This window comes from Euprymna scolopes, chromosome 6 (genome assembly GCF_053919585.1).
Source record: "Euprymna scolopes isolate OS-2025 chromosome 6, ASM5391958v1, whole genome shotgun sequence".
Taxonomy (NCBI): Eukaryota; Metazoa; Mollusca; class Cephalopoda; order Sepiida; family Sepiolidae; genus Euprymna; species Euprymna scolopes.
Window position 1 is genome coordinate 376,250 of NC_136487.1, and position 144,179 is coordinate 520,428.

The 144,179-nt window shown below is 36.1% G+C and overlaps 1 long non-coding RNA gene across 3 annotated transcripts; it reads right to left on the reverse strand.

Moving 5' to 3' along the window:
* Positions 1–2,432: 2,432 nt before the first annotated feature.
* Positions 2,433–117,181, reverse strand: LOC145277464 (uncharacterized). Of its 3 annotated transcripts, none has more exons than XR_013868140.1 (3): positions 117,082–117,181; positions 76,188–76,348; positions 2,433–7,573 (listed from the first exon to the last, which is right to left on the reverse strand). It is a non-coding gene; the product is annotated as an uncharacterized LOC145277464 (long non-coding RNA). The 3 variants fall into 3 exon arrangements; XR_013868139.1 differs by lacking the exon at positions 117,082–117,181 and adding an exon at positions 79,099–79,254; XR_013868141.1 differs by lacking the exons at positions 76,188–76,348; positions 117,082–117,181 and adding an exon at positions 34,872–35,034.
* Between the last annotated feature and the right edge of the window lie 26,998 nt (positions 117,182–144,179).

Consider the following 144,179-nt stretch of genomic DNA (forward strand, 5'->3'; position numbering starts at 1 on the left):
AATTATCACGAATATGATTTTGATTCTGGGGCCAAATGAGTGGTCAAAGGATTGACTGCCTGTCCGTGGGAACTGAAACCTACGAACATTCATAGATTTACTAGCACGTACGCATTAGATTGAGAGTTCCCCAGAATGATGGGCTGATTGGTGATTGGTCTGGTAAGCAACCCTACCTAACCTGTCACCTTCCAATATAAGCAAGTGCTTACACCATAAAATCAGAGTTGGAGCCAAGTTTGGGTGAGTCAAAACCAGACTGAGGGGTCGTCGCCATATCCCCATCTCTCTGCTGTTCGTCACTACCAAAAGACTAAATCTCATTGGGTCTTAAGTGTTTTGTATGAAATCGAACTGAACAATTGTATATATGTGAACACATGTTGAAAATTTCGTTGGAATTAATTGAGTAGAATAGAGATATCTGAGTTTGTCTTCTTTTGCCTGCATGAGAAGCTAATTATTTTCAGTGGAAATTGGCATATCAACATGATAAACGACGCCTACAGCACAGAAGAATCCTGTAGAGAGCTCTCGGAGGAAGACGATTACACATATATGTGACTTGGACAGGGTTAGAGGTCACATAGGGTGCGATTATGAATATATCAATATCAGATAATGCTTATATGCTGTGAAATTTACTTTATGTATGAAAGCAAAATTGAATATTGAAATGCTCATATCTTTGGTTCTATGGGACGAAACTACATGAAAATTTGCTGGTTTTTTTGAAGATTACAATACTACTATATTGTTAAAATTTTATGAAAATTAATAAAAAAAAACGCTATATTTTCAAACAAATAAAATTTGCCCACATTTGTATATATAATGTCCTGCAGGTCAGCTTCAGTTTTGCTGTTTCAGTCGTCTCCCCTATGGCCTTGCCAGGCTACTAATATATATATATATATATATATATATATATATATATATATTTGGTACCTTGGGATATGCACAGCATGAAGATAATCACCCCGTATGAAAAAAAGTAATCACAGTGACTGCAATAACTACCTGGGCACTTCTTGCTGAGCATTCTCAGAGCGGTTCTTGCCGGACTTCAGATCCTAGCAAAGCACATCTACTCAGTCTCAGTAACGAGAAATCCACTGTGGCTATGATTTTCTTCATTAGTCATCCCCAGGACAAAAGCCAAGAATAGCAGGTGCCACTCTACATTGGCTTTATTGACTTTACTAAGTTTGAGAGCTTTCATTGCCGCTGCCTGCATTGTATCTTGGGCATTATATGGCAGGACAGGGCCACCAACACCAATGTGCTGAGGCATACACCTCATTCTCTGTTAGCACATGCTCTGCTGGCTGGGCCATGTCCATTAGGAGGATAACAGCCATATCCCCAAGCACATCTTTTATTGTGAGCAGACAAGACAGCATCCCAGAGGTTGCCTGGCTCTCTGCTACAAGGATGTATTCAAACATGACTGATGGACATCGATTCCCTTTTCTCATGATGTACTCTTTATAGTATATAGATCTGATGGAAGTTGATAAATTTAAGATTAAATTCTGTCTAATATAAAAGATAAAAATCTTTCAACATTGGTGCCATATTTCTTTTAGTTTTATCTAATTTTATGCTGTTCAAATAAATAAACATTGTAGTGACTGAATGAAAATGCACATTGTATGAACAATAAAAACAAATAGTCTGAATAGGTTGATACTTTTTGCTTAATTGAGATTAGCTGTTCTTGTCACTTAATGAAAGTTAACGTTCTAAAGAGTATATTATGTGCTACTGTTTGTCGAGGAAGATGTCTTGGTATGTCTGTGTTGTGGGAACATTTCTTGAACAGTTGTTATGTTCTGGGCATGGCAACCAGCAGTTGTGAACCAGGATAATACGATAGGCATATCCCTTATAAATTAAGAGGTTGATATGTCGTCAGCTACATCTGTTTGACGGGTCTTGTTGAGTTATCTCTTGATGTTGTTACTGGCAGGACTACTGTGCTGAAATTGAATGTTGTATACAATAGACAACAAGACATTTATTTAAACATTAAAAAGCGTTTTTATTTTTAAAACCCGTTCTTGATAAAGTCAAGAGTCTAAACTTTTAGGACCAACTGTTACGATCTACAAGTTCTAACTAGAAATTGAGGCATGTGACCCCTTGTGTTCTGTTGATGATTACAACTGTTTTTCTCTTTTTTTATGATAAAAATTATGAGAGAAACAGATGGAGACAGAAAAGAGTGAAAGAGATGAATTAAAAGCAAAAACGCTAAAAATGTATCGTTGTTAAACAAATCCTGGTGTCACCATAGTAAATCTGACCTTTTCGCCTGTGTGCTCTTATTACTTTCACTCGATTGAATTTTGTAAACATCTGTCAGTCGGTGCCAAGCTGATTTGGCATTGAAATTTCAAAGTAAAACAGCAACAATTGCATTTGTGGGTCTCCATTTTCCCACTCTTGAGAACGAGAAAATATTGGTAAGAAGCTTTCTAATCATAGGGAGCTCTTGAGTTCGCCAGAAAGAGGGTTTATATCATTGTGCCACAATTAACTCAAGATATTTACAACCTAAGAACATTGGGGTTTGTATTACAATAGACAGTGGTACGAAAAGTTGGTTAATTAACAAATATATAAAAAATAAATATTATAACAGGCAGGATGTTACTCTTCTACCTAGCTGGATGAGTTTTTAATGTTTTTACTTTAATATGTTAATGTTAAAAAAATCAGTAGTGTCTAGTTTTATGTTAGAACAAGAATAATAGCACCGATGTATCGATTACAATTTTGAAGTCCCAATAGTGACTTAAAAATAAACAATGAAACCAATTACTGTTAGAAGACTTATAAATGTTACCGTGACATTTATTTGATAGTCTTCTAACAGTAATTGGTTTTATTGTAACAGGAATTTGTTTCATTGTTTATTTTTAAGTCACTATTGAGACAGCAAATATGTAAGCATCATATCACAGCCATTTTTTCTTGTTCTCATGTAACATTAAACAACTTTTTTGAACTGAATACGCATGTTAAATTATGTAAAAAAAACTTATCCAGTTCGGTAGAAGAATAACTTATTTTGCCTTTGATAACATTTACTATATATTTGCTATTTGACGACTTTTTCATAATTCTGTTTATTGTAAGAAACAAAACAAAAAATCGTTTTAAACCAAACTGACTGAAAATAACTGTTGTATTCTCATAAAATTGTAGATATATAAATACTTGTTATAAAATTTCGTTTTCCTTAATTTTTCATTTACAAAACTCTATTCATGTTTTAGTAAGCATATGCTACCTGATGGCTATCATATTCCACAATATTTTATTTATTTCTATTTTAATATGTATGGATACAACAGCATTCTTACTCATCTCATCTAGTATAGGTTATTGAAAAGCAAAAAATATAATTTTTAATGTTAAAGTTACATGTGTATATGTAAAAATAGAATAGAAAGCTGTAGAATAAAAGCATTTAATCAAAAGTTAAATTAATGAAAACGTCTATTCTAACATTTTGTCAACTTTATTTCATGTTTTTGCTCAATAAACACAAGAAAGACGTTAAGAAATAATTCAACATCAAATGTTATGAAGTGTTCCAAGTCGTTGATAAGTTTTTTGTTGATGTTCTCAAGCCAACTAGTTTAGAAATGAGAGAATTGTGTAAGTAGCATAGTAGAAGTATACTTCACACAAAGTATTTTCATTTAATAATAAATCAATTATTCCATGTAGAAAGATTAGTTCACATAAATAAAAAACAGTCTGTCAAAATATAACCACTATGCAGTATACCATTTACATCAAGGCAGAATATTGTGAATCACTTCACAATTGTTCATATTTATCTCAATATCCTGATGCTGCATCAGTAATCACGAAAAAACTGTTCAACTCTTGCTTAATTGTATGATTTTGAATGAGAAACTTCCCCTCCAAAATGTTTGCTAAAAAATAGAAAACTGGTGTTTAGGGGTATTCAATATATAATTCTGCTGATGAACTCCTTATGACAGTAGAGCAACGAAACTTAGCACAATTATTAGTCTTTTTCTACATAAGAACATCCCAAAATGATGCATTCCTTCCACCCTTTAATGCATCGATGACAACAATTTGGCAGAGTCTCTGAGAATCGGAAAATCAAGCAGCAGCATCTAGGAAACACTTTCCTTTCCAAACTAATTTCATGGTTCAAAACGTGAAAGTCATGGGTGCAAGATCAGGAAAATAAGAAGACGCCCATGTTTCTGATTTAATGATATACATGTTGTAGATTGGAGTTTTATTTTGCAAGTGGAGGATACTTTTGTTGATCTTGCCCTGCCTCTTGATTTTGATAGTTCACTTTATTTCCTCAAATGAGTAGCATAAAAGCTCCTGTAGTAGTGGTAAACTTCGCCAGGAAATTTGTCATCACTATTCAGTCCTTGTCCAATAAGACTATGAGCATGGTATCCTTACTTTATTCGAAGGTAGTGGTTCAAAGTGCTTCCAATGCATTGACTGCTTTGGTGTCTGGATTGTAGTGATGTGACCCAGATTTCATCCCATGTAATGTCTTTTGAAAACCTTTAACTCATCTTCTTGGCAGATCTCTAAATTTATCCTTGAGTACTCAACGTATTCTTGCTTCTGGAAAAATGTAAGTAACCTGGGAATCCATCTGGTAAACACCTTATGCATATGCAAATTATAATAATAGTTCCTACAGACGTTTTACTCATCATGACTTCTTGGGCTATTTGCAGAAGAGAAATATGTGGACCTTTCAAAATGGCAGCCTCACTTTTATTGACATTTACTTCATCAATAAAAAAGAGAATGCAACCAGATCTGGGAGCTGTTTCCACAAATTTTAGGACATGTTTAAATTCACAATGCCAGCATTTAACAAGATCTAATGATGTGCATCATAACCATATTTCATTTCATCAAGTTTCCTATTGTGTGTGTGATCTAAAATAATGAATCATTGTGTAACACTGAACAGGCTGACTCAATTTAAACATTTGTAAATCAGAAACCACATTAGTTCAGAGCTGTAATTTGTGACATAACCCATACAGATATAAATAAATGCACATGAAAACTTCCTACTAGATAAGACAACCAGATGTGGGTCTGGGCATTGCTTATTGAATGTTCTTCATATTTCAAACTTTACACTAATAACATTTTATTTGAAAACGATACTAAAAGTTTAAAAAGTCCAGTAGAGATTTAGAATATGATTAGATATAATATAGGCATTTTATTCAGTTGTATTACATTTGGAAATTAAAGTAAAAACCATTAAGACATGACCTCGGCATAAAGCTGCATTGTTTTTCAGGGGGATTTAAAGATTCATATCAGATTAAAAACTTTGTTATCAAAAGAAAATTATTAATGTAACCAAAAGATCATATTGTATGTGTTTGCATATGGGAGACTAATACAAATTTCTAACACAAGAATAATCATACACATTATGGGATAGTTTTTAACTTTTAAAAAAGGTTCTTGCATTTTTGCTAGCTAGGGATTTATCAGATGCCAGACATTCACAATATCTTACTCATTACAACGATGTGTGTTTGCATAAAGATGATTTATTAGATATAGAGGAGTCACATAAATAATAAAAAAATATGGCTTTTCACTTTTTTAATTTACTTATATCTATTCAGGCTAAGTGTTATAGCTTGTCTGCCTGTTATTGATACTTCAAAAGAGTTGGATCTTTTAGAGGTTGTTCCTAAATATTTCTACAGATATTTTTATTAGAGCAGATAGTATACATCATATATTTTCGTCTTCTGTATGTGTTTGCATAAGCACAACAAATTGTATTTCTGTGCAAAAGAAGAACCACAGACTTCACAAAAATGTTGTTTGACTTGCACATGTATTAGAATATAAAGCAACAAACTTCACAATGTGGTTTGTCTAGCATATTTATTACCATATTATGCAACAAAGGTGACTTCTGTGTAAAAGAACCGCACACTTCAGAGAATATGGTTTGTTTTTTCCCTTTTTTGTCATTTTTCTTAAACTTTTTCTTCTAGGGGATGGGACATCCAACCAGATGTCTGACATTTACCCCTATTTTTGTGAGTCCAACCAAGAGACCTTTTCAGGATTCTAGCCGTCCCTTTCAGTGCAATCGTTTGTATTTCACTTGCACTTGGTTCACCGGGTATGTTTGCTATGTACTTTTTAAAGTTCTTTTTCATAAGCCCAGTTGCTCCTATGATGACTGGTATGATTGAAACGTCTTTTAATTTCCAATTTCGTTTCATATCATACATAAGTCCTTGATACTTTGTTATCTTTTCCCTCTCAACTCTGTTAAGCCCTGTATCATTGGGTAAACTGACCTCTATTATTGTTTTCTGTATGTGTTAATATATGATTTATTAAATTTAACTTAATTGAAAAAGAAGACCCACATATTCACAAGATTACGGTTTTTCTCTTGTATGTTTTTGCACATGAACCAACAAATTTGACTTCCGTGCAAAAGAAGAACCACATATTTTACAAAAATGTGGTTTTTCTCCCGTATGTGTTCGTATATGATTCATCAAAGATGACTTTTCTGAAAAAGAAGACCCACATATTTCACAAGAATATGGTTTTTCTCCTGTATGAGTCCGCATATGTCGAACCAAAGATGACTTTAGCGTAAAGGGATAACCACATACTTCACAAGAATATGGTTTGTCTCCTGTATGTGTTCGTATATGACCCAACAAATGAGCCTTCTGCGTAAAAGAGGAACCACATATTTCACAAAAATGTGGTTTTTCTCCTGTATGTCTTCGCATATGCTTTAACATATTAGACTTCAGTGTAAAAGAAGAATTACATATTTTACAAACATGTGTTTTTTCTCCTGTATGTGTTAGCATATGTCGCAACATATCTGACTTTCTTGTAAAAGAAGAACCACATACTTCACAGGAATGTGGTCTGTCTCTCTTGTTTTCAATATGTGTTAGCATATGATGCAACAAATTTGAATTACATGTAAAAGTAGAACCACATACTTCACAGGAATATAGCTTGTCTTCCATATTTGTTTGCATACGCTGTAAAAATTTTTTAGCTAATATCTAAAAAGAACCCATAAACCTCGTAAGAATGGTATCTGTATCCCATATCTTTGCATATGATTTAGCAAACTTGGCTTTTGTGTAAGATAAGAACATACTTCACAAGAAAAAACAAAAATTATTTAACTGTCGAATTTTTTATAAAATATATTTCTATTTTATCAGTGCTGCTTTGACGGATTTCAGTTTTGCCAGTAATAGTTGTATTATAGTTTTAATTAATTTTTACATGATAGGTAATACTATTCTAAAAGATAACTAGGGAAAACATACCCAGGATACCATTTTTGATATAGTTTTACCAAATTTTATTTGATAAAAAAATAATAACACTCTTTAAGATGATCATTTCTCAGCTTCCAGAAATTTTTGATTCAGCAAATTTATATGAAGAAGTTTCCAAGCATTTTAAAATGAAGATCCATTCAAATCAAACAGTAGATTCCTCTTCATTACTGTAAATTCTGCAAACATAAAATAAGTAAATAAATATCTTGTTGTATAATTGAATTTATTATGTTGGTTATTATTTAAAAAGTTTACAAATTCATTGTTGATGAAATTGAAAATATAGTCATTATATTTTTATGCAATACTAGTCTTAATGAAATGAATGGATTTTCTCTTTTCAGATATTTAACTAACACATCCTTAATGACATAAAAGTCTGGAATTATTTATTCTTATGGAATATAAAAGAAAGATTTTTTAGAGATACCTTTTTAAAAATACACATTTTATTATCTTAGAAAACAATTATAATTCCCAAATTTCGTTTGACAGCTTGACATGTTTCCCAAACTATATAATAAGCTAGGTAAACATTTTCCATTGCTCTCTTACAATAATTTAACTCATTGGCTAGACAGAATTGTTCAGTTGGCAGAATTCAGGCAAAGGTAACCGATTAGGTAGATTAAGACCATAGACAAGACAAACGTATCTGACTTACTTGATTTAGTTTAAAAAGTTAATGTATGAATATTTTTATTTTTTTAAGAAAAATTTGGTTGTTGTATGAGTCTTTTCACAATTTACCCTACTGTCTTTTCCACCATATTTTCTGCCATAATTACTCATTCAGAATTGATTTGTAAATAAATCACCTTTTAATCTTCTTTGCTTAAATAGGTCATCCTAATTCTTTTCAAATTTTCATCGTTTCTAATAGGTTTTACTTTCACATTATTTTATATTTGAAGAATTGCATTGTATTCCAGGATCAGTCCCATTTTCCTACCATGATTTTAGTAAAATAATTTCTTATTTAAGAATAAGCCTCTCTACCTAAATCCCAGGCAGGATAATTACGAGTTAGTCTATTTTAATATTCTGTTAGTGCAACCTTTATTTTTCTATGGTCAAATCTGCAGGTCTTTTGTTTGTATATTACACTGATATGCTATAATATAGAATAAAAGCAAGGAAATTATGTTTTTTTAGGTATGTTTGTCGGAATATAACACCACTTTCTGCGATCAAGTAATCAGTAATTAGTTTTGGAGGAAGTGAATGAAACGTAAATCAAGGCGTTCAGAAAACTAGGCCAAGTACTGGGGGTCTCAGCTGAATCTCTGTGATCGCACCTTTTTACCTGAATAATATACAAATAAGCAGCATAAAAACCATGCGATAGTCAGAGCCTACTTTAACAAGTTAGGTTTGCAAATCGATAAGTTGTTTGAGTCACCAGCTCTTGGAAAGTTGTCAACCAGAACATAATGATTTCCTCCCCTATTTGTTTGGTGCAATGACATACAATGTCAGTAGTACAGATTTAACATCAGATTTCTTTCTGCTATCTGCTTCTGACAATATCTTTATGTCCATCAGCATTTAGAGCAGTAACCTCATACCTGTTTTCTAAAGCAGGTATTTCTGCATCCCTGCTTGGATAGTTATGAGTAATTGAGTTAGCATTTAAAACAATATGTATCTAGTTAAAGTCCACTGAAAAGTAAAATTAATTGGTAAATAAGTTACGCTCTCAGTATAAGTGGAAAAGAGAGATTGAAGTACACAGCATGGTGTGTAAAAATTTAATTATTATTTATAATTCATAATTAAAGGAAAAATAAAATATAGTTAAAATATTAAATACATTAGTAAAATGAGAAGAATAAGAGGATAAAGAATTGAAATAAGATTTAAAATGATATTAGAATTTAACATTTTAGTTTTCATGGAAACAAACAATACTACTTAATGTAAAGTCTCCAGGATTGATAACAGCATTCCCTTGTGGAAAGACCAGCTATGCTTTAGAGTAAATTCTGGGAGGTACTAGAGTTTCCATCTATTTAAAGACTCGCATACAGGTGAAGAGTACTTTTGAAATAGTGATCAAAATTTTATTTCTAATTTCTAACATTACTTCATACCATTTTTAAGCATATCTTATTTGTTTTAAAGACGAACCTTAGGGGATGTACGCTCAGATATTCTAATCTTTTGAGGATATAAAAAACACTAATGACGATTCTCAGGTCAATAAAGTGTAAAAAGAAAATAAAACAAGGAAAGACATAGAAATATTAGACACTTAAGAAAAAAGTTCACTAGTAGAATATACAAAATAGATTTAAATAAGATTTAAAATGACATTCAAATTTTAAAATTTAATTTTCATGTAAACAAATAGACAATACTACTTAGTCTTAAGTCTCCAGGACTGGACTGTGTGACAAATGCCGATAAAAAACTCTGGAATGAGGATCACATTGTTATATTGGTAAACATCACCCTAAACTAATAACCCCAAATTGAAGATCCATTGCTCGAAATGACATGGTACTTCAAAAAGACTGAGAGGGGTCAGATTAGAGATGCTCCATGGAGTAGTATCTTTTTCCTTTTTACAGAACAGTGTGCAAATATAGCTAGTGAATGGTTTAAAGCAGCAATTAAAGTAATGCTCTCACATGGAAGTTTGAAAGCAAACCCCACTCTATCCAGTGGTTCTCTCCTACTTGTACAGCTACCATTGCTCAAACGCGGCATGTATTCCTCAGATTTATCTGATATTATTCTAATACAAATACACAAAAGTTTACAAAAACTAGAAATAATTCTAAAAGTGAAATAGCCGCAGCCAAGAGAAGGCATACTAAAATGAACAAAAAATGCATTGAGGAACAAAAATTAGGAACTCAGAGTTTTTTGGAAATTTATAATAGTGCAGTAAATAATGGACAATCAACAATTCTCCCACTATCCAACAACCATGAGATTGTTTGCACAGCAACCAAGACTGTTTGCTTAAGGATTAGTCTGTAATTCCATTTTAGACCCAACAAACCACACTCGTCCAAATTTCCCATTTGTGGAGAAAAACCACAATCAAATCGTCTAACAATCACTTTCTTTCATGTTCATGATATATAAGACCCTAAACACCTCGAAGACGTGTAGGCCTGACCCCATTCCTGCTATACTCTAAAAATAATATTCTGCTGAGATTGCCCTCGTTCTCTCTAAACTCTAAAACAAATGCCTTACTGAATCTTGCTTTCCGGACAACTGGACAATTGCTTATGTGGTATCAGTTTTCAAGAATTCTGGTAAAAGAACTGATCTAATCAATTATTGCTTTATAAGGCTTCATCCTTGTTTTGCCAAAATATTTGAGTCCTTAATCAATAAAGCTCACCACCTAATAGATCCTAAATTTCTTTCCAACCAATAGTTTGGATTTCAGCAAGCCTGATCTACTGCACTTATCCTAACTATAATTTCTGAATGTATATACCATGTACTGGATAAGGCAAGAGCAATAGCCCTAGATATATCTAAGGCCTTTGTCAAGGTCTGGCATGAAGGTTTTCTCCTGAAATTAAATAGTATGGTATTAACAGACGAATACTTTATATACCAAATCCTTCTTAGACGAGAGGAAAGTCCAGGTTATCTGTGATGGTAATATGTCAAAACAACATGATATAAATGTGGGCGTGCAACGGGCATTGATACTTGAACCTTTATTATTCTTAATATTCATAAACGACTTCCCTGATATTGTCTCCGTGATAGAAAATTACTCACATCTGAGAGTATCCTCTATCTCTATAAAGCAACCATTCGCCCATACATTGAATATTGCTGCCACATCTGGGCTGGTGCATTTACCACTAGTCTTTCACTCTTAGACAGTTTCAAAAAAGAGTTTCCATCCTAATATGTTCCACACTATCAACCAACAACCAATCCCTGACTCACCATCAGAACGTTGAATCCTTATCTGTTTTACAAGTATCTTAATGAAATGTGCTCTGATGAACTCGTAGCACTTGTGCCCCCTTTAACATAAATACCCAGACTAAGCTGACAAGCAGCAAAATCCAACCCTTAAACTATACAGATTTCTAGATGTCTGAAAATATTCTAATAGTTTCTTCCCACAAATTGCAGGACTTTGGAATTCCCTCGATTCCCTACTTTTGACTGTAGTAATATGCAGAAGTTCAATAGACATCCTGCTTCTAAACTTCCTACATGGTCTCTTTAGATTGGATCCCAAATAGTAGCCCCTTACCTCCAAGTGGTACAGTTCCTTGTTTAGGATGAATAAGAGTAAAAATAAAAGTAGTATTAGTTTAGACAGATATAATGTAAATAAGTTTATTTTGCTCCAAACGTGTGAAATCGTTAAACATCCAAGCTTCCTTTTCCCTCAAAGAAACAATTAACTAAATCTAACAGAATATAACATTTGTTATTTACTTTTTAAACATTAGGTTGTTTGTATTACTCAGTATGATATAAGGAAGATGTGGGCAGATTGATACAACTTCAATATCACAATTTTGCTGAATCTTGTTTCTTTTCTGATCCATGTCTTGTTAAGGTCCGACCTTCACTCTCAACCAAGATTGCATAAGAAACAATTTACGTGTGTACTGACATTACTCAGTATGAGCTGATTCAACAAAGTGAGTAAAATTTTAAATACATCTCTTAATCTTTATAGTGGTGCGAATTTCTTGCAGGCAAAGTTGGCAAGCTCAGAATCTATGAAAGCTAATCGCACAGCAAAAAATAGCTGTCTTTGATTGTGGAGTGTCTATTAGCTATGTTTTGCAGTAATCTCCTTTGGAGAAGATTGATTCGGGGCAAGTTGCTACATGTATCATCCTGCCCCTGCCTGTATTGATCTGTCCTTGGTTTGTACTAACATACTCCAGTCCTTATTTTTCATGTGGGTACTTAATGATTGTACTTTTTATTAACAATTTTTTAAAAAAAGGTAGTGGATAGTGGACAGACATTTTGCCAAGATGATAAATGCTAGAATCAACAAAGCCACTTTGTACAGAGCTTTCAAGAAAACTGATAACCTTTCCAGAAAGCTGTCGATCACAACAGGTCTTTAGCCAATTTAAAGAAGAGCTTCTGGAATACATCATCAAAGCATCTAGAATTGGTTTTGATTGACAGTAAAACTCTTAGAAGGCTAGCTTATCTACTCACTGAAAGAAACAAAAAGCACTTTTCTGACAATTGGAAGACAGAGTAAACAGGGAGGATTGATTGTGCAGCTTTCAGAAGTTGTACCAAAACAAAATAAGTTCCTGGACTCCAGAGGTACAAGGGCAACTGTGTTCAACAAAACGAATGCGACAACATTCTTTGATAACAATAATTTTCCCTACTCTTTATCTGTGCCTAAATCAAAACGTAGATTCCATGAACAAAGCTTCTTTCTTAGAAGTGCACACCTATGAAACTCTCTTCTGTTTACCTGTTTCGCACCTGACTACAACTTGGATGCCTTAAAGTCCAACATAAACAGATTCCTGATGAACTGCCCCCTTAAGTAAGACACTTTATCAAATCTCCATTACTAATGATTACTACGATACTATCCCATTAATTACTGTACATGCAATAACCCTTATCCCCGAGTGGCTTCCAGGCCTTGATGAGTGGTGACCTCCATGTAAGAAAAAAAAGGGGGCCTGGACAAACGTTATAGATTTGATCCAGGGGACATCTACAATCAAGATTAAACGGGTTTTCAAATATTGCAGAAGACTTAGAAAGTACTGGTAGAGGAAGGGGTCAAGCGAGTTGCACAGATGTTCTCTCACAAAGAGGGTGAAACTGTGACGATGCTAGTGCCTCCCTGCTTGATTTTCCCAAGAGTAAACTTCAGAGACATGACGAACAGTGCACCTCCTGGTGTACATCGCTTTGCCATTCACTCTGAATGGATGACAAAGGCACTCTTCAATGCCTACACCATTTTGCTTCTTTTTCAAACTGTAGCCTAGACCAGAACGTGTTGCTCCTATTAGACAACTACGAATCCCACATGTCCTGGGATATGATTGATTTTGTCAGGAAAAGAACACTGTCCTGCTCAGCTTCCCCGCTTCCTCACACAAACCATTGTCTCCAACATTTGGACAAAAATTTTTGGACCATTCAAGCATGCATTTCATGTTGCCAGCTGCAACTAGATGTAAAGCCATCCAGAATATGTGGTGAAAGTCTTGTCTTTGTCTTAAGTATAAATGAAATTATCAATAGTGTTCCATACTGTATTTTGAGAGAATGTTTTTTTACATTCTAAAATTTCCTCTTTTATTTATTACAGTTTGCAGTAAGATGACGGGAGTCGAGCTTGGAAAACCGAACTGAACAGATTGGAATTTAGAACACTGCAACGATTTTAAACTTGCAAAAGAAAGTACTAACGATTTCAAATGCTTGGTATATGTAGAAGGGTTGGTATTTGCAAAAGACTGGTATTCCAGGCAGAGTGTGAATTAAACTATAAAAGAAAGCCGAACCTAACACTGCAAAAGTTGTTGAAGACTGCCAATCGGTGATTATCATGAAAAAAGTATTCAAACAACATTAAAAAATTTGGCATCGCATACATAAGAAAAATACATAAAAAGTCTAAACCCTATTTTCCAGAAAAAAAACCCAAACATTATTCCTCATATAGATAGAAAATAGAATTCACTGAAAATCCAAATAAGTCATCACAAAGTCATTGTTATCTATGCCTGACTTGTAACAAAATTGATGATGTTCTCAACATATGACCAAATAATGTAGTCTAGCGAGTTCAGATTGGGGGAGAAGGGGGGCAGTGAGAGAAGGGTACAAAATCGTAGCACTCCTTCTGAAGCCAAGCCTGGGTCTCTTTGGACTTGTTGACCAGCGCTGAGTCCTGCTGCCACACCCATGATCTTCCAGCAGCCACCTGATTGAACCAGGTCCTGTTTTCATAACTTGGATTGGTAGAGAGCATGAGTTTTACAGTAGCACATCTACAATTTTGTTTGTTGAACAGTGTATCACTTTCAGACATGATAGAAGGCTCCTATTGGTCTTCGGATTTGTACTAAACTGGTCAACTAGCAGATGGTCTGCAACAAAAATAAAAAAAACTGGTTTTCATCAAATGGAAAGGGAATTATGTCGTCTTTTCTGGGGTGACAATTTTATCATTCCATCCTGTACATGGTACAAAGGTTGTGCTTTAACAGCAAAGGCACCCCAAAACTAAGGCCAAAAACAAATTACCCCCATTCATAACACCCTTCCCTGACTAGAGAAACAAAACTAGAATCAGACGGCCAGGCCTTTATGTGCTTCAGGCTAAACATGCAATATAATATTAGCTACTTGTATTTCTCTATCACTCTCCCTCAATCTAGGATTGTACCCGAATAAACAAAGTCTCTGACAGCATAGATATAGCATTCACCCTCAATACTAGCAAACAAGTACATCTATTTGGTGACTTCAATGTCCACCACAGAAACTCGCTTGGATTCTCTACTTACACAGACATAGCTAGTAGCACAACACATATCTTATCTATATTTCATTCCCTATCACATTTCCGACACATTTCCCAGACCAGCAAGATCAATATGCCTCACTTCTAGATCTATTTCTGATCACAGTTCTCTATAATTGTACAAATGCTCACAGCCCACTCGGGAATGCTGATCATGCTGTGAAAATGTGCGCCCTAGAACTGAAGACCGACTGCTCAAAACATTGAGGTATTACAAAAAGGCTGACTGGGAAGCCATCAGGGAACTCATCAGAGATGTCCCATGGTGAAATATCTTTTCTCTTCCAGTGGAATAGTACACAAATGAGACCACTGAATGGTTCAAAACTGCAATTGAAGAACATGTTCCCACACGGAAATTCTATAGCAAGCCCTACTCTCCCCAATGATTTACTTCTACTTATGCAGCTGCTATTGCTCAAAAGCAGCATGTGTACCACAGATTCAACCGACATAAGTCCAGTTCAAACAGACAGAAGTATATAGAAGTTAGAAGTAATTGTAAGAAAGATAGCGACAGCTCAGACAGAATACACTGAAACCACCAGAAAACACATCGAAGCACAGAAATTAGGAACTCGTGATTTTTGGAAAATCTACAACAGAGTAGTAAATAATGGGCAGTCAACGATTCCCCCACTATCAAACAATCATGAGGTTGATTGCATGGCAACCAACATGGCTAACCTACTTGTCAGTCAGTTGGCCTCAAATTCCACATTGGACCCCCCCCCCGACTTTCCTTTGTGGACAGACGCCACACTAGATGATTTGAAAATCACCCCTTCTCACGTACATGGTATCACATATAGACACCTCAAAAGCAAGTGGACCCAATCTCATCCCGGCTGTGCTGCCGAAGAGAATATAATTACTGTAACTAATATTGTTTCCTTGACTGGTGATATGCCATTAGATCTCCCGAATGACTCATGATTAGTGAGAATAAGGCAGACTCCTGGAAAATATTTCATAAATGAGTGTCGAACTACTCATTATTGACAGGTCTGGACCATAAAGCATGAGAAATTCAGGTTGCTATACTTGAGAACTGCCTGGGAAAAGATGTCATGAAAACATACAAGGGCATGCAGTTTGACACCCCGGAGACTGAGAGCACTGTGGAGGACATACTACAAGCACTGGAGGAGTATTCCATCAAAATTCTCAATGAAATTTAGGAGAGATTTGCATTCTGTCAGAGAAAAAAGGGTGAGAGAGAGGCCTTTGACAATTTCTACAATGACCTAAGAGTACTGTCAAAGACATGCAATTTCTGCACTCGATACAGTGACTCATTTTTGCGAGACCAGATAGTAGAAGGTGCCTGTGACCAGTTAACCAAGCAGGATCTGCTAAAAATACAAAACCTCACTCTACAAAAGAATATAGACATATACAGAGTGTCTGAAATGGCCTCAACTCACAGTCAAGGTATGGGACTAGATACAGCCCAGGTGATGAGTGTACGTAAAACCAGTTGAGTGAAGGACCCAGTCTCCAAAAGAGAATTTTGTGGCTACACACACATGCCAATATGCATCAGATGCCTAATCCATGGCAAACTGTGCCATGCATGCAACAAGAAGGGACACTTTGAGCCCAAGTTTCCCAACAAAGATAGAATGGCATGATAACAGAGACAGCACACAAATGAATGAAAGTAACATGCGTTTTGTAAATCCACCATGAGTACATCAACTAGACACATAATCAGGAGGAGGACAAAGAATACACCAACTGGGTGAATGGGATGAAACCTCAAAGACAAAACAGGCAAAAGAGGCCAAATGCCTTATGCATCTGAATAAAGTTGTTTTCTAAATTGACACAGTCGCATCTATTAATATTCTCCCTGAAAAGTTTGCCAAGAGGATGAAATCCTATAAAGGGGTCTTATCAATGTGGAAAAATCTTTGCTGAAACCACTTGGTGTATGCCGCAGAAAAATAAAATAACCCAAAACACATGAAAGGCTGTAAATGACCAAGTTCTCTCTGATTCTCTCTTCTCTGATCTTGAGCATATGGTACAATGGAGAAAGAGGTAGCTGGTTACTTTTACTGCATCTAAAACCAAGCCTCTATCTTTACATCATCAACCCTCTGATCCCCCATCTGGCATCAACTGAAATAGATGGCTCTCGTCTTGAAGAGGCTCCATGTTTTTACAAGCTTCTGGGCTTAACTTTTACTCCTGATATGAAATGGAACAAATACATCTAATCTGTTATCAAGGCCACTAGGAAAATGGTGGGATCCTTCTACCACTCCATTAGATATTTCACTGCTGATGCAATTCTCTATCTATATAAAAGCCAGGTACATCCAAGGATGGAGTACTGTTACCAGATCTGAGCAGGTAGAAAGACCTTACCCTGCCTTGACAGAGTTCAAAATAGACTTTGCAGTCTAATGGGGTTGCACTTTTCTCTTCCCTGCAATCTCTTTCCCACAGAAGAAACGTTGTGAGCCTGTCTCTATTTTATTGTTATTTTCATGGCAAGTGCTCATACTAGGGGAGAGCAAAAATGATGCATTCCCACAGTGTAAAGATGCAGATGGAACCGCCTGTGGGCTTTTGGCTGATTGAAAAATGCGCAATCTTGGAGGATAAAGAATATTCTTCCAACATAGAGTAATTGTGTTGGGAATCACTTGAGGGAGAAAAGAAAAATTGGAAATAAACTAAAAAAGCCGTCTAGATGTAACAAGTAAAATGTGAAATAGGGACCCAAGTCAAAATATACTGAGAACAAAGTACCATATAAAATCATAGACAAAAGGTGGTATCTTTTGAGCTGACCAGTAGAAATATTGTCGGTAGGGGCTTTCTATTTTGATCCCCAAATGTTGTCTTTATATATGGATGGAAATAATTGATGAAATAGCTGGGTAGAAGTCAAGGAGTCTAGTTGTTAGCAACGCTCCTAGGAAAGAGAGGATAAAAAACAACAGATGAGAGAGTTGAGTACTGATGAGAAGCAAAAGAGGAGTCTCTCTTTGACTATGGACAAAGGGTGGCTGGAAATAAACAGCTAAGATCGATTATAGGTAGAGTAATCTACACCCAAATGGAAATGCCATAAGACTTTAAAGAGATTCAGTCTAAGTGAAAATGAGAGTGGTCAATGGGAAAAGACTGGCCAAAGATAAAAAATAATAGAGGAGTCTGACATTTTTCTTAGTTGTGGAGTGTGGAAAATCTAAGGATCGATATATAGAAAAATGTATAGAAAAATGTATGCCATACATTTTTTATAAAATAGGAGGTGTGACAGTAGGAACTCTTCAATTGTAAGAGTTCTCTCCCCTTCTACACATTCTCTATGCTAGAGAGTTCATAGATGGCTGATGAATAAAGACATGTAAAAATACACCTCGTGTCTAGTTCTCATTTACTACTAACAACCAAGTTCGTATTACATAGTGGCAGTGAGAGGAGAACGAAACCAGACAGACGATAAGTCACAGACAGAAACAACGGTAACCTGATAACCTCACAGAGTGAGTACTTAACGAAAAATAAACTTTTTCCTTATTTTGAAAAAAAAATATATTGGAAGTGAAAAAAAAAAAAGATGGCGTCTTCCAATATCGCGTTATCAACACTGGACTGGTCTAATGAGAATAAGCACAAGGCATATAGCGAATGGGTTGATTTTATGTCTTCTTATTTCATTATCAACAAAGTTGAAGAAAATGTGAAATACAATTATATTTTGGTAATTGTCTGTATTTTTGAGATGAGCTGTTTTCATTGATTGAGATTGTCGGACTGACTTCCTCATCTTGGTTGTTATTGTCACAACGTCTAGGACCACTCAGCCATATGTCACTAGGACAATTCTTAGTTGGTTTTTGTTAATGTTAAACCTATGTTGTTATTCAAGGTTTTCTCTCTCTATCAGAGGTGTCCAAATTGCATTCAGCTCTATGCTTGGTTTGCTCAGTAGGTTGTTATGTCCGAGCATGTGAGCTGTTTCTTTAAGTTTTCTCACTTTCCAGTGGGTCTCTCTGTTTATTATTTTTACTTCATCCCATAGGGGGCGATGATCCCCCCTCTCCATCCAGACATGGTTGGCTATACCCGATTTTTCCGTCTCCCCTTTAGTTACCGCTTTTCGGTGTTCTTCCACCCTTACTTTAAAATCGGGTATAGCCAACCATGTCTGGATGGAGAGGGGGGATCATCGCCCCCTATGGGATGAAGTAAAAATAATAAACAGAGAGACCCACTGGAAAGTGAGAAAACTTAAAGAAACAGCTCACATGCTCGGACATAACAACCTACTGAGCAAACCAAGCATAGAGCTGAATGCAATTTGGACACCTCTGATAGAGAGAGAAAACCTTGAATAACAACATAGGTTTAACATTAACAAAAACCAACTAAGAATTGTCCTAGTGACATATGGCTGAGTGGTCCTAGACGTTGTGACAATAACAACCAAGATGAGGAAGTCAGTCCGACAATCTCAATCAACAATTATATTTTGCTCAGTACCGGGCCAAAAGGCTGCGAGCTTTTAAAAAACCATCAACTTTCGAATTAACAAAAGGAGAATTCTGACAACATATTTTAAATATTCGAGACCCACATGATACAAAAACCAAATAAATTGGTCGAGAGGTTAGAATTTTCTTCAATGGGGCAAAACGAAGACAACATAGACGACTACCTAGTCAAACTTAAAACAAAAGTGGACAGATGCGATTTCGGGAACAACAAAGACGAACGCATTTTGGAACAAATTATAAAAGGGCTTAGGAGCGCTGATGAAAGGCGTAACTTAATAGCCAAAACTGAATTAACCCTCAAATCAGCCATAGACAGTATTAGGGAGTATGAGATAACCACAAAAGATAATTCTCGATACAAAGTCACCAACGAGGGGAAAAATGAGATATACCACGCGGTATCTACAAAAATTAAACCATGCACAAGATACGGCAGACATCACACAAATAGAAAAGAAAACTGCTATGCCTTCAACAAAACGTGTAGAAGATGCAATGGCTTACACCATTCGAACAATACTGCCTAACGAACCTACAAGGTCGAAAAAACCCAAAAGAGGCACAGAACTGCAGCGGAACGAGACAGGGTAGCGAACCAAACAGATACAAAAAACACTTTTACCAAAAAAAAAGAAATAAACTCAACATCGAAAGAAGACAAAGATGATGAATCGTCCAAAAATACCGAATTATTCTTATATACTATTTGTGCAGAAAATGATAACCGAGATGAGATATTCGCGAATATCGACTGCGAGGACGCAGGAAATAAAAAACACAAATTAAGGATGAAAGTTGACACAGGCGCAAACGGAAACATCCTACCCATCCGGATATTTAAAAGAATGTACGAAAATAAATATGGCAGCCGAACATTAAATAAACTAAAAAATGGTCCAAGGGAGATAACTCCTGGATATCGAAAACAAGAGTTAACTACATTGTGGGCTGTGAACAAAGGAGTTTTATGTTGTAATTTACTAGAAAACATCAAAGTATTATAATGGCCGACTATTATGATTGGTAAAAGTAGAATGCAACAAGGAGTGTTATCAATGTGAACAGTTATGTTAAGTTGAAATATTTACATTTAATAGTTCTTAGGAATGTTAACTTCATGTTAACTTTATAGATGGGATTTAAGTTAATGATAATATACACAAAGATATGTGACAAACTCCCAGCAAGGATCTTAAGGCTACATAACATAATGGAAAAGATAGATGTTGAGACAGAGTTTTGTTATAAGTTATAAGGAAGATCAGTTCAATATGTAATGTGTTAGCAGACAGACAGGTGTTACATGATAAGGGCTGTCCCCTTTTCATATAAGTATAAAAATAGGGAATCAGTTAAATGTAAATATGAAATAGGATAGTCAATGATTCGAACTTGCGAAGCTATACTTGGAATTGAGAATTCCAATCATAAGTTAAAATAAACACAGAATGTTATAAATGGAATGTCCAGTTAAATTGTTGATTCTGTTAAAATATTTAATAATACAATTTGGATGGAAACTATTTACATTCTTACAAAGAAAACATAATAGAAATTTGGGTTACAGAATTAACAAATAGGTTAAATTCCTTTATGAAACAAAGAGAATCGAAAATGTTATTGTAAAGTGAGTTACGTAAAATTAAGTTAGAGAAGGATTCATGCCATGGGTCTCATATACACATGCTCAGCCGTGCAATGACGTCATGAGTTATGAATTTAGTTAGATAAGTGAGAATTGGAATCAGTCAGTGGAGAGAAGCAAAGAGGTTCAGATCGATTCTCCATTAGAGTCAAGGCACCCTCTAGAAGTGAGAGGCTTTTAGAAATAACCATGTAACAACTTTGAATCCCTGAAATAAAATCATGTTCGATCGGTCGAAGAAGAAATAAATGTATCATCATGTGGTGTGTATCTGCGTCGTCGTGTTGTTATTCAACAGAAAGGGTATTGTCCATTTATGTTATAAGAACCTTGATAAAATCATCATCTAAAATATGTGTTAGAAAGTATATGTGTCAGAGTATAAATGTTATAGAGACATTCCCGTTCACAGAACTGTCAAAAGTATAAATGTCAAACTATCGGTCTATCTATCTTAATATCAAAGCTTCTCCAAAATTTATTTATATTTCCCTCTCTTTATATATACTTGTTAATGTCCATATCTCTTCTCTAACAATGTTAATATCTCTCATCTCTTCTTACAACATGAACATCTCTTACTCAACACTAATCTCTCGTAAGACTCTCACAAAGAACAATACAAATACATACGTCATCTTTTAATAATAACACTATATAACAAATTCAAATTTGGTGAACATGACTAGTCCACTCAAGCAAGAGTGGGTTTGAAAAAAAAAAAAAGAAACTTGGCGTTACCACGGGTATACACCGTAAGGGTCCATTCCATAGACGATCACAGAATGTGAAAAAGAAAAAAAAAACAAAGGAAAAAAAATGAAAAATGAAAAACGAAATAAAACAATAATTAAGAAGGAAAAAAGAGAAGCACTCACACATATGCAGTATCAAAGAAAAAAATGAACACACATACATACAATAGAACAAAAGTATACAAGAAAATTAGAAAAAAGGCTGATATGCCGCAAATAGAAAACATACATAATGAAAAAAAACAAAACAACTTTTTTACACCATGCATTTCATTCATTTAAAGATGGTTTAAATATACACACACAGGCAGAAAGTTAAAAAAAAATAAATAAATAAAATAAAAAAATAAAGAGATTGTAATGTTCAGATATATTACACGAGACAAAAAAATGTTGTTTTCGATAATTGTGTAATTCGGTTAATAAATTGTTTTGAAAATATGAACTCACACGAACACAGAACAATACAAATACATACATCATCTTTTAATAATAACACTATATAACACAGGGTTTTTGGACAGGATGCCTGTAGAAGTCAGAAAGGGGCAATTTAGCAAAATGTAACTTTTTACAAAGTGGGGCAACTATGAAAAAGAACCCAAAAAGAAATAAATTATTACATCAGAATATAATTCACGCATGAACATTTTCACTTTCAGAGAAAAGCACCCTTGATTTTAGGACGCATGTAAGGAAGATTGGAGGTATGTGTTTTTGCTAGTGTTCCAACTGATAATATTGTCCGTCTTTTGTTTATACCCTGTCAATAAACTGTTAATATATGCATACACACAACAACCCACAATAGAGAATAGTAAAATAATCAGAAATCACAACTCAGCTAAGATGATCATAAATGTTATATATACTGTCATAAATATACACTAGACGAATCACATATCAGAACGTTTAACACTCATAAGTTAATAGAGACTTGTTAAATATGAACTAACAATATTGTTATACACACCCACCGGCTACATCACACTATGTATCCCATGGATGGTACAAACAAATCTCTGCTTTGTGAAAATCACTAGAAGTTTGCCATCTTTAATCTCAGAACAATGTATATAGTAAGGTTGGTGAATGTTTTTTGCTTAAAATATCTGAAATTTGCATTCTTGAAGATAGATACAAGGCTCCTTTTTTTTTTACCTTGCTCTTCATTCCAAATATGCAATCATTTCTTATTATCATTGTCCTAGAAAACACTGTGTTTAATGACAGTTGACTTTGGGGATCTAATAAATATTGTTATTCTACAAACCTCATCAAAGTTTATTTTTGTGATGGTAACTGCTTTCATTTGCTGAGTTCAAAGTGTCTACTGATTACAGAGATGATTTAGAAAAGCTATAAAGTACAGGACTGGGATCTGGATTATATGCTTCTTCATAATTTGAATGCAAGGAAAACCACCTGTTTAAAAGATGGAGTATGCTAACAGTGAGGGTGCAGTTGGAAGTAAACATACACGTCGTTTCTTTTAGAAAATTGAAATTACAGCAAAAACATGCATGTTTCACTTAGCACTAAAGTTGACTAAAAAAAGATAGGCGTAAGATGGTGACTATTTTTAGAACCGTAACTCTCTTACTGCATAAAGACGCTACTTTTTGGCATGTGTACAAATTATGGATACATGAAATTTAATGGTGAATATAGTTTTACATGAGAAAAAACATAAGGAAAAATGTTTTCATGGCAGCTCTGAAAACTCTAAAACTCGACCACATTTCAAAGTTACACAAGTTTTCTGGAACTATTTCAAAAACAATTAGTAATGTTTTAAGATATTGAATTAAAAAGAAAGCACTCTATCTTTACTACAAAAATTGCTTAATTATCCCTCCAAACGAGAATTCAGTAACAGAAACCGGTCTTTGGACAATAAAAAAAATGACAAAGCAGTAAACGAAATTTCTATGGAAGCCCAAAAATTATACCTTAATTTTTCTTAGTGACTTGTGGTACAATTTAAAAAATTTTTTTTTTTTTAAATTTTCAAATTTATAAAAACAAATTCTTGCACTGGTGTTTACATGTTCATGCGTACTAAGAAATATTATAATATTACATTTGAAATTTTCATGAGAATTATTATTAAAATCAAATGAAATATTTTTGCAATTATATTATTTTTTGGTGGAAATATTTAATAAAGATACTTAATTCAATTAAAATATCGTTAGTTTGAAAATTTAATTTTTCTTCAAGTTATATTAATTTCATTAGCATGGACATTATTTTTGTAATATTCTTGAGATACTAAAAATAAGTACCATATTTCATCTAAAAAATTGTTTAAGTGGCAGATTCCCAAAATGTATAAAATATTTTGACCACTTTCTTCACATAAAATTTCACCAAAAATTCAGAAAATCAATCAATCTTAAAGAAATTCTCGGTATTTAGTAATTGTGTAAAAAAGAAAACTTTAAAAAACGCATGAATTTAATTTTGCTTTTTTATGAAAATAAAGCATCGTAAATGTTAACAAGTAAAACTATTTAAAGTTAAATTTAAGTTTTACAAAAATATGTTTTGAAAAAGTGGTAAAAAATCAAATATACAACAAATAAATTAATAATTTTAAGTGGCAAGCCTATCCAATAAAATGATGTCATTCTTTTCCTTAATCAAATTATATACACTGGCTCAATATTTTTCTTGGCTGAGACAGTGAGCATGTAAAACAGAATAATTTTTTTATCAGCTGATTTGTAATGGCATTAATTAATTTTTTTGTGCAATTAGCCCATTATGCCATATTGGAGAGGGCACTTTTTCTTTCCAAGTGCAGTTTATATTTTTAAAAAATGTTATAATTATTTTTTTTCATGCATATAGCCAAGTTTCACATAAGTGTAATATCTATATGTGCAGGTTAGTTTTTCACTTGACACTGGAATCGCTCAAAAAAAAAAATTAAATAAAATACACAACAAAATAAAAAACTGATAAAACAACAAATATATAACAAATAAATGTTATCAAAGGAAAGATCCGTTACTCCTCTACCTAGCTGGATAAGTCTGTTTTTTTTTTCATATGTGTGTTTTAACTTATTTTAAAAAGAGTTTATTCAATTATAGGGCATAAAAACGTCGACATACCAGTTCTCGCTTGATCACCGGAGTTAAGTCATGTTGAACCTGGTCAGTACTAAATGGATGACCATTTGAAATTTCCAGGTGCTGTATGTGCTCTCCGCTTATTTTGACATTGTTGCCCTGTTGTTGATTGATTGATTCAATTAAAAAAAATGACATGGTAGGGGTCACATCTTGGAAGAATAGATAGTCACTTAAAAAGTGAAAACTAGATAATCGTTCAAAAATAGAAAATTAAATAAAATACTGGTTCTCTTAAGTTTCTTTTGCAAGAGGTAGTGGTTGGTCACTATTAGTCACTATATTTTTGTAGGGATAGACATGCCAGAAAAAAAAAAACAACTTAGCAAAAATCTGTGTGACACATATTTTTATTCAAATTGGTAAATGATAGTTGCTTCCAAAAATTACATAACTTATCGTCCATGTCTTAAAAATTTTGTGCCCACATGAATTCCACTAAAATCCATAAATAATGCATGTCACATGTTGTGCCATGCATTGATTTTTAATTTGTACAAGTACCAGTCTGCGAATCAACAAAAAGTTCTCACTGATTGACCTGGATATGCTTATATTCGATTTTATCCAGGCCCATATTGCCACGTCAACTATCACTATATCTAATGCTTTCTGGCCTTATCTATTCTTTAATAAATCCAAAAAGCGTGGTTGCCGACGAGTCTTTGACCAACACCAAAAATCCTAATTTTAAGATTTTGTCAATCTCCAAAAATCCACTCTTGTTTAATTACTCGCCCTCTGTTGTATTTCCACTAAGTAAAAATGGACTCATCCACTTCTACAATATGGCCAAGATTTCCAATTTTACAGGAATGTGTTTTCAAATAGCTGACACACACATTCCTGCAAAATTGGAACCAGTCCACCAGTCTGTGTTGAGACTTGCAGTTCACGTTTAATATGCCGGACAGTGAAGCCTTTGTGTGTCCCATCAGAAAAAAAAATGCTTAGAAAAAACAACTTTTCATTATTCTTTTCATAGCAATACACATAGATGGTAAAATGCGTTGGATAATCAGATTTCCAGAGGGTTTTGCTAAAATCGTCATATTTTAAAAACCAAAGCAGTTTAAGTCCTCAAATACCACTGTTTTGTTCGGAAATGAATATACTTTCAAATGGATTAATAAATAATAACGTACATTATATATTTTAAGAGTTTGAAGCAAATAAAGTGATAAAAATGTTAACATCATAAAACAACATTTTTTCTAAGATTTTGTAATGACCCCCCTGATTTGTAAATGCCAATACCATGCTTGTATTAAGAATTTTGTCATGAAATTTGGAAATACCTAGAAGAAATGGCACTTGTAATAGTTTGGGGTGTCAGAAATTCTTATGACCACTCATTTTTTGTTGTGCTAAAAAACAGATTTCAAGGTGACAAGTATTTAAAATTTTGAAAAGCTTTCTTCGGAAACTCACTGTTTAATAAATCGATCTTTTTAATGTTGTTATTCATTAAAAGTGCAGTTGTAACTTACTTCCTCTTGCAGTACTGAGCAATCAAAAATCATGATACATGGAAAAAATCGTTCTATTTAAAAAAAAGTATCTAAAAACTATCTGTAGCAGCAGATCAGCAATAGCATTGCTGTAAACAAACGTTTTTTTAAACTTTTTATTCCAGAACGAATTAAAAAGTGAAAAAATGAAAATATGAAGATAAAAAAATGTTCTTATATATTTAGTTGGAGCTATTTTGTTATCAGAACATAATTAGCTTAATTAGAGCTATTCCATTATCAGAATATATAATTAAAGCAATCTCAACCAGTCCGTCATTATTTCTGGTTAAATTTAAAAATATTTAAATGGTTGAAAAGACAAGAAAATAAACTTTGTAAATATGTAACTTGCATGCACTTTTATCCATTGAATTAGTTTTTTAACAGTGAATTAAACAGTGTTTTGAACAACCGAAAATGTGAAATTTTTTTTGCTTCACATGTGTGAGCAGTACCTCCCCTTACAATATTTCTTTTTAGTTTTTTTTACAAATTTTTTTCAGTGAATTATAATTGAATGGATACTAAACTACCCAATTATATAAAAAGAAAATGCAAAATCAATATTTAAATATTTGTATGCGGTGCTCAGTCTTAATAAAGTTCTTACATGCCTCACCACGAGGGCAGAGTTAGACACAAGGTCGGTTTTTAATGTGAGGAAAATCCAGCTTCTCAAAAAGGGACAATCTGGGTAGGAACAAAAATAATTGTCTCAGTCATTAAGGATTTCTCCTTCACTGACAGGACAGAAAAGGCGACGTGTAGCATTAGAATAATACACTGTGATCTTTCAAAAGCCAATAATTATGAACTACTAACCATAAATACAGGTGTCAAATGCCCTCTTAATAAAAAACTCCCTTAATCCGACCTCTAACCCGAGGTACAAGTGGCAAGTCTCCTCCTAAAACCTTTAGCTTTAACAATAACGCTGTTTGAGTGGCAAGCTCCCCACCAAACAAAATTCATCAGTAAACTATGTATAAGCATCTAAAAAACAAAACTAAACAGATCCTTCCTTAAAGAAAAGTGCACGATTTATCCCCTATAAAAATAAATTGCTCAACTGTCCTAAAACGCTAGAATGGTCTTGAAATGGTGAATTATTTTACATTAAATTTATGTGAAACAAACTCCCACTCTAAAATCTAAAATTGTTTTTGTTTTGTTTCTATCACGTCTTCAGGATGTTCATACATAATTTCCCTTAGTTCTATTATTAACCCAAAGTCAGAGTGGCAACCTAGCCACCCTCTCATAATTGCACAAAAACCCTCTTAAAACCACACATAATCCTCTCTAGAAAAAAAAGCACACAGGATTTATCTCCTATAGAAAATAAATGATCAACTGCCCTAAAACGCTGGAATGGCTCAAAATCACTTTACATTAAATTCTAAAATAATATCTGTTTACTTTTCATTAAAGTTTTTTCAAGGTGTTCACACATAATTGCCTACAAAGGTAAAATCACATTTTGGAGAGGTGGTCAGATGAAGGGGAAGTTAACGGAAGGTATTAATCTACAATAATACTAAAGAAATATCGCTATATTCATTTTTAAGCAATCTTAGATTTCGATTTCAGTTTCTTGTACATAAAATGCATTACAATTCAACTTTGAGTTCTCTAACTTCTTTTCTTTTCATGGATACATGGCATTTTTAAGGAATTGCAGCATATTTATGTGCCTTTACTGCAGATTATGTAGAAACCATTAATTTCTGGAGATTTTCAGTAGCATATTTTAATTCCTAGCACAAAAATACACTTATATGGTAAATTTCATTGCTTAATCTTGTGTTTTAACAAAGATATAACATTTTTACTGAAAAATTAGAGTAAAAAATGTGACAAAATGCATATGGTCTTAAGGAGGGGAAAATATCCAAACATGTGAGACACAAAAATAGTCATAACTTTAATTTTAATTGGATTTAAAAATTTTTTAAAAGATTCTTTCTTAGGTCATCACACTCTTTCTATATATACCTATATTGAAATTTTAAACACCATTTAGATTTTTTCATGTGTATTGCTACTTTTCATTCAAACAAGGAGGAATTTTGTTAACTATTCTGTACTTTCATCTAAAAATTTAATGAACCAAAGACACTGCATAAATTGCATTTAACTTGAAAACCACAGATAAATTTAACATACAATAATTGTGCCTTTTGGACCAGACAACATTTTAATCACATGCAACCAATTTTGTTTGTTTTAAATCTTGGCCATGTTAATGTTCACAATCAAACAAAAGACATGCACATCCTTCTGAAGAGAAAAAACATGTCTGCCCTGATCGAGAATAATTTACCCATCCCTCCTTCTTTTCGTCCCAGGCTATGAAATTACATCCTTCTAAAACCGACAAACACGAAGCAGCACACAAGTGAGTGTACCTCACACTTCGTCACAGTTTAAGGAGTTCCACATCACGTTATTCTCCCATTTAAACTGGGACCGCAGACATCCATCTACACCACCTCCTGTCCTACGCAAAGAACACAGACCGGCAATTTAAAGGCTTCCAAATCATTTTCGGGATTAAATCAAGCAAAACAAGAGCATGGATTCGTCACTTTCAGAAATATCTCCAGCCAGCCTATCATTAAACATCCCGGTATTTAACCCAGCCAACATTAAATACTGGTTCATCTAAATCCAAGCTTATTCGATGCGAAGCAGATAACATGGCAAAGGACACAATGCACTTACCTGGTTGAGAAATTACCTACCGACATCATGGAGGAGGTACTAGATTTACTCAAGACTATACCAGAAGAAAACCCTTAAGACCGGCTGAAGGAAGCAATCCTAAAACTGGCTTATACAACGAGTCGATTCTATGCAACTTCTTTATGCAGGTCGAACTTGGAGACCACACTCTTTCGCAGTTGTTACGTTACATGCACACTCTTTTGGTTGATAACAAGATGTCAGAGAACATAATGAGGAGTTTGTGGCAGAATAAACTTACAGCATCAACAGTGCAAATCTTCGCACCAATGGCAGAAGGAACAGAGCCTGACAAATTAGCGGAAATAACACACCTGATTCATGAGAACCTCCGAGCATGCTGAGCAAACTTGCTACAACAACAGCCTACACAAAAAGAGACGAGGAGCTAGCTGAGCTAAAATCAACGGTCAAGAAGCTCTCCAAACAAATACAGGATTTACTGAAGGCAGATTGCCAGCACTCACATCACAACAGGTCGCCCTATAGATGAAGGAGTACCAGCAGAAGTAGAAATGTGGACATTGTTTCTACCATAGTAAATTCAGCAGTAATACGTGATGCTGTACCCACCCTTGTTCCTTCAGTAACAAAATGAAACAGGGAAATGAGGATACTAGCCAGTAAAGATGACGACTGTCGCTGGATCCTCTGTAAAATGTTGTCTATTCTATATCCGTGACAGCACTCATGGATATAATTTTCTTTCTGGTGCCGAAGTAAGTGTAATACCACCGCTGACCAGTCTGAAGATTACGCCCCAATTGTATCACTTGCAAGCAGCTAACAGTACAAAGATTCGAGGATAAATCACTGACTATCAACATCGGCTTGAGGCAAACTTTCACATGGATTTTTACCATAGACAACGTAACAATGCCCATAATAGGAGCAGATTTCCTGGCAAAATTCAACTTGTCTATGGACATGACCAACCACACATTAACAGACAATCAAACAAAGTTGGTGGTCAGAGGAGTCACCACTCGATATCAGTCAACAGGTATCAGTTCAGCCCTACCAGAGAACCCATATAGCAATCGATTACTCCAAAAATATCCGCAGCTGTCTCAGCCATTCAGAGACATGGACATGGTCAAGCATAGTGCTAAACACTATATTAAAACGACCAGACAATCAGTCCACGCCACCTTCAGACGTTTAAAACCAGATAAATACCAAATAGCGAAGGAAGAATTTCAACACATGTTACAACAGGGAATTATCCGACCCTCAAAAAGCGCATGGTCTTCTCCCTTACACATGGTGCAAAAATAGCAGCTTTTACTCAAGTGAAGAAAGCCCTAGTAAACTTCACAAAGCAGACTTACATAAATGACAAGGAAGATACCAGACTCACACTTACAACAGACGCGTCAGACATAGCCATAGAGGCAAGCCATACACCAGCTGACCGATGATGGGATGACCCCCATATCAATTTTCAACTAAGCTAAACAAAATGCAAAGAAAATACAACACATTTTCGAGGGAATTCTTGGCAATTTACCTGGCGATTAAACATCTTAAACACATTGGAAGGCAGAAATTTCACGGTCTACACAGATCACAAACCGTTAACTTATGCGCTACACATATATGTAAACAAATATGGTCCAAATCTCGATTACATTGCACTGTACTCCACAGATATAAGATACATGAAGGGCCAGGAGAAGATTGTAGCAGATGCCTTATCCAGAGCCATGATCACTTCTCTGAATTCCAGCTTGCTAAGCATGGAATTGATAGCATGAGAACAGGAATCAGACACAACGCTTAAAGATGTCCAGAAAACACATCCTTAAATCTAAAAAAAATGTCCATACCCTTCAGTACAGCGACTGTTTATTGTGACACAGCAACGAAACAACCACGACCGTACATACCACCTAGCCTCAGATGACAAGTTTTCCAACATCTTCACAATTTATCTTCCCCAGGAAAATAAGTGCAAAATAGTTACGTCATTATAAATCACCCCCCCCCCAAAATATATTGTTTTACATACTTACTCCCTCGATCAAGAAAAATATTGAGGCAGCATACGTTTGATTAGGGAAGAGGATGACATCGCCATATAGGATAATATGCTTGCCATGTAAAACGATAAATTTTTTAGATGAAATAAAACTCATTTTAAAGTAATTAAAAACACCGAAAAGCAATGCAGACAGGTTGCAAAGTAATTTTTATTGTCTAATTAATTTAATTGTTATATATTTGATTTTTTTACCATTTTTTCGAAGGACTGTGGACAGTAAAAAATACCTAAGAAAGATATTGTAAACTTTAATTAAACTTGAAAATATTATTGAAAGATAGTGCAGTTCGATAAGTGTACATGCACTAAAATAGCTTTACTTGTTAACATCTACAATAGGTGTGTCAGAAATTTTGTGAAAAATATTGAATAATTCCACCCCGTCTTTCCAAGCTTATAACTCCTCGAAAAATGTAATTCAACACAAATATTTTTTTTCAATTAAAGGAGCAAGGACCAAGGTTTCATTAAAAACAAAAAACAACAACGTGTTTTTTTTAAACAAAGGTTTTAAACGTCGAACTTTACAGGTAAATTTCTAAAAAATACTACTTTTTTTTTGTTTTAAATTTGAATATATTATTTATTGATCTTTTATCTTCAATTTGTGATATATAACACTTTGGTGAGTAAATTAATTATTTACTTTTTAATAGACATTTCAAAATGGGAGGCGTGAATTAATTCGACCCCCTGTCTTTCCAAGCTTATAACTGTGGGAACATGATGAGAATTAGCAGCGAACCGGATGTTAACACATCCACCATGAGAGACAAAATGAAAAATCGTCTTTTGCACATGGCTCCATGCATCGCTTCCGCTTGGGAAGAATAAAATAAGATAACCACAAAATAATTATCGACCAATGGCAGAGCTCCGTACCTAAAATAAACACCTCAAATATCACAGTTGCTGGGAGCTGGTTTGCCACTAAAAACGAGGGGACCAAAAAGAGGGAAGAGGAGATTCGCCCTGCTGCGTCAGTGAACGCACGGACGGATTCTCCCACCCGACCTAAAGAGATGAAGAAGGAAAAGAAATAAGGCACCAGTGAACTGAAGCCGACTACGCTCTCATGTTATGGGCCAAACGCCTTCAATTCTAAACAATGCCTAATTCACACAAACCAAAGAAGAGAGGAGAAAAAAGAAGACGAAGACGCCGGGCTGCTAGCTGCTGATGAAAGGAGTCACTCGCTTTCCAGTATCAAGCCAGGACACACATCACTGACAGCAGGATGACCGGCCTACTCTAACCATCTCCATCGTCCAAAAGATGTTACATTTTATGAACATTCATTCCTCGTCAATTCATACATACCTACAAACATTTTACGAACATTCATTCCTTGTCAATTCATACATACCTACAAACAGTTTACGAACATTCATTCCTTGTCAATTAATAACATACCTACAAACATTTAACGAACATTCATCCCCTTTGTTAAATCCCTTTTTTATAAAACAATGAGGCCATATAACTACTCAAAAAATGTAATTCAAGCCCTAATTTTTTTTCAGTTAAAGGAGCAAGGACCAAGGTTTCATTTTAAAAAAACAAAAGAAAAAACAAACAACATAGAAAAGGTTTTAAACTTCGGACTTTACAGGTAAATGTCTAAAAAACACTACTTTTTTTGTTTTAAATTTGAATATATTACTTATTGATCTTTTATCTTCAATTTATGATATATAAAACTTTGGTGAGTAAATTAATTATTTACTTTTGAATAGACACTTGAAAATGGAGGGGGAGGCGTGAATTTAAAAAGAAACGTTTGTCTAAAATATTATATTTGGTTTATCGAAAGAGCATAAAATTTCACATCGACCCTGAAAATATCGTAAAAATTGAATCAATAGAAAAATTTTGATAGATTTTTAAAGTTTAAAAATTGGAAAAATACTGAGCTCGTAAAATTCAATTAATTTCATTACTGTTTTTTAAAAAATAAAACAAAATATTTCTATTACTTTTAAAACAACTTTAATAGTTTATTTTGGAATTATAATCCATAAAGAAAATAAACAACCCACTTTTAAAAGAGTTTTTATATTTTATTCGCAGTTTCGTGTTAGGGGTGTCAAAAATTCCTACAAAAATTCTGATACACCTACATCTACAATGCCTTATTTTCATAAAAAAATCAAAATTAAATTTATGCGTTTTTTAGTACTTTAGTAAAGTTTTTTTTTTTTCACAAAATAATGCATTTTCACTAAATTAACAAAAAAAAAGACGGTGCTTATGCACTTTTGTTACCGTGTTATTTTTAAATAGTTTTTCAGGTTAAATTCTAGTTTATTAAATTGTGTTTAATTATCCCGCTTTTGAATTTTGAGATGTGAAATTCGGTGAATATGTTAAGTAAAATAATTAATTTAAGTTAAGCAAAAGAAAAAAACTTTTTTTTAAAATATTTATACGAAAAAAGCCATTTTAAAATTTTTGATAAATAAATTAACAATTTTTTTTTAGCGAGCCGAATAATGCATGACCATTATTAAACAGGGCATGCTTTGAATAATCGATACAAAAAAAAAAATTCGATAAATTTTGTGCCCTTTGTGTTAAAAATAGCATCATCTTTTTCGATCCCGTTTGAAAACGTTTGAAATTTTTTTTTGTTTTGCTTAACTTAAATTAATTATTTTACTCAACATATTCACCGAATTTCACACTTCAAAACTCAAAAGCGGGATAATTAAACGCAATCAAAGTTGCGATATTCAGACGTCAAAATAAGGTATGCAAACAATTTTTTTTTTTTAAAATCTATAATTCTGTCCCTTACAACAACACAATATGTTTTGTTCAGTTTCAGATGATTATTTTAAGCATATTTGTTCAAAACAAGGGGGGGTTTGTAAGCAAAAAAATGTATATATAAATATCGTTTATGAAAAATAAGTACACTGTTATAAAGTTCATTCTTCTCCTAATAATCGCTGAAAATTTCGTATTGATCGGATAATTACCTGATTTTTGGTAGATTTTTAAAAAGACGGTCCGTCAAAAAGTACTGACCTGCCCCCCCCCCCCCCCCCCAGTTTTGGCGGTGCCTAAGTTCATGTATATACTTATTTACATAAACGATAAAAAAAATTCTCTTTCCTTAATTTTGGGTTCGTATTAAAAACAATCAAAGCGCAAATCGACAGGTAAAATATTTTCAAGAAAAATCAGCATTTTCGTTGTTATTATTATTATTACATTTTCACCCCAAACAAGGCACATTGCCACTTTGTTGTAGGGGGGGGCTACTATCAGGTACATAGGCATCAGGGGTACTGTGTAGGGAGTTGGTCAGCAAGATGTCGATTCACGTTACACTTGAACTTCTGTATGTCAGTACAGTTGGGGAAGCAGGGACCCGGAAGGGAATTTCAAAGTCTAGCTGTCCTGTGGAAGAAACTACTGGAGTAGAAGGCTCTCTTACATCTAGGGGTGGGATTTAGCTGTTTGTCGGAGGTATTTACGAGGGGGCATTTGCTCAGTAAATGTATTTATCTTTCTTACATTTTTAACGTATTCTGCAAATACGCTAAATAAGATACCAAATTCATGAAGTAATACTTACTTTTTGTTTTACAGTCTGATTTCGACGAACTTTATCTATTTTCATAAAGGAAACAATTTTTCCTAATCTGACTCTGCAAGCTGAACTTAAAATTCAAAATGGCGAAAGAACGGAAGAGAAGGTTCGCAGAAAATAAATTTAAAGAAAGAAATTAAAAAGGAAATCATTATGAAATAGGCCAATATCTTTAAATATAGTTTCAGGTTTAAATGCCTTCCAATCTTTACAATAACTCTCCGAAGACAAATCTGGTGGATGTGATGGAATTAAATGAAAACCTTTTTTTTTTTTTTTTTTGAACACATATGTAATGTACCTATTTACAATGCCTCCCCACGGGACAGAGTTAGACACCAGGGTCGTTTTTTAATGTGGAGAAAAGGTACAAAAATAAAAATTGTTTCAGTCGTGAAGGATTTCTCCTCCACCGAAAGAGAACAAGAAATGGAAGGGCAGCATCTGAAGAACAGATACATTACTACACTTTGATCTTTATATTTAATTTATTTCGTTTAAAGAAAAAATTACAATTAAAAAAATTCCAATATACGATTAAAACATTTAAAAAAGTAAAATCTCCAAAAGACAAAACAAATTTAGGCACAAGGCCCTATAAGATCTGGGGAGGGGTGTGTTGCAGTTGCACTGTTGCAGGGTCTTTGTAACTAAAGTAAAAATTGGAGCCTTTGGCGACTTTACTCTTGACTGGCAACATTTACCACAATACCTCATTCACTTTGTGGACTCTAAACTAACTAAGGAAAACCCACGTGTTTTTGCAAAAAAGATATACATACAATTTCTCTAAGTGTGTGTGTGTGTGTGTGTGTGTGTGCATTTTTTGTTTGTTTTTTTTTAAATAAAATGGGTGTGTGTGTGTGTGTGTGTGTGTGTGTGTGTGTGTGTGAAAAAAGTTCAATTCATTGGAAAATAAAAAGTTCTTGAATTTGGAAGAAAAACAGTTCGTGCTGGGGAGTGGGAAATCTAGAAGAAATTTACTAAAATAATAAAAAATTCCTAGTGCATTGTTAGTAATCTAATCTAGCTAATCTAGAAAGTTAGATAACCTACTGTTTTCCGGGGCACCGAAAACAAGCGGGGAGATCCCTAATGGGGATTGGAAAGAATTCATATCGGGTGTAGGGAGTAAAATAAATAGATTGTTAAAAACAAAAAAGAGGGGGAGGATATATTAGGTGGCGACCTTCGAGTAGGGGTTGATCAGAGGATGATAAAACAAAAAGATAGGGGGTGGGGTAGTGATAGGGTAGCCTCGGAAGGTTCTCTAGTGCCAAAAAACACACAATCGGGGTACAGGATCTCATTTGTACCACCAGTCAAGAGTCTCTTTACTTTTTATTTGTCTAACCTAGCGGGATGGGCTCCGTAGGACCCAGTATTGCATGTGCCATGCCTATGGTGGTAACACAAATTCAAACTTAGCGCCTCGTCAGATGCACAAGCTAGCGTCATGCACCCACCTCTTGTCAAAGGCCACTCGAGGCAACCTCTTCCAATCGCATCTGATCTTTACTTGAAGCAGATGTTTAAAATAGACAATCAGATCCTGATCCAGAACAGATATCCCTTCGCGGACTCGCTTGAGGCGTGTGATCCATATGACCATCCTCACTACTGCTAGTATCGCTAGAAAACCATTCTTTTCTCCCTAGGCAGCGACGGATCAATGTTCACCACAAAATATGATTCGTCGAGTTCAAGCCAGCCCTTGGCATCGATGCGAGCTGTTACCTCGTTGATGTACCCTAAGAGGGTCTTGAGCCTGCTACATCGGAAAAAGGCATGACCGGCTGTTTCTCTCATGTCTTCGTTGCAGCACAGACAGTAGACCCGGGTTTCTTCATTGTAAAGGTTGAGTTCCACAAGGAGGGGAAGTGCGTTCCGGACAAGTCGCCAGGTAAGGGAAAATTCCGAATTTGTAAGAAAGTCCCGTCCCGGTGCCCAACTCCACTGGGAGCAGACCTCCTCCAATGACATCCCCGTTTGTTTCACTAGTGATTCCTTTTTGCTACGCCCCACTTGCTCCCAATAAAGCCTGTTCCTAGACTGTTCGAAGACACTGGTCCCCGGCAACGCTCTAAGTGCGGACCGGCATTCGGCGTAGAATGTTTGTTCCCCCCTCGGTTGAAGCATGGCGGAGACCGAGGGGTCAGGTGTGAGATTGGAAAACGAGCTTTCAACCGCAGTGACCCATGGAACGTCTACGTACAACGAACGGCTCAGGAAGACCAACCTCTCTGCGTGCTTGTGACACAGGAGATCGAGCAGTCCCAAGCCTCCCTCGCTCGGATTTCGAACACAGACCTCTCTGCAAACATAATGCTTACCCTAGTTCCACAAGAGTGTGTCGAGGTGCTCCTGTAAGCTGATTCGTCGTTTTTCAGGGTGGGGAAGTACAGACAGATTGTAAAGGATGAGCAGAAAGACGTATGTGGCTCACGCCTCCGCCCAACCCTTCAAGGACAAATTCCTTCGAACACAAGTCTTAACAGAGGATTCGACCTTGGCCTCTACCTCCAACCAGTTTTTCTTCAGCTGGAGACCCGGTCCAAACCACACACCAAGGATCTGGACCGGGCCGTCAGTCCAACTGTAGATGCCTGGAATCGAATTTACTCCGGTCCAGGCACCCAACCGCAGACCCACCGACTTAGTGCGATTGAAGACGGCCCCCGTAACTTCTTCGTATCGAGCGAGCGCCTCGGTGACCACTTGAATGTCCGTGGGGCAAGACATGAACACGGTGACGTCATCGGCGAACGCGGAAACCCTGGCTCGTGTGCCTCCAGGGAGAGCTATCCCGCGCAGGACTGGTGTAGTCGCCTCGTCCCTTAACTTGCGAAGGAGGGGTTCCAACGCCAGGACGTACAAGAGAGGCGACAGCGGAAACCCTGTCGCACCGATCGGGAGACGGCAAAAGATTCCGACAGCTTACCGTTGATCTGCACCGCTACCGTCGGTCTGTCATACAGTACAGAGATCCACTTGCGGAAGTCCGGATTAAATCCGGCGGCCTCCAGCACAGATCCCAGGAACCTAGCGCAGCCTCGGCGTCGTCTTCTGTCTCTTCTATGATCGTGCGTATCAGATGAAGATTGTCCTGAATCGATCTTTCCTTCACAGCATAGCTCTGGTCTGGTTCAATCAAGTCAGTGATGACAACCTGCAACCGATTTGCAAGAACCTTGGCCAAAATCTTTAACTCTGTGTTTAGCAGAGTCAAGGGCCTGAAATCGTCTAAATCTTCCTCCCCACCATGCCGTTGACCTTTTCTCAGCAATGTGATCACTCCCTTGGTCACCTGCCCAGGGATGGAGTCCTGAACAAACCAATGGTTGAACATATCCTTCAGAATAAGGACTAACATGGGCGACAGCCTCAAGTAGAATTCGTAGGGTAGACTATCAAGCCCTGGGGACTTGTTGCAGCCGACCTGCTTCAACGCAGTAATGATCTCATGTTCCGCGACAAGACCATCACAGCTAGCCACTCGAGCCGCCATGAGGCGGGGCGAGTCGGCCAAATAGCTGCCAAACTCTTCGACCCTGAGTCTGGGTAGTTGGGTGAAGCGCTCTGATAGATGCTTTCGAAACCCCTCGCAAATCTCCCACGTCGACACGAGGGCGTGTCCTTTAAGGTCGTTTACTTTTTGAATGTATCCATCCGAGCCGCGCCTTAGAGCAGCCTTATGCTCAACAGCGTCTACATTAACAGCCTCGTTCGAGACTTTCATTAGCCTAGCCCTAACTATCTGGTCCTTGTACCGCTCGCTAGCCAAATGGTTGAGGTCTTGTTTAGCTAGTGCTATCTCTAGGGCGTCCCCACCCTCCAATGCCTGGGTCAGTCTATTCTCTAAACGCTTCTTGGCCTTAGCCTTATCTAGTGCAAGGCGTTGGCTGTACTTGACCGAGAAATGTCTAATCTTAGCCTTGAGACTAACCCACCACTTACTCCCGGTAACCACCCCCACTAATGCCCGTTGGATTATCACTAGTTTATATTCCGAGTGTCCTAAAAAGTGGAACGTGGGGCAAGATAGGAAATCTACATCGCCTCTTCTAACTAACATCCGATCCAAGTAAGTACTTGGATAGGAAGACGTATTAGGATGCTACGTCCACATCTCCCGCCCCGGGTGATCCAGGCGAAATCTGTCGACCAGGTCGCATGAAGCCATCAGGTCAGACAGACTAATGTCACACCACACCAACCCGCTAGTCCCCCCGACCTTATCTATCCTGGGATCAAGGATGGCATTCCAATCACCCATTAAGACTACCCTCTCCGGATCATCTATAAAGCCCGCCACCCGTCGAAGGAAGGAAGCCCTCTCCACAGCGGAATTAGGTGCATAAACTGCGACTATCCGGAACACACTGCTATTAACGGCAACATCGACGACAATCGCCCGCCCGTCCTCGTCCGCGTGAACAACATTCATCGACGCTGATAGGGTGCGATTTACTAGCAAGAAAATTCCACAACTATAGGTATTGCCATATGCTGAGTAAACATCGTAATCATTCACCAGCACCTGACGATCCCCGTCACAAATAAAGTAGGTCTCCTGTATAGCGGGAATATCTACCTTGAGGGACACCAGATCTCCCAGCACGCGCGCGCCTTGCTTCAACATCTGAGGCCCTTTAGTGGGGTAGTTGTACCCCAGCTAATTATTTATCTTTTAGAACCCTTGATAAAAACAACAAACTCCTTTTAACATTAAACATTTGCAAGTATTTATTCAATGGGATAATAGTGGTGGAGCTCGAAGTTATTGAGTCAGGTCCAAGTCGGACTGTCGGTGCTGGGTGAGGAGGAGAGGAAGGTGTGTCTTCGCTCGCGGCTCTGTGCTGACTGTTGGATGTCCCCTGCACTCTTTTTGGGGACAGTAGGATCAATGCGCCCTGCCTGTCGATTGGCCAGTCTATGGCCAAAGAACTTACAGGGAAGCATTGATCTGCCAGAGAGTATAGTTCATTAGGGGGGTTGCTGCATCCCCTCACATTATAAGTAGCCAAGTTTAAAGCCATGGTCACCTACCTTATTCAGTGTCACACACGGGCCTGAAGTCCTCAGGGGTGAGGACGTGGCAGGCCTGTCCAAGGCTTCCAGTGAGTAAGTCCGGCGAGGGTAATCCATCCTTGGCCACGCCTCCTACGTCCAGGGGGAAAGTGAGTTTAAGTGCCCTGTAAAAGGAGGGGTGGATATAAACCGGGATTCTTCCCTCGCATTTGTATATGATATTGTTTAGTGAGGGATGCTCCCTATACACCAGCTTCTGGCCTGGGATAGCATCCTTTGCTGCATCTATCATGGCTCAGAGGGCTTCAGTCCTAGCATCCTTGTTGACCCTTATGAAAGTGGTCAACGAGGGAACGTTCTTGAATTTGGTTGGGTCGGCGACGTTGTCGCCACTGACATATGCAAAGTTCCTCAATTTGTTGTACCGGACCTTCTGCTGGCCTTTGAGGCCAGGTATTGTTTGGAGAGGATCCAGTTCGCAAATCCTTTCCCTTGGTAGGAAAGGGAGTTTTTTCATCCGTTCCGTGCGGACTGGTGGCATAGGTTTTTCCTTGGCCGGGGGAGGAGGAGGAGTGAGAGTAGGAGTGATGGGAGTTGGGGGGTGTAGGTATTTGAGGGTTGGTGTTTACCCTATGCGGGGATGGGTTACGTGAAACTGTTCTGGGGGAGCTTGGGCGGGAGGGGGTTGGTTCTACTGGCTTATTGGGGGTGGAGGGTGTGGGGAGTTCAGCCACTGTTCTACTATCGTCTTTGTGGGTGGGGGGTGTCTCCTTTAGTCTTCCTGCTCTACCTCCTCTTGCTCATCTTTTTGGTGACTGCTGCTGTGGCTGTTTCCTCTGTGTCTGTGGTCGCCTCTACTCCGTCCGACACGATCTCTTCCTCGGAATCTTGGAGCTTCCTTTTGTTTGAGGAAGAGGATGCCTGCGTGTCCACAGAGTTCCACAGCTTTGTTCATGGAATCCACGTTTTGATTTAGGCACAGATAAAGAGTGGGGGAAATTTTTCACAGTGGATTCAGCTAGACGGGTGTTTTTCGTGAAAGATTGGCAAGGGGGACCAGAGATTAGAGTTCAGACGAGCACCTGCCATGGAAATAACGATAAAACAAGGAGAGGATAGCAACGTCTCCTCTGTGGGAGAGAGGTTGCAGGGTAGAGAAAATGGCATCCCCCACTAAGCCACGAAGTCTATTTTGTAGTCTGTAAAGGCAGGATAGGCTGTTTTTAGCAGCTTCTGCCCAGATATGGCAGCAGTATTCCATCCTTGGACGTACTTGGCTTTTATATAGATAGAGAATTGCATCAGTAGTGAGATATCTTCTGGAGCGGTAGAAGGATCACACCATCTTCCCAGCGACCTTGGCGACAGACTTGATGTACGTGTTCCATTTCAGATCAGGAGTAAAGGACAACCCCAGAAGCTTGTCAAAACACGGGGCTTCTCCTAGACGAGAGCCATCCATTTCAATTGATGCCAGATGGGGATCAGATCGTTGATGATGTAAAGATAGGAGTTTGGTTTTAGATGCATTAAAGGTAACCAGCCACGACTTCCCCCACTGAACCACACACTCGAGATCAGAGGAGAGAATCAGAGAGAACTTTGTCATTTACAGCCTTTTATGTGTTGCCGTAGATGGTCGTGTCATCAGCATAGATGTCAGCGAATGATTTAAGTATGTGTTTAGGGAGGCCATTGATGTAAATCAGGAAGAGAGTTGGGCCCAGGATTGACCCTTGAGGGACTCCAGCATTAATACTGCAGGCCTCTGATTTTTGTCCATCTACCACTACTCTTATGAGCCTATCGGAGAGAAATGATTTAATGATTGAGAAAACATTTCCAGTTATACTGTAGCTGGAAATCTTGTGAAGTATGCCCTTATGCCATATCTTGTCGAAGGCCTTTGATATGTCAAGAGCAATTGCCCTAGAAAGGAAGCCTTTGTCAAGAGATTCACTAATCCTGTGAGAAATAACCGTTAGCACATCTGCGGTAGATCTTGCAGAATGGAAACCATATTGTGTGAGGTGGTTTACTATTTCTCTATTTAATATGGATTCCAGCAACTTACTCATAACACACAGGAGGCTTATTGGTATGTACTGAGAGGGAGATTACTTATCATCTGAATTCTTAAATACAGGGCATACTGATGAGGTCTTCCAGGGAGTCGGAAAGAACTTCTCCTCATACATACATAGATACATATGATAATGGCAGATTAATTGTTACATACATCCAGCATTTCAGGCGTACACACGTCACAGCTTTTCTATCGCCACAGGACTTCTTTTTTTTTTTAATAGACAAATGCCTGAGGGAGTATTTATACAAAGCTGATGTTACAGATGTTTAGCTTTGTACGACAGCTAAATCTCTCTCTCGGTTCAAAATGTTGACATCCAGCAACAAGCAAGAGCAAGATAGCCAGCAATAAGTCAAACTGCAGACCAGCTTAATGCGGGCACTGATCTCCTGCTTTGTTGTTTTTTTTTAAAATCAGAGATCCGCTTCTCCCAGAGGGGCTGCCCTCACCACGCCCCACAGGAGCCCTCTCCATCCCACAAACACATGGAAATGAACACATGCATAGATACAGATGTATGCCAACATACATATGCATGTGCACACACATGCAAACATACACACATAGTAGCACACAAATACGCATATGCATACATATGCATATACATACGTACACATAATACACATGAAGGAACATTCCAAAAGTCTTAAATACTCAATGATCAGGACGATGATGATGGTCATGGGCACGATTAAAAAAAAAAAAAAAATGGCACAGATTTACATCTTGTTCTTATTTTACAAAACAAGTTTCGCTATAAGACTATCACTTTTGAAGTAGAAAATGATGATGATGTGGACAATTTCACACATTATTTCACAAATAAAATCGACGACGAGTCAAATGTAAGCACAGTCCAACCGACATATATTAAAGACGCTTACTCTTTTTTTTATATATATACATTTATATATATATATATATACATACATATATATACATACATATATAAACATATATATATATATACATACATATATATGATGATTGCAACGTCTTGTCAGATGAGTGCCACTCCCTCACGCACTAAAAGTCCATGAGCCGAAAATGACTTTAGTCCTGCCAGCGAAATTCACACACTCAAGCAGACATGACACTGAAGACGGTCACTGGTATACATACATATATATACATGCACGCATACATACATATATACACATGCATACACATACACACATACCTATAACCCACATATATGCATGCATACATACACAATACATAATACACATACATAAACATACACAAGATGGTCATTGGCATACATACATATATATATAAACGCAAATATACATATATAGACATACACACATACATATCTGTAAACATAAACACATATATACATATACAATGCATAATACACACACATAGATATACATACACATATACATACACACATACATACACATACGTACACATATGCACATATATATACATACACTTACCTACATAAATATGCACTCATACACATACACGCACATACACACATATGCATACACATATGCATATATACACATACACACACATGCATATATACACATACATACAAACAATATATATATATGTATATACATACACACACAAACATATATACACACATACATATATACATACATATGCACATAGATACATACACATGTACATAAACATACATACACCTATAAATACATATGCGCATAGATACATATAATGATTGTAGATCAAATATTACATGCTTCCAGCATTTCAGGCCTACATGCGTCACAACTTTTCCATCGCCACAGGACCATTTCTAGACAATTTATAGACAAATGCCTGATGGAGTATCTATACAAAGATGATGTTACAGAGTTTTAGCTTTATACGACAGCTAAATCTCTCTCTCGGTCCAAAATGTTGACATCCAGCAACAAGCAAGAGCAAGATAGCCAGCAACAAGACAAACTACAGACCAGCTTAATGCGGGTACTGGTCTCCCACTTTGTTTTTTTTTAAATCAGAGATTTGCTTCTCCTAGAGGGGTTTCCTTCACCATGGCTTATGGGAGCCCTCTCCACCCCACATACACATGGAAATAAACACATGCGTACATACAGATGTACGCCAACATACGTATGCATGTGCACACACATGCAAACATAATCACATAGAGGCACACATATACACATATGCATACATATGCATATACATACGTACACACACATATACATGCAAAATACACATGAATAAGCATTCCAAAAGTCATAAATAGTAAGTGATCAGTGACTGGACCATTTTTATCCCTTTTCCTTCCTGCTTGGATTTTTTTTTTTACATAGGCATCCCACTTATCAAGGCCAAGAGGTCACTCGAGGATAAGGGTTAAAGAGTGTAGAGTAGAAATTGGACAATATAATAATTATTAGTAATGGAAATTCGGTAAATTTGTTAACAAGTGGGACGGCTCATCAAGAACTTGTTTACATTAGACTTGAAGATAACCATATTGTAGTCTGCTGGAAAGCAGGAAAACGGAAGACAATTCCAGAGGCATGCAGTTCTAAGAAAGAAGCTTTGTTCATGGAATCTACGTTTAGGTTTAGGCACAGATAACAAATGGGGGGAATTATTAATAGTGTTTTCAGATAAATGAGTGTTTCTTGTGAAAGTTTGGCGAGACTGAAGCTCACTCGAACACTTTCCATGAAAATAATGATACAGCAGAGACAAACTCGCAACATCTCTTCTGTGAGATAGAGGTTGCAGAGAAGAGAAAAGGATATCTCCTACGAGACTACGACATCTATTTTGAACTCTATCAAGGCATGACAAGACCTTTCTAGCAGCTCCTGCCCAGATGTGGTAACAGTATTCCATCCTTGGCCGTACCTGCCTCTGATATAGATAGAGAATGTTTTGTAAAGTCTCCTTTAGACCCACACTCCTGCAGTACATGATAATGATGTTGACAAATTCACACATAATTTTCCAAATAAATCAATGTATGAAACGACGAGAACACAATCAAACTAAAATGAATCAAAGACGCTTGGATTTTTTTTTTTTTTTTTAAATTATGTGTGAATTTGTCAACATCACAACCATGCACTGCAGAAGCGCGTGTCCAAAACAAACCATTTATTAAAAAAAAAAATATCCAAGCATCCCCAATTCATTTCAGTTGGACCGTGCTCTCGTCATTTTGTATACATACATATCTATACACATACACATCCATATATGCATATATATATACATACACATATATACATATATACATATCTATATATGATGAAAATAATGGAAATAGTATTCCAACAAAATAGAGAAAATAAAAAAGGAACAAACCGTATTATGTGTTCACCAACGTTTCGTCTATATTTTTATTTATTTTGTTCACCCAGAGGAAGTCTCGAAATAAAGACGAAACGTTGGTGAACACAAATACGGTTTGTTCCTTTTTTATTTTCTCTGTATCTATATATATACACACACATATATCTACATACATACATACACACCTATATACATATATACATACATACACATATACATATATATATATATTCAAGCAAATATTATTAAATACAACGGTAACATTTTGTCTTATAATTCTTTTTTTTAATTTTTCAATTTTTCGTATTGTCTTTTTTGTATGCATGTATGTATATATATATATATATATATACATACATGCATACATACATACCTACATATACATACATACATACATATATATCCATACATGTATATATATGTATACATATATATACATACATATATATACATACATATATATACATATATATATACAAATATATACATACATGCATATATATATATACATATATACAAATATATACATACATGCATATATATATATACATATATACAAATATATACATACATGCATATATATATATACATATATACATATATATATATATATATATATATATATATATATATATATATATATATATATACATTAGACCTCTTCAAAATTGACCTTTTTCTTAAAACATATGGAAACTGATATTATTCCCATTCTCCAAGGTCTAAATTAGCTAAATATACCAGTTATTGTGATCTTGGACCTTAGCTATGCCTGCCTCAAGAGCCATGTAGTTTTATTGTTGACGTTTTTCAAAAACGCTGCAAAATTTGGGATATTATGTCCTTATTTTCATTGTAGCTTTCCAGAGGTTGATGCTATAGCATTGAAAGTGGTACCAAATGAAAGCTAATAAAATTTTCTTGCATATGGTAGTAAACACATGAACACCTGTGTTAATTTTAATTAATTTTAATGCACAAACATATATTTTTTATGCTTGGAAAGGATGCCATCATATAATACATAACTTTATCTCAAAAATGTTACTCTTAATGCATGTATATAATTTATTATCACTAAGTATGTTTTATCTCTTCATTTCAGATTGTAAGTTAAAGCTGATTTGTCAAGATTTGTGAACTGCTGACAACATGGCATCTGGAAGACAACTACGCTGTGGGAAAGTGGTCAGAGATACAAGTGAACAGGATGAACCAACTGAAAAGAGAAGAAAGGTGGCAACTCCTGCCACAAGGTCATTCAGTGATGTGTATCTCATTGGGCAACCCAGCTCCAGAATCAGGGGCTCTCAACTTCCTACTAATCGCCAGGTGTTCCAGTACTTCCTGCATTTGAGGAATGATAATCCCAACAGTGACAATAGGTCTTTAGCCCATGATACAGTGGATGTCGTTTTGCCATTCTGGAATATGGCAAGGATTAAAACACTAACTAGACCAAATGCAGTCAACCGTTTCATGATCCTCCATGAAAAGTACAGGAAAATTGTTAAAAACAAGGGAAGAAATAACAAACAGAGGAAGAGAAACGAGCTAACTTTCTGAAGGACTTAAACAAGTTATTTGATATTGGAGCAAAGGATGTTGTGGAGGAAATAAAAAGCAACAGGCTGCTCACAAAGGAGACCAAGGAAGAGGACGTCAATTTCTACTTGGACCAACAGACCACTCGCCTGGCACACATGTCAGGTCATGATAAGGTGTTTGAGAAGAAGTCTAGAGAGAAAAGCTTCCGAGAAGAAAGAGAAGAGAGAATGTTATCATCAGTGACTGCTGCAGCAGCAGAAGTTGGGAAAATTTCAAGTGATGAAGACCCAGAGAACAGTCAAGGCTCTGGTACTAGTGAGGGTTCAGAATACACTGAGACAACACCAAGCTGTTCATCAAAACCAAGTACGATAACCTTACACTTTCCACACTCAGTTATGACCAGTGAAGAGATTTGTAGCACTGCAGATCGGTTGTCACTCTCTGACAACCAGACTACAGCCATGGTGTCTGCAGTGTTAAAGGCAGGAGGCGCAGATCTTGATGACTTTGTTATATCAGCCTCTACTACACAACTAAATAGAATAAACACTCGTCATAACTTGTGCCAAAGTTACATGAATAACTTCAAGGAAAGTCTGCCAGATTACTGCACACTACACTGGGATGGAAAACTTCTACGGGATGTTCTTGGTGAAAGATACCCAGTGGAAAGTCTTGCAGTGCTCATTACTCCACAGTATGAAGAAGGGAAGCTGCTTGGTGTGCTCTTCATAGAAAGTTCCACAGGAATCCAACAGTGTGATGCTACATTGGAACTGATAGAAGCAACACAGACAACATTGTAGGCTTGGTATTTGATACCACAGCAAGCAACAGTGGCATCAACAAGGGTGCAGCGAAGCTTATTGAAGAAAAACTAGGCAAAAAGATATTCTACTTCGCTTGTCGCCATCACATATCAGAGGTAATAATTGGAAGTGTATGGTAGGCTGTGTTCAGCAAGGTCAAGAGTCCTGACAACTCAATGTTCAGCAATGTGAAAGAGAAGTGGGACAAGTTGGTTAAGGACTGCCCTATAGTTCTGGGCCTAGTTGAATAAGACTTGAAACAGAAGACATACACAATTGCAGTCTTAAGCAATTTCTTTGAGAAAACAAGTCCGAGAGCAGATTACAGAGAGGTGGCAGAGCTGTGGCTGATCCTGCTTGGTGAGGAACCTCCTTGAGGTATCCACTGGGCCAAGCCAGGTGCCATTCACCAAGCCCGCTGGATGGCCAGGAACATTTGGTACCACTTTCAATGCTATAGCATCAACCTCTGGAAAGCTACAATGAAAATAAGGACATAATATCCCAAATTTTGTAGCGTTTTTAAAAAACGTCAACAATAAAATTACATGGCTCTTGAGGCAGGCATAGCCAATGTCCAAGATCACAATTACTATTTAGCTAATTTAGACCTTGGAGAATGGGAATAATAGCAGTTTCCATATGTTTGAAGAAAAAGGTCAATTTTGAAGAGGTCTAATATATATACATACACACACACACACACACATATATATATATATATATATATATATATATATATATATATATATATATATATATATATATATTAGGCACCTCCAAAATTCACTACAGACTTAACCCCGCCCCCCCTCCTATATGCAACACGATGTAACTTGTAGGGAAAAAGAAGTTTAAGTGAAATTAAATTTCTCTGCCCAAAACAAAATAATAATAATAAAAAAGAAGAAAACAAAATGACATCTCCTTCTCGTTTAAAATGCACCGTATTTATTTTTCAACAAAAACAACGATGAACAAGCAACGGTCCGATCGGTAAGAGTTTGTTGTGGGCGGAGGGTCCGTGTTAATGTTGCAAACTCAAAAGGTATAATAAAATCAGGAGTTGAATGATAAGAAGTGATAAGAATTGAGCCGAAACAATCAAGCAAAGACGACTGAGACGAATGGATAAATTAAATACAAAATTTATTTATATAAAAGTGTTATGGCGAGATGAGCAATTCACCGCCGGAACTTTTTACCGAAAGAATGTAATCACCGGTCACCGGTTGTGAGAGTCTTCCCTGGGCGGTAACACTTAAAAACGTAATATGCTGTCTCTATAAATATTCTCAATAAACTTTTTAAATGTTCTTTATTAACTTCAGAACCTCTTTATCCATTTATTTTCCTTGTGGAATACCTTTCTTGAATATCCTTTTATTACGGCCACCCACCGCAGGAATAAAAAAGATTGTAAATGAATGAAAAGAGAAGATAAGAAAGTTTCTTCTTAATTGGAAGTCTCTATCTGCAACTGAGGTGATTGATTGACTGAAAAGATGTAGAAAATGAAAGTTAACCAGCCTTTTTATAAAGAATTAAATATAAAAAGTCCACCGCTTACTTAGCGGAGAGATAGAAAAGAGTAAAAAATAAAAGGTCCATTAGGGTTGCAAGTCCGTATCCACGTGGAGGAATAAATTGACGGGCACATGTGTAACAGTATAAGAATTTTGGGGGAATTTTTGACACCCCTAACAGAAAACTGCGATTAAAATATAGAAAGCTCGTAATTTCTCTTTCTAAAGTGGGTTATGTATTTTCTTTATAGAATATGCTTCCAAAATAAACTATTTAAGTTGTTTAAAAAATAATAGAAATATTATTTTTCATTGTTTAAAAAACATTGTTTACAAAGTGCGTGCGTGCGCTCTGGGAAGCCATTTTGTTACGTAGTGAAATCAATTGATTTTTATGAGATGAATATTTTTCAATTTTTAAACTTTAAAAATCTATCAAAATTTTCCTATTCGTTCAATTGTTACGTTTTTTTCAGGGTGAATGTAAAATTTTATGCTCTTTCCGATAAACTAAATATAATATTTTAGACAAACGTTGTTTTATAAATTCACCCCCCCCCCATTTTGGAATGTCTATGAGAATTTTAATAATTAATTTTGTTTGACACGTTTTATATATCACAAATTGAAGATAAAACATGAATAAATAAAATACTCAAATTTAAAACAACAAAAAATATCACTTATCTGTAAATTTACCGGTAAAGTCCAAAATTTAAATCCTTCTTTTTTCGATAACCACGTGTTTTTTTTTGTTTTTTGTTTTTTTTACGTGGAAGCTTAATTTTTGTTTAGAATGTTCCAGTAATTAATGGTCGATCAGTTTATATATTTATATTTAATTCCTGGTTTCCTTTTTTTCGATATATAAAAAAAAAAGACGAAATCGGATAATGCAGATTTATAGTATAATAAAAAAAAAATTCAGGTATTTCTTTAAGATATTAAAAAAAAAAAATAACATTGCATATCTGCGTCATATCGTAATTCGTGTTAATGAAAAAATGAAAACTCCCAGTTTTTTATTTACGATAGCGTAAAGGCACAAAAATAAAAAAAAAGACAAGTTATCTCCCTTAAATCTGTTCATTGCAATGTGGCCATAAAGTGGGTGCCCATTTGACGTCACATCATTATAGAAAAGTGACCCCCCACTTTGTGACCATTTGTAAAATTTTTTATCTTGGAAACTACTAGTTTCGTTTGCTGTATATATAAATGGTTATTTCCGTTTTCAGCGCCTCCGAAAACCTTTAAAAGTGGAAAATTTGAAGGAATATAATCCAATATCGAGATTATTAAGGTTTCTGAATTAGTGTTTTTTTTTACACTTATAGGCCTCCGTACATAAGTAAGAGATAATTTTTCACTTCCGGTGTCGTTACAAGTTGCTTTAAAGACACGCGTGGTCACGATGTGTGTTGGAAAAATCCTTCCATTTAAAAATACATGGATTATAATACATAAATATGAATAAATTCTCATACAGGAAGATTAAAAGAAAGCATATCTTACTCATTAACCAGGTAAGTTCTTTATTTTGCTGTTAAAATAATTATCGTAAGATTCGAGTAATGTTATTGTTCGACAATCCGTTTAATGTAAAGTGAAGAAATCGACGGAAAAATAAATAAAATTGTTTATTTCTCTATTAAAGCTTTTATGATATTAAAATTTGGTCTTTGCTCGTTTTATTGAAATAAAATTTACGGGTTTAAATTACGTTTTACTATTATTAAAATCTGATAGAAATATAGGTGTATATTCAAAATGGCGACTTCGCCTGAAAATGTCCCCAAAATTCTGATACTGCTAGCACATGTGTGTTTAACATCCAACCGCGGATGGGACGATGTTGATGTTTATGCCATGGTGTTCAAAGGGCGACCCCGTGTTTGGGCTAAAAATGCTCTTTTTATACTTGTCCGACCGGCTCCAGGGAGGCCTTCAGAAAAAACATTTTTTTTAATTTGTTTTTCTCTGTAATCCGATTGGATGAAAAGAATAACATTCTTATGACATAAGATGCTTTAAGTAACGTCCGCACGAACAACTGAAATTTCGTTTAAGAACCACCGAATTTGCGTGGGTGGGCAAAGGAAAATGTACGCACAGCTGAAATGATGTTTATACATCCACACTTGCGCAACCGGGTTTTACTGTTAAGGCAGCGCGCCATTATTTTGTTTTTAAGTAGATTTGACGCATGTGCGTCAGGGCTATGATATGGCCCCCTCCCTAGAAAATTGATTGAATAATCAATTCAGTAATATGTACGTTTTATGTAGTGTCCGGAAGATGAGTCAAAATTAGTTGAAGCTTCCTGTAGGCGAGGAAGGATGTAAGAAATGGCCGACATGTTTGGTTGAGAATGATCGGGTTTGCACGATTGTTCGTTGTCAGGCTGAAAGTAAATGCAAGTGAATTTGCACGATCTTAGTCTGCAAATGTGTCTGCAGAGTCTAAGCAAAATATGGTTGAAGTCATTGCACGCAAAGGCTTGCAAGTGAGTCTGCAGTGCCAGTACTAGTGAGTTTGTACACAGGACAGTGTGCATTGTTCGTGTTGATCGGATGCATTGGTTGACATAAACGAATGACCAGTTGTGGAGTTTTTTTGTGTGCGTAGAGCAGCTAACTCATTTTTGAACTGGTGACTTCTTCCGTAATGTCCAGTTGAGTTTTTCCATGTGCGTGTCGCAGTTAACTCAAACTGGTGTGAATTCAATGTCTGTTGTAATTAAAGCGTGCGGATTTTGTATGTGTGGCGAAAATCTATGAGGTTCAGGTTTGTTGAATTCAGTCGGAGGAGATTTGAAAAGTGATGTTTGCAGAGCTTGACTTTTTTACGACTTGTATGAAGTCAAGAACTCAATGTCGATTCATGTTGAGAGATGTTGGTACTAATTCGTTGTCGTTCATTGTTTCAGCTGCAATCTGTTAGAGATCGGCGGTATCGATGGCTTGAATGGCATCATGTAAGTATGCGTATGGTTTATTGGCATCGTGGGAGGAATGCAATGTAGTCATGCTTATGCATGCATGAAAACGTATAGCAATCGTTTCCGAATCCGAGGTGTAAGTAATAACGAGCTCGTTCAGAAATGTTGGATGGCCGCTGGTGATGTAGGTAGAATTGTCAGTTGGCAGTTTGTTCGACGTGTTAGAAGGTACATGTGTGTTTTTGGCGCTAATTGGCTGTCGTTTGGCATTTGGCTCGTATAAAACCATGTTGTTTAATCTTCGATTTTTGAGCGATTAATTGCAAAAAAATCGGTAATTTGGAGAGACCAGTGTCGTTATTTCTTAAGAAAGTCTGCAGTTGAAAGGTGCCGAGGGAAACAATAAGCCGCTAAAATCTATATGGGCCAGGTTTGAGTGTGCGAGTCTTTCATAATGTCTGTTTATAGTTGCTGCGTGTTCTGTTATAGTCTGACAAAGCGGGGTTACCACTTGTTGCAGGACTAACATTGACACCCACTGTCTCGCAACAAATGGAAACAAAGATAAAAATATGGAGAGCTGACAGCCAATAAAGAGATGACTGCAGGCAGATGGATGACTTAAGTAAAAATTTATTTTTATAAAAGATTGTAAATTAATGAAAAGAGAAGATAAGAAAGTTTCTTCTTAATTGAAAGTCTCTACCTGCAACTGAGGTGATTGACTGAAAAGATGTAGAAAATGAAAGTTAACCAGTCTTTTTACGAAGAATTAAATATAAAAAGTCCACCGCTTACTTAGCGGAGAGATAGAAAAGGGTAAAAATAAAAGGTCCATTAGGGTTGCAAGTTCGTATCCACGTGGAGGAATTAATTGACAGGCGTGCATGTGTTTAATGTCCAAACACAGACGGGTCGATGTAGATGTTTACGCTATGGTGTTCAAAGGGCGACCTCGTATTTGGGCTAAAAATGCCCTTTTCATACTTGTCCGACCGGCTCCAGGGAGGCCTTCAGAGAAAACATTTTCTTAAAATTTGTTTTTCTCTGTAATCCGATTGGATGAAAAGAATAACATTCTTATGACGTAAGATGCTTTAAGTGACGTCCGCACGAACAACTGAAATTTCGTTTAAGACCTACCGAATTTGCGTGGGTGGGCAAAGGAAAATGTACGCACAGCTGAAACGATGTTTATATATCTACGCACGCGCAACTGGGTTTTACTGTTAAGGCAGCACGCCATTATTTTGTTTTGAGTAGATTCGATGTGCGTGCGTCGGGGCTACGATAAGTTCTTGAGAAATCATTATGATTAGAATGTTCAAAGTAGGTGAAAAATCCTTTGTGGAATTATTAAGATTAAAAGGTCATGTTAGATGAAAGTACTTCGTTAAATTAATAAGATTAGAAGGTGAAAGTCTTGTGTGAAAATAATGTCCTTATTTCAAGGTTTGTGTTTTAACTGGCAAAATTCGCCTTATTTAAAAGTCCCTGAGAAAAATAATCCGTTGTTATTAATTCTTATAGAAAATGTATGGAATGGGTGCGTATGTGCATAAGTGTGATTTTTTGGGTGCCCGCGTGGTGTGTGTAATTATGGTTTTGACAGATTAGAAAACGACGATGAGGTGAAAATGAGAGGCATGTTCTTGTGTCACGTCGGAGCGAGAAGAGAAGAAGAAAGAAGGCAAAAGGGAAGAAAGAATGTTTTGTTGCGTTTAAATATTTTTTGAACCGGCTCCAACACAAAATTGCTGCTGCTGGTATTTGGTTTTTGGAAAAGCGTTAAAAAGTCAATCTTCTAAATTTTCTCATTGGTCGCTTTTGTCATGTGGTACTGTTTTGAACTACACTCACCAGAAATATGTCCATTTTACTTTTGTTGTGAGAAAAGTTAACGGAATTTTGGATTCGTCACCAAAATCCGTTTTTCATAGTAACAAATAAGAAAGAAAAAAAGGGGGGGGAAGCATTTACAGCAAATTTCTCGGAAAAGAGTAACTAATGGAAATGAGCAAAAGAAATACAGATCGAATAAGTTTAAAATGATCCAAGTTTATTAAAACAAAAAGTTATCGCTGCCTTTATTTCCCAAGGCTGGGGTTAAAAAAAAACCCTTAAGGAGACATTTAAAATACATATAAAAAAATACAAAAAAAGACGTCAATCCTTACTTGCAAGAAAGACTGAAAGAAAGAACATATAAAAAACGGAAAATAGTCCTTGTTTTGAATTCAGTCCTTTTAACAAAATGTTTAGTCTTTCTTTGACAAAATGTTCTTTTTTTTTTCTTTTCCGAAAGGACAAACAAAAAGTTTCTTTGACCTAAAATGGGAGAAAGAAGTATTTTCCCTTTGTAAAGGCTCAGGTGCCTTTTAATTCAAAGGGGAGAGAAGACCATAAAGCCGCTTTGGTAGGCTTTATGTCTACAAATACGGGGTAAATTCTTGTATTAAGGAAGATTTCTTTTCTGAAGGAAACTTTAGTTGAAAAATCTTTCAAAGAGAGGAGATTTCCTTTCTGGGCGCGATATTCTGCTTGTCTCGTTAGCGAAATTAATTTTTGTTCCTTCCTTAATCCTTTGAGAATAATAATTTACCAGTTGTAAGACTCATTTGTCTTTTAATAACCAGTATTAATCCTCCAGTGGTAAGACCTAGTTGTCTTATAATGACTGAGAATAAAATAACGTTAATAGTTTAGTACCACCCAATGGAGTTCTAAACAAACGTCTTTCTCCAAAGGAGGAGAGAAAAAAACCCCCATAGAATTTAATGTAGAAAATGTGTAAGGAAAGTCCTGTAAAATTACTGCGCCCTCTGTAGATGTATAAGGAAAATCCTTTAAAAGTACTGCGCCCTCTGTAAATGTATAATGTTGCAGCAACGTAAAGCAATTCAATAACTAGTAAACACCGGTTCTGCACGGAATCCAACTGCATGGAATCCAACTAGCACGGTACTTAGACGGACGCGAACGGTTACTCAGAACGGACCCAACAATCGGTTACTCAGAACGGTCCCAACAAGAGAAGCAACAGCAACACGATTCCCGACCAAGTCAATCATCGCTCTCCCAACGTCTTTCAATCATCCGCTTTTATGGCCGTTGCAGGCCGGCTAAATTTGCATATTGTGAGAATTCATGTGACTTTGCGAGATATCATCCTTTACAAAAGACGGCGGCCGCCATCTGGATCTTTCTTTCTCTATTTTCGGTCGGCGACGCCGAGCCAGCCCCGAGGTAAGTCTTTCCTTTTCGTCCGTCTCTCTTACGCACCCACACAACACACAAACATGCGGGCGCTTGTCTCCTGGATGCACATTACATTTAACGTCAAGAATCCTTTTCCGGCTAGATTCGAACTGACGAAAACGAGCAAAAGCCCTTTCCTCCTCCTCCACCCCTTCCAGAGGATAGGAGTGGAGCCGGCTGCTAGAAAGTAAACTATACCGATACTGATGATGATGATAATAGAAGTGACCTGCCGGTCAAGGAATGCGTTCCTTGACCCAAATACGGAAATGTTGAATGGGTATAAATAAAAAAATAAAAAAAAATTATTTCTCTATTAAAAATTTCAACAAAGTGTCTAGGCGTATTTGAAATTATGTTGTTGCTGGAAGAACTTATTTTGTGCAAATGCGTGGGGAAATTAAAATTAATAAACGTTCGTTTATTTGCGTGCGAGCACGCGCGTATGTGTGAGTGAGTGAGTGACAGCACACACTTTATTATAAGTTAATATTATCAATATAACTTTTGTGGCATTTAAAAGAAAGGTAAAATAAACAAGTAATAATCAAAAAAAAATTTTTTTCATTGCACGAAAATAATGAACTGGCGAGACGAAAATCATGTTTACATAACTGACGCTTTAAAATAAAGTTTCCATGTAGTTAACATTCTGAACGTAAAAACATACCCGTGTTTAATAAATCTAGCAAAAATCAACTAATGGTCAGATTTTCGTGAAATTTTCAATACTTATCCATTTTAGAATGAAATTACATATAAAATACAGTTTCCGCAAAATATATAAATGGAAATACTTTTTTTAGGGCGTGTTACCCTCCTATTTATTTTTTCCGAAATGTTAACAAAATATATTTAAATCTATCGAAATTTCTATTTATTAAGAAACATAAGAGTTCAAATAAGTGAATAATACTTAATTTTTAAAAATTAAAATACACGTATTGAAAAAAACTTACCTTGAAGTTGCAATTAAAAAAATGATATAAATTTAATATTGTTTTTTTTTAATAGCGTTTTTTTTCCTGATCAATATATGCCAGTATGTTGAATTAGCTAAAAAATAAACTTTCTAAAAACTAATTGATTTTTAAAAGATTAAAACGATTAAAATTCCATTATTTAAAAATGTTCCGTTACAACATATATTTTTTAATTAATTGTGTTTATTTTTTTTTAATATTAAGTTATAATATAAACATCACTCTTGCCAGCTATTTTATCCTCATATTAAAACTGATTAAAAAATATTATTGCACAAATATTAAGCATTTTGTAGACCCCCCTCCCTCATATTTTGTTTGTCTCATTTTATCAAACAAAAGTATGGAAGCCGGTAATTAACACTTGTACATATTTAGTAAAGCCGTATTTCATATTTAATATTTTTTTAATTTTGTTTTTATTACATTTTCACCCCAAACAAGGCACATTGCCACTTTAGTGTAGGGGGCTACTATCAGGGGCAACAACTACTGGGGCACTATGTAAGGATTTGGGCAGCAAGATGTCTGTTCACATTGCACTTGAACTTCTGCACGTCAGTAGAGTTGGGGAAGCAGGGACCTGGAATGAAATTCCAAAGTCTAGCGGTTCTGGGGAAGAAACTACTGGAGTAGAAAGATCTTTTACATCTAGGGATCTCTACAGTGTGGGGGTGGGATTTTGCAGCCTGTCGGGTTTGTCGAGGGTGTTCATGTCGTGGGGGGGGGCACAAGTGCTTGCAGTTCGTTAGAGCATTCACCATTAAAATACTTGTAGAACAGGCAGAAGGATGCAACGTTTCGTCGATGGGACAGAGGCTGAAGCTTAGATGCTAGTTCAGGGCCTATCAGATTTGCGACTCTCTTTTGAACCTTGTCAAGGAGCGAGAGACAAGTAGTTGATGCACCAGCCCAAATATGACAGCAATACTCCATACATGGGCGAATGGTTGCCTTATAGAGGTACAGGATACTTTTGGGTGTTAATAGTTTTCTAGCACGGTAGAGAGAGTCTACCTTCCTTGCAGCGGCACTAGCAATGCCTTCAATGTAATTTTTTAAACTCATGTTTCCTGTGAGCGTTAGGCCAAGGAGTTTGAAAGATGTACTCTCAGAGTCGTTGGCCATTGCTATAGTTGGTAGAGAAGGTTTCTTGTAATTATTCAATGAAATTAGTTTAGTCTTGGCGGCATTGAACGTGCCCATCCATTTTTGTCCCCATTCCCCTACAGATTGGAGGTCATCCTCTAGTGTTTCTGCCATTTCTTTAGATATGTGTTCATTTGTTTATCTGTCGTGCCTGTTATAGAGTGTGGTGTCATCAGCATATATACCCATCTCAGAGGCAATTTTTTCGGGGAGGTCATTTATGAATATCAGGAACAGCAGAGGTCCAAGGATAGACCCCTGGGGCACTCCCGCATTTATATCATATTGTTTAGATATAAGACCGTCGAGGACAACCTGGATTTTTCTCTTATCTAAAAAGGATTTAATTATGTTAAGTATTCTACCAGTGATACCGTATGATCTAATTTTCCTGAGGAAACCCTCATGCCATACCCTGTCAAAAGCCTTAGATATATCTAGAGCTACCGCTCTGCCCTCCCCCGCTTTGTTTAGTGAATGGTATATACGTTCAGAGATTACAGTAAGGATGTCTGCTGTGGAACGAGCTTGTCTAAATCCATATTGTTGGTCAGTCAGAAGTTTAGCAACTAAGGTGATGAACTAGAGCATGGTTAATTAAGGTCTCAAATATTTTGGCAAAAAGTGGGAGGAGGCTAATGGGACGATAATTTAATGGGTCAGTTTTTTCGCCAGAATTCTTGAATACTGGTATCAAAGAAGCAGTTTTCCAACAGCCTGGAAAGCAAGATTCGTTAAGGCATTTGTTGTAGAGTTTGGAGAGAACTGGAGCTACTTCAGCTGAGCACTTTTTTAATAGCACAGCTGGGATGAGATCGGGTCCACATGCTTTTGAAATGTCAAGGTTTTTTATAATAGCATGTACTTGAGCAGGGGTGATTTTCAGATCGTCTAGCGTGGCGTCTGTCTGCATAGGAAATTCAGGTAGGGAGTGGTTGGAAGGGTCCAGTGGAGTTTGAGGCAAACCGACTGGCAAGCATGTTAGCCTTTTCGGCTGCTGAGCAAACAACCTCGTGATTGTTGGTTAGTGGGGGAATTGTTGATTGCCCATTATTTACTACACTGTTGTAGATTTTCCAGAAGTCACGAGTTCCTAGTTTTTGTGCTTTGATGCGTTTTTTAGTGGTTTCCGTAAATTCTCTCTTAGCTGTCGCTATTTCTTTCTTAACGTTACTTCTAGCTTCTATGTACTTCTGTCTGTTTGAACTGGACTTATGTCAGTTAAATCTGCGGTATGCATGCTGCCTTTGAGCAATGGCAGTTGCGCAAGTCGAAGTAAACCATTGGGGAGAGTGGGGCTTGCTATAAAATTTCAGCATGTTTATAATATTATTAATCATTAAACTGTGTAAATGTTAAAATCTAACAAAATTATAAAAGATTAATTATTAATTGTAGTTTGAAGAAGATAAACAAAGGTTTTAAAAAATCATTAAGTCGCTTCTGCTTTTCCATACTTTGTATAGTTGACACAAATCTGAGGTGACGGAAACATACGGTTCATTTGTCACAATCGTTTGGCAGACTCTAATATATATATATATATATATATATATATATATATATATAAAATATTATTGGAATTCTTTCCCATTTTTCCTTGTACCTATTTGTGAATTATTCCACGAATTTCAATCTTTGGATTATTTTGGACCATCTTCCAAGTACGCGATTTCCTTGGATTTTACTTGTGCGAATGGAAATTTAACTAACTTTCTTGGATTTACATTTTTGGATTTTACCGTCATTGGATACTTTACCTTTCACCAGACTATCCATTTAGGTGCCACAGGGCTTATGAAGAAGAACCTGAGGTCCTACCTAACTAATATTTCTGGTGAACCAAGTGCAAAAGAGATCCAGACAATTGCACTTAAGGGAACAGCGAGGATACTAAAAAGAGCTCTCGGTTGGTTTCAATGAAAAGCGGGGCAATGTTGGCAGCTGGTTTGGATGCCCCATACCCAGCATTACAATCTTCAATAGAAGAAAAATGAAAAAAAAAAGGAAGTGAAATCACCTTTTCCTTCACCCTAATCCCTCTGCTTCACTTTTTGTTATCAAGTAAGATCTTTGACTTACTTGCAGTTTCACCAAATACTTTTGCATGCAAAATCCGATCCCCCATTTTGCTAATTTCTACCCTTTGACGAGAAGGAAAGTATTTCTTCGAAACTCCACGGATTAAGGATTATCCACTTATTTAGTGTTTCCTTTTCAAATTAAATATGTTTTTAACTCTTTTTCAAAGTGTTTTTTTAAACATATTTATTAACTATTTGCTCTTATATATATTCTTTTAGGCTCTGCCAAACGATTGTGAAGAACGGAGCGCATGATCCCGTAATGTTAGACTGTGTTAACTATATAAAGTATGGCAAATCAGAAGCGACTTTATTTTCTAGTAAAATAATAATAATAATATATATATATATATATATATATATATATATATATATATATATATATATATATAAATATAAAATAAATGACAAAAGTCTATATTCTAAATTCCATGATGTTGACCATCGTTTTTCTTTTCTTCTTTTATTCAATCTTCACCCCAAACAAGGCACAGTGCCACTTTGAAGTAGGGGGCTACTATCAGGGACAATTAGCGGGGGGGGGGGTTATGAAGGGAGATGAGTAGAAAGATGTTTGTTCACATTACACTTGAACTTCTGCATAGCAGTACAGTTGGGAAAGCAGTATCCCGGAAGGGAGTTCCAAAGATTTGCAGTTCTGGGGGAGAAACTATTGGAGTAAAAGGCTTTCTTACACCTAGGGATCTCTACTGTAAAGGGGTGGGACTTAGTTACTTGTCGGGGGGGGGGTAGTCACGTCGAGGAGGTACAAGTGCTTGCAGTTCGTCAGAGCATTCACCATTAAAGTATTTGTAGAACAGGCAGAGAGATGCAACATTTCGTTGATGGGACAGAGGCTGATGCTTAGATGACATTTCAAGACCTATCAGGTTAGCAACTCTCTTTTGAACCTTGTCCAGGAGTTAGAGACAAGCAACAGATGCACCAGACCAAATGTGACAGCAATACTCCATACATGGGTGAATGGTGGCCTTATAGAGGTAAAGGATACTTTCAGGCGTAAGTAATTTTCTAGAGAAAAAGTAGAGAGAGCCCAACTTCTTTGCAGCAGCCTTGGCAATGCTTTCAATATATATATTCCAGTTCATGTTTCCTGTAAACGTTTAAAGGAAGTACTTTCAGGCAGTGTATTCTTACAATTTATTCCTTTAATTACAGTGTCGTCATTGCTACTTGTTCTTGCCAGCATGACAAAACACACCCATTCACACGCACACACACACACACAGAAAAATGCAGATATTCAGCCATGCACAAAGACATTTACTTTCCTCTTTCTTTTTCATATAACACAGAAAAGTAAGCCTGTTTTCTCACTAAAATAACAAAGGACATTCTCTGCTTTTTTTCTGTCAAATCAACGAACAAGCTAAATAACTTTCACATTTATAAGAACCGTCTACTAAGACACACTTTTTGGGCACTGAAAAATAATTTGATTTTACTTGTTACTTTTGTGTAAATAAACAAAGTTTATTTTACATGTTTGATTTTTTTTTATTAATTTATTTGTGGTGGAAAAAGGGATCTAATCAGACCTGAGTACCACTATAAAAGCACCATCGATATTATTAAATTGGATGTTTCCAAAATTTATTTAAATGATTAGGCTCTTCCGTGATGATATGGCAGGTTAAGTTGTCCACAAAGGCAGAGCATCTGAGACATTTGAGATCAGCAATGGAGTGAAGCAAGGCTGTGTACTAATACCAGTACTCTTCAACACTTGTATGCTGTCTCATGCAGTGAAAAACCTGGACCAAGGAGTCTATATGCACTTCTGGATACCGTTATATGTTTCCATTTTGGCACAGGGGAAAGTGAAAGGAAAATGGGAGTATTCATCAACAACTGTCAGTAAGTAACCTCAGGTTACACCGCTAGAATACCGTTCCTGATTGTTTTCGGGAGGCACCCAAATTCCCGTCCGCTTAATCTGCCGCCTAGACCCTCTCTCAACCGTCTCGTCATCACCGGAAGTTACCCAGAATTCAGTGTCACCTTCCAATTTCCGGTGCACTCTATCTGGGCCACTCAAGGTGACTGAGTTTGACAGCTGTCAAAACTAACCCTGCTAAACTATTTAATGAGAAAATAAACATTCTTATTTTCTTTATTTTTAAACTAATGAGAAAATACACATTCTTATTTTCTTTATTTCTAAAAACTACCTAGATAGTCTTTATTTCTAAAAACTACCTAGATAGCATTTAAGCTGGGACTCCCAATACAATATTCCTCCCCTATCATTTTATCAAAATGTATGGCCTGAACATACATTTTCAACTATCCCCATTTCCTTCTAAGGGGAACCCTATATCACACCGGATAGCGAAGAAGGCTGTCGCCATAATCCTCAATTCTCATGGCCTATGGCCGGTTCGTTACGTGTCAACGGTCTCCATCTTCTCATCATCTCACTAATTACCACGGTATTACACGATTCTACCATCTTCTGCCTCCGCTACGTGAAGAAACACATTTCCAAGTCTGGGAACTGCAAACCGGCTTTATTAACCCGTAGCATGCGGGAACAAGGACGTTCACACATAAGCATCTACTTGCTTAAGCTGGCCCATACTAGGTACCAGAGAAACGGTCCTACGAAAAAAAAAAACAACAACATAAATCCCAGGAATCCTCCTGTACTTCTTATTTCACCGTCCGTAACGAATCATCACCTAAAAAAAAAAAAAAAAAATCTCCGATGGCCTTCACAGACAAGCCCTTCTTCCTGGATCACACACAAACTCATTAACTCAGGCCCCATCCCGTCTGTCATACTCTTCACTGACACACCAATTATACAGGGGACTAACAGAAAACCCCTCCCTATTGCTTCACTGAGGCCAGTTTCTAGTTTTGAGATACCCTCTATAATTTAAAATCTCGAATCTCCCAGGCTCGTGACGTGTCAACTGCTGAACAATTCATGGAGGAAAGATCGACCACACCCTAACCTAACTAGCGGCTCAGAGACAGTGGCTTCTATCTAGCGGATTCTCTATCATGTGGTATTTCCATTTCATTGCCAACCGCTTCAGCCAACCAAATCTGGGAAATTCCCCTTTTACACACCTTAAAATCCCTAATAAGGTATCTCAATCTGTCCCCCCCCCCCCACTGTGGGGCAATTCAACCGGGCAATGCCACTCAGGTCGTACTTAATAATATTTAACATTTAATTTATATACATATATACAATTTACGACCTGTAATTGCTTCGGTCTGAACTTCAAATAAAGGACCCAACTTATAAACTTCTACCTAATTCACTGACCTCTGTAACCTTCATATCATAGTCTGTTTTTTTTTTCTTACCCGTAATCGCCTAAAAAAAAAATTTCTCTTTTTTTTTTTAATTATCTTTAACTTTTATATCTACAAACAAATTTTAATGTCTACTCGCAACAACCAGGAATCCGATATCGTCGCTAATATTTTACAGAAAAATTTAATACAAACTGTGTGAAAAAAAAATATACATTTTTTTTTCCCCATACTAAAAAAAAAATTCAATTATAATGCCGCCTGGTCAGAAAAAAACAGTACATGGTTCACAAACTTGTGTGATTTTCCATGCATTTGTGGGTATAAGTTTCTTAGTGTTTTTGTTTTGCAACATTAAGGTTGTCTTAATGGTGGGGACTGACTGATGGTGTACATCTTCCTGTGGTATTATCAACTTCCATTTCTTCTTCATCATGCTCACTGGATAATCTGACATTAATGTGCTATTCAATCCCATTGTTCCTCAGGAGATTGTTTCTATAGGGGTTCCATGTGTAGTATAATGTGGACCATCCATAATTGGATATATTTTATAGATGGTTGTGCAGTGTTACTTGGCTGCTCCCATATACTCACATTTGGTACTGTCAGTTCCATGTATCTCTGCGATCCTCCCAGTCTTCCTTCATCGATGCAGGTAGTTAGTATCCTGGTTTGGGATCTAGACAAAATCTCTGGCTTTAAGTTCCTGGAATAGACAATGATGTTTATTGTAAAGATTTTTGTTCTGCATATATCTCTTGGCCATTGCAACTTCCTTAATTCACTTATTTCTTTCTATGGTTTCCATGTTTGGAATTAATCAAATAGAACGGGAAGTGAACTTGAATGACTCTACCATATAGCATTATGGCCAGGGACATGTCAAGGTATTGGGGATGTATTGCAATGGTTTAGTAATGCTCAAGCATTACTCATTATGACCTCACTCAGATTGTTCGCGAACCCACCCGTGTACCCGATACACCCAGTCAATATGCAAGCCTCTTAGACCTTTTTCTTTCAACTTCCCCTGAGCTATGTTCATGTACCGTTCATTCTCGTTTAGGATCCTCCGACCACTCCGTCGTATCAGTTAAGATAAAAACAAAATGTAAGAAGCCATCAGACGTACCCCTCCACCGTACTGTATACCGATACTCTATGGCTGACTGGGATAGCTTCCGTACATTCATATCTGATTTACCTCTGCACTCCATGTTTAAAAAGGAAGTGTCCTCTATAGTATCAGATCTGACCGAATGGTTAATTGTAGGCATAGACCAATTCATACCATCAAAAAAATTCCAACAAAAACCTAACAGCCAGCCATGGTTCTCTCCAGAATGTGCTGCTGCTATCGCGCACAGAAATCACTTTTTCCATAACTACCAACGTAATAGATGCACTGAGACTAAAGCTGCTTTCAGGACTACCAGCAACCACTGTAAAAGAGTAATAAAAAATGCAAGAGAGCTATATGCCCAGTCTGTTAAATCCAAGGTAGCTGATCAGCGGCTTGGTTCCCACCAGTTTTGGCAAATAACAAATAGGATCCTGAACAGAAGTGTGCGTTCTATCCCAACCATTATCAATGGACCAGAGGTTATCTCGTCAGCGTCAGACAAGGCCAAACTATTTGCAAAGAACTTTGCAGCTAATTCTACCCTATGCGACGAAGGCCATCAACTCCCCATATTTCCTCCTATAACACAGAACAAGCTAGGTAATATACAAATATCCGTGCATGAGGTCGCCAAGCTAATAAAAAACCTAGATTCCAGTAAAGCAACTGGCCCTGATGGCATCCCAATTATAGTGTTAAAAAAGCTTCAACCAGAACTTGCTCCCATACTTACGAAACTATTTAAGCGCTGCCTGGAAGACCTCATCAGTTTGCCCTGTATTTAAGAATTCAGGTGATAAGTCATCTCCCTCTCAATACAGACCAATAAGTCTTCTCTGTGTTATGAGTAAGTTACTGGAATCAATATTAAATAGAGAAATAGTCAACCACCTCAGCAGAAACAACCTTCTTAGTGACACACAATATGGTTTCCGCTCTGCAAGATCTACCGCAGACGTGCTGACGGTTATATCCCACAGGATTAGTGAATCTCTTGACAAAGGCTTCCTTTCTAGGGCAATTGCTCTTGACATATCAAAGGCCTTTGACAAAGTATGGCATAAGGGTCTACTTCACAAGATTTCCAGCTACGGTATAACTGGAAATGTTTTCTCAATCATTAAATCATTTCTCTCCGATAGGCTCATAAGAGTAGTGGTAGATGGACAAAAATCGGAGGCCTGCAATATAAATGCTGGAGTCCCTCAGGGGTCAATCCTTGGCCCAACTCTCTTCCTGATCTACATCAATGACCTCCCTAAACACATACTTAAATCATTCGTTGACATCTATGCTGATGACACGACCATCTACGGCAACACATCAAAGGCTGTAAATGACGAAGTTCTCTCGGATTCTCTCTCCTCTGATCTTGAGCGCGTGGTTCAGTGGGGGAAGATGTGGCTAGTTACCTTTAATGCATCTAAAACCAAACTCCTATCCTTACATCATCAACGCTCTGATCCCCAGCTGGCATCAATTGTGATGGATGGCTCTCGTCTGGGTGAGGCCCCGTGTTTTGACAAGCTTCTGGGTTTGACCTTTACTCCTGATCTGAAATGGAACACGTACATCAAGTCTGTTGCCAAGGTCGCAGGAAAGATGGTGGGATCCTTCTACCGCTCCAGAAGATATCTCACTACTGATTCAATTCTCTATCTATATAAAAGCCAAGTACGGCCAAGGATGGAATACTGTTGCCATATCTGGGCAGGAGCTGCCAAAAACAGCCTATCATGCCTTGACAGAGTACAAAATAGACTTCGTGGTTTAGTGGGGGATGCCCTTTTCTCTACCCTGCAACTCCTCTCCCACAGAAGAGACGTTGCAAGCCTATCCTTGTTTTATCGTTATTTTCATGGCAGGTGCTCGTCTGAACTCCAATCCCTGGTCCCCCCTCGCCAAACTTTCACGAAAATCACCCGTCTAGCTGAATCCACTGTGAAAAATTTCCCTCACTCTATATCTGTGCCTAAATCAAAACGCGGATTTCATGAGCAAAGCTTCTTTCTTAGAACTGCACGCCTGTGGAACTCTGTTCCGTCTGCCTGCTTCCCTCCGGACTACAACTTGGATGTCTTCAAGTCTAATGTTAACAAATTCCTAATGAACCGCCCCCCTTATTAAACACTTCATAAAATCTCCTCACTAACGTGATGTACTTGCAATAACCCTTATCCCTGAGTGGCTTCCGGGCCTTGATAAGTGGTGATCACTGTGTAAAAAAAAAAAAAAAAAAAAAAAAAAAAGCCACCTGGTCATGGCACAGGCGTCCATCTCCAGTATACATATTACAGTCTTAACAGCTAAGTCTGCAACTGTTGCTTATAGCGTAATAGGCTGATGAGGTACGTTTCCATATACCCTCATTCCTAAAAAAGGAATGGTATTCCTGGGACACCAATGATGGTCCTCCATCCAAAGAGATTTCTTCAGGCACCCATAAGTACAAAACCAAGTTCTCAAATTACTGCATACAGTTTTCACCTTCCTGATGTCACTAGGGCCACTTCCATCCACCTAATATATCGATCAGTTTACACCATAAATTTCATACCTTGTATATCTACAATGTCAATCACCACTTATTAGAATAGAAAAAATCTGAGTCTGCTGTTAACATCAAAAGCTCCTTGGACTGAAATGGTGCAATCGTGTTCCAAGTATGGCATTGGAATCTGGCTTGCCTGAGGTTAGCATCTAAATCCGACTAGAAAATTTGTTGTCTTGCATTTGATAGTATACAATTTATGCCTTGATGTGCAGAGCAAAAGGATTTTAATACCTCTACACAAAGTTATAGCAGAATCAGGATCTTGTTGCCTTTGATAATAACTTGTTCCAGGCAATATAATTCATGCATAAACCAGGCTCCTTCAGGATTCCATAGATAAGGTGATAGATATACCCAGTTATTTGACTGTGGATATATGACTTGTAAAACCCAATGATGACAGCCCTCTTTGGGACGACTCAAGAGAGTCTTTATTCTGGCATGTGACTGACTACATCAGTCATTGTGAAAAGAAGGGGATTTTATTTAATCCAGACAAGTTTCCATTTGCAAAAGTGAATGTTGAATTTTCAAGATTTCTGGTTACCATAACTATACTACAAAAAAAATGACAGAAGCAATTCTTCAATTCCCTTCATCCGTGAATATCACTGGGATTACATTCTGTTTTGGCCTTGTGAATTAGTTATATGTCTTTTCACAAGCAGAGTTTTTGACCCTTCTTCTGAGGGCTATTGAGGACGAAGAACAGAAAATTCTACTGGGATGAAAGACAGTATCTATATCGGCTCCACTCGATAATGAATGTAGTAGCTGTACAGCTGAAAATAGCAGTAGACTTTGTTCTATGTATCTAGTACCGATTATCTGGTGTGTGCTGGTATCATCAAAACTTGATTGAGTGGGGGATGAAGTGTGATGTATTTCTCTCATTGTGGTCTCATTCAACTTCTTTAGACCCATTGTACAACTTAGAAACTCTTTTGTGGGTGTGACTATCATCCTTGAACAGCAAGTAGTTAATGTACCTACTGATACTAGTTCTATTATCTAGAGTGCGATATCTCTGTTCATGTTCTGCTTCATGTTTTTCTTCCACATGCAGAACAAGTATCAGTGTGTGAATTGCTGTTGGTTTTACCCTTGGAATAAATTTCATTTTTAAGGCTTTACCCTCCATCGTTTGCAGTAGTTGATGTGGACAAGTGTTGAATGTGCTTGATTTAAAATATTCCATAAGCTATTGTTTCAGTTCATGTCTGTTAGTTTCTGTTGGCTTGAACGGGATTGTTTTTTTTTTTTTTTGAGACAGTTGTTCTATGAAGGCGTTCACATGGGGCCAATTCCTTCATCTTCCTTATTTTCAAGACTTATTGTTCAGTCAAGTTCTTTTGGTGGCACTGTCCATTTGTACATCTCCAGGAGAAACCATCCTTTACACACGATCTTTTTTTTAGTTGGTTTAGTCACTTTCTTCCAATTCGAATGTTGTCTGCTTCCATTTAGATAGCGTTTTTTCAATCCTAATCAAACTCCCAAAAATTCAATTGAAAAAATAATAAAAAAATAATAAATAAGTAACTAATCAGAAAATAAAAAGTTACCCCCTCCCTTAATATCGCCTTAAAAATTACTAAAAACATAACAGAAAAAAATTAAATAAATAAAATAAAAAGTCAATTTAGCGTTTCAACATTTGAACAACTCTCCTCGGCTGACACCGATGATTGCCAGTCTCGCCCAATCCATGCTTGATGGGAATTCACAAGAATTCGGATCAAATTATGCAAGAGTACCTGTGGATCTAATAAATATTTTGTTTTTCTACAACATTATGAAAATTCTTTTGTTGATGATAACTGTTTGCATTTACTGAGTTCCAAGTGCTCTAACGCATATGATTGGGATCTGGATTATAACATTCTTCATATTTCAATGCATGTAGAGCAACCTGCTTAAAAGATGGAATACACCATCACTGAGGGTAAAAGATGAATGCAGTTAGAGGAAAGCATATATATCCGAGAGACAATAAAAGCAGAAAAAGGTGAGTTAACAATTAGAAGTGGAATTATTAGAAGAAAGTTAAGAATCGAGTCAACAAAAATAAATAATAAACCAGTTTTGTAATTTCCTCAAATTTAGAAAGAAACATTTCCATAATCATGTAACTATATTCTCTTGCTTTTCCAACATATACTTTAATATCAACAATGACTGTTAGAAGCTTTCTTCACTGAATGTTGAGCAGGAAATAACTCATAATCAATTTCCATGAACATAAGACTAACTTTAGCCATAGTTGTAAGAAAAAGAAAACTTCATAACAATAACAAGGGAGTATAACAGCATATGAAACAACTTGTAAAATCCCAGCATGAAACAAATTTCAAGATGCGTCTTGCCACATGAAATAAAGCATAAAGAAGTAAGAGGTATAATACTCAAACTTTATATTATACATATATCATTTAGTTATTCACAGACACGTGCTCTGTCATCTCTATCATTAATCAGCAAGATTTGAAACCAAGACTCCAGTAACTGCACCAAACCTGACTACTAGTAATAAGGCAGATATACCACGTTATGAATATTTCCATCTTATTTATGTTATGTGATGATTGAAAGTATTCAATTATTTTTAGGCTAAAACAATTGCCTTTATGCAAGCTGGGCAACATTAGTTCTTTCAGCAGATATATATAATACACGAGCTGAAATGAGCAGCTGGGGGCTGAGAGCCAGTAATAGAATTTTGTGTACCATAATTTTCATTGTACCATTTCCAATTGTCTGAAAATTTTCCTTTATTACACAATTTCGTCATATTCGCCAACATGCTACTCTGATGGTTATAAATGGCATAAGAACGAGTTGGAATTTTGACAGATTTTACTATAGTTCTAGCAGCATTTTGATCTGTAAAAAGACCACCATAGGAACGAACATTTGTAATCTTGAATATTGACTGAAGAGGGGGTACTTTGTATTTGTCTACAGAAACAAACATCATCAGATCTGGATTGCTGAACATTCTCTTTATTTTTGGAAAGATGTTCGTCAATTTTGGATTTCAGCACATCTTTTCCTTTAACTTTTCTTTATGACTCAATCTTGGCATTGAAACCGGTTTTGTATTCTGCTGGGATATTTGGTCATTGTTTGGCAGTACCTGAGATTTTTTGTAGCTATAGCGCCTGATTTTACAGCTAAGTTAAGAACCACTAACTCTTAGATATTTCGTTGGCCAAATGTCACTCATAGTTCCTGTATCAACCTTAGCATAAACATCTACCTGCATTTGTCTGTTGCCAATTTTTAACTTAGTATATGCGTCTATAGTCTGGTAATTGTTGAAGGATGTAGAAATATATGTCTTCACTCAAATGACTAGCATTATTTTCATTTTGTGTCGCCATGTGGATTCTTATATTTTGTGTCATTGTGACTGTGTCATTCTTCTAGCTTGTTTTCTTTTCTCCCATCTTAGAGCAGCAAATATTAGCAAAATGTCCTTTTTTGTTGTGTTTCATGCATGATTTTTCTTTTCCTGGGCAACTTCCTTAAGGATGACTTTCACCACAATATCCACACTGTGTTGGCTTTTTTTATTATTCATAGACTAAACTGTATGTGTACGGCTCTCTTTCACTAGGGGGTGTATAGGTTTAACTTGCTTGTAAGTCACATCCTCTATCTCTTTTTTTTAATTCCATTTTCACCCCAAACAAGGCACAGTGCCACTTTCGGGGACATAAGTTGTAGGAATACGATGTAGGTAGTTGAGCAGCAAGATGTCTGTTCACATTACACTGCATGTCAGTACAGTTAGGAAAGCAAAAATCTGGAAGGGAGTTCCAAAGTCAAGCAGTTCTTGGAAAGAAACTATTAGAGTAAAAGGCTTTCTTACATCTAGGGATTTCTACTATGTTGGGGTGGGATTTTGCTGTTTGTTGGTTTTGTCGGGGGTATTTACGTTGAGGGGGTCCAAGGATTGTAGTTCTTTAGAACACCCACCATTAAAATACTTGTAGAACAGGCAGATGGATGCAACATTTCGTCGATGGGACAGAGGTTGAAGCCTAGATGGCAGTTCAGGACATATCAGGTTGAACCTTGTCCAGGAGTGCGAGACTAGTAGCTGATGCATCAGCCCAAATGTGACAACAATACTCCATACATAGGCGAATGGTGGCCTTGTAGAGGTTAAGGATACTTTCAGGTGTAAGTAACTTTCTAGCACAGTAAAGAGAGTCCGCCTCCCCCGCAGGGGCACTTTGTGGCCTTTGGGCCAAAGTCAAAGTGTAGTATCTTTCAAGCAGATGCTGCAAGCAAAGATCATTGCCCTTTTGGCAATCTTCTGGTCAATGTAGGGGCAACCCTTCATACCAATTGTCACTATCCAGCTCCCCTACTCCCCGGGGAGTTGGTCCCCATTTCCCTTTCACTCCTCACTTTAAAAATCGGCCTTGTGCCTAATTTGCTCAGTGGGGGAACAAATAAATACCTGGTCCATGTAGGGACAACCCTACAGGGACCAGCTGGCAAATCACTATCCAGCTCCCATTTCCCACCTCTCGGGAGCTGGTCCCCTTTTCCCTTCTCCCTCCCCTTCACTCTGTGCATTAAAAATCGGCCTTGCGCCTAATTTGCTCGGTGGGGGAGAAAATAAATATCGTCCGTCTCCCTTGTGGAGGCACCTTTATGGCCTTCGGGCCAAGATCAAAGTGTAGTAACTGTTCCGGCAGATGCTGCAGTCAAAGACAATCAAAGTGTAGTATCTGTTCTTCTCCCTCCCCTTCTCTCTCCACTTTAAAAAACAGCCTTGTGCCTAATTTGCTCAGTGGGATGTTTAAAAAGGATGTGTCCTCTATAGTATTAGACCTGACTGAATGATTAATTGTAGGTATTGACCATTTCATACCCTCTAAAAAGTTTCAGCAAAAACCTAACAGCCAGCCATGGTTCTCTCCAGAATGTGCTGCTGCCATTGCGCACAGAAATCACTTTTTCCACTGCTTCAAACGTAATAGATGTATGGAAACTAAAGCCGTTTTCAGGACTGCCAGCAACCATTGTAAGAAAGTAATAAGGAACGCAAGAGAGTTGTATGCTCAATCTGTTAAGTCCAAAGTAGCTGAGCAGCGGCTTGGTTCCCACCAGTTTTGGCAAATAGCAAACAGAATCCTGAACAGAAGCGTGTGCTCCATCCCAACTATCATCAATGGACCTGAGGTAATCTCGTCAGCATCAGACAAAGCCAAACTCTTTGTCAAGAACTTTGCAGCTAATTCTACCCTTTGCGACCAAGACCGCCAACCCCCAATCTCCTGTATCAGAACACACGCTATGTGATATACGTATATCTGTACGTGATGTTGCGAAGCTAATCAAAAACCTTGATTCGAGTAAAGCAACTGGCCCTGACGGTATTCCAATTATAGTACTCAAAAAACTTCAACCTGAACTAGCGCCAATACTTACAAACCTTTTTAAACATTGTCTTAAGAAGAAGAGTTTCCCATCTCCCTGGAAAATCTCATCAGTATGCCCTGTATTTAAGAATTCAGGTGATCGCTCATCCCCCTCTCAGTACAGGCCAATAAGTCTCCTGTGCGTCATGAGTAAGTTGCTAGAATCTGTGTTAAATACAGAAGTAATCAACCATCTCAACAAAAATAACCTTCTTAGTGACACTCAATATGGTTTCCGTTCTGCTAGATCTACAGCAGATGTCCTTACAGTTATATCGCATAGGATTAGCAAATCTCTCGACGGTGGCAATCTTTCTAGGGCAATTGCTCTTGACATATCTAAAGCCTTTGATAGGGTATGGCATAAAGGTTTACTTCATAAGATCGCTAGCTATGGTATAGCTGGAAAAGTCTTCTCAATTATTAAATCATTTCTTTCTGATAGGTTCATAAGAGTAGTAGTTGAGGGGCAAAAATCAGAAGCTCACAGTATTAATGCCGGTGTCCCTCAGGGATCCATCCTGGGCCCAACTCTTTTCCTGATCTACATTAATGATCTTCCAAATCATATCCTTACATCATTTATAGACATTTATGCTGACGACACTACCATTTATGGTAGCACATCTAAGACAGTAAACGACCAAGTTCTCTCCAATTCTCTCTCCTCTGATCTTGAGCACGTAGTACAATGGGGAAAGGAGTGGCTGGTTACTTTTAATGCATCTAAAACCAAGCTTCTCTCTTTACATCATCAACATTCTAATCCACATTTGTCATCAAGTGAAATGAATGGCTCTCGTCTTCAGGAGGCCTCAAGTTTTGACAAGCTTCTGGGCTTGACCATTACTCCTGATCTTAAATGGAACACATATATCAAATCTGTTGCCAAGGCCGCTGGAAAAATGGTGGGATCTTTCTATCGATCCGGTAGATATCTCACTGCTGATGCTATTCTCTATCTATATAAGAGCCAGGTACGTCCAAGGATGGAATACTGTTGCCACATCTGGGCAGGAGCTGCTAGAAAGGACTTGTCCTGCCTTGATAGAGTTCAAAATAGACTTCGTAGCCCTGTAGGAGATGTCCTTTTCTCCTCCTTGCAACCTTTATCTCACAGAAGAGATGTTGCGAGTTTGTCTCTGATGTATCGTTATTTTCATGGAAAGTGTTCAACTGAGCTTCAATCTATAGTCCCCCCTCGCCAAACTTTCACAAGAAACACTCGTCTAGCTGTAAACACTATCAATAATTTCCCCCACTCTTTATCTGTGCCTAAACCTAAACGTAGATTCCATGAACAAAGCTTCTTTCTTAGAACTGCACGCCTGTGGAATTGTCTTCCATTTTCCTGCTTTCCGGCTGACTACAATATGGTTATGTTCAAGTCTAAAGTAAATAAGTTTTTGATGAGCCGTTCCATATAAGCTATCAAATTTACCAAATTTTCATTACTAATGATTACTATATTGACCAATTTCTACTGTACACTCTTTAACCCTTATCCTTGAGTGGCCTCTGGGCCTTGATAATGTGGTGATGCCTATGTAAAAAAAAAAATAAATAAATAAATAAATAAATACAGCCCACCTTCTTCACAGCGGCCCTCTATTATGCATAGTGCTCTTTTTTATAGTGAGATCATTATCTTTCTTAATCAAGAATTTCTGCATGTACTTTAAATAAATGCTGAATATTAAGAACTCAACTATAAGTGTGTCTTGACTATTTGGTCATTCTTTAAATATTAATCAAAGTCGTTTCAAGAACCAGTGTGCCAATTGATATGAATTTTGTTTGCATTGCAGCAGATTGCATTTTGTCAGATGAAAATTCAACCTTGGGTTGGCATATTGTCAAAAGTGTGCAATGTATGTTTCTGTAGTCTTTTCTTCTTCATGCCAAGCAAACAAATGTGTCACTTATTTCTTGTCTCTCAACAGCGGGCCATAATAAAAGATATCCAAGCTTGTATTACAGTGTGGGGTAGATGTCATTGTCAACGTCACACATGGGACCTTCAAAATAAAGTGTGACTTGTCAGATATATTTGTCAATTGATTTGGTAAGGTTTGTGCTGGGTCAATCTATTGTTGACGGAGGTATTTGAGATCAAACCTTATTATATCTTATGGTATTAAAATAATCATCTTACCGTTTTTAACGGTTACATATGTGTTTGTTTGTTTTTTCAAATCCTCGTGGAACAAAACAAATGTCACAGCTAATTCATTATTCCAATTCATTTCATTTGTAGTATTTATCAGCCAAGGGAGATAATTCTACCATCGGTTAAAGTTTGTCAAAATTTGACGAGATTATTTTGAAACATGGGCAGAAAAAATATCTTGATAAATATTTTAGTTTTTTTTTCACTTATTTTACAGAGCTTCTCTGCTCTTTTTTAATCCCTTTTTCATTTTGTTCTTTGTGAATCCCTTTTTCGTTTAAAGGTACCCCGTCCTTGTTCACAAAATAGGCAAGGTCGATGGGATACGATCGATCTCATTAAAATTTGATTTTCCTCTGTAAAAAACAAAAAAACAAAAAAAAAAAACAACAACTTGATCAAATTAAGTGAAATTTTTTATGAAAACTTAATTCCATACCAGGTACCTACAATGTAATTTTTTTCAATATTTTCATTTTTTAATGTCTTGATTAAATTAAACAAGTACCAACTCTACTTCTCGGTTTCATATTCTCATTGACTGGTTCCAATATGGGGGATCGAATAACTATAACATTGCCTTAGAAATTGAGCACCCCCTAAAACGTTTTAAATATTGAATTTTTGTTAATGACCAAGTTCAGTGCTGGAAAAAAAATCAAGCTACCGGAAGTAGATACGAAAAGAGATGTAGTCACGCAGTCAAGACACGAAAAACAAAACCATATATTTATTTAAAAAATTACATAGTTCTAACATTTCTTGTGTTATCAAGAAAAAAAAAAACACTTTTTGTTTTATCAAATAATAAAACAAATATTGTATTAAGAAAAAAATAAATTTAGTTTGTTCAAACATGTTTTTTCCTCACATACACACAGCCATGTGTACGCACACACACATACACATTCACATTCATGTACATACACTCACATTCACGTGCATACACACACATGCTAACGTACACACATGTACGCACATATACGTGCACACATATGCACACATGGGCAACGTCACTTCCCTTTAAAGGAAATCCAGATATGTGCCGTCAAAACACTGACGCCAGATTCTTGTAGATTAGTGTTCAAGCAATAATAATCCTCCGAAAAAATTGAAAAACTGACAAAAAGAAAAACAAAATGTAGGTGGTGCATTTTATAGGTCCAACGCAAAAATGATGTCATAATATCAGGGAAACTATTCATCGTCACCAGTTTTAAACGTGATATTCGTTTTTAGCAGCCCCGAAAATCTTTAAAAGACATAATTATAAAGGTGAGTGTTGATTTGGAAGTAAACTGCAAGTGACCTTTCAAATTTAAACAATTTTAGGGTTTAAAATAGATGCTTTTAGGACACAACCTAAGAAAATAAATAATTCAATACAAGCTTCTGAAATGACAAACACAGCAACTTCATAAAATGTAACACATAACAGATTTATTAAGGAGAATGTGTACCAGATGATATGTTCCTGGTAAAAAGCTCGACTCCAGCTACCTGGTGCTATCATGGTAGTTATTCCAGTAGAATCATCAATACCGGTTGAAATAACACCGAGGTGGAGAGAGCGAAGAAAAAGGGTCCGTTCCATTTGGTGTCTCTCTCAGTAAGGAAGAGTTCTTATTCTTCAGACCGAATGCTGGCCGAATTCCATAGGGGATAGAAAGGATCAAGGCGCCGTATCCCTGATTGGTCAGTATGTGGCCAAATAGCACAGGGGAGAGGCATTGATTCGTGAATGAAAATTTGTTTCTGCTACACACTTTAAACACTTTTTAGGTAAACGATAAAGGAGTTGTCGTTTTCCTAATTTTGGAGTCAATATTGAAAACAAAACAAACAACAAAAGATAAATAATTAAAAGTCAATTGACAGCTAAAATTTTCCAAGAAAATATATGTATTATCTGATTTTTTGCTTAGTAAATGTAGTTATTGTTCTTACATTTTAACCTATTCTGCAAATACGATAAAAAAAAAGAAACTAAATTCATGTAGTAATACTTACGTTCTGTTTTATAATCTTCTTTTGACTGACTTTATCTGCTTTTATCCATGGTTCTTCCCAGAATGTGCTGCTGCCATCGCGCACAGAAAACACTTTTTCCATAGCTACCAACGTAATAGATGCACTGTGACTAGAGCTGCTTTCATAACTGCCAGCAACCACTGTAAAAGAGTAATAAAAAATGCAAGAGAGCTATATGCTCAGTCCGTTAAATTCAAAGTAGCTGAGCAGCGGCTTAGTTCCCACCAGTTCTCACAAATAGCAAACAGGATCCTGAACAGAAGCGTGCATTCTATCCCAATCATCATCAATGGACCTGAGGTCACCTCGTCAGCATCAGACAAGGCCAAACTATTTGCCAAGAACTTTGCAACTAATTTACCCTATGCGACAAAGGCCATCAACTCCCCGTATTTCTTCCTATAACAGACAACACGCTATGCAACATACAAATATCTGTGCGTGAGGTTGCTAAGCTAACCAAGAACCTTGATTCCAGTAAAGCAACTAGCCCTGACAGCATTCCAATTATAGTGCTGAAAAAGCTTCAACCTGAACTTGCCCTCATACTTACCAAACTGTTTAAGTGTTGCCTTAAGGAGAAGTGCTTTCCAACATCCTGGAAAACCTCATCAGTATGCCCTGTATTTAAGAATGCAGGTGATAAGTAGTCTCCCTCTCAGTACAGACCAATAAGTCTCCTATGTGTCACGAGTAAATTGCTAGAATCCATATTAAATAGAGAAGTAGTCAACCACCTCAGCAGAAATAACCTTCTTAGTGACATGCAATATGGCTTCTGTTCTGCCAGATCCACAGCAGATGTGCTAACGGTTATATCTCATAGGATTAGTGAATCTCTTGACAAAGGCTTCCTCTCTAGGGCAATAGCTCTTGACATATCAAAAGCCTTTGATAAGGTATGGCATAAGGGCCTACTTCACAAGATTTCCAGCTATGGTCTAACTGGAAATGTTTTCTCAATCATTAAATCATTTCTCTCTGATAGGCTCATAAGAGTAGTGGTTGATGGTCAGAAATCAGAGACCCTCAATATTAATGCTGGAGTCACTCAAGGGTCCATCTTGGGCCCAACTCTCTTCCTAATCTACATCAATGACCTCCCAAAACACATACTTAAATCATTCATTGACATCTATGCTGATGACACGACCATCTATGACAACACATTAAAGGACGTAACTGTGGAATTGTCTTCCGTTTTCCTGCTTTCCGGCTGACTACAATATGGTTGTCTTCAAGTCTAACGTAAATAAGTTCTTGATGAGCCGTTCCATATAAGTTATCAAATTTAACAAATTTTCATTATTAATGATTATTATATTGTCCAATTTCTACTGTACACTCTTTAACCCTTATCCTTGAGTGGCCTCTTGGCCTTGATAATGTGGTGATACCTATGAAAAAAAAAAGAAAAAGTCCAATGTGAACAAGTTCTAATTGAATCGTCCCCCTAAGTAATCCAAGTTACAAAATTCCCACTGTTTACTATGCTAAAATCACAATGACTAATGTATACCTATTAACCCTTATCCTTGAGTGGCCTCTGGGCCTTGATAAGTGGTGACACCCATGTAAAAAAAAAAAAAAAAAAATGACAAAGTTCTCTCTGATTCTCTCTCCTCTGATCTCGAGCACGTTGTAAAGTGGGGGAAGAGGTGGCTGGTTACCTTTAATACATCTAAAACTAAGCTCCTATCTTTACATCATCAACGCTCTGATCCCCATCTGGCATCAATTGAAATGGATGGCTCTCGGCTAGGGGAAGCTCCATGCTTTGATAAGCTTCTGGGATTGACCTTTACTCCTGACCTGAAATGGAACACATACATCAAGTCTATTGCCAAGGTCGCTGGAAAAATGGTTGGATCCTTCTACTGTTCCAGAATATATCTCACTGCTGATGCAATTCTCTATCTATATAAAAGCCAAATACGTCCAAGGATGGAGTACTGTTGCAACATCTGGGCAGAAGCTGCTAAAAACAGCCTATCCTGCCTTGACAGAATACAAAATAGGCTTCGGGGCTTAGTGGGGGATGCCCTTTTCTCTTCCCTGCAACCTCTCTCCCACAGGAGAGATGTTGCGAGTCTGTCTTTGTTTTATCGTTATTTACATGGGAAGTGTTCGTCTGAGCTCCAATCCCTGGTCACCCTCGCCAATCCTTCATGAAAACCACCCGTCTAGCTGAAACCACTGTCAAAAATTTTCCCCACTCTTTATATGTGACAAAACCAAAACATAGATTCAATGAACAAAGCTTCTTTCTTAGAAGTGCACGCCTGTGGAACTCTGTTCCGTTTGCCTGTTTCCCACCTGACTACAACTTGGATGTCTTCAAGTCCAACATAAACAAATTCCTGATGAACGCCCCCTTAAGTAAGATACTTTATCAAATCTCAACACTAACATACTGTACACGCAATAACCCTTATCCGCGAGTGGCTTCCCGGCCTTGATAAGTGGTGACCACCTTGTAAAAAAACAAAAAAAAAAAAACAACATTTTTTCAAATGGGATCGACTTCGGAAGATGAAATTAAAATCCAGAATGGCGAACAGAAGAGAAGGGTCGGTGAAAACAAAAGTGAAGCCGGAAATTTAGAGAAATAAGGCCGAATAAATTAGTATTATTTATTTTATCTCAGGAGTTTAATATTTACACAAAAGAAACTTGATTATAGACTTCATCTTCATTGAATTCATATTAACTTAAAGCAGACGACAACTAGACGTCCTTCCGCTCTCAGTCAAAGATCTGGTACTTGTGTTAGGCGGATGTGGTGTGGACTAATCTGAATTACCACCCTTGGACTGCTAAACGTTCTTGGCGCTTTCATATAATACAAACGAAGAAAAAAAATGAATCAATGGAAACAAATAGTACTTACGTAACTGTCTGGTCTGAAATAGTAACATATCCAAAAATTAAGAAAAACGATAACGTAGAAACATAATTAATTATGAAAAAAGAAAGAAATTTGTGAAAGGATGCAAAACCACTATATTACGATTACTAAAAAAGAGAAGTTGATAGGGGAGATAATTTAGTTATGTTGTTTACGTCACGTGACGAACGTAATTCTAATGTTGGACAAAATTTATTCCCCCATACAAATTTTATCTCAACAGTTCTTCATTAATTATCGTTCTCATCGTTTTCCTTAATTTTTGGATATGTTACTATTTGCGACATGACAATTATGCATGCATCCTCTGTTTTACTTGACATTCAGTATTTTGTCGTTTGTATAATAAAGAAGCGAAGCGAAGCGCCACGCCACTTTCTGTTCTTTTACTGAACTCTTTTAAAATAATAAAAAATAATAAAAGAAAATGCTGTACTAACGTCCTTTGTGGTTTCATAATCACAAAAGGACATTATTACATCCACGAGTCCTATAAGAGTCGAGTCGGTCAATAAATTATGTAAGAACTCACAGTGGAGTCACTACTTATAGGATGTGAGATCGGTGAACCAATTCATAATCTGGATATCGTGGTTGCGTAGGTGTATCAGAATTTGGGGGGGGGGGATTTTTGACACCCTTAACAGAAAACTGCGTAATTTCTCTTTTTAAAGTGCGTTGTTTATTTTCTTTATGGAATATACTTTCAAAACAAACTATTAAAGTTGTTTAAAAAATAATAGAAATATTATTTATTTTTAAAAAACAGTGTTTATAAAGTGCCTGCGTGCGTTCAGGCAGCCATTTTTTTACGCAATGAAATCAATTGAATTTACGAGTTTAATATTTTTCAATTTTTAAACTTTAAAAATCTATCAAAATTTTTTTATTGTTTCAATTTTTACGATATTTTCAGGGTCAATGTGAAATTTTATGCTCTTTCCAATAAACCGAATATAATATTTTAAACAAACTTTTTTTTAACCCCCTCCCCATTTTGAAATGTCTATTTAAATTTAAATAATTAATTTATGTATCAAAGTTTTATATATCACAAATTGAAGATAAAAGGCCAATAAAAAAAATATTCAAATTTAAAACAAACTTGCAAATTTGCCTGTAAAGTCCAAAGTGTAAATCCTTTTTTTTTTTCAAAAACCACGTTGATTTAAAAATATTTTTTGTTTTTAAGTGGAAGCTTATTTTATGTTTAGAATTTTCCAGTCCATATTGGACGCTGAGGATAATTTTTTTCTCTTTCATTCATTTTCAAATATATAACAAATAAATATTATCAAAGGCAAAATAAGTTACTTTTCTACCTAACTGGATAATTTTCTAGTGTTTTTAATTTAATGAAACATGTTTTTTCAGTGCTAAAAACAGTGTTTACTGATGTAAAATTTAAAATGGCACCCGAGACCGACTCTTTCATACGGTAAGTTTGAGAAAAGGAGTTAAAAATAAAAAATACACAAAATACTGTTAAAAACCCACCGCATGGTAACATATATTTGAGCGAGTTTCTAACAGTATTTTGTCGACTTTATTATTTTAACTCCTCTTCCCAAACTTACCGTGTGAAAGAGAGAGTCGGGTGCCATTTTAAATTTTCCAATCGGTAAACACTGTTTGTTTTTCGAGCTGAATACATATGTTACATTAAATAAAAACACTAAAAGATTATCCAGTTAGGTAGAAAAGTAACTTATCTTGCATTTGATAACATTTATTTGTTATATATTTTTGACAACTTATGTGCACAGTAATACAAACCCAAAATGTAATAATTTTAATAATTATAATTTGTTTGTAGCATTTGCTTTTTGGGATTATTGAAATTGTTTCGATTTTCATAAATTTTATCTAATCTGAAAAATTAAGTTCCAAGTTTGAAAAGAATTCTTTTTCTATTATTTTCAGTCTGAACAACCTACACTTTTGACCTCCATTTAAAAGAATTTTTAAAACGGTGAAGGAAATGAACCAGTTTTGACTGGCCACATATTTTATATGTTAGTAGTTCAAGATCTTCCACTGAGGAAGATCTCAGAGTGGGCAACTAGAAGAAATGTAGAAAATGGTTTTCCTGTAGTTTCATATAATCATGTCGCCAATGTTTGCAAAAAAATGTTTTTCTTCCCGTCAAAGTCTGGAGAGTTCATTAGTTTATGCAAAAAACCTGTGCATAAACTGTTTCACCCAAAGTCCTCTTTCTCCAGCACCACCACGACCACCAGTAACTCAATCAGCAGTACCACCACCACCACCACCACCACCACCACCACCACCACCAGTAACCCAAGCAGCAGTACCACCAACACGAGCACAATTAAAACCATTTGTACATTTTTCAATGTAAAATGTAAAAGTTTTTCAGCAGCTAGTGTTTAAGATGCCAGCAGAGTTAGGTTTTATTGCAGACTATATGACTGTGGAAAAAATCCTTAACTCTGATGTGTGTACTTTGTTTTTTGACGACACCACCAAGGATGGTGAACATATTAATAATGTTATGATAACAATGCTTGAGTCAAGCCATGCCATTGCCGTCCAGAGTGTACCTGGTGGTTATGCAAAGGACTATGCAAATCACATCAATGACTGCATTAGTAAATTAGCTCAGGTACACTCTAAAATTTTTGGTGAACCTGCAATTAGCATAAAAAATAAATTAATTGAAAAAATTGGCTCGTGTTTGACAAACAGAGCTGCTGTCAATCACTGTACTGTAGAAATATTGGAACATACATCCTTTGGAAGCAATTACAAAGTAGGTATGTCTGCAATTGAAGCATTTTGAGGATGCTAGTGTTAGTGAGTTAGTCCTTAGTGGCTAGGATTGTATAGGGCATCAGATAATTATGAAAATGTCTTCTCTTAGATATAATCATACTTTAGGTTTAATTAAAGAGTTTAAGGATTTCTTAGGAAGTAAATTTTTAACTACGGTAGTTCCTAGATATAGAGGCAATAGAATTAATATAATTTTTCATTTAGCTTTGATTTACTTTATACAGAGAGAAAACGTTTAATCATTTTTAAGGACTTTTAGGAGTACTAAATCTTTGTGCAAAGATTTAGAAGTTGCCTTTGGGAATGAAGTAGAATATTTAGAGTTACAGGCTTTAGGTGTTATAGGTAAGCTTCTTTCAGGTCTTTAGATGGAAACTTTTTACACATTCCTGAAAGATCAGTATACAGTCACAGATGGGATACGCATAGTGGAAGATGTAGTTGTTAACTTAAAGATTTTTAGTGTTGGAAAGCACTTTTGATTTGTTTTGGAATAACTAAGCAATGGGTGTTTCCATTCTTCATTTATAAGAATTGTCCATATTTATATTTTATATTCCATCTATTTTTTAAATAAAAGAAATTTTTTAAAGCAAGCGTCCCAGAAAATCTGCGCGAGCCTTTTCTAGTCTCACAAAAAACACATGTTCACATCTCAAGCTGCTATATTACTTGTCACATACATACGCGCACACAAACATACGCACGCACATCCACACACGCACATATATTCACGTTTGCATACATACGCTCACATTCATGTGTATACACACACACGTTAACGTACTCACGCACGCGCACACGTACGGACATACATGCGCACATGTACGCACATACACACACGCATGGACAACATCACTTCCCCTTTCAAAGGAAATTCACACATGCGCAAAAGACCAGCGGAAACACCTATAAAAGCAAGAGCAATAAGCAGCTTCTCCCTTTTTAGGACCAGCTTTCGACAGCTGGCCTTTTCGGCATGCGCGTACCTCACACCACTTGCTACTATATTGGACAAAAAGCCAACAGACAGTACATACACCTTATACACTTTCTATCTCCATAACCTGGATTGACTTTCTCACTCTATCTCCCCTTTGTTTTGGTCCATCAATAGAGACATGTGCACGACTTTCTACTGAGCTTAACGCTCTCTTTCTACAGGCCGGCTTGCCACTTTGTGTTTCTCTATTGAATTCCCCCTTTCCTTCCACGCGCGTAGTCGTCAACGGCTGAATGAACAGGTGTACACCCAAGACTTTCATTTCTCAACAGAAAATGAACGATATGTTTATTTTATTCCAGCATTTCATTTTTTGTTCCTCTACTCCATTTCCTTTTCTTGCCACGCGCAACAGGAAAATGGTGACCTCGTTATTTAAAAATGGAATGGATGAGTTTGAACGAAACACTCATACACACACAGACTCTCTCTCTCTACAACAATAAACTTTCCCTCTCACCAGCTAACAACGAGAGATGCACGGCAAACTATAGACTCTTTCTCACCAGTTAACAGCGAGAGACGCACGCCAAACTAAATACGTGTTGTACCCTTTTCTTTCATTTGTTTCTTCACAAAATAAATCCTGGTTCGTTTAATTCAATTTAACACGTTGTTTGTTTCTTTCTTAATTCAATTCATTAGTCCTAATTTTCACCACCACCACAAACTGGCGCCCGGCTGAAGCAAAACGAACAAGCATGGCAACCTTACCTTTTTGAAATTAATTGTTTTGAGCGAGACGCACGTTTTATTTGATAAAGAAAAAAAAAAAACTTTTCAACAAAGAAAAACAAGTGAACCACTACCGACAGGAATAACTACTACAAACAATGACGAAACCCCTCATCAGACTCGGCAGAAAACAAACACGGAGCTGTCGATTTCATACCGAATTTTAAAAAAATTCGAGCTTGACATACATTTTTCACGATTTCCTGACATTACCCTGCAAAAACGCGAGGAGCAAAATCACATAGGCCTATACACATTCCCTCCCGCACAGCAGACACAACAACAAAAAAGCAATTACAAGACATCCCTATCAACACATAAGAAGAATTGAATCAACAATACGAGTTGAGATGAACCACGTACGCTGATAAACTCACAACTTGGAAGTTTTGCTGACAGCCGGCAACCGGACACTATCGTTCAACATGAATGAAGCCCGTACAGACACGTACACACACTACCGCAGACTCACATGCGAAGACAACGGAAACTGGAAACTCATTCAACAAGAACGAATGTGCAACTAGCGCCTGTCCAAACAATGTATACACTACCACAGAATCACATGCGAAGACACCGTCAACACGAAACAAAAATTTTCCTTCCAAACGAACAATTCATTTTACTGTACAAGCAACTCGTTGCACATGTCAGCACACAAAAAAAACAACCAAACAAATATCACCCTAAAAAAGAGTAAACACCTTTTCCACGCATAAGTAAATACTTTTTTTTTATGAACACACTCCGTTTTTGATGTTTTGTTTTAAACAACCACACCAACAGCAAAAAACGGGATGAAAAGTCAATTGCTGAAAACATTACTTACGAAAAAAAAAAAAAATATATATATATAAATATATATACACTGCATATATCTTTTTTTTCCTAGGAAGGGGAGTATTGCGCGAGCCTTTTCTAGTTTCACACAAAAACACATGTTCACATCTCAAGCTATATTACTTGTCACATACATACGTCCACACAAACATACGCACGCATGTCCACACACACACATATATTCACGTTCACGTACATACACTCACACTCACATTCACGTGTATACACACACACGTTAACACGTACGCACATACATGCATGCATGGACAACGTCACTTCCCCTTTTAAAGGAAATCCACACATGCGCAAAAGACCAGCGGAAACACCTATAAAAGCAAGAGCAATAAGCAGCTTCTCCCTTTTTAGGACCAGCTTTCGAGCTGTACAGTCTATGGACCGACAGCTGGCCTTTTCGGCATGCGCGTACCTCACACCACTTGCTACTATGTGGGACAAAAAGCCAACAGACAGTACGTACACCTTATACACTTTCTATCTCCATAACCTGGATTGACTTTCTCACTCTATCTCCCCTTCGTTTTGGTCCATCAATACAGACATGTGCACGACTCTCTACTGAGCTTAACGCTCTCTTTCTACAGGCCGGCTTGCCACTTCGCGTTTCTCTATTGCATTCCCCTTTCCTTCCACATGTGTAGTCGTCAACGGCTGAATGAACACGTGTACACCCAAGACTTTCATTTCTCAACAGTAAAACCAACACAAAGTCAAGTATCTGCAGAATGTCTTCTTGGTTCCTCCTCTTCTCTTTTCTCTCTCCCAACAATCGAACACAGCATATAATAACAAAACTCTAAAGCACGTCTGACAGCACTGACTTCTGCCAACAGTCTGCCCCTCCTCTTAACAACACAGGCTTTTTATATCGCAAAATCGTTCACCTCTATTTGCATATTCTTCTAACTCACGTGATCACTACTCTATAAATAAGAGTCTTGACCGTTTCTTTTCTTTCTTTTTATTTATTTTCGGTGACCGACCCGCACGTGGTCTATCCAGGTAAGTCACGCATTTCTCCACACTCCCCCCTGATCTCATGATCACAAACAGGACATGCGGGCAATCGTCGTTGGCGGGTACTCCTTCGAAGAAGCACTTCCTCATTGCTGTTTTCTTCATTACCACCATCATTACTACCAGTCTGTTCCATTATCCCGTCTCGTGGTTCCATAGGCGGTGTCTCACAATCAGGGCAGGGGGGCAGTATCCGTCTTTGTCGGGTACTTCTCCGAAGAATCGGAGGCGTCATCTCCTCGGTATGCTCCATCATCCCTTCTCGCTGGGTTTCGCAATCACGGGGGGTGGGCAGTATTCGTCTCTGTCGAGTATTTCGATGAGGCATTACTTCCTTGTGTCCATCGCTCTCCTCACTATTGTCATCAGTATGTCCCATCATTCCCTCATCTGGTTCTGTTGGTGGTGTTTCTATGCTCACCTGAAGGGGCAGTAAGTGATCAGGATCATCTCTGAACGGTGTGTGATCCTCCTCATCGTCCTCAGAATCAGAAGAGGTATGACAAGGGCGGATATCTTTTACGTGACGTGGTATGCCACCAATCAACATGGTCTGAGGACTTATGATTTCATCTATTTTTCCCCGGAAAAATTTCGTAGTGCACCCAGCATTTGGGGGTTTTATCCAAACAAGGTCTCCCACCTGATATGGTGTATTGACAACACTCACCACTGATGGTATGGCATCAACTCCTTTCACACGCTGTTCATATTGGTAAATCCCATTGGCTGGTGCAGTTGCTGGTGTTGCATTGTCCTTGGGTGTTATATTATACCAGTACACAGCTTCTGGAATAGAGCACTGCGTCCTGGCTGCAATTCTTTTGATGGTGCGGTGACACCGTTCTGCTATACCATTACCCTCGGGATAATATGCACACCGATAATGCATTTTAATCCCCCATTCGTGCACGAATTTCTGAAATTCTTGACATCGAAATGTGGCGGCATTATCAGTCAGAATTTCAATCGGGGCACCACGTTCAAAAAAAGACGGCTCTCAACTGTTGTATAATGCTGGCTGCATCCTGTCGTGTCAACAGGCGCCATATTGTGAAACGCGTCGGGCCACAATCCGTCATGGTCAAAAAATGTTTGCCCCCATAATGTGTTATGTCCATCCCTACTCGCTGCCAGTTGCCCTCCACCTCGAGCTTCCCTTTTTGCCATTGGGATGGTGCTGGATCAATTCTCTGACACTCTTCACACAAACGTATGGCTGCTTTCACTGATGCTTTTGTAGTTGCAGGGCATACTCTTCGGACAAAATATGCAGTCCTCTGAATTCCAGGATGTCCAATCTGCTGGTGTATCATATGGATCTGGTCAGGTGTTAATTGATCCGTTACAGTCGCGCATGTTTGTTGTTGAAGATCGGATCCCTGCCTCATTGCATCGATCCACCTCTTTGGTACTCGAGTCAAGCTATCAGCCAAATTCTGCATCGACGAGACTAACGTAATGTCTACCTGCAAGCTGTATTCGTCAACTAGACGCTTAATTATTGCTAGTCTCCTTCGTACTAGCATTTCACTTGCAGCTCTAGTCTTAACTCGAGCCTTTCCAGTCAAGGTGTCGGTTAACCAATGGTAAACACACAATGAGTCAGTGTGGAGATGCACAACATTAGTCTGCCATTGCAATGCGAGATTAAGACCTTTTAACGTGGCATCAAGTTCTGCCAAATTTATATGTTGGGCATCATTTTTCGGACGAAGCCAGCATGCATCTTCCACAACAACACCTAGTTGCTCCAACACGACACCTGTAGCCAACGAACTTGCGTCAACCCATGCATTTAGTTCGTTTCCAGACACTTGCCACTCACCCCGGGCAGGGTCATTCCTATGCACTCTGGACAACATTTCAGCCATCATTTGTTGGAGAGAATCATCATCCGCAACATCGTCCCATCCTTTTGTTACTGTAGTCACTCGTCTTTTCACCACTCCTGTTGCCGATCGGAGCCATCCACAGACAGGTAGATGTCCTACCAATTTACCACAGATAGAAAACACAGTACGTCTTGTTAATACATTGGGTAACTTTGGAAGTGGGCTCCCTCGTTTCCATCGCAACGTATTGCCCTCCTCCCAGACCTCGAGGCCTAGCACGGGCACTCCATCCTTTAGGCGCTTAGGGTCTTTGCTTATTAACCCAAACGCTTTCAGTTTTATTCGAACTGCATCCGCAGACATTATGTCCTCATTAACATAGATGTCATCTATGTAGGCTGAAGCAGCTTTTGCTGTGGTCTCATCCTGCATCAAAACAGTTTTAATAATGGTTGTCATAATCACGGGTGCTACGTTTAGGCCAAAACCCAAACGTGTCAAACAATATAGTTTTCCCTTGAGTAGTACTGTCTGAAACGGCCATAATGACTCATGGACACGTATCTGCAGGTAGGCCCTCTTTAGATCCAGAAGTGCTACATTGCTCCCTTTTTGACGCCACTCTCTCAGTTTAGCAGCGCACACATCTGCGTTTCCGGTAAACGCATCAACATGCCGATTCAACTCTCGGTAATCCATTACGGGACGAATTTTTTCTTTGGTATGTTGTTCAACAGCCATGAGCGGAATTAATCCCTTGGGTGGTCCCAGACGTTCCTGTGGGTATGGTATTAACCAACCGTTGTCAATCCACATCTGAAGTTCTTCTTCATATGCGGCCCTATTCTTGGTAGAAACTGCATACTCTGGAATCGTGTTGCACAGCCGATCTGGTTCCTGGCCCATGGCCCATTTCCACTTTGCAGTCCACACCCTTTCGTTGTCATCAAATGTAGCACAGAAGTCCTTTTCTTCAATCGACATGGCTGCACAGACGTCTTTCCCTTCTCCAAGCCTGATACCTCTAGCTGCTGTGATTGTAACGCCTCCTAGTGCTTGTATTGCATCAATTCCAAGCAACATGTCGTAGCCAAGGGGTTTCTCCTGCATCACCAGAACGTCAACTTTAGCTGTGTCACCCTTCTCAGTGCAGATTGTGACTGTCCCTTCACCACAACATACCCGTGATAAGCCATTAATGGTCATAACGCCAACTGGGTTCCTCCGCCACACCGGACAGCAATGGGCACTAACTATAGACCGGGAACACCCCGTGTCTATAAGTGCTGAACACTGCACATCATCAAGTTTAACGCTAATGACAGGCAATCCTGTGTTTATTGGTTGGCAGGGGGCAAGGGTAGCGATAGTACCTTGCCCCCAACTTCGTTTCCCGAACAGTTGCGAGATATGTGCCCAAACTTATTGCAGCGATAGCATTGCACTGGTCTCTTTGATTGTGGATATACACCTCTCCTATCACTCCGGCACTCTTTAGCAAAATGATTGGCCTCCCCACATTTATAGCACACTGGGGTGGCATGCTTATTACTATCTGGAAGAGAGTCCACATTGCCTCCATGTCGAAAACGAGCTGCTGCTGCAATTGGTTCCTGTTCCTTACAGATGTTTCGAGCTCGGGCCAATAACTCATCAGTTGACAATTCATCGATTCTTGATGATGCCCGCAACAGTTTACTGACCTCCTCGGGTAGGCCTACCAAAAAAGCACAGCTTAATATTTTATCGTTGACCCCACCAAACGGTACAGATAATTTTCGCAGGTCGGCTAGGTACACGTCGACTGTTTCCTTGGGTTGAAGTGTCCGGCTCGTGAACTGTTGCCACGCAACAAATGGATCTGTACCAAACGCTGTATACAGGCTCTGCTTGATTTCATCCCAGTCTGGTTCATCCCCGAGTTGTTGGTAGACTGCATAGGCCCCTCCGGTTAGCCTCAAAGGGATAACTGTGGCTGGTTCTTTAATTTTGCACAGTTTACAGATTTTCTCTGCCTTTTCAATCCATTCAACGACAGCCGGTCCAGTGGTAGATCCGTCGAACTCGGGTATTAAGCGAATGTCGAATCTGTCCATTGTTAGTAACCGCACACCAAGCGCCGAAATAGCTTAAAACCAACACAAAGTCAAGTATCTGCAGAATGTCTTCTTGGTTCCTCCTCTTCTCTTTTCTCTCTCCCAACAATCGAACACAGCATATAATAACAAAACTCTAAAGCACGTCTGACAGCACTGACTTCTGCCAACAGTCTGCCCCTCCTCTTAACAACACAGGCTTTTTATATCGCAAAATCGTTCACCTCTATTTGCATATTCTTCTAACTCACGTGATCACTACTCTATAAATAAGAGTCTTGACCGTTTCTTTTCTTTCTTTTTATTTATTTTCGGTGACCGACCCGCACGTGGTCTATCCAGGTAAGTCACGCATTTCTCCACAATAAACAACAAATATATTTTATTCCAGCATTTGAGTTCTTTGTTTCCTTCATTCAATTTGTTTCATTATTTTTTCTTGTGGCGAATTAGGGTATTTTTATACCAAGTCCTCTACAAATCGCATTTTCGCAACTCGTTTTCACCATTAGCTTAAAGCTGTGTGGCTTCGGATTTTCATGTTATCAAATACGGATGTCTGAAAGGGGCATGATTATTTCCAAAACATAAAAACAACACGTTAGCCCAAATACATTTAAAAAGTAATTAATCAAATTAAATTAATTAATTAGAATTAATTTTGGTTAGCTGCCTTTACTGTATAACATGTGACTTATCTCTCCTTTGTAATTATTATGACATTTCTTCAGTTGGTCCATATGGGTTACCGTACATTAAAATTGGCTCACATTTCAGTCATCAGTTTTCATCGATTACACGAAAAACTGTCAAGGAAATTTTGATTTTTTCCCTTTTCTCTAAGAAATACATGAGTTTTTGATTTAATATATTTTATTTCGTCTTTATAGAGTGAATTTTTTTAACTATCTAAAAAAACATTGAATGAAATAGAAATAATTGTCGTAATTAAATGAAACTTTCTGTGCAATATAACAAGATTATAAGGTTTCACACAAAAAAAAGAAGTTCAACGTGGCTAAAAAAGTTTTAAACTTTAGATTTTACAGGTAAATTTGCAAATAACTGTTCATTTTTTGTTTTGAATTAGCTTATTTTATTTATTGATCAATTTCTTCAATTTGTGATATATAAATTTGAGGTGAGAAAATGAATTATTTTCATTTTAATAGACATTTCAAAATGGGGGGGATGAATTTAAAAAAAAACAACCTTGTCTAGAATATTATATTCGGTTTATTGGAAAGAGCATAAAATTTAACATTGAACCTGAAAATATCGTAAAAATTGAAACAATAGAAAAATTTTGATAGATTTTTAAATTGAAAAAATTGAAAAAAATTCAACTCGTAAAATTCAATTGATTTCATTCCGTAAAAAAATGGCTGCCTGAACGCACGTAGGCACTTTGTAAACACTGTTTTTTAAAAAAAATAAAAAATAATATTTCTATTATTTTTTAAACGATTTTAATCGTTTATTTTGTGGGAAGGGTACAACAAAATAATGTTTTGAAAAACTCAAAACAGTTATCAGCTAAGAATATACATTAACATACAGGGTGTTTCAAAAGTCTTGGGAACATTACAAATGCGTATATCTCATGAACTCTTCCAGGTAGAAAAATGAAACTAGTGTCATTTTAAAGCTTGCTTAATCAAGTTTTTGGTCATACTAATGATTTTCGTCTCATCTTTCCAGGTGCAGTAATGGCGTTCTCTAAACAAGACAAGGCATTTTGCGTCCTCCAATTTGCAAAAACTGAATCGTGGACATGTGTTCAGCGTGCATTTCGCAGGAAATTTAAAAAAGAAGCCCCTGAAAGGAAATCCATTGTCAGATGGCATGCTAAATTTGTGAAAGATGGGTGTTTGTGCCCAAGTAAGCGAACAGGTGGCCCTTCAACTTCAGAAGATGCAGTTGAGCAAGTTCGGACAACCTTTCAGCGGAGCCCACGTAAATCAGTGAGAAGAGCCAACAGGGAACTTCAGCTTGCTCCAGCAACTGTCTGGCGTGTCTTAAGGAAACGACTGCAAATTGTACCTTACAAGCTCAAGTTGGTCCAAAAGTTGAAGGACACTAATAAGCCACTTCGCCGTGACTTTTGCATTGCAATGCAAGAGAAGTTGGAAGATAACGGCTTTGATGACCGGCTTGTTTTTAGCGATGAGGCGACCTTCCATCTGAATGGCAAAGTTAACAAGCATAACACTCGCATATGGGGTACTGAGAATCCTCATGAACTTCTTGAGCACGAGCGAGATTCACCAAAAGTGAACGTGTTTTGTGCAATTTCCAAGAAAGGTGTCTCTGGACCGTTCTTCTTTGAAGAGGCAACTATCACTGGTGAAGCCTATCTCAACATGCTGGAAGACTGGTTAATGGCTCAGTTGAAAGAAGCAGAATCTGATGACTTCATTTTTCAACAAGATGGTGCACCACCACACTGGAGTCTTAGAGTAAGGCAGTTTCTTAACACAAGGCTGCCTGGTAGATGGATTGGGAGATCTGGGCGAGGTGATGACGTTCTCATGCCCTGGCCTCCTAGGTCTCCAGATCTTACCCCGTGTGACTTTTTCCTTTGGGGCTTTGTCAAGCAGCAAGTCTATGTGCCGCCCCTTCCAAGAGATATTCACGAACTAAAGGCTCGAGTAACGGCAGTTGTGGGAACCATTGACGTCAAGATGCTGGAACGCGTTTGGCAGGAAATGGACTATCGACTAGATGTCTGCCGTGTGACGAATGGTGTTCATATTGAGCAACTTTGAAGATTCCCCACAAAACTTGAAACTTTAACCTTTCCAACGGTACCAATTTTATTTTTCAACTCCTAATAGTTTTTGAGTTATTGAAAATCGTTATGTTCCCAAGACTTTTGAAACACCCTGTACTTTAACACGGCAAAAATACCAACTACAAACCGACGTAAGTTTGAAAGGACTTAGAGTTGCATTAATACATAACAAAAAAGCCATTGTATATGGATCATCATCTCTAACAAGTAAAAAAAAACGATATGCATGCTAGAAAGGGAACTTCTTGCAATTGCATATGGTGTCCAAAGATTTAATATATACCTTTGACCCAACCACCAGTGATGGTTGAAAATCATATCAGTAACGAGTGAATTAGAGTGGAATTAAAGCCTTTATTATTTGCACAATACCTGTTGGCCCAAATTGTTGGTTGGAAAATATAAGATGAAAAAAATACTTTCGAGAATGAGTAGTCTGATAATAAAATTAATAATATCATTTTGTGACGGGAACCGTTACATGATGTTGAATAGTAATATTTTATCTTGGATATGACATGAGGTCAAGTTTTGTGGTTTTTACCTGTGTGGGAAACTTATGAGGGAAAATTTAATTCCTGTGGGAAAAAATCACCTAATTAATATGCACAAGTGATTTGGCGAATTAGCCAATCAGGGCGTCTTAGAATATGACATAATGAAGATGGATTGGCTGGATGAGAAAGCCAGATTTCTCAAAGCCAACACTGCTACCTTCTAATAAAAGGATGCATAGTGTGGTTTTTAGTTAGTCGGGAGCAGGAAACCACAGTTAAGGTTAACGCTTGTTAAACGATCAGTTGGCACAAATTGTGTGTTTAAAGTGAATAATAGTTAACGCTTATTAAACAATCAGTTGACACAAATTGTGTTTTAAAGTGATTTTTCTTTAAATCCTAATGCTGCAACAGTATATAAACATTGGAAAAAAGGTTCAACACTCTTTTTGTATCTACTCTGGTGACATGTGCATTGGGAATCCGTGTTTTCTTACAGAAAAAGGATACCTTTCCTGATCTTGTTTGCGTTTTAATTGTGATAGCTTCACTTAATTTCCTCAAAAGTGTAGCATAACAACCTCCTGTAATAGTGGTACTCTTTGCCTGGAAATCTGTCATCAATATCTATCCTGGTCTCAACAGAAGACTGTACTGTTTCGTTCTTTGGAAGTGGAGAGTTCAAGCGTTTCCATTGCATTTACGCACGCTTGGTATCAGGATCATAGTGACATATTCAGATTTCATTTGGTTTAATCTGTCTTTAAAAAAAACTTTAACTCATCTTCCAAGCACGTATCCCAATTCCCATTTGAGAACTCGGCATGGACATGTGTCAGCAACCTGGGGAAACTCTCTAGTAGACAACTTATGTATATGTAAATGGTAATGAATGATATTTTTTGCAAACCATGTACAAGTCTTGCTCTGTTGGATTATTTGGTGAATAATCACATGTTGAACTTCTGAAATGACTGACTGATTTCCTATCAATGCCAGAAAAGGGCAACAGGATATGGGAGATATTTCCACAGATTTTAGGCCATGTGTGAATTCACAATGCTAAAGTGGCATCATTATCATAAGTTTTTTAAAACTTTCATCAAAGGTTTCCTTTGGTCCGTATCATTTCAAATAGAAAAACTGTACTAATGCATGACACTCAACACGTTCTATTTCACACCTGACTCAGTTCGATAACCTGTGAATGACATACCACAATTAGTTCAGAACTGTAATTTGCCACATAAACCATAGAGATATAAATCATAGCACATGCAAATTTCTACTAGATCAGAGAACTTGAAGTGGGCCAGGAGTATTACTTATTAATTTCCCTTATATTTAAAAATTTTGCACCATTAAACATTTTTATGAAAGCAAGAATAGTAAAAAGCTCACAGGTTAAGTAGTAATTAAGACATGACTACTCGAAATAAAATAGATGCTTTATTGAGTTGTATTACATTTGGAAATAAAAGTAAAAACTGTTAGGGCGTGGCATCGGCATAAAGGTTGTATTGTACTTTGGGGAGTTTTAAAGATTTACACTAGAATAAAAACTTTGTATTAAAAAAGAGTAAAAAAATCATGTATTTTCAGTCATGCATATGAGAGGTTAACACAGATTTCTAACATAGGAATAGCCACACACATCACGAAAATATGGTTTCTCACTTTTTAAAAATGTTATGATTTTTTTCTATTTGGCAATGAAGCATTCTGTCAGATATTCAATCATTGCTCGCATATGTTTGCCGAAGGATGATTTAATAAAAACAAAGATGGCACATAAATCATAAAATGTTTTTTCACTTATTCTTAATTTACTTTTCTTAGTTTGAAGAGATTAAGAGGCCTATTATAGGACAAACATTTAGTTTCATTAGAACATGAATTTATATCTGATGGTTCTTTTAAGGATAAGTACTGTTTCTTGTATGGTGGTTATTGATATTTTGCTAGAGCATGATTTTCATAGGATTGTGTTTAAGAATTTCTTAAGAAGTTTTTATTAGGTCAGGTGCTTCTACAACAACCGGCAAAATGTTAATATCTTTCAGAGATATATTTTCACATATATTCAACTGAACCTGATTTTTGAGCACAAGAATATTCACATATTTCACATACTTTAGTCTTTTTTTAAAATCATTTAAAAATATTCTTATACCTTATGTATGAAAGCAGAACCTTCTCAAGAATGTGGTTTGTCTCTTTTTCAATTTCCTCGTCAGTTGGTTCAAGCTCGGAGTGTGACATCCTACCTGATGCCAAACCTACCTGCTATCTTATATATTCTAACCGAGAGATCTTTTAAAGATTTTGACCATCCCTTTAAGTGCAATTGTTTGAATTTCTTTTGCACTTGGTTCACCGAGTATATTTGTAAGATAGTTTTTGAAATTCATTTTCCTGAGTCCAGTTACTGGAATAATAGAAATCTTCCTAAGATTCCAGTTTATTTTCATGCATAGAGAAGATCTTGGTATTTTATTATCTTTTCCCTCTCGGCCCTGTTTAACTCGCATCATTGGAGATACTAACTTCTATTAAGATTGTTTCTTCTCCTTGTTTTATTCATAGTTGTTTTCTAGGGAAGTACATGTAGGGATTGCATAGTCATAGTTGATAGTGCTGGACTTATTTTCAACTGGTATTTCTGGTATATGTTTCCCTATCTTGCTGCTGCATTCAATACTCAACTTTTTACAGATCGTCCAGCAGAGATATTTACACACTCCATTGTGTTGCATGATATAATAATTGTCCCCGTGCAGAACTTTACAGTTGAATGTCAGATGGCTCACACTCTCTAATTCTCTGTGGCAGAACCTACATTTACTGTCATGGCTAAGGCCACTCATTTTCTTAAAAGCATTGGTCATTAAGCCTTGATCTTGGGTTGTCATTATCATCTTTATCTGACCAAAGTGGAAGGATTCTATCTTTAGTCAGTCTATAGAGACTTACTTTTCCATATAGTCCTGGATAAATTCAGCCAGAAAATACTTGACATGCTGTTTGTTGGCCCATTCTTCCAGTTTTTTGCAATGGAAGTTCTTGATACATTTTTGGCGATTCTTTTGGACTATTTTCATATTAGCATTTTTTCTGATTTTTGCCTTATTTGTAAGACAGTTCTGTCCCAAATGTTTGGTTAGTTTGGAGATGGAGGTTGTTGTGATGTACACGACGGACTATAATAGCCAGATACCGGCGAGACCCCGGGTACTTCCGGCTTGAGCTAAAACAGAATGTAAATGCTTATGGCAGAGTCTCGACTGAATAAAATCTCAAACAAACCCAGCGTTTGCATTCTCGGTGAGAAACACTACATGGCGACGAGGATGAGATCACTTTTCATATAGGGGAACATTATTTAAACTTTTTTCTCCGAAAACATTGTGTTTAATAGAAATTAAACTGCAACCTTTTTACCTGCACACATGCATTCCAAAATATGACATTTTATGTAAGGATCGATAAATTCTCACCAAGTGGAGGTTATTGGGACACATTCAGAAAGATTGGATTATTATTTCAAGGCGAACGGAATACAAGTTCCAGAAAAGAAAAAGTCTTTCTTTCTGTTTGTGGTGGGGAAACATTTTCTCTGCTGAAAAATCTTGTCATGCCGCATAGCTTAAGAGACAAAAGCTATGAGGAACTCTCACTCTCATTAAAAGAGCACTGCAACCCAGCACCATCCGTAATTGTTGAGCGATTCAACTTTTACATGTGCCGCCAACAACCAGGTCAGTCCATTTCGGATTATTGCTCATTTAAAAAAAAATTACCAAGTTTTGTGAGTTTGGAAATATGATAGAAGCTTTGTTGAGAGATTTGTTTGTTGTTAGATTAGTGGATGACCGAATTCGTCGGCGACTACTTTCCGAGAGGAAACTAACATGTCCTGACGCCCGACAGATAGCTCTTGCCATGGAAAGTGTAGACAGGAATGTTAGTGAAATGGCAGCCTGTTCCACGCCCAGTTTACACCACAGACGAAAGACAACCAGGTTGAACAGCCTACTCCACTATGGAGACAAAAACAAAGACCATGTTTCCGATGTAATGGAAAACATTACCCCAACTCCTGTCGTTTCAAAGATGCAACATGTAGTTTTTGTCACAAAATCGGTCACATTTCGCCAGCCTGTTTGACCCAGAAGTATAATGACAGAGCTGGAAATCGGAACACCCACAAGGTCACCAGTGAAGAACATGTAGACAAAGATACCGGCAGCGGCTGTTCCTCGGCGCATGGGCTGTTTAACCTGGCAGAAAATAGCAAAACCGAGCCCCTGATGGTGCTCATGGGCATAAATGGTTGCAATGTCGAGATGGAGATTGACACCAGAGCTGCTGTTTCAATGATTAGCCAAAACACATTTGAAAACCTATGGTGTAAATCTGAAAAGCCCGTACTTAAGCCTATGTCATAGAAACTAGCAACCTACATGAGAGAAAGTATCACGCTGTGTGGTGTGTGTCAAGTGTCGGTAGACTATGATGGCCGACAGTTTCGTCTGCCATTGGTGATTGTTCCTAATTCTGGCCCTGCACTTCTTGGTAGAAACTGGCTACGAGTAGTGCAACTCAGCTGGAAACGCATCCATCAGCTGAAAACAGTAAACGCTACATCTGCAATTGAAGACATTATTGCAAAATACCCCAATGTTTTCAAGGATGAGTTGGGCACAGTGAAGGGTTTTATGGCAAAACTTAGTGTTGACCAAAAAACAAAGCCCATATTCTGCAAGTTTTGACATGTGCTCTTTGCATTGCATGAAAAAGTTGACAAGGAGCTGGATCGACTGTGGTCTCTGGGCATTATCGAAACAGTACAATACTTAGAATGGGCTGCCCCTATAGTAGCAGTTGTCAAAACTGACCAAACAATACAGTTGGGAGGAAATTATAAAACTACAATGAACGAATGTTCAAATCTCGACCAGTACCCCATCCCCAGAATTAATGATTTGTATGCAAAATTGGCACAGGGAAAGAAATTCACCAAGCTTGACTTGAGATCAGCATTCCTACGGGTTCCGTTAGAAGAAAACTCAAAGCAATACCTTACAATCAATACACCAGAGGATCTCTACAGGTTCAATTGTCTCAGTTTTGGGGTAAAGTCAGCTCCTGGTATCTATCAACGCTGCATGGACAATCTGTTGGCAAATGAACCACATGTGGTATGCTATCAGGACAACATACTAATTACAGGCTTATCAGACGCAGAACACTTGATCACCCTTGAATAAGTGTTAAGGAAGCTCTCAGAATCTGGTCTCCGCATTCATCTGGACAAGTGCAGTTCCATGGCACCCTTCATAACCTACTTAGATCATTGGATTGACTCTGAAAGCCTTCACCCTACAGTAGAAAAGATCCGTGCCGTCTGGGATGCACCAGCCCCTCGCAATGAGACCAAACTTAAGGCTTATTCCAGTTCTACGCTAGGTACGTCCCCAATGCAGATAAGTTGGGCACCCTCTATTATCTACTGAGGAAAGGTGTCTCTTGGACGTAGGGCACTACCCAATCAACAGCCTTTCAGCGAGCCAAAGATGCATTGCAGACCACAAATGTCCTGGTTCACTATGACCCAGAGAAGGAACTGGTACTGACCTGTAACACCAGTCAATATGGTGTTGGGGCTGTTTTGTCACACCTCTTTGCCGACGGTTCAGAGAAACCTGTTGCTTTTGCTTCAAGAACAATGTCACCAACTGAGAAAAATTATAGTCAGTTGGACAAGGAGGGACTGAGTATCGTCTTTTGGATTAAAAAGTTTCACCAATACTTATTTGGACGTGCATTCTATAACATTACGAATCATAAGTCTTTCATCAGCCTCTTTAGCCCAACAAAGCCAACACTGGATACCCTGCCACCAAGAATAATATGTTGGTCACTGTTGATGAGTGCTTATGACTACACGATAGAATATAGGCCTGGTTCACACATCATCACTGCTGACACAATGAGTCATCTTCCCCTACAAGAAGCATTAGACGTCCCAACACCAGGCTGTATTATACATCTCATGGATCATCTGGACAATTCCACGATTGACTCAACCGACATTTGTGCTCATACAAGCAAAGACCCCATCCTCTCTAAAGTTGTTCAAGCCATACAACATGGAGGGTGCAATCTCCCATATAGTGCTCTATATTTACCATTTCATGCTTATAAAAATGAACTAAGTGTTGAAAGGGGTGGCTGCTGTGGGATTCACGAGTGGTAATTTCCCACCATCTCAGGCAGAGAGTGTTGGACAAGCTTCATCAATGCCATCCTGGCATAGTCAAGATGAAGGCCCTCGCCCGGACCTATGTGTGGTGGCCTGGGATAGATGCTGACATCAAAGAAAAGGTGAACAACTGTTACCCTTGTGAATGCTCCAGAGGCTTACCTGCTAAGGCACCACTACACCTCTGGGAATGGCCAGTTGTACCTTGGTAACGGGTTCATGTTGATTATACAAATTACAATGGCCACTACCTGCTTGTCATTACATATGCACACTCAAAATGGGTCGATATCTACACAAGTGCAGCTACTTCAGCCACTACAATTGAAAGGGTGAGGCGCTGTTTTGCTACTCATGGTCTTCCACACATTATTGTCAGTGATAATGGCCCACGCTTCACCAGTTCAGAATTTGCAGAGTTCATGAAATGGAATGGTATCAGACACAAATTTGTCAGTCCACATCATCAGGCATCAAAGTGTCTAGCAGAACGCTCAGTTGGGCTGGTTAAAAACGGTATAAAAAAGATGTTGGGGGAACTGGAAACAAAAATATCCCATTTTTTGCTGACATACTGGATAAAGCCTCAAACAACAATGGGATCTACCCCAGCAGAGTTGTTGATGAGGTGAAGATTGCGCACCAATCTGGATGGCATGAAGCTTGCTACCTCAAGTGTTGTATGTAACAACTAAGAAAGTCAAAAGTTTTACCATGACAAATTTACCCAGATGCGTTCATTTGATGAAGACCAAGCAATGTTTGCACAGAACTTTGGTTCCGGACCCATGTGGTTGGCTGGTCACATTCTGAAAAGAGTATCTCCTTTATCCTTTCTAATCAGATTGCAGGATGGCCAGTTGGTTCGTCGACATCAGGATCACATCAGGTCTCCTCATTGCACTGCCAAGCCAGCACCTCAATCCCCAAGCGAAAACAATTCAGAATGCATTTTCACAGATACAGCAACTGAAAATAACACACATCCACAGACTCCATTGACACATAGGAATTCACCTGATTATGAGCAGCCAGATATTGAAGTGAGTGAACATACCTCACCAGCTCAGCCATGACAATCAGAGTGTACAATAAGACCACTGAATCGTTTTAGTCCTGATTGACTAAAGATTGAACAATTACCTTTTACTTTTTCTTAACCTTCAAAAAAAAAAAGAAAAAAGTACTTTAATGGTCACATACTGAGGCAGAATAATTTTCTACCACAAAAGTGTCACAAGGGCAGTCTACCCTGATCTTTTTCCATGATTGATGGACCTTTTCTTTGGGGGGGGTGTACGTATATACACGGGGGACTATAATAGCCAGACATCGGTAAGACCCTGGGGACTTCCGGCTCAGGCTAAAACAGAATATAAATGCTTACGGCAGAGTCTCGGCTGAATAAAATCTCAAACAAACCTAGCGTTTGCGTTCTCAGTGAGAAACATTACAGTTGTTTTGCTGGCTCTTGTAATGTGATGTTGATGTATGATTTTGAGATTTGGATTTTGAAAGTTCAGCAGATATTGCCCAGCAATCATTATAGTATCTCAATGGTGATGGTCAATCTGTGAAAAACTCTTACCTCCTGCTCCTCTGAGCATATACAGCCTAGGCAGACACTGCTTTCTGTATGTTATTCTATACAATGCCAATATTTTCCTCGTTTTAGTATCTAGTTTGTTTATATCTCTTTGTGATCAGTCAACAATGATAAAAGTGTATGTTATCGCAGACATGACTAGTTGGTTAATGGCAGTAATCTTGTTTTTGTAATTCTGGGTTACACATTTTCCCAACATGGTGTTTATATCACTGCCAATTTTTTTCTCTCATCTTGGTATGCTGAATATAATCGTTCTGTTCTATGTGAAGGTATTTATATTTTCCCTTCTCTCCTAGGTCCTTGATTTCAGTATCTTCAAGAGCTGTTTTTCATTTGGACTTTCTTTCCAGCTCTAACAGAGCACTTCACACATTTGTTTAAACCAAACTTCATTCCAATATCTCTGGAAAAGTTATGTAAAACCTGCAAGTGTCAACTTCAATCAGCATCTGAGTTGGCACACAGCTTTAGGTCGTGCATAATGAGCAATTGGTTGACTCTTTTGTTCTAATCTTGTTAGTAGTCATTGCTTAGACTGTAGTTTTTATTTAGTAATATGCTTAACGGATATTCCCTTTCTGATTAGATTTTTACAATTCCATTAATATGGCTTAATGTCCGCTTTGTAACACATTTTTATATGTACAGTCATGATCTATTTGATTACTAAATAGATTTTATATAAATTTAGGCACTGCAGTAGTCCTGTGTGGAACACACAATCATGTACCTTTTGGTAATCAATCCATGCCATACTTAGGTTTCTTTGTCTTCTTGCTCCTCAAGGATAGACTTAATGACTAATATAACTGTAGTTGGTGCTTACACACTTCCTCCTGCACTCTGCTTCTTCTGTTTTCAAACATTCTCCATAGAAGATGTATTGATAAATATTGTGTGCAACCAAGCTGATGAAGAGCTTGTAGGCAGTAGTGAGACAGCAGATGGGTCTGTACTTACTAGGGCGTTGTATTTCACTCGTTTTTAGTATAAGGGTTCTATCACCCTTTAAAACCATGCTGTCTGGCCTTTTAATTCCTTACTAGTTTGTTGAAGCAACTGCTATAATGACCATGAAGTGGTTAGTCGTTTAATTCAGAAATTGGGTAGGTCGTCTATAGCAGGCTTTTTGTAGTTCTGGAACTCAGTAATCTTTTTTTATTATGCAAGCTGTTATCTCTGATATTGGCATTTCAGATTTGTTTTTGTTTCTTTTTCGTAAAATCTTGAATCCATTGAAGCTCTTCATTGTTGGTAACCTCGTTTTCAAACAGAGGCCTCCAATAATCCTCCAGCTCCTGATTTTCATCGTTATTGTGTCCATTATAAGATTATGGTAGAATAATCGTGCATTTCACTTAAAGAGTTTATTTTCGGTTTTCGCCCTATTCATATTTTCTTTGCAAATTCTTCCCTCAAGTTTCTTTACTACATACTTCAGCCCTTCCTTAGTTTGCACACATATTTTACATTGAGGTTACAGATGATGTTCCAGTATGTCTTTGCATATGTTGCAACAAATTAGACTTCCGTGTAAAATCAGAACCACATAGTTCACAAGAATGTGGTTTGTCTCCAGTATGTGTTTGCATATGGCGCAACAAATTTGACTTCCGTGCAAATTTAGAACCACATATTTCACAAGAATGTGGTTTGTCTCCTGTATGTGTTCGCATATGGCGCAATAAAGTTGATTTCAGTGTAAAAGAAGAACCACATACTTCACAAGAATGTGGTTTTTCTCCTGTATGTGTTCGCATATGACGATGCACAGTTGACTTCAGTGTAAAAGAAGAACCGCATACTTCACAAGAATGTGGTTTGTCACCTGTATGTGTTAGCATATGATTCAACAAATGTGACTTTTGTGTAAAACAAGAACCACATACTTCACAAGTATATGGTTTGTCTCCAGTATGTGTACGCATATGACGCAATAAATCTGACTTCTGTGTAAATTCAGAACCACACACTTCACAAGAATGTGGTTTCTCCCCCATATGAGTTCGCATATGATTCACTAAAGTAGACTTCTGTGTAAAAGAAGAATAACATATTTCACAAGAATGTGGTTTATCTCCTGTATGTATTAGCATATGGCTCAACAAACTTGACTTCTGTGTGAATGAAGAACAACATATTTCACAAGAATGTGGCTTGTCTCCTGTATGTGTTCGCATATGATTCAACAAATGTGACTTCTGTGTGAAAGAAGCAGCACATACTTTACAAGAATGTGGTTTGTCTCCAGTATGGGTTCGTATGTGTCGCAATAAAGTTGACTTTTGTGCAAATGAAGAACCACATACTTCACAAAAATGTGGCTTGTCTCCTGTGTGTGTTAGCTTATGATTTAACAAAGTTGACTTCTGTTTAAAAGAAGAACCACATAGGTCACAAGAATGTGGTTTGTCACCCAAATGAGTTTGCATATGATGCAACAAATCTGAATTATATATAAAAGAAAAATCACACATTTTACAAGAATAAAGTTTGTCTTCCATATTTGTATATGCTATAACAAATTAGATTAATATCTATAAGAAAACGCAAACACTTCAGAAAAATATAATATGTCTCTCACATGTTTGCTAAAATGCAATTGTATAAGAACCACGCGACCAGATAAAAACAAATTATTAAACAGTCATATTTTTTAATGTTTGTTAGTAAAATATATTTCCATTTTATCAGTGCTAATTTGACTGATTTTAGTTTTGCCCGTTAGCAGGATACTTTTTATTTTAGTTCCTCTTAAATATTGAATAGGGTTTTTTTTTCATAAACATTTTAGATATAAGATTTTTGCACTTATTAAAGTTCCCATGTATTTTTATATAACATATAATATTATACTAAGAAATGATTTGGAAAAACGTGTACATAGCACAAACTAATGTTACAGAATTTTTTCTCAAATTTCATTTGACAAAAAAGTCGCATACTTCAGAAGACTATGATGTCTTTTCTATCAATATTCTTGAGCACAGGAAATTTAAATAGATAATTTTCCTAGTATTTTAAGACGTTCTTAAGTTACTAATAAGTTGAAGATCCATTCAAATCAAATAATAGATTCCTTTTCCTTGCTGCAAATTCTGCAAATATAAAATAATCAAATAAATACATTTCATGTGGTAAATTCCTTATGTTAAATCTTGCTGAAATTCAAAATATGATTAGACTTTTATGCAATTGTGACATAGTCAACCAAGTGTAACATGGCAGAACAAACACCATTCAGCCATGCATTAAATCAGCAGGCTTTAATTTTTTTCCATGCTAAAAAATAATAGATTAAATAATGATCGGTTGATCGGATTCCCATGTATATCTATATATAATAAAATATATATATATAAGAAATATATGTTTTGTTTTCAGTTAAGCACCAGATCAGGTGAAATGGTGATTGTGTATGGAAAATTATATTGTTGACAACATGTCATTCACATTGGCTTGATCTATGATGACCGTGACATCATAAACACATGTAGGAATTGAAGCTGGGACTTAGGGCAAAGGCAAGAAATTAGTAATGGCATTAACCAATCACTCCAAGTAGGGAAATTGCATCGTTAGCTCTAGTTATTGAAGGAGGTTACATCTTACAGTCCCAATCATCTACCTCAATATAGAAAGAATAACATGAGTGATTTTTTGCAGTAAAAGCAATAGAACATTAGAAAACCAATAAGAGATCGAGAAGCAGATCCAGTAGGGAGAAAAACCGACCCAAGACTTAGCCCTTATAGAAAAAACTAAGCCAATAGCCCAAAAATCAATAATTCTGAAAAAGGTCAAGAAAGAGTGAAGAAGGAATGAAAACAAAACAGGGCGAGAGATCAGATATTCAAACCAGATAGAAAAAACATATAGTTAATGTATCAATATTTGAATATATCAAAAGATATTTTGGATGTTGTAAGAGTCTTTTCACGATTTCAACTCCACTTTCTACTACATCATATTACCTGCCATAATTGTTCATGATCAAGTTGTAAATAAATCCCCATTTAATCTTTCCTAGTAAAATAGGTTATCCGAATTTTTTCAATCTTTCATTGCTTCTAATGATAGGTTTTATTCTCATATGACCGCCTACTTGAAGTAGTGCTCTTTGCATTCTTGTTCCATGTTTCTTATAATGTTCGTCAATTCTTGCTTAGGAATCGGTCTCCCTAGTTATTCCATTTTGAATTTAGTCTATTTTGATTGCCTGCTAATACAACCTATTTTTTTTTCTAACTATGATTAATGCTGAAGTTATTAACTTTATAGATTACACTGGGGTGATACAGTATGGCAATAAACCAGGAAAAAATAGTAGTTGCAGAGTTTGTAGCATGAAGCTGGTGTTTTCTTTGATGTCTGTCTCAAATGTCTCCACCAGGTGGCATTTATGGCTCAACCAGCCAATCACAATATTGTAGGAGTAAAAACCTGGATATAGTTATATTTATTACATTACTTCCTCCGGTGAAATTTAACTTAATATCTTCTCCTATTAGGATCTATTTGAATTTTTCTGGGTCTTTTCTTACTTAAGCCTGATGTAGTGATCTTAGATCCACTGGTATTTCTAGCCTTGAATTAGGGGATACATCCATTGGGGAATTTTAATTTATCAGAACATGAATTTCAAACTAATATTGGATTTCTATTGGTATCACTTCAGTAATTTCCATGATCTCTTTAGTGTGCCTGGGTCTCAACTGATTCCAATGCCTTTTGCATGGAAATTTGTTTCCTTTCATATTATATATCACCTGTCCAATTGTTTTGTTCACTATACCTTCTTCCCAAAACATTCTTCAGACCTAAAGTTTAAAAATAAATTGCCCCCTAGTCTATAAACTTTAGTCATCTGCTTTTCTTTGGAGCTGTCCTTGACGGAATACAGTGTATTTTCTTTGCAAACATTAACTCTTCTAGCAATAACCATGATGTCGTATTTGGGTTTGGCATGATTCTGTAAACTTCTGAAAATTTCTGAATATTTCTTGTATTTATGTACATGCCTTGATGCTTCTTCAGAGTTCATTTGAATGTGTCTACTAATTTTTATGCCATTCTGTTATATCTTGGATAATAAACAGGCGTTGTCATATGCTCAGTTGACAATGACTTGCAGTATTCCTTAAAATATTTTCTGTGAACTGGATTCCATTCTTGCTAACTAGAGTCTTGTGGAGTCCAAAATGAATAAAAATTTTATTCTGCATTTATCATATTTGTTGCAGTTGGATGCCTGCACTTAACAATTTCTGGACACTTTGCAAAACTACTATGGCCAAGTAACATGATCCATTTATGAGCCCCACATAGTCGATATGCAATTCCAATATAGGGATAAAGGTTGAAAAAAGCTTTTTACTTAAAAGTATCTGGAATTTCCATCCTCTCATAGTCATAGGTAACATTTGAAAAGTATCCAAACTTAATTAAGGACATATGGCTAGTGACCTCAAAGATAGATACAAGGCTCCTTTTCCTTCCAAGTACTTCATTCTCAGTATGGAATAGTTACTTATTATAGTCCTAGAAAGTTTTATAGTCATTTTCAGAAGCAAACTGTGTGCCATATACTGTACCTCTGCGACAGTCTACTTTGTGAATATAATATTTTGTTTATCTACAAACACTAAAGTTTGTTTTATGATGATCAATACTTGCATTTCCCTCCCTTATTCAAAGCACCTACTTATTCTGGTAGACTTTTGCAAGAGCTCTAAGATGCATGAAGTCTTCATAATTTTAATACAAGGAGACACACCTGTTTAAAAGATGGAGAATGACAACAGTAAAGGTAAAAGATGATTGCAGTTAGAAGTAATGTAATATAGTCATTACATGTCACCACTCGGGACCCAAACATTGTATGCAAACAATCACAAGGAAACAAAGACAAGGGAAGAATTTGTCTTACACTTTTCCAGTTGAAACAGCCATTTATTTACATGTACTTCCAGATTAACACCATGTCTCTTGTTCAAATTTTCCTTGTACTCTAAGTGCTTAAAAAGACCCTGCCTATCGAAAACATGGTACTCTGTCTTTGTCCATCCATGTTTAGGACACATCTTTACCCATCGCTCTCAGGCCATGTGTGTAACACATCTATTTCTATCCATCTCATGATATGTTTTTTAAGAATATTTTACTTTCTTTCTTGCTGCAATGTCATCTCCCACAACTTGATAATTTGCATATATTAGCTGCTGTACAGCTGCTGCTACCATATGCACAAGCATACATACAAAGAGAGAGTGAAAAAGGTACTGGTCAACAGTCTTGTTACTTCATATAATTTGGAAAAACAATTTTCTATCACAATATCTCACCTTGCCAAAATATTTTTCAATATCTGTGATTAGTGGAAGCTTCCTTTATTTAGAAGGTTGGGAAGAAAGCTGAAATTCAATCAGACCTTATGTAATTTTGATGGAAACAAGGGTAACCAGTCATAGCTGGAAGGAAAGCAATACTTCATAACACGAGGGTATAACAAATGATAAATAAAACAAAATAACAATGAGTAATACAAGATTCTTGCAAGCTAAAATAAATTATGAAAAAAACAAGAAATTTAAACAAGAAACTTTATATTATATATTTAGTCATCCACAGACAAGTGTTCTGTTATCTTTATAACTAATCAGTGAGATTTGATACCAGGACCCCAGTAACCGAGTCATATGGTCTTCCACTGAGCCACAAACGAGACTATTACCAATAGGACACATATGTTACCTTATAAATATTGCCAGCTTATATATTTTATTTGTAATAATTGAAAGTATTCAATTATTTTTACACACACACATATCTACTGAAAGGTCTTATGGTTTTCACCTAGCATTGAGACATTGTTTGTGTAAAAATATGATTGATGCAAAAATAATGTCGTTTTTTGATGGTCAGCTTCATATCAAAAACGACAATATTTTTGCATCAACCTATTTGAATACTTTATTTCTTATTTTAAAATAAATATTTTTGGTCTCATGCCAAAAACACACACGGAAATTGTTGGGACCAGAAGTAAGATGTTCCACCTTCATCTCATGAAATTTCCTTGGTGGAAAAGGGAGAAGTTTTTCCTTGTATAATTATTATAATCTGTGATGTGATATTATTTTTTCTTCATTAATTAACAAGTCCATTTACTTTTTGTAGTTTTAAGAGTGTTCCATTGTTACAGCTTATTTACTTCTGGATTTGTGTATGTTAATTAACAAGTTAAATTATTTTGTTACTTAACATTGCTTCATTTTTAGTTTGTTAATAAACTTGTTTCCTTTTGCGATTGAGTAACTGATTATAATAGTTAAGGTGTAATCATGTATTATTATTGTAGATTTTTCTGCTTTTTGTAATCTTTTGGGGCAATTTTGTATTTTCTGGGACTAATGGCTATTCTGTTAATCTATTGTTTTCATTTTTTGTGTTTTAATTGGTTTCATTTTCATAAACTGTTTTGGACATTTCTGGACTAATAGTTCTTGTGGAGATCATAATTCAGGTATTGTATTCGTGTATTGATTTTTGTGATTAATGATATTTATATCTATGATCGAAAATTTATTTTTTAGTTTCAAAAGGATACAAATTTATACTTAGTGTATTTTCTTTTCATGAACTGCCTTGGCAATTCCCGGGACTATGCTCTAGTGAAGACGAGGTCTTTTACTTGAAACTATTTCGTAATTGTCTGTATTTTTGAGATGAGGTGTTTTCATTTATTGAGATTGTCGGACTGACTTCCTCATCTTGGTTGTTATAGTCACACCGTTTTGGCCATTTTGCCCTCCGACCTTCATCAGGTATTTTGCATCGAACTGGGAAACCGTTTGTTAGGAGTCTCGAACCCAACCCTTTATTATTATTATGGGGGTACTGTGTTCGGACTCCAGCTAGGCTCTGGGACATAGTTGCTGATTCTCTGTTTTGAATGTTACTTTTCACTGCCTTCGTTCAGGATTGGGTAACATATGGCCGAGTGGTCCTAGATGTTGTATCAAAGTTTACAGTTACCAAAAGTGACATATGGCCGAGTGGTCCTAGACGTTGTATCAAAGTTTACCGTTACCCAAAGGTGCTGAGTTCAATCCTGAACGAAGGCAGTGAAAGTAACATTCAAAACAGAGAATCAGCAACTATGTCCCAGAGCCTAGCTGGAGTCCGAACACGGTACCCCCGTAATAATAATAAAGGGTTGGGTTCGAGACTCCTAACAAACGGTTCCCCAGTTCGATACAAAACACCTGATGAAGGCCGGAGTAAAATGGCCAAAACGTTGTGACTATAACAACCAAGATGAGGAAGTCAGTCCGACAATCTCAATAAATTGAAACTATTTCATTGTTTGATTGATTACTTTAGCGTTCTGTCGCCAATAAATTGTGTATCTTTCAAATAAGCAACAAAGAAGTTGTTTTTATTAACCAACGATAAATCCTTAACTAATTACACCCTTTTTAATAAAATTTTAACGTTTTCAAAATTTAATAATTTGTAAGAAGAATCTGTTGATATTGAGGAAAATTTATTTAATTACAAGAACATATATAAAACTACCTAAATAATTTAAATAAAAACGTTTTCGATTTTTTTTTTGCAATATCAATGCAAATTTATTCATAAATTTATAATTTGCTTCACAATTATCAGTCGATTTAATAATAATTAATCAACAATAAATCTAAATCGTCAACTGAATTGGCAATTATTATTAAAAAAGTCGACCCGCTCCTCCTAAATATGATTTTTTTTTTCATAAACTGCTTTGGCATTTTTCAATTTTAGTTTCAAGACTATGCTCTTATGGAGACGAGGCCTTTTTTTACTGGAAATTGTTTAATTGTTCAATAGATTATTTTAGCTTTTGCAAAAAAAAAAAAAAGAAAGAAAAAAAATGCTTGTTTGTGTTTAGTCGATGATAGTTATCCCCCTGAGATAATCGTCTCAAACTCCATAAAAGCCCATATTTCACTTAGCACTAAAGTCAAAGGTAAAGGAAAGGTGACTGCTTTTATAACCATTGCACAAGGGTCCTAATTTGTTGTCTGTTTTACTGAGCAGCGCTCTTAACATTTGATAATTTTGTCCAGAGACAAACCCACTGTTTTTTATATGTAGACTTTTGGGCGTTTTTTCAATTATTGTTATTTAAAGATAACTATTTTACTAACTGCTCCATTCGTTTTTTCATGGAAGAATTTGGAATGCTATTAAACAAAACATGTAAAAAGCAACGATAATTTTTATTTAAAACTTTGGAGTAATTACAAAAGAAACAAAACACTGTATTATAAAAAATGCCATCGAAAAGTGACTTCTGTAAGAAAAAATGAGTTGCTTTTTAACAAGAACGTTTTATAACATTAATAAGAAAAATCTATAATGCATGGAAAACGTAACTCCAATTGGTTTTAGACACCACTTTTTAAAAATACTTTTATTAAAAATACTTCATTTCTTGACAATATCATATTAGCTGATATTTGCGCTTGATGATGAATGCCTGGAAAATTCCCTTCTGAGTAATTGTAAACAAAAGATTTTTTCAATAGGTATGACAATAATTATCCACACCCATAATAAAAATACAAGTAAAAACTCGTAAAATGAAATTAATTCATCATAATGATTTCTCTATTTTGAATAAGAAAGGTAAGGGTTTAAATCGCATATAAACATTCTTTATCATACACTGAATAAAACAGGTGAAGTTTGATTTGAACATCAAAAAATAACCAAAGCATAAAAAATGAAAAATTAACATGGCGTCACAGATATATGTAGAAGAGATCTTATGAACATAAAAATATAGGAAAAGAAGACTTAGTACAAATATACATAACTTTCTAAAGTTTCTGTTCAATCTTTATTCAAGTGAAATATAACAGAAAAAATTTTACCTTTGACTTGAAATATTATGTAAAGATATTTTTAGATAGGATACTCAGAAAAAAATATTTTAAGCAAACAACACTTTAAACCATTAACTTCCGGTTTGATATGGAAACTGTGGACTGACAGAATTTCCTTTTATATTAATTTTCAATCTCATAATTTGTAACCTGAAAAAAGTAATATTTAAATTATTTTTATTAAATCCTCTTTATTCTAGGAAATATCAATTTTTAATTCGTAAAACTAAGCTTTTTTTAAAAAATCTTAATGTTGTAAACCCGTGCTAGGGGGTCACAAATGAAAGAAACCACAAGTAGTGTAAAGTGTATAAAATATAATATGTATTTATCATAAAGAATACAGGAGCCACTAATGTGGTCCGAGAGGAACGTGTTCATAGCATGCAGTTAAACATGGTATGAATGTCTCCATTTAGTCTCTGAAACCAGTGGCATTCATAGGACTGGTTGATTCCACTTAGTTCTGCAATAGGAGTGCTTTGTACCCATAACACTTAACTTTATAAATTTTATTTGAAACTTATTTTCCATACAAAATTTTTGTATGGACTAAATGCCACATTTTTATTTAATATTAACAGATTGTAAAATATGCTCAGCACAAAAAAAATTAATTAACATTTAAAGCATAATTGTTTAAGTTACTTGGTTTACAAATTATATACTTGTTCTGACAAAATAAATGAGTAACGCTACAATTTTTATTAGCAACGTGCAAACAGTTTACTGTGTTATCAGCCTTGTATAGAAAAAATGTTTACATTTGATTTTTTTAAATTATTCACTATTCAAAAACAGCATCGATTAAAAAATATTTTAAAATTATCAACAGTAAGATTTTCTGTTTATTCATAAGTTTTAAGAGGCAATCTTCCATTTTTTTCACAAATCCTGAAAAATTCAATCATTAAAAAATAAGAAATAATTTCAGAAATCGTTTGAAATTACACAAATATCAAATGTAAATAATAAAATTTTAAAAATTCGCAAAACTTAAAATAATTTTAATATATCTTCCAACTTCTTTTTTCTGCAAAGTTTATAAAAATTGACAATGTTTGTTACTCAAAATTAAATAATTTTATTTCATCATTTCAGTATATTTTAATGTGTTAAAAAACTAAGATGTAAATCCTTACCCTCCCCTAAAAAAATCTGATAATATCGTGTTAGACAGAATCAAAATACGAGAATATTTTTTGTATATTATTTTATTCCAGTTTATATTGTTTTGACTGATTTTTTTTATTAACCAAAGGAAATTTCGAGGAATTGGATATATATATATATATATATATATATATATATATATATATATATATATATATATGCGTTCATCAAGTTCCATCTGTGTTTATTTACAATATCACGTCAGCTGATATTTGGGCTTGATGATAAATGCTTTGAAAAATTACATTTGATTAATGTTTTCCAGTGTTTAAATATTTAATTATTCCAGAAACAGCCAAGTTCGTTTGTATAAAAATGATGTGACGATAATTGCAGAGGAAGTGAAATGTTTATTTAACAAGTACAACAACATTTATTTAAAGTAACAAAGTTTGTAATATTAATAGAAAAAAATCATTGAATGTTCTTTTTTGCCTTCTTGGCCAAAGATACAAAATTGGAGTAGAGTCAGCATAAGTTCTTGGGTACTTGGTGTGACCTGGCTTTGGAATTCTGGAGGTTAACTAAACAGACCTGTTATGTTGGGGTTGGAAACGATTTTCACTTATTGCAACAATTTCATATGTTTCTGTGAAAACAAACTATAATTATTCAAATATATTTTAAGGGCACTTCCAGATGTTTCATTGGAATCTAATATTTAAACCCTTTCAACTATTTCATTAATCATATTTTGGGTTTATTAAGCAAAAGAGAATGTCATATTTAGGAAGTGTTCATGTAAGTAAAACATTCATAGTGAACCATGTGTTCACATCACAAGAAATTCAAGATTTTAACTGGAGTTTTACTTCCAGTTTACCAAAGGTAATAGAAAATAAAGTCCACGTTGCAGCATCACTCGGTTTAATAGCTAATTCGAGCACATGTGAGGCATGTGAAATACCTAGCTCTTTGATAAAAAGGAAACAAAAAGATGGTTGTCACATTAAATGCAAATAATGTCTGTAAATAGTTACGTAAAGAATCTTTTTTGAAAAACAAAAAAGAACTCTATACTTAGAGCAGATAATAATAGTGTTGTTTTGATGGACTGTTGACATGAAGCAATGCAGAATTCAGGAGGAAATCAGCATTGCATCACACACAGTTGTCACTTGGATGAATTTCAGAGAGATTTATGAGCAAGATATTAGACAAGCCATTATTTCCTGAAGGGTTACATGAGGACAGTATTGCTAAGATAGTAGAGCCTTTATTCTTTAAGAGGAAATGTTATCAAGGAAGAATTAGAGACAGCGTTTGGGTGTTCAGAGCAGTGTAAAAGAGGGAGCAATAGATGCAACAAAATAGCAGTAAAAAAAACTGGGAAACATTATTTCCAATAATTCGTTCATGGATCATACCAGGGACAAGTTTAATATTGGATGACAACATATGATAGATTAGAAAACTTTGAGAATGGAATTTATCAGCATGCTACATGGAATCCTGATGATGACACTGTTCATAGCTGAACGATTGAAGGTTAGTTTTCTTTTAAAATGTTTAACAAAATTTATGCGTTTCATTATTAAGGATTCAAGTACGTTTAAAAGTAATTAAAATCGAGATTTTTATATAGGTTTGTGATCATATCTAAAAAAACATGCAAGGAGACTGTTTAACGTGGCTGTTACATCACAAATGGATAAACAAACAACAACAAAAAATATTTGAGTCAGCATTTTTTTCTTAAAAGTTTTTATTACCATTACTTTTGGCATCACATAAAAAAGTCTCTTGCTATCACACGTCCATTTTATCTGGCTCGTGTTTCTATTTCTTGTAACCCCCACACTGGCTGTAGTCAGCCATTACTCGCCTTTTGTTTTATTTGACGCCCACTTTTTTCTTTCACAAGCATGTTGCACTTTTCTCCTTTTTTCATTGCTCTTCTCATGCACACTTTCTAATTTACTGAAAACTACTGGGTCCTTCAGCCTCACACCCTGGAACTCTCTTTTGGAAGGAACTTTTCTCTTCTATCACCAGTTTTCTGTTTTGAGAGAAAGCACAGCCGCCTATCCATCTGAGTTTGGCCTTTTATCCCTCTGAAGTCTCATGCATTCTCGCTGTTAGTCTCATGTTTTTCCAAATAAAACCAACCATGCCTACAGCTTGTTCCTCTTATCTTCTTATTCCTCACCAAGTCCCTGCATATCAACATCAGACAGAGCAGACCTTCTGTCTTTTAAAGGTGAGTACGTAGAAGAATTACTATTACATTTACATATGCACATTGTTTTGCTGCTGCTACTTCTAATCTCTTTGCATGCTGGCGATCCTTCGCTGCTGCTGATACTTTCCACATGCTCACATGTTACAACTATTGGGTACATCAGAAGAAATATTCTATTTGCATCTGATTGCGTTCTCATGGGGGAGTAGAGCAACTGGACAAATATTTCCAGAAATATTTAATTGTATTAGGAAGCAAAATTTTATGTAAAATAAAAAAATGCTGTCACAATATTGTGATATTTTACATTTTTTGTCATTAATGTTATAAAACTTTGTTACAGTAAATAAAGTGATTGGTTTTGTTTAATAAAACTAACAATTCCTCTGCAATTAACATTGTCTGTAGTTCTTTTTTATTAATGTGTTTGTAATGTTAAAACTTGGTTACATTAAACAAAGTAGTTGAAAAACATTTTTGCATACAATTAATCAGAAGTGACGGTTCCAGGACACACATTGTCAAGCCCAAATATTAACTGATGTGATATTGTAAACAAAGATAGATGGAACTTGACTAATGCTATATATATATTAGGGATGTATCAATTATCAAATTGCTCGATTACCGATTAATTAGCCTTTGATAATCGGCTGATTACTGATTAATACATTTTCTAATGTCGATTTATCAGCAAATTCTGTTCTCATAAATGATAGATATTAATTATATTGGAAAGTAAGACAAGTCAACTTACTCTTTTGCTTGCCAGTGAAAATTTATCAAAGAGACATGCATTGTTTAAACTATATTATCAAATAACAGGCATGACATGCTGTTAACATGTAGTCTTTTACAACTGCACTGAATTTGACACAAATAGATGTAAGCATATGGAAAATCTCCCTCCTTTCTTGTCCTATCGAATTAGCATTATTATATTTTACTTTAAATCACTGTCAAAGAGAATTATTACTTCATCTTTCAGCAAAATCTTTTACAATGACTAATATGTTAAATCATCTTAGAAAGGTTCGTTCAAAAGAAGCAAAAGTTGCAAATAAGAAAAAGAAATTTGTAATGTTTAAACTTTGTCAAATTAAATAAAGGGTACTGGTGCAATTATTGAACTGTGCTGAAATAACGCTATTATTTAGAAAGCCATTCTTAACATGGAGAGATGAGGGCGTTTTGTAACTATCCTGTACTTTCACCTAACAATTTAATAAAAAAAGATATTGTAAAACTTTAATTTAACTTGAAAATACAATTTAAAAATAGTGCGGTTCAATAAGTGCACAAGCACCAAATAAAGTAATTGAAAAACATTTTTACTTACAATTAATCAGAAGTGACTTTTCCAGGGCATTCATTTTCAAGCCTAAATATCAGTTCACATGATATTGTCAACAAACGAAGTTGTGTTTTTTAATGAAAAAAAAAGTATTCACAAAAAAGAAGTCTAAAATTTATTTTTAGAAATTAATCAGAAGTGACTTTGAAGGAAGTTTTTTTTTAATGTAATTTTTTTTAAAATTTGTAATTAATCGAATCTTTTAATAAAAATTGCAGTAAATGTTTACTTTAACTACAACAGAACACCGACCAATAAAATTTGTTTTTTTTTAAAAAAGTTTTCGGGGTCGCTGACAACGAATCTGATATTAAAACCCGTCGCAAATTTACTGTTTGCATGGTATTAACCCCTGAACACTCGCACTATTTTGTGCCAACTCACCGCCATCGTTTATGCTATTCTTACATGATGCGTTCGCGCATGGACGAGCGTAGTAAGGTGACTTGTCACATCGCGGAAGAATTTTTTAGCAGACATTTGAAATAACAAAGTTTTCAGAAAAAAAAAAAAAAAGTGGTTTATTTTTCTGTGTTGCGTAGTTTTTGATGCTTTTTTTTAACTGATCTAAAAAATGTAAGTTTTTACGAGCGATTTATAAAAGCATTTTTATTTTTCGTTTTTTTTTTTGAGGGGGGGGGGGGAGGGTTATTCAATGTACAACATTTAACAGGTGTTTCTGTTACCGTTTTTTCCGTAAGTAACGCGAACGCGCCAACATACACCGAGCAGAAGAACTGTTCTTCTGCTCGGTGTATGTTGACGCGTTACCGTAAATTGGTGGTGGGAGGGCGTTACTTTTGGAAAAACGGTAAATTAAACTCCCCCTCAAAAAAAAAAAAAAAAAAAAAAAAAAAAAACGAAAAATAAAAATGCTTTTGTAAATCGCTCGTGATAACTTACATTTTTAGATCAATTAAAAACATCAAAAACTACGCAACACAGAAAAATTAACCACATTTTTTTTTTCTGAAAACTTTGTTATTTCAAATGTCTGCTAAAAATTCTTTCACGATGTGACAAGTCACCTTATTACGCGCGTCCATGCGCGAACGCATCATGTAAGAATAGCATAAACGATGGCGGTGAGTTGGCACAAAATAGTGCGAGTGTTCAGGGGTTAATACCATACAAACGGTAAATTTGCGACGGGTTTGAATATCAGGTTTGTTGTCAACGACCCCAAAAACCTATACAAACACATTTTATTGGTCGGTGTTCTGTAGTAGTTAAAGTAAACATTTACCAAAATTACAATATCATCGCATGCAGGGAAGTAAAATTTTATCCTGAATTTCTTGGATCTGTTAGTAAATAGTTATCTTCCTTGAACCAATGAGGCGATTGCAAAAAGCACCCTCTCCGCCCATTCACAACAAGAATATGTAATACATACAATGGTCCGGTTGCATGCCTCTAACCAACAAGGGACACGTTGGTTAGAAAAAAATTGAATTCCCTTAACGGTTATTGCTTCAATGCTTTTGCTTCGTTACAAATCTGTATAAATCTTATTGTTACAAATCTGTATTTTTCCCCCTGAAAAGAAGGGGTGAGAGACGCTGATTTGTAGCCGTGGCTTGTTTTGTTTGTTTTACCAATTTCTTTTTAATTTAAATCCTAAACATCCTAAGTGAAATACCTTTATAAATCAAAAACAAAAACGCTATAGTCAGCTAAATATCTCAAATAAAAAACGAGTTGTGTATATTTTAATTCGTTTAATGAATGTAGTAATCTCCCTTATTTTTTTGACTTTTTAAAAAATTCTGCAGATGAGTTAAAACCGATACTGAATTCATTTAAGAATACTTACTTTTGTTTTATAATCCGTTTTCGACTGACTTTATCTGCTTTTATAAATGGAAAGATTTTTTAAACTGTGACTAACATCACAAACTGAAGCTAAAATTCAAGGTGGAGAACGGAAAGGCAGGTTCGCAGAAAACAAAATTGAGGAGGAAAATATGAAAATAAAATAATTTCGAAATAGGTCCAATCTTTTTGTTGAATATCACAGATAAAAGTAATATTTTATTTATCTCAACATTTTATTCATACTCAATTTGTACGTGGCCTTTAACTTCCGATTTCTGCTTCATGGTGAATATCCTAGAAAATTGCTTCTAACTAATATTTTTATAGTTTTTTTTTCTTTTACTCATTTTCACCTCAAACAAGGTTAAACTTTTTGGTAATGTTGAAGATTCGCCTTCCTTTGTTTACAAAGCCATTTGACGGAAGTGACGTCCGACATTTTTTTATCTACGGATGATCAAAACCCTATACGGTAAATGCACCTTTTTTTTTTTTTTTTAAATAAGTTTTATTCAAACAGTCTTCATTTGAACTTAATGGACTGTTTTTTTGTTGTTTTTGTTTGTTTGTTTGTGTGTGTGTGTGTGTGTGTGTGTGTGTGTGTGTGTGTGTGTGTGTGTATTTATTAACTGTTTTATCCTTTTTATCAAACAAAAATGGAACTTTTATAATGAAATATATATTATGGACTGTTTTTCAAACACCGAAATTTAAAAATTAAATTTTTTTTTTTTTTTTTAAATAAGTTTTATTCAAACAGTCTTCATTTGAACTTAATGGACTGTTTTTTTGTTGTTTTTGTTTGTTTGTTTGTTTGTGTGTGTGTGTGTGTGTGTGTGTGTGTATTTATTAACTGTTTTATCCTTTTTATCAAACAAAAATGGAACTTTTATAATGAAATATATATTATGGACTGTTTTTCAAACACCGAAATTTAAAAATTAAAGTTAGTTTTATTAAAAAAAAAAAAAAAAAAAAAAGAATGACGAAGTGTTTGCAAAACTTAGTCATCTACAAGAATTCCTCTGACGGCGGCGAATCAAAGACAATTATTTTGAATATATCATGTATTGGATACGATTTTTTTATGACGTTTGGTTAAAATACACGAACAATGAAAACAAAACAACAACTTTTTCTTTTAAGAAATTTTAAAATTTTATGTTATAAAAGATAAAAAGATAAAGTCTTTTTTTATGTATGCAAAAATTTGTTAAAAAGTTCAAATAAGCAAAGACAAATATTTGGGGAATATCATGTATTGGATACGGTTTTTATGATGTTTGATTAAATACATGAGAAATGTCAAAAAAACCCCCAAAAAAACAAAAAAAAAAACAACTTTTTGTTAAATATATTTAAAAAAAAAATTAGGGTTTGTATTACTGTACACAGATTCGAAAAAGTTGTCAAAAAACAAATATATAACAAATAAATGTTATCAAAGGCAAGAGAAGTTACTTTTCTACCAAACTGGATATATTTTTCGTGTTTTTATTCAATGTAACATGTTTATTCAGCTCGAAAACCATACAGTGTTTACTGATGTATTGGAAAATTCAAGATGGCGTCTGACTTCTTCTTTAACACGGTAAGTTTGGGAAAGGTGTTATAAATAAAAAAACTGAATAAAATACTGTTAAAAACTCGCTAAATATATGTTACCGTGACATAGCTTGACATATATTCGGCGGGTTTTTAATAGTATTTTTTCTAATTTTTTATTTATAACACCTTTTCCCAAACTTACCATGTTAAAGAGGGAGTGAGGCGCCATCTTGAATTTTCCAATACATCGGTAAACACTGTATGTTTTTCGAACTGAATAAACGTGTTACATTGAATAAAAACACGAAAAATATATCCAGTTTGGTAGAAAAGTAACTTCTCTTGCCTTTGATAACATTTATTTGTTATATATTTGTTTTTTGACAACTTTTTCGAATCTATGTGTACAGTAAACAAACCCAAAAATTATTATAAATTATCTATAAAGTCTATTTTTTATGTATGTAAAAGTTTGTTGAAAAGTTCAAATAAAGTTTATAATGTAATTGAAAAAAAAAAACACCTTTTTTTTCTTTTTTCTTTTTAAAAATAAAACTAACTTCAATTTCAAAATTTCGATATCGACGTTTACCTACCTTTTATTATAAAAATTAGGTAAACGTTCATAAACATATTAATGGGGAAAAACAGTTCATAAATCTAAAAAAAAAAAAAAAAAAAAAAAAGAAAAAAAATTCCATCAAGTTCAAATAAAGACTGTTTAAATAAAACTTCTAAAAAAAAAAAAAAAGAAGGTTCATTCTATATAGTTTTGATCATCCGTAGCTAAAAATATGTTGGACGTCACTTCCGTCAAATGGCTTTGTAAACAGAGGAAGGCGAATCTTCAACATTACCAACTTTTTTTGGTTTTTAGTTATGGCATTTCGATCGATCGATGCCTCCGTTCAGTCTCGAAAGACAAAGGATACCCCCTGTAGAAGCAGTTGCGCGTGTAATTGCGATGAAAGGGTCCGCAATTACTAACCACACCTCCCCTGAATCGACACTGTTTTGGGTCCAGTGGCAAGGAGAAGACCAGGACGACTGGAAACAATGCCGAGATAAGCAGAGAGCAAATACAGCACCTGGAAGTCCCAAATGGTCATCCATTCAGTACTGACCAGGCTTAACGTTGCTTAACTTCGGTGATCCAGCGGTAACCAGTGTGAGTGTGTCCACGTGATTATGCCGTACCTAGTTATGATATTTAGAGAGTGCATAGTAGGGTCAGACAAATTCAATTTCAGGATCAAATCGGAAAGCTCACCATAGATGCATGCGAGTATATTTTTCTTTCTTTCTTTTTTTTCAAATAGATTTAAGAAAATTATAATAACACAAAATACATTTTTTAAAAACACAAATTAGAGATGAAAAAGAAAAAATTGTAATAAAGCCAAAATTCTTCAATATTCAAATGCGTTTAAAAATTTTGTTTTTTAATTGAGAATGTTAAAGTATGTGCAAAATGAATGTTATAGCGCTGTTAAAGGGGTATAAAGAAAAACAGAACAGCAAAATAAAGTAGCAACATGTATTGCAAAGCATACAATAGGTGGGTTGTTCATCGTAGCCGACGAACGACTTAAGAGATCGACTGATATCTATTTGCTTCCCCACGAAAACAAAATATGATACAAGGTCGTTTTAATGTGGGAGAAAAACAGCTTTCCCGAAAGGGGACACTCTGGTAGTTTGTAATAAATAAATAAATAAATAAATAAATAAATAAAAAATAATAAAAATAATTGCCTTAGTATAGAAGGGTTTTCCCCTCCATTGACGAAGGACAATTTAATTTGAGTGCAGCATCTGAGCAGACACCACACTTCAGCCACCAGTCCAGTATATGAGAGTAAATGGATATCGTCTGACACCTTACAGCTTAGTCTTCTGATATTTATTAAGATTGGAATAGTTTATTAGTAGGTAACATAAGTTAGTTGTGCCACAGCACCCCACTCACAAGCTGATATTTCCGTACGGTGTATCAGTATATTTTCCTCTTTGGGTGGACCATGACCGGTTTGGAGATTTTCCTTTTCCTGCCTGAACGTCATGGTTCTGGTGTGATTTGGGGAGGCTCAATATCAAACGTGTTGCAGACGGTTTCAATAGTCTCTACTTCTTCCCGAGACAACTCTTCTTGGTCCTCAGTCAAACCTTTGCATATCTGGTTCACATGCCTTTTGTGTGTGAATTTTGGTCCCTGGATTATATAGATCACATTTCTGATCCTTTATATTACTTTTCCCAGTTCCCAAAACGAAATGTTATTTTTAAAATGCTTGAAGTACACTTTCTCTCCAGAATTGTATTTTTTTGTGGTCTGTCTTGGTAGCAACTTTTCAAATACTGATCTGATTTTACAACCAAACATAACCTCCATAGGTGATTTGCCTGCTGAGGTGTTAGGGTTTACCGTAATCCTGTATACTTGAAGAAACTGTTGTAGAGCTTTTTCTGTGGATGATCCATAAGCTTTCCGTAACGACCTTTTAGGCTTGGCATCTTGGATGATATTATGTGGTTGTAAAATGTTTAACCTGATGTCTCACAAAATTCTTGGAACTCTGAAGAAGTGAATAACACAAACGTATGAGTCGGACCTATCTGCAGGCGAACCCAGGACGTTTTGATTATAAATCAAATCTAACAATGAACTACATCAATCTTACCTTTTTTTTTTTGTTTTTACATGGTGGTCACCACTTATCAAGGCCCGGAAGCCACTCAGGGATAAGGGTTATTGCAAGTACATTACGTTAGTGTGGAGATTTGATGAAATGTTTACTTAAGGGGGCGGTTCAATAGGAATTTGTTAACGTTGGACTTGAAAACATCCAAGTTGTAGTCAGATGGGAAGCAGACATACGGAACAGAGTTCCACAGGCGTGCAGTTCTAAGAAAGAAGCTTTGTTCATGGAATCCACATTTTGATTTAGGCACAGATAAAGAGTGGGGGAAATTTTTCACAGTGGATTCGGCTAGACGGGTGTTTTTCGTGAAAGATTGGCGAGGGGGGACCAGAGATTGGAGTTCAGACAAGCACCTGCCATGGAAATAACGATAAAACAAGGATAGGCTTGCAACGTCTCTTCTGTGGGAGAGAGGTTGCAGGGTAGAGAAAAAGACATCCCCCACTAAGCCACAAAGTCTATTTTGTACTCTGTAAAGGTAGGATAGGCTGTTTTTAGCAGCTCCTGCCCAGATATGGCAGCAGTATTCCATCCTTGGACGTACTTGGCTTTTATATAGATAGAGAATTGCATCAGTAGTGAGATATCTTCTGGAGCGGTAGAAGGATCCTACCATCTTTCCAGCGACCTTGGCAACAGACTTGATGTACGTGTTCCATTTCAGATTAGGAGTAAAGGTCAAACCCAGAAGCTTGTCAAAACACGGGGCCTCTCCCAGACGAGAGCCATCCATCCCAATTGATTCCAGATGGGGATCAGAGCGTTGATGATGTAAGGATAGGAGTTTGGTTTTAGATGCATTAAAGGTAATCAGCCACATCTTCCCTCACTGAACCACGCGCTCGAGATCAGAGAAGAGAGAATCAGAGAGAACCTTGTTTACAGCCTTTGATGTGTTGCCGTAGATGGTCGTGCCATCAGCATAGATGTCAACGAATAATTTAAGTATGTGTTTAGGGAGGTCATTGATGTAGATCAGGAAGAGAGTTGGGCCCAGGATTGACCCCTGAGGGACTCCAGCATTAATTCTGCAGGCCTCCGATTTTTGTCCACCAACCACTACTCTTATGAGCCTATCGGAGAGAAATGATTTAATGATTGAGAAAACATTTCCAGTTATACCATAGCTGGAAATCTTGTGAAGTAGACCCTTATGCCATACCTTATCAAAGGCTTTTGATATGTCAAGAGCAATTGCCCTAGAAAGGAAGCCTTTGTCAAGAGATTCATTAATCCTGTGAGATATAACCGTCAGCACATCTGCGGTAGATCTTGCAGAACGGAAACCATATTGTGTGTCACTAAGAAGGTTGTTTCTGCTGAGGTGGTTGACTATTTCTCTATTTAATATGGATTCCAGCAACTTACTCATGATACACAGGAGACTTATTGGTCTGTACTGAGAGGGAGATGACTTATCACCTGAATTCTTAAATACAGGGCAAACTGATGAGGTCTTCCAGGGAGTTTTTTTTTATTTTTTTATTTTTTTACACAGTGATCACCAATTATCAAGGCCCGGAAGCCACTCAGGGATAAGGGTTATTGCAAGTACATTAAGTTAGTGAGGAGATTTGCTGAAGTGTTTACTTAAGGGGGCGGTTCATTAGGAATTTGTTAACATTGGACTTGAAGACATTCAAGTTGTAGTCAGATGGGAAGCAGGCAGACGGAACAGAGTTCCACAGGCGTGCAGTTCTAAGAAAGAAGCTTTGTTCATGGAATCCGCGTTTTGATTTAGGCACAGATATAGAGTGGGGGAAATTTTTCACAGTGGATTCAGCTAGACGGGTGTTTTTCATGAAAGATTGGCGAGGGGGGACCAGAGATTGGAGTTCAGACGAGCATCTGCCATGGAAATAACGATAAAACAAGGACAGGCTCGCAACGTCTCTTCTGTGGGAGAGAGGTTGCAGGGTAGAGAAAAGGGCATCCCCCACTAAGCCACGAAGTCTATTTTGAGTTGGAAGTCTATTATGAGTTGGAAAGCACTTCTCCTTAAGGCAGTGCTTAAACAGTTTCGTAAGTATGGGAGCAAGTTATGGTTGAAGCTTTTTTAACACTATAATTGGGATGCCGTCAGGGTCAGTTGCTTTACTGGAATCAAGGTTCTTGATTAGCTTGGCGACCTCATGCACGGATATTTGTATGTTACCTAGCTTGTTCTGTGTTATAGTAGGAAATATGGGGAGTTGATGGCCTTCGTCGCATAGGGTAGAATTAGCTGCAAAGTTATTTGCAAATAGTTTGGCCTTGTTTGACGCTGACGAGATGACCTCTGGTCCATTAATAATGGTTGGGATAGAACGCACACTTCTGTTCAGGATCCTATTTGTTATTTGCCAAAACTGGTGGGAACCAAGCCGCTGATCAGCTACCTTGGATTTAACAGACTGGGCATATAGCTCTCTAGCATTTTTTATTACTCTTTTACAGTGATTGCTGGCGTTCCAGAAAGCAGCTTTAGTTTCAGTACATCTATTACGTTGGTAGCTATGGAAAAAGTGATTTCTGTGCGCGATAGCAGCAGCACATTCTGGGGAGAACCATGGCTGGCTGTTAGGTTTTTGTTGGAATTTTTTAGATGGTATGAATTAGTCTATGCCTACAATTAGCCATTCGGTCAGATCTGATACTATAGAGGACACTTCCTTTTTAAACATGGAGTGCAGAGGTAAATCAGATATGAATGTATGGAAGCTATCTCAGTCAGCCATAGAGTATCGGTATACAGTATGGTGGAGGGGTACGTCTGGGGACTTATTACATTTCGTTTTTATCTTAACTGATATGATGGAGTGGTTGGAGGATCCTAGAGGAGAATGAAAGGAACATGAACATAGCTCAGAGGAAGTTGAGAGAAAAAGGTCTAGGAGGCTTGCATATTGACCGGGTGTATCGGGCACACGGGTGGGTTCGCGAACAATCTGAGTGAGGTCATAAGCAATGGCAAAATCATGACAAAACCTCCCCTCATCGTCTGTCTTATTTGAATGGGTCAGCCATTCCACATTATGGATGTTGAAGTCACCACAGATGTGGATGTTAGCCGAGGGATGTGCAGACAGGATGTGGTCTATTTTCTCAGATATGCTCTTAAAGATAGTAACTCCGCTGTTGTGGGGCCGATAGAGGGCAAATATAAATGCAGTGGTGTTAGCAAGTGCAACCCAGACGCACATATAGGGTAAATAAGGATCTTCTCTTGAGATATCCCTGCCACACGGGAAGCCATCTTTAATGTAGGCACATATTCCATGCCCATGGCGATCTTGGGAGTCAGATTTAGCTGTTAAGTTTGAGTATCCGTTAATTATGAACTCATCTAGGGAAGTGGTCAGCCCTATTCCAGTTTCGCTTAGAAATAATATGTTCGGTTTCGTCTCCTGTAATTGGGTTTCAACCTCTGGAAGGTTGGAACGTAGACCCCTGATGTTGGAGAAGGAGACCTGGTAGTAGGGGTCTACGTTGGAAGATGGGGTTCTAGGTTTATTCGAGTTTTTTCTGGAGATATTTCATGTTGAGGTTTTGGGATTTGTGGAACAGGTCGGCATACTTGGTTAGAGCAGTACAGAGAGGGAAAGTAAGAGAGAAAAAGACAGGAATTTTTTTTTTTTTGTAGCACACGAAAAGGTAAAGCTGTAACAATTACCCACTAGTATGTCATCGAGAGGCCCTACCAGAGACTACTGCATGGTCCAAATCCACTCACCAAATGGCAATACAATAGTCCCAGTACTTTGCACCTGCTGATAGGACAGCCTCTTTAGTGGTTAATCCAAGGTTCGGGTCCCTGACTATCAGGCGAATAACCTCAGCCCATACAAAAAGTTTACCTCCAGCACCCTTACTTGTGACATGGCCACAAGGATAGACATAGAGACAGAAAAATTTCTGCCACTCAGACTACTGTTCACCAAGTACTACCGACCTTTAAGCAACTTTTTCTTCACCCTTTGTCAGAAAAATCACTCATTTGAATGAGGACTGAGGGACAAAAAAGGAGAAGTAACAAGTTAGTTTTACCCAACGACTATAAAAAAAACCCCGATAAGTGATGGAGCATTAAAGTAAACTGCTTTGATAATGTGTCTCACATTATTGCATTTCATATCATGGTGTGTCGATTCAGCGAGATTGTTTGGTGCTGCTTAGGAGCGTGTGTGTCAATTCAACAATATTGTTCGTGGTGTGGCATGTCGATTTGGCGGTGATGTTTGGAACTGTGTGGACGAATATGTTAAGGGCCGTGTCGTCACTTGTGAAAACAAATATATATATATATATATATATATATATATATATATATATATATATATATATAAGGTGACCCCCCAAACCCCCCAAAACGTAGAAAGTATCTCTAGAACATATGCTGTAGAACGGAGAAAAAAAACGCCAAAGACCCTAGTTTTGATGTGATGTTTTGAATATAATAAACTAGTTATAACCAAAGTTTCATTTCATTTGAACAAAACACTAAGAAATGGGGCATAATTAGAGTTGGGGCCCGTTTTTTTGAGTCACCCTGTATATATTTCTGTAGAAATATATTTTCTTATAATATATAGCAATCCTTGTTTAAGAAGCTCAATGTAATTACAGAGCCATATAGAGAATAAATGATAAAATTCATGATCTTGACTATCTTATAATTTATTCTTTTAATTCATTTGACTTATACAATTCTTGACAGTACCAGATTGATTGTTGCTATTTCTTATGATGAGTTAAGGGCATAATAGATTCACTGATTGATATAATAATTAAGTGATTGATTTTACACTACGAAACAGATACTGTCAAGAATTGTATAAGTCAACTGAATTAAAGGAATAAATTATAAGATGGTCAACATTATGAATTTTGGAATATAATTTTTGTCATTTATTCTCTATATACATATATATATATATATATTTGTGTAGCGACATTGGGTAGCATTACCATTAATCAGGCAATCAACAACACCAAAACGAGCAAAAAGCTCATGTAAGAAATCAATGGTTAACGCTGTAGTGGGTTTCCTGCATCTTAGCACCTCTGGCCATTTGAAAAACTATCCACCACTAACAAGTAATAGAATTAATCCAGTGGTCCTGCAAAGTCTATGTGTCCTGGACCATGGTTGTTCGGACTTTGGCTATGGTTTGTGAATAATCGGTGGTGCCTTTGCAGCCAAAGCACAGCATATACATGCTTTAATCATATTGGTTATATTTTGGTCCATGGATGGCCAGTAAACGAAGCTATGCATCAGAAATTTCATTCTGTTAGTGCCAAGATGACCCATGTGGAAGTTTTTTTAGTATTCTCTTTTGCAGTGCTTTTGGAATGATGACTCTCTTGTTATAAAGGAGAACGTTGTCACAAAGTACATATCAGAAGTAAATTCTCCTTGTTCCAATCTCTGCTTTGTGCTTTTTATGAATTCATCATTTGCCGCTTCAGTCTTAGTTTCTTGAAGAGTCATTGGTAATTCCCGAATTATATTGTGAATCTTCGTCTTTATCTCACTATTTATTTGAAATTCGCCGATTACTTAGTCTCCGAGGGATTCTTTTTGGGTCGGGATTAGCATAGACAGCCCACCCGCATGCGTGATATTATTTGAGGCTAAGAATTCCAGTCTAAAATCATAATTCAATAAACGGGTTCCCCATCTTAGTAAATGGTTGGCCGTAAATGTAGGTTATCCTTTTTTGATTCAAAAATAGTTATAAAGGGCTTATGGTCTGTTTGCAGCGTAAAATGCTTACTGTGCAGGTAAAGATGAAATTTTAAGACTGCATAGATATTGGCGAGACACTCTTTCTCTCTCTGTTAGTACTGTTTTTCAGCCGGTAGCAGCATTCCGAATGCATAGGCAATTAGTTTTTTCGACCCATCTTGCATCTTATGTAATAGGCATACACCTATACCATATTGGCTAGCATCACTAGCAGTGGCGGCTCGTGCCTAAGATTAGTGGGGGTGCTGTTATAAAGAAAACACCTATTTTTTTTAATATTGTGTAAAAATAAAACAAACATAAATTTATACATAATTCATACGTATGCGCACGTATAAAAATACAATAACTTAAAGGAATCCTAAATAGATGTAAATATTTTACTTATTACATTCATTTGAAAGTAAACTCCATTCTTCTTGTTTTAATTTGTGAGAAAAGATTGATAATTTTCTCCTTAACTTCTGAATGACTGCTGAAGAACTTTTTTTATCAATTGAAAGCACTGCAAGTTCATTTAGTCTTTCGCAACCCATGATGTTCCTTAGAAAAGTTTTTATTCTTTTCAGAGTTGAAAAACAACGTTCTATCTCTTATGTAGTCATGGGAATAGTCAAGATAATTTTTATGGGTTTTGTGATTTCACTAAGAACATCGTTTAAATTGTTTTCCAAAATAAATTTCAGGAGATCAATTACTTTGCAATACTCATGGATATCTGACCTACTATAAAATATTTCTAGCTCAGTTTCAAACTTTTCTTTGTCAATCATGGAATATGCTTCAATTGTCAAGGATATCTCTTCTGTAGGTAGTTTTTTTTTCTTAAAACTAGCAAAGCTTATCTTGTTAAACAATTTAGCAAGTATTAAATGTTTAGTTGAAGAATATCTGTCCGTTATATCAACAGATATATAGTCACACAGTTCTTTAGCTTCGCCCTTGAGTGTTTGTGAAGAATTTTCACAGTATTTGGTGTTTCTTATCTCTAAAATAGCAGTTTTGAAATTTGTTATGTATTCATTGACTTTATATATGCTAATTTCCCGAGAAATAATTTCAACATGAGACATAATTTTATGAAATAGCTCAAACCAAAATATGAAAATTTCATCGTTCAAATATTTCAGAATTCCTGTCGCTTCTGCAACGGTCTCATCTACATATGATGTTGACTGAATTTCAGTGACAGTTTTTTTATGCTTGAACATTTTCATGAACTCTATTTATGTATGTTAAAGTTCCACTTTGTGGCGGATACACGTAGAATGCTTACATCCAGATTCTTCTTGAAAAATGGACAGACGCTGTGGTGATCTAGAAAAGAAAGTCGGAATAGCCAAAATGTTAGAGATAAATATTCTAGCATTTCGTGTAATGCTTGCTGCATTCCTCATTATTAAATTAAGTTGATGCGCATAACAGTGAGTGAAATGCGCATTACTATAAACTGCTTTTATTTTCGCCTGAGCACCAGCTTTTTTGCCTTTATGACATTTGCATCATCAAATGTCTGAGCTATCAGTTTTTGGCGATTCCCTTGAAGGATTATATCTAATTGTTGTAGAATACATTTTGATATCCTATCAGCGGTTTGGTTTTCTGGAATAAAGAATCCCCAAATGCGTTCAAGTATTTTTTCATCCAAGACGTACCGTAAAACAATGATCATTTGTGTATGTTCAGACACATCTGTTATTTCATCAGCCATGACAGCTACAAAGGAAGCTTTGCTAATTTCTGCCCTTATTTCATTATGGTATATTTGTAAAAGACAGTCAAGTATGTCATTCTGAATAGTCTTGGAAACACCTTTGAAGACATTACTGGTTTCTAAGTGATTCTTTAAATCTGGATCTAATTAAGATGCAAAATTTAAAAATCCTCTAAATCCACTTGGATTTACTGAATCATCTTTTTCATCATGTCCTCGTGAGGGAGTTTCAAAGTTCCCACAAAAGAAAATACAATCTATTATTTTAGATAAAATTTCACGGTTCTTCTTAACATTCATGTTATGATGATTGATTGAAAGTCTGCAGGCCTCACTAAGTTTTGCTTTAATATTTATGGTCCCCAAAATTGATAGGGAAACTACATTGTCAACGTGCTTCTCATGCTTTTCAGTTCTATCTTTCATTTTGCTAATAGTTCTGAAACTATCTTTTGTCCATGTTACATCACCCCCTAACAACAAACAAGGAAAGCAGAACAATGCCTTTTTTAGTTCACAGCCGCAAAGCTAACTTTTCCGTTGGTACCATTAAAGCTACGAATATACACTTTGTTGTTGCTAATGCCTGGCTGAGATATTTGAATATCAGGCGTTGAACGGCTTCTTTTCTTAATTAAAACTTTATCATGGAGAGACTGCTGTGAAAACTCAATCTGTTGAAGTTCATTTACCGTCGCAGAAGTTATTTCTTGGGGGTGTAAGGAGACCATGGTTAAATTCTTTTTATATCAATTGTATTGGGAAAGGTAAGTACTAGGTAGTCTATTAGTAGAATATCAATTAGGGTAGAAGGAATACAATGTTTATGTGATCCTCTTTTTGCGATTCAACTGAACCGGAAGTTCTAACTGAGTTGAATCATACTTTTATAACTTTTAGGTCACAGATTTTTATTAACGAAAAAAGTTTTAATATTTAACAACGGTTTTATTTATAAAAAGCTTGTTGTTGATTAAAAATAGGCGTATAACAAAATAAGCTTGTCATTAAAATTGCTTTTTTTAATACAAATATTTTTAACTTTGTCATTACAAGCCGTCGAAAAAGGGGTAATACGCAAAAACATTTTAATAAAAAAACACTATTTTAAATGGTATACACTTTACAGAGTAATAAAAAAAATATACAAATATATTTCTTTTAAACTTTACAGATTAAATAAAATTTTACCGCAGGCAAACAAACGAAAAACATTGTTTAAATACATTTTATTTACAATTTTTTAATTATTTATTTTTTCATAAAAACAAAATCTTTGCCTGCAAACGATGGTAAAGTTAGGAGATTACCATTTAAAAATGGTTTTATTGGATAACAGTTTTATTGAAAATTTAAAAATGTGTGTTTATAACAAAACTTTGTAAATAAAATATAGAATAAAAAAGTTTACATGTTTGTACTATGAGCAAACAAAAAACAATTAAAGATACATAATTTTATTTACAAATCTTTTTACAACTTTTTATATAAAATAAAAACAAACTTTGCTATTTACTAAGCTTATTATAAAAACGGTTTTACATACTCGTCTTGTTATTGCACATTTTAATTAAAAAACTTTGTTCAAAGTGTAAAACTTCTTGCTTTGTCCTCGTGGGATGTAAATAAATGCTAAAGCTTTATACACACACACACACACACACACATATATATATATATATATATATATATATATATATATATATATATATATATATATATAATGTGTGCGTGTATATATATATATAATGTGTGTGTATACATATGTGTGTGTATGTATATATATGTGTGTATATATGTGTGTGTATATATATATGCGTGTATATATATGTATATATATGTGTGTGTGTATATATATGTGCGTGTATATATGTGTGTGTATATATATGTGTATATATATATATCGTGTGTATATATATGTGTGTGTGTATATATGTGTGTGTATATATATGTGTGTGTGTATATATGTGTGTGTATATGTGTGTGTATATATATGTGTGTGTATATGTGTGTGTATATATATATATGTGTGTATATATATGTGTGTGTGGGTGTATATATATATGTGTGTGTGTATATATATGCGTGTGAATATATATATATATATATATATATATATATATATATATATATATATATATATATAAGGCAAAAACATTTCTAACTAAAATGTATTTTAAAAAATAAACTTTTCTTCGCTTTTCTATAAAAAAAATGTAAATATTTTTTATTCTGTAAAGTTAAACTACTACAAAATAAATAAATTTTAAACTACTTAAAAATACAAATAAAATAAGCCATATAGGTAAAATAAAAAAATAACATTTGTAACTTCAAGGCTAAAAGCCCGAACACTTTTAATTAAAAAAAAAAAGTTTGGCATATTATATATTTTTGTCTGCTTAAATCGCATTTAAAAGTGTGGGATTTTTTTTTTTTTTTAAGTTGGAGATTTTATTTACAAGAACACGTTACACTTTTTAATAATAATAATAAAAAGAAAGCATTTGTAAACAAAGCTTCTTAAAAAAAAAAAAATAATAAGCGAAAACGCGCAAACACCGCGTTTGGAACTGCGAAAAATACAGTTCCGATTTGACTCATATTAACCGTTCTAGATCGGGCATTCGCACAAGCGAATTTCACTAAGAATATGTAACTGTGGATTTCGCAGCCCCAAGCAAAGTTTTGCTTGTATGCTTATATGAGTATGGGGACAATTATCGACATTAAGCTTCAGGATTATATATATATATATATATATATATATATATATATATATATATATATATATATATATATATATATATATATATAATATGATATATTATCACATACAAAAAAAAATAAAAAATAAACGTATTCTTTTTAACGTGTACTAATGAGTAGAAATGACTTGGGGGTGCTCTGCTACAGTGCTGCACTGTTCCACAGCACCAGGCACGAGCCGCCACTGATCACTAGCCACTAAGATGTCTAGTTTCGGTTAAAATGTGCGAGTAAAAGGTCTGATGTTAACAGGTTTTTATTTTGTTCAAACACTGACTGACCCAACATTTATCCTGTTTCAAAAGCTTGTTCAGCGGTGCCCGCACTTCATGTATTCGTGGAATTAAGCACTGGTAATAATTAGCGAGCATAGGAGACTTTCTAGTTGGGTAGTATTTTCTGGTGTCAGCATGTTCCTTATCGCACCGGCTCTCTCTGGGTCTAGACATCTGCCATTCTTGTCAGTTATGTGCCTCAAATATTTTATTTTCCGCAGGAAGAATTCGCATTTGTTTTCCTTGATTTTAAATCCCAAATCCTGTATCCGCCTGAATACCTCGTAGATATGGTCTTTGTGTTGTGCCTTGTTACTGGTGGCTATAATAATATCGTCCAGATATGCGATGGCAACGCTAAGGTTACCTAGCATTGTGTCCATAACCCGTTGGAAATGGCAGGCGTGACTTTGACCACAAACGCTAATCTTTCATATCTGTAAAGACTTCGATGGGTATTTATTTATGCTGAATAATTTAGAACTAATTTTTAACTGGAATCTGCAGATATGCATCACTTAGGCAGATTTTCGAGAAAATCTAATCACCGTTTAGTCTTATAAAACTTCCCCCAGACTTGGCAGGGGATAATGGAAGTCTTCCAAAAATGCATTCAACCCCGTTGAAAAATCTGCCGTAACACGGATTTCCTCTGATTTCTGTTTTACATAGACCGTGTGTGTGTGGGTGGGGGGGGGGACAGCCAACTGACTGTATTCTGTTTTCGATAGAATGTTCACATTTTCTAATCTGTCGAGCTTCTGGTTAATTTTCCAGATAGTAATTTTTCAAATGGCACGTTGTGTTTTCTTTTGAATATTGGTTGTAAATTCCGTTTTAATCTAAAATTTGCAGTCATTTTTGTACATTTTCCCAAGCCCAGTGCGAATATTTCCGTAAATTCATTTTTTAAATTCACAATTTACGTCTTCATTTCTGCTGGCATTTAATCTGCTTTTCTGCAGAATGTAGATATCAGCAGGTCCCATCAATTAAATTCATGCATCCAGTCTGATCCGAATAGGTTAATGGTATTCTTTAATACATAAGCTTTTAATTTTTTCGTCTTTTCCAATAATGTAACCTTCGCTTAAATTCACCTTCTAAGTTAACTTGCGTACCTTTAACAGCATTTGCTGTTTTTCGTGTTCTCAGCATTGTGGGTTTATTCAATTTTTTCCAGGTATTTAAATTTACTATCGAAAGGTTTGAGTCCGAATCGAGTTGCATTTTTATTTCTTTATCATTAACTTTAATAGTCACATATTTTCACAACCCTTCTTCGCCATTTTCAGTCTCCGCCAAACATACTCGGGGTTTGTATTAAATTTTATTTCTGCAATAAGTACCTTTGTGTCCTAATCTTTTTTTTTTTTTTTTACATATTAAACATTTTCTTGATAAATAAGGACAGTCCTTAACCCAATGCTAATTACCACATCGATTACACGGAGATGGAGTTTTTCTTTTGTCATATTCTTTCTTATCTATGTGTCGATATGTATTTCTTTTCTCCCTAACTTGTTTTTTTTTTACGTGTGTTTTGTATTTAAGATTGTTTGTTTGCATTTTTATCTGCGTTACTCCAGCTTCGACATCCATAAAATCTTTTTTCATAATTTTTATTTTCTGGCAGTCTTCCGTTAAATTTTGTAGGGTGAAGTTTGGTTCATTTTCTTATTTTTAAGGACACGCCTTCTAATTTATACATCTCGACCAGAAGTCAATCCTTGCATAAATACTAAACATTTAAAATTGTCTGCACTGAGGTCTGCAAGTTTGAATTCGCCACCATGTTCGTTTACCATGGCTGCGTTCTTTGAAAAATCATCTCCGTCATTTTTCTGCAAATTCAGACATGACCAACGCTTATGGAATAAGGAGACTTTTGGGCTATATATTTCTGTAAGTTGTTCCGTCTGAGCGAAAGTTAATTCCAACGTTTTCCGTGGTAAGATAAACTCTACAACGTGTTATGCTCGACCCTCTCTAGTTTCCATAATAGCAAACGAACCATTTTCTAGCCCGACCATTGTTTGCAATCGATACATCTTCATACCGACGAAAATAAGGCACGGGCAAAAATGAGCGGGCAAAAATGGGGGGGGGGCTAGTTTTGAAAGCCGATTTATCATAATTTTTGTGTAGGTTTCCGACTACTATTTAATTGCATTTGAAAGATTAGAGACTAAAGTTAATTTCCTAAAGGAAAAAATATTTGTACACGTGAAAAAAAAAAAAAAAGTTATGAAAATGTGTTCACGGCGAACTAGCCAATTCAGCTAAATTTTGAAGTTAAATAAATTCATTGTAAAAATCCTTTAAAAGATTAATATTAGTTTTCTGGGTCTATTTCAAAGATAATTAGTTCAGTAAAGTTTTAAGATATTGAATTAAAGAAAAAAAACACCTTGTTTATACAAAATACAGCTTAATTAGCTCTCAAAAAGCAAGATATTATGCCATTCGGCAAAACGCAAACAATAACAGGTTGTAAACACGAATATACACGAATATACGTGAAATACGACGTTACGTATATAATTGTAAAAAATACACTTAAGACACGAGGTTACGAGTAGCTGCTTTATTCAGCCATCTTGGAGAAACTACTACTGTCTTTATACCTCAATACAAGGGAGGGGATCAAGTAAAGAATAGATACCCTGTAGCAGACGACGCCGCCTGGCGGTGACAAGCGCACAATTCAACTAACACCGGTGATTCGACCTTGACATTGGCACAAGCACATGGCGTCGGGTGTTTGTAAACACGTCAAATAGCAAACATGCTCGAATATTCGCCAGCAATTTTTTTTTTAATATATTTACAAAACTTTTGAAGATTTAAAAGAAAAAAATATATTTACAAAACAGTTTTTTAAAGTAAGTAACAAAACGAACGTATTTAAATAAAAGATATTTAAATAAATGGGTGTTTTTCTGTTTCGGATATTTTCGACCCAGATTAATATTTATGTACCGTGTTTTTTTTTGTTGTTTTTTTTTGGGGAAGGGGTCTATGTGCGTTTTTAGGACAATTTATTATTTTTTTAATTACATTTTCACCCCAAACAAAGCGCATTGCCACTTTGGTGTAGGGGGATACTATCAGGGGCAACAACTACTAGGGTAATATGTTGGGATTTGGGCAGCAAGATGTCGGTTCACGTTACACTTGAACTTCTGCATGTCAGTACAGTTGGGGAAGCACTAAGCAGTGACCTGGGATGGAATTCCAGAGTTTAATTATTCTTTAAAACATTACCTTCAGCGGCAATTAATATATTTTTAAAATAATATTTTTAAATATTAAATTTTGACGAATATTCGCTAGCAAGATTTTTTAAAAAATAAAAGATATTTAAATAGATCAGTGTCTTTCTGGGTGCGTTTTTAATATATTTACAGAACTTTTTAATAACTGTTTTATTCTTTTTATCAAACAAAAATAGAACTTTTATAATGACATATATATATATTATGGACTGTTTTTCAAACATCGAAATTTTAAAATTAAAGTTAGTTTTATTAAAAAAATAAAAAAGAAGAAAGACGGGGTGTTTTGTTTTCAATTAAATTATAAACTTTATTTGAACTTTCAACAAACTTTTATAGACATAAAAAATAGACTTTATAGATATTTTATAATAATTTTTTTTTAAATATATTTAACAAAAAGTGTTTTTTTGTCATTTCATTGTTGAATAAAATTTAAAAGTGATAAATGGCGAAAAAAAATATCTCGAAAAAACAAAACACCTCGTCTTTTTTTTTTTTAAATAAAACTTTAATTTTAAAATTTCGATGTTTGAAAAACAGTCCATAATATATATTTCATTATAAAAGTTCTATTTTTGTTTGATAAAAAGAATAAAACAGTCAATAAATACAAAAATAAATAATAAAAAAAAAACTCAGTCCATTAAGTTCAAATAAAGACTGAATAAAACTTATTAAAAAAAGGTTCATTCTATACGGTTTTGGACATTTTTTTTCTGTACGTTTTTAATACAATTCAATATATATTTAAAGTGCGATGTATGTCGGTGGTTAGTGAAGGAGAAATAATTATAGGCCGAGGCAATTTTTATGCATAATAAAATCACAAGTATTAAACAATCGAGATTTTAAAATATATTTTATTCACATATCTTTTTATAACTTTTATTTTTATAAAGATTAATTCTAGATAGAAATCTTTGGTACTGGTCTCGATTTGAGTTCCCTGCTATGGCGATTGCCGGGAGCTGGTGTCTTGTTGAAGTAGGAAGTGGGAAATACAGAAATAAAGATTGCTGAACTCACACATGAATTGGAGAAAATTATGTATATTAAATTGAAAATATTACAAAGAAAGGTTCTTGCAAAACTAATTGTGTTTGCGGCTTTAGAAGTCCAATAAAAAGTTCTTTATCGTCCAAAAGTCTTGGACGGCTCCCTGAAAAAGTTCAATCAAAATTCGGCGGCAAATTTAGGAGAGATTTTCCATAGTTGTCTATAGGCCGACGATTGATTCAAAAAGAGGGCGAATCTGTTTTTCCAGAATTCTGCTTATATTAAATGTTTGTTGATTGGCCAAGGAGCTTCATCCTAGCCAATCAAAATAGGGCTTTCAGAAAGGAGAAGTGGTCGATATAATTAGTTTGAACAAAGGGAGGTAACTACTTTTTTTAATACTCTCACAACAACAACAAATAATGCGACGATTGAAATCGTTGCATGCTATATAAAGGCAATCAGTTACAATATTTGTGATTGCTACGTAAAGTGTTTAAATTAAATTGTACAGAATATTCTGTTTAATAGAAATATTTAACAGGTAGAATATACCTTAATGTATTAGGCATTATTATGGCCCATTTACAATGCAAATTTTCTTTTTTTTTTTTTTAATAATAAATGTAATGTATAAATTAAATTGTACAGAATATTCTGTTTAATAGAAATATTTAACAGGTAGAATATACCTTAATGTGTTGGGCATTATTATGGCCCATTTACAATGCAAATTTTCTTTTTTTTTAAATAATAAATGTAATGTATAAATTAAATTGTACAGAATATTCTGTTTAATAGAAATATTTAACAGGTAGAATATACCTTAATGTGTTGGGCATTATTATGGCCCATTTACAATGGAAAATTTTTTTTTTAAAATAATAAATGTATTCAGGATTAGATGTGGATTTCTTGATCCTTTTAGGCCTGTAATTGGCCATTTCTTCTGAAGGTTCCGATGGGTCCCTACATTCTTCTATAGGGTGGGATGCAAATTCATCAGATTCCTCATCTGCTGGGGTGTCAGGAAAGTGGTTATGAGTGAGTGATAACTCCAACGGATATAAATGTTTGAGGCTATGTGTTTCCACTGCACCATCACCTCTTTTTATTCGAGCAGAACGAACCTTGCCATCACTGCCACTAAATAGCTCAATAACTCTGCCCAGCTTCCAGAAGGGCCTGGACTTGGCCGGATTCTTGACGAGTATTACGTCGTTGATATTTATTTTATTGTGAAATTCGATTTCGTGTAAATCCTTGCAACTCTCCCTCAGACTTAGCAAATATTCATCGTGCCACATCTCTTTGAATTTAGATATTAATTCCTCTCTGCTTTCCAAGGTACTCACAAGGAGAGACCTAGTTATTGGTTCTGTCTCAACCAAACTGTGTGTGTCAGATTGGAAGGAGAGCTCACAGTTTATATTTGGATGAGTGAAGCAGTTGGGTGTTAAGGGAAGCAGATCAATATCGGTAGAGCATCTGTAGGTCAGAGGTCGAGAGTTCACGGCTCTTTTGATGTCTGATAGAAGGGTTAGAAGGTTAAAATAACTGATTTTAGATCGGCCAAGTGTTTTGAATAGGCATGACTTTATCACTCTGATCATTCTTTCCCAAGTACTTCCAACCCAAGGGGAGTATAAGGGTATTTTTATGTGTTTAATGCCAGCGCTTGAATATGAGTTACAGAACTCATTGCTGTTTATGTGATGTTTAATTACATCACCACCTAAGGCTGCATTAAAGGAACGTGCATTGTCACTGTATATGTGACTGGGAACTTCATAGGTATTTGAAAACCGAATCAAGGCTTGAATGAAGGCTTGTGTGCTCATATCAGGTACAAGTTCAATGTGAACAGCCCTCACGTTCATACATGTGAAAATTAATAAATACATTTTATGAGACTTTCCATCTCTTTGTACCCAGATGTGACCTGTGTAGTCTATGCCTGTGTGTTGGAAAGGATTGATTAATCTAACACGGTGTTTTGGCAAATTTGTCAATTTGGGGTATTTGAAGGCTAGGCTGTTGAATTTCCTACAGGTATTGCAGTTAGAAATCACAGTCTTCACAGACTGTCTTGCCTGTGGGACCCAGTATCCGGATAACCGCAATTTGGTCACTGTCGTACCAATACCCAAATGCCTGCATCGATTATGGCTATCCATAATCAGTAATTTTGTAAGAGAGTGATGTTTTGCAAGCAATATTGGATAGATTAAATTGTAGTCATATCTTGTCGAATTGGCAATTCTACCATCCACTCTCAAAATCCCATCAGAATCGATGAAAACGTTAAGATTCTTCACCAGCACTGGGATTTCCCTGTCAAGAGGATTCTTCAAATAAGCAATTTCCTTTTCAAACGATTGCAATTGCATCATCTTTATCAGGTAATTCGTGGCTGTCTGTTTTGGATCTGAATGTTCCTTCACTTTTCTGCATCGATGCACAAACTTGAATACGAAAGCAGTTGATCGACACAACTTGTTGAAGTCCGAGAACCTGTCAAATGGAATCAGTGGTTCCCTAACAGCTTCACTCAATGTATTATGGAAAACACTTTTCACATGACACTTATTTTCCGGGCTCAGACAGCTCAAAGTACTTGTAGGCCACTTCTCAGGGCAATGGGCATATTTGGATATTGTAGTATGATAATTGACAATTGTTTTGGAAATTCCACATCTCACAGGACTGACTTGATGAGGATACAAAAAGTGTTGTACATTACCAAATGGGGCAATCCCTTGAGGCGAATCCCAGGCCTGTCTATTCATACATTTAATGATTCTGGAACCCTCCATGAACTGAAATATGTCAACTCCCAGGATACCCTGAATTGTTATGGAATCACCCTGTTTTTCATTTGAAAATGCCAATCTGTGTTTCAACTCATTCAGGTTGGACTTCACTTGGCCAAAGCTGGCGAACTCAAACTGCATACTGAATCCATCATCGATTAAAACAGGAATAGGGAGTTGTTTCCCCTTTCCCACGGTAACGTTCAAGACAACCTGTTCAAATCGCTTCATAGTCACACCCGCATAGGTCTTCATTTGATAATCGGTTGGATCAGAATTTCCATCAGGATACTTCAGCTCCTTTAATATTTTCTTAGAAAAATATGAACGCTGACTCCCTGTGTCCAATAGGCAGTTAATAGTAGCTTTCTCAGATCCATAATTTAAAGAAATAACTACAACAGGCAATATGATTTCGTTTTCATAAACGTGAGAGAATAGAGAAACCACTCTCTTAGTGTTGCACAGGGGTGCAATATGCGCCTTTGAAAGGCATAAGCTGCACGTGAGGGGGGATTTGCTCTGGAGTCCAGGACAATTCTCTCTTTTATGTTTTAAGCTGGAACATCCTGTACACAGTTTCAGTTGCTTGCACCTCTCAACTCTGGCTTCATAAGGTGCAAACTTGGTGCATTTTAGCATAGTGTGGCCACGTGATGTGCAAAGTTTGCAATATGCCCCAGAAGAGCTTGTAGTGAAATTCTGTAGAGCAGCATCACCATTCTTTTTTTCATAGGTATTGACCTGCCCTTTATCATTCTTCGAGGGGTTTTCCGTAACCCGAAAAAGTTTTTTATTTCGAGACAGAGCACGAACTGCCTCATTGTAATTTTCAAAAATTTGTGTTAGAGACGGGTAACTCGTGCCCACTCTGTGGTTAATTTCCCTTCCCAAGGCAACTGGCAACTTTTCGTATATAATATGGCTGACCAGCAAAAATCCGGGGGAGTTCTCCTCAAAAAAATCTATCAGATATGAAGTCCTCAATTCGGATAAATCCGCTCTCACCTCAGCAAGGTATCGCTTCACAGCCACAAATTCAGGGTCATATTGAGGAGAAGTAGAAATGATCTGCTTGAAGATCTCACTTATTATAAAGGGGACATCCAGGAATTCCTTGGTCAGCAAATCCACCGCTACATCGTAATTACCATCCTCCAAGGTCAGATGGGAAACCAATTGCAAGGCATAGTCACCCAAATGCCCTTTCAATAAGGCTAATTTTGCCCTGCCGGAATCAATAGACTCAGTACAGTTTTTGAATTGAGCAATACAATTTTTATATTCAAATTTGGAAGGATTGATTCCACTAAAGGTGGCACACTGCAACTTGGGGACAGAAAGCAAAGGTACAGAGGTAGGTTAATTTTTCCGTGATGTGGTGGGGTTTTCAATAGAATTTTCAATGTCGGCAAGGCGATCATCAATATTAGCTCGAAAGCCAATTTCCCTCCTTTGCTCCTCAACAAATCCACACTCCCTTAAATCAAGTTCTGCTTTTATACACAGCCCTTTAATTTTATCATTTAAGGAGCGGACCTCAATCTGCAACTCCTTAATTATAGCTTCTTCCTTCTGGAAGGTTTTTTTTTCTCAAACCTTCGCGTTCTTCCAACATGTCCGTGTTAAGGGAAATATCTTCCTTTAACACGTTTCTGGAGTCCATGAGCGCCCTAACACCCTTCAAGGTCCGGAAATCATCCATTTTACAGTTGTTTTGTTTTGGGAAAGGATGATGGTTTTAAGTTGCTTTTTTTTTTTTAACAAGTTAAATTTGTGGGAGTATTGTTGATAATGTCTGTATATAGGCCGAGAAGAGTTATGGCCCTTGGACGGAACTTAGCATAAATGGAGTTATGGCTCTTGGACGGAAGTTTGCATAAGTGGAGTTATCGCCCTTATATAAGGAGGCCATGTTTATTTACATTCGTATGTACGACGCCACGCTCTTGAACGAATGATGCCTGCTTTACGCGAACTTCAGTCGGTAGAAAGTTTCAAACTTTTAATAATACAACAGGAAATATTATATTATTTGTTCGTTTTTTTTTTGGAAACGAAATACATTTTTTTTTCTTTTAAAATGTTCATTGAATTTTAAACCTTTAACAAAGGCAGAAATATTATTTGTTCGTTTTCTTTTTTTTTTGGAAACGAAAAAAATTTTTTTTTTTTTTAAATGTTCATTGAATTTTAAACTCTTAACAAAGGCAGAAATATTATTTGTTCGTTTTCTTTTTTTTTTTTGGAAACGAAATACATTTTTTTTTCTTTTAAAATGTTCATTGAATTTTAAACCTTTAACAAAGGCAGAAATACTATTTGTTCGTTTTTTTTTGGAAACGAAATAATTTTTTTTTCCTTTAAAATGTTCATTGAATTTTAAACCTTTAACAAAGGCAGAAATACTATTTGTTCGTTTTTTTTTTGGAAACGAAATAAATTTTTTTTTCTTTAAAATGTTCATTGAATTTTAAACCTTTAACAAAGGCAGAAATACTATTTGTTCGTTTTTTTTTTGGAAACGAAATAAATTTTTTTTTCCTTTAAAATGTTCATTGAATTTTAAACCTTTAACAAAGGCAGAAATACTATTTATTCGTTTTTTCTTTTTGGAAACGAAATAAATTTTTTTTTTTTTTAAGAGGGACTTCTCAAATTGGTATTCCTTTTTCCATTTTCCTTGCAAATATCCTCAGGAGTTCAAATCTTCTCTTCCCTTTTATTTTTTTTTCTTCACAACAAGCTGCTAAACGTTATTTAGTTTTGCAAAATATGGCGATTGCCGGGAGCTGGTGTCTTGTTGAAGTAGGAAGTGGGAAATACAGAAATAAAGATTGCTGAACTCACACAAGAATTGGAGAAAATTATGTATATTAAATTGAAAATATTACAAAGAAAGGTTCTTGCAAAACTAATTGTGTTTGCGGCTTTAGAAGTCCAATAAAAAGTTCTTTATCGTCCAAAAGTCTTGGACGGCTCCCTGAAAAAGTTCAATCAAAATTCGGCGGCAAATTTAGGAGAGATTTTCCATAGTTGTCTATAGGCCGACGATTGATTCAAAAAGAGGGCGAATCTGTTTTTCCAGAATTCTGCTTATATTAAATGTTTGTTGATTGGCCAAGGAGCTTCATCCTAGCCAATCAAAATAGGGCTTTCAGAAAGGAGAAGTGGTCGATATAATTAGTTTGAACAAAGGGAGGTAACTACTTTTTTTATACTGCCGAACACCATAAAAAACAGTGACTTCTCCCTACGCATGAGCAAAGGACATGTTTTAGTTGCCATAGTAACTAAACAATCATGAATTTTTATCGACTTTTTAAAAGTTTTACTGTTTATGAATATTGAAATAAAAGAAATTACTACACATTTATTAATAATATCTCACTTTTATCGCCTTTGTTTTTAATCACTTTTATCGACTTTTTCTTTTCTTTTTTAAATAGCATTTTCTTTTTAAATGACGACGTTTTTACTGTTTATGAATATTTAAAGAAAAATAACTACTAAACATTTATTAATAAAAAAATGGGTGCTTCATCGCTATAGTTTAAATCGTATTTCTAAGTTTAATTAAAGTTGAATGTTTTTTTTTCAATTGTAAGGTTAAAGTAGAGAATAGGTACAAAACACCCTCCCCATGTTAAGAATGGCTTAACCTTACAATTGAATAAAAAAAAATTAAACTTTAATTAAACTTAGAAATAGGATTCAAACTATAGCGCGGATCATAAGTGCACTAGCACCCATTTTTTAATTAATAAATGTTTAGTAATTATTTTTCTTTTAATATTCATAAACAGTAAAAACGTCGTCATTTAAAAATAAAATGCTATTTTAAAAAAAAAAGAAAAGGTCGATAAAAGTGATAAAAAAACAAAGGCGATAAATGTCCTTTGCTCATGCGTAGGGAGAAGTCAGTGTTTTTTTTTGTGGGGTTCGGCAGGGAACTCAAATCGCGACCAGTACCAAATCTTTTTATAATTTTTATTTTTATTAAATAAAAATGCACTCAGAAAGACACCCATATATTTAAATATCTTTTATTAAAAAAAAAAAAAACCATCTTACTCGCGAATATTCGTCAAAAGTTTATATTTAAAAATATTATTTTAAAAATATAGTAATTGTCGCTGAAATGTTTTAAAGAATAATTAAATAAATATTGAATTGTCTTAAAAACGCATACAGACCCCCCTCCGCCCCCCCCAAAAAAAACACACGGTACATAAAAATCAATCTTGATCGAAAAAATCCGACACAGAAAGACACCCATTTATTTAAATATCTTTTATTTATTAAATACGTTCGTTTTGTTACTTACTTAAAAAAAATGTTTTGTAAATATATATTTTTTCATTTAAATCTTCAAAAGTTTTGTAAATATATTTAAAAAAAAAAAATTGTTGGCGAATATTCGAGCATGTTTGCTATTTGACGTGTTTACAAACACCCGACGCCATGTGCTTGTGCCAATGTCAAGGTCGAATCACCGGTGTTAGTTGAATTGTGCGCTTGTCACCGCCAGGCGGCGTCGTCTGCTACAGGGTATCTATTCTTTACTTGATCCAAGGGAGGTAACTCTTATAATTTACAGAATTATCCTACTGCTACGTCCTCTTCGTCGAGGAAAGGTGTTTATTACTATATATATATATATATATATATATATATATATATATATATATATATATATATATATATATATATATATATATTATTGTCTATTGGATTAGTATAAAATCCTTGTATTTTTGGGAGGCTCGCCGTGTTCTTTTAGGTCGGCCCTGGGTTGTTGTTTCTGGCTGTTGGTGTGATTCAATTAGTTGACTTGGGTTGTCTGATGAGATGTATCCATCGTTGATGTTAGATGGAGCTCTGGCCTCCAATGGGTCAGTATGCTGTCGGGACGGTGGTGTAATATTATCCCAACTGTTCTGTTGCATGGGTGTGTTTACACATGGTTTGTCTCCGGGGATTATGTAGCTCTTGTAGGTGTCGTCTGTTGCGTCTCAGCAATCTTCCGTCACTGTGCATTTTGACGATGCAGCTGCATGGTTCTGCGCATTTCTCGACCACTGTCGCCGGTTGCCAGGTGTTGTTTTCCTGTATGACGGACACTTTACTACCAACAATTAATCCTCGGAGGTCTTTTGCACTTTTGTTGTAGTGCTGTTGCTTTTTTGCTTTTGGTCCACAATCGTTCCCTGATCTCATTATCTTTCGGAGTAGCCGTGTTTAACAGGGTTGGGAGTTTTGATCTT